The 107,081-nt window shown below is 35.3% G+C and overlaps 1 protein-coding gene across 14 annotated transcripts; it reads left to right on the top strand.

Annotated features, from left to right (window-relative positions):
• The first annotated feature begins 2,224 nt into the window (after nucleotides 1-2,224).
• Nucleotides 2,225-59,744, top strand: LOC148299499 (AN1-type zinc finger protein 6-like). 14 transcript variants are annotated; one of them, XM_088276002.1, is made up of 7 exons: nucleotides 2,236-2,253; nucleotides 4,962-5,094; nucleotides 49,026-49,400; nucleotides 52,812-52,958; nucleotides 55,192-55,335; nucleotides 56,132-56,306; nucleotides 57,724-59,744. In XM_088276002.1, exons 3-7 carry the CDS (start codon nucleotides 49,302-49,304, stop codon nucleotides 57,870-57,872), a joined length of 714 nt encoding a protein of 237 aa, XP_088132128.1. In that variant the 5' UTR covers nucleotides 2,236-2,253; nucleotides 4,962-5,094; nucleotides 49,026-49,301; the 3' UTR covers nucleotides 57,873-59,744. The 14 variants fall into 14 exon arrangements, with proteins under 14 accessions (XP_088132139.1, XP_088132128.1, XP_088132126.1 ...); XM_088276000.1 differs by lacking the exon at nucleotides 2,236-2,253 and adding an exon at nucleotides 2,422-2,503; XM_088276001.1 differs by lacking the exon at nucleotides 2,236-2,253 and adding an exon at nucleotides 2,422-2,786.
• The last annotated feature ends 47,337 nt before the right edge of the window (nucleotides 59,745-107,081 follow it).

Here is a 107,081-nt window from a genome sequence, read left to right as displayed (position 1 = left end):
ATAACTAAAAAAATATCTGGTAATAAAATTAATTGGCTACAGTAACGTTGGAAATTGTAAATGTACATTGCTCCAATTGCTTTGGTTTTTGGAGACCAATAATCTAATTTACATAAATGGACAAGTGATTTCATGAAAATTAAAAAAAAAACAACATTTCCACTTCACCGTTTCAGTCAACGTTTCAGTCACAGAGTAGATAATAACACATTACTTTTATATTCAACATTTTCAGTAGAATGGTTCCCCAAAGATGGCTTCTTTGGTGATAAAAAAATATTTGCGTAGTTAAAAATTGAATTGGAATTAACCAGCACACTTAATTTAGTAAGCGTGCCTGAGCTGTTGCGGTCGATGGCGTGGAATGCTCTTCCACCAGTAGTTGGAAATAGTGAGAGTGAGATAATCTTTAGAAAAAATCCATTAACACATTTGTTTGCTAAATCATTTCCACTAACTTATTTTCCCCAATTCACTAACAGTGAAGAATAAGGTAATATTTTACGAAAATGGCGATATTTAAATTATCTAAGTTAACAAATAAATAATATGTATTAACTAACTAGCTAACCATCACCCTACTTCCCGTAGGAATAGGCAGAGATATTAGAATGCCACACTAATCTGTCATTGCAAATGATCTTCGTCTCTTATACATTCATGCATTTCCTCATACATAACCGCCGATTATTCCGACTCCTCCTGACCTGACTACATTCAAGTATTTGAAATACTTGAGCATGCCAAGTTTTCCGCTTCTATTACCAACCAAATTCGCCTCATAAATTTGTTTTAGTATTCCTTTCCCCAGTTTTCGCAAGTCTTCCTCAGATTCTATTTCTTGTGTCTTCCACATTCTTTAAAACATCTTACCAAACTTACTACTTTCTGACTACTTTCCAGATCTTGATAAACATATTTTCAATTAAGTTAAAGATCCTTTTAAATATGAAATTTCTAACATATCAGAAGAACCTCCAGGTTTGGCAGAGGCAAGTCTTAAATTTCCATCTAAATCTGAAGCACGTATTCAATTTGAGCAAAGCAAATATGCCGTCTTTTTGATTCTCAAAAGCTGCGAAGGCTTTCAAATTTGCACGTGAGGAGGCGGTAAAAAAGTTGCTGCGATTTGCAACAACCTACCTTTGTGAATAAGCCTTTTCCACTCTAATGAACATAAAAACGAAAAACGGAGATTGATTAAACGCGGAAGCCTTTATTCAAATTGGTCTTACATCAAAAGTCTCAAAAGTCCCAAAAAGTAATTGTATCGAACGAATCCACATCATTTCTCCAGAAACTGAAAAGGAAACCTGAAAACCTGAATTTGTGTTTGATCCAATTTAAGAATTGTATTTTGTTAGTCTATAACACACTTACTTTTATCGTGTACCATTTTTTTCCGTGTAAATTAATTCAAAGCATGTTTATTTAAAGTATACATACATTGTCTACTTTGAAAAATGGGGGATGGGGTAATATCGACTTACACAAAAATATTTTGGGCTAATGGTTAAAAAAGTTTTCCGACCGCTGACTAAGAGATCGAATTTCAAAGCGTTCACTCTGCTTTCACCTTCTTTTGTCAATTTCAAAAAAAGAAGTAGGAATGCACGATAGTAAAAATTATGAACCCAGCTTAAAGCTCTAAGCAGATTTGGCATAGTAGTCAAATCTTGTACATTTATAGAAAATATTAATTTTTCGTAACAATATATAATATAAACTTCATTCTGTATTTAAATTATAACAATTGAAAAAGCATTTCTTCTTCTTCTTTTATTCGTAATTCGCATCCCATGATGAATAGAGCACTACATTATATTGACGGAGTATTGACATTATTTTTCATTATAAAATGCTACGTTATCAGTCACGTGCTTTAAGTAATACTCCGGGGTGATATTGAATTAATATTTGAGTGAAAAACACAAATTTTAATTTTAACTCGCTTAACACTTTACTACAAATAGGAACAATATTTTACATATGTACTTATTAATATTTTACATATTTTTCTCGTATGTTGTTTTGTGTTATCGAACGACCTTTTATTTTAAAAACAGAGTACTTTAACTTAATTCTAATGACCATATAATAATGATTTGATCGCCGCAAAACAAGAATCCATGTTTTGTACTTCCTTTTCTTGCCGCTCGGAGCGCTGGTATCGCGAGAATATGCATTTTGGATTAGAATAAGGAAAAACTTAAATTTTTATTCAACGTTTATTTGTCACATGATCGCATACAGGTAATCAGTTTTTAGCCATCATTTAAAACAAATAATCGTAGGCTATCGTAACACGTTGATTAAAATAACAACTGGCTCAGTTTTGGAAATTTTATCTTTCAAAAGTAGTCTTCCCACTCTGACAAATCTGACCAATTGTGTTCAAAACATAATGTCACGTGATCATTCAGTCTAGTTTTGTGCTCAGTGAGTGGAATGCCTTGTCATCAGTGAATATTTCGGATTATTTTTGAACGAGTTCGACTTTTGCGTAAGTAATGCCACTGCTCGATGCCTTCGGTTAGATGGAATAAATATTTCTCGTTATATTGCGCTCCTTCCCACCTTAGAAGATATTTCTTTCATTACCGATTGCCTAATCTTTGTCGGACGCCATTTTCTTACTGTACAATAATAGTTAGTAAATTATTTCTTTAGTCCTCATCCGCGCTTTCGACAATCATTCGAATACCTAGTAGTTTAATAACTAGTAGTTTAATTTTCAAAGACGACCAGCGAGCTCGCTATAACAATGGTTTCCTTTCAAAATCGAGGTGGGTCAATGATTGGATTGCAAGATTAGAAGTGCTTTATGTTCTTTTATTTAACTTTCTTGCGATGGAAATCAATTTTATATAACTTATTCTTTATAAATTCTTGTTAAACTGATGTTCCATATAATGTCTAGTGTATCAATATTACATTTTTGTGAAATCATGGCGCAATCCTTCTTGTGCAATATATAAGTATGTAAATTTATTGTGTGCGCAATTTTGTTATCAGAACCAATTAAAGCTCCGCAATGTTAGTTTTTAATCAGTAAGACAAATATTAAGATCTTTGCCATCGAATCAATAATATTTCTAAGTTCTATCGATTCTAGAATGAGTTTATTTATCTGCAGTTGTTTACTGTCAAAAACTTTTAACGTTTTGAGAAAAAATATTATTTCTTTTTGTTTAATTAATGCATCACTCTTAAACTACAACGACCAAGGTAATCGACATGATGTAAAAGTTACACAAAAAAGAAACGGGACTATTTTTTTTTCTTTTAAAACTTTGAGCATGTTGAAATGCTCAAATGTAATGGATATATATAAACTTATTCCTTAAAACATGTTTTATTCCATATTGATTCTTGATATTCGTATTTTTAGTATTACAAGTAGGTACACTTGAGCTTACTGTCTGCCAAGTAAAATAAATATCATTTTCAATATTTTCAATTACGGAAAATGTTTTGATCTGTATATTATGTGAGTAAATCGATGGTTAATGAGGGGTTGTAAATTATATACCAATATGCGTCATTTTCACTCTGCAAACAGGGTTTTGAATAAATCGAATGAAGTTAGATTATTATAATATTTGTAATAAGTCTAAAATAAGCCTCCTGTATATATATTTTTTGGCTTTCTTTTGTTAAAAGTAAGAGTCATAAAAAAAATCTCCAATTATTTTAAACGTTATTTATCAGATATTCTTAGCCAATATAAGTTTTTTTAAATACCTTTTTAATAAAATGTAATATGTGTATAACGTGGTAATATTATTATTGTTGTTATTTTTTAAGTCCACAGAGTTAAAAATAGGTTTTTATTTTATGTGATCACCGACATTACATGTTTACTTTCAGTCCTCGACAGTTATTTATAATTTTACTCTTGTACTAGGAGCTGTTTGTCTTTTTTAAGAACAACATCCGCAAACATTGTATTAAAACAGTGTTAACCGGAACCCAACCTTGTATCTGCTAGTGGGGTGTGCCATGCTGGAGTCACCAGAATAGCGATATTTAGTTTGGCTTATTATCTCATTACCAGGAGACAGCAGCCCGACCCTGTATGTATAGGGTGTTTTTTTAGAGGTTTGATTTTTAAACTGGCAACATTGTTACAACACACTGTCAATTTGTCAGTTGGCAGTTGATTTGTAGTCGGTACGTTTTGCTATTTCACCATGAATAGACTGAATCACGTAAGTTCGGTGAATCGGCCGAAAACAATATCCAGCTTGATTCTCTTCTTCAACGCAAAATTTTGTTCACCGATGAGGCACATTCTTGGTCGAATGGCTATGTCAATAAGCAGAATTGCCGAATTCGGAGTAAAGAAAACCCAGAAGCCTTTGTCGAGACGTCCTTGGATCCAGTAAAAGTCACTGTTTGGTGTGCTTTATGGGGAGATGGAATCATTGGCCCATACTTTTATAGAGACGATGCCTGCCAGAATGTTACGGTCAATAGAGAGCGCTACAGAACCACGATTACTGACTTCTTCTTACCTCAGTTGAATGGCATTGATCTGCGATCTGCATGACAGATCTGCGATTTCAACAAGATGGCGCAACATGCCACACGGCGGGTGCCACCATAAATTTGAATTTTTATACCTCTAAAAAAACAGCTATATTAGTGACAGTGTGTCGTGCTGAAGTCATGTTGGGATAGTGTTTTATCACTTTAACTTATCAGGAGATAGATAGCAACCCAACTTTGTATCTACTAGCGGGGTGTGCCATGCTGGAGTCATATCGGAATAGCGATGTTTAGTTGCTCATAATCTTATTACCAGGAGGCACCAGCTCGACCCTGTATGTATTAGTGACGTGCTAGAGTCATGTAGGGGTAGTGTTTTATCGCATTATCTTATGAGGAGCTAGATAGAGTTTCGCTCCCGAGGCGGGGCGCGTGCAGACGGAAACTGACCATTGTGTTACTGTTATCAGGAGATAGTAGCCCGACACTGTGATGCCTGTACCTGCTGTGGCCCCTTGCGTCGAGGTGCCGCCGGGTTGTACTTCCCTCAGTTCGTCTTCGCTCGTCCTCACTCCCATCCGAAACTCACATCCATCTTACAAGGTAGGAATATTCATTCCAATTTCAATTAAGAGAATAAATAACCCCCAAGTCATACATGTACAAGCCAAATTTATTAACTAGTTTGAATAGATTAAAAAATATACAGTTTTATTTGATAAATACCAATATTTCTTCAAATATTCTTATATGTGTTTCGATGCATTCAGCACCATTATTGAATGCCTTATTTTATTGTGCCCTTAGGACGTTGAAGAATAAGGAGGGGGTAGAAGCTGTTTCTTTTTTTTTATTCAAGGGCTCAACATTTAGACTAAGCTTCACATACGGTGTTCAATGATGATGCTGAATGCATCGAAATACGTACCACAATATATATATTTTTTAATAGTTTTGTTTACCATGTAAAAATTTGATTAAAAATGCATAGATATTACTACAAAGTGACAGTTATTGAAAAAAATGTAAATCACATCCTAGAAAATGGTCCTTTATCACAATATAGTATGACCCCGCTTAACGCGATGGGATACGTTCTAATAAGTTCCAGCGCTAAATGGAACAGCTTTAAGTAAGGTAAGCATTTCTACTTACCGCACTGATATCACGCGAGACTACGTAAAAATATCAAAGCGACAGAATAGTGCGCGCTATCAGGAATACCGCGTGCTGTTTCATGAATCACAATTACCTACGTAATACTGGAACAGTGCTAGGCCTCACTCTACTCCATGGTGAAAATCCTGTATTTAACAATGAAAATTACTAGTTTTAACTAAAATATGTTTTTGAGAAAAAATAAATTAACAGAGAACAACGATTATTATTTCAACTATTTAATAAATAAGAAAAGGCATTTTTACTGTTTGGAAGGGAATTACTCTTCTCACGAAACATTTGGTGGGTAAAGCTCATCGAGTTTCTCGTCACTTAAACCCCTGCAACGAGGATTGTTCCATATTTCTAAAAATATATTCGAAAAAAATGCTTGATTGTTATTATAAAAACACGTAAAACAAAAATTCCTGTCGAAGTAATGCACGGTAAATCATTGGACACATTTCTCAACTGACTTTACAAATTGGCATCGCACCGTTCGTATGCTGATCCTTTACAACTTTTCACTAACAACTAGAAACATCCACCCGTCCTTGTAGCTGAAGATACAATTTCTTCCTTCGTCTTTTGCTGTTCCGAGTTCAGTTCAGTCCAGTGGTGATCACTCCGAGATTTCAGTCAGTAGTCGACTTGAAGTAGATATCTTCTACAGTCGCAGTCACTTGCACATCGCTGGACAAAACTTCCTCATCACGATACATCTTCTTTTATTACGGACGCTTTCACTTTATATCACGCGTGGCCACTGGTCACTGCTACTGACTACCAGATAATACAACTCTCAAGAGTAACAATTTTTATTATCGTATAATTCCGGCTATCCGAACTTAAAATATGTTGTAAACAACATTTAAGAAAGAAATAATTGTAAATAAAATAAGCTGTCATGTGTTGCGACCATATCAATTTCTCAACCATTTAAATTCTTATTTGAAAATAATTAAAGTTAGAAAATCAGTTTTCCTCCCGTTGTAATTATTCTAACAGACAAAATGGAAAATTAAACGAATCGTGGCTATATTTATACAAATTAATATGTATTAAATATATTCAGGATTTTCAACATAATTTTATTAATAAATATGAATTATTTGAACGCGTTGAACCTGCTGCTGTGATAATTTACGTGACCTTACTGAATACGTCTCGGCCATACGAATGTGGCCACATTTTATATATTATTTTAATTTTATCGGCCATATTTGACAAATCGAACATCTGAGGCACTTTTATTCTTAGCTGTAAAAATCTCTCGGTAATATGTAAATAACGTTATTTGACAATTTGCACTTGTAGCGCGCATGCGCGTGCCTTCACCAGCTGCACCCCCCGCGACACGTATACTGGTCGCCACATAAGAATGCCAAACTAACACTTGAGAAATAATTTGTGTTATATCCAAAGCATGTACATGTAGCAGTAAAATCAAGCGTTTCGATTGGCTGGACGTCTGCTTGTATACAATGATCATGTCTGAAATTTCGAAGTTGGGACAAGGGTTTTGTCTGGACAAACCAAGGAAGTCGTGTCAAATGATTATAAAACATGTTCAACAAGCGTTGATGTAGGTAATAATAATAGGTTAACATTCATTTAATTAACGACGTAAAAATATGCCATTTAAATATTTTAAATAATACAAATATTTTTTAAATCTTATTTTAATGTGTATATTTTTTAAATTGAACATTTACACATTGAAATATTCATTATGTATTTTTATTTCTCTATGCAAGAATGTTGCTTTCTGCATGCATAAAACAAAGAACGGTCATATATTTTTTCACCGTGGTCACCCTATGAGCGTTTGGCATTCTTAACTGGCGACAACTCTATATGGCACACGATCTGGTTCGCCAGTTTGCAGGGACGATTGTCACTTCCATAGGATGAGACGGAGCTGCTGCTTCACAATAATTGACTGTCCAATCGCGCGAGCAGAAAGGCATCCTTTAGACGCGAGGCTGTAACGTTTTCGATTATTACGAATTTGATTTCAGCTGTCGAATACATTCTTCACTGAACGATGCCCATCTCTATCGATCTGCTTACGATGGCTGGAACACGGTTATAGGCTATTTCTCAAAGCGGACTTAATGACTGATTTTTTACTTTACAATTTTTTTAATACGCATACACGTGTTATATCATAGTCAGTTAAAATCTGTCATTTTGTTTGATGCTTTTCAATCTTCGATGTATTGAGAGAATTTTTAGACATCGAATATTGGTCAAGAACATTGAACAAGAGTAGATAAATAAAAGTAAATATGTGTATGATCTCACTATTTTCCAAGTAATAATTAGGGTTTAAACGTATTTTTTCAAAACCTTAAATTTTGACAGTTAACATAAACATTTAAAAATTAAAGATGTAGTCATGAGTGATGTGTCGTACGCCTTGAATTGGCTGATAGAAAATTGAATAAAACAAGAGAGAGAATGTCAATAAATATTGCATAGGTAGGTGCAGATATACATAGTCATGAGAAATCTCGTAAAGCATAACGGTTGGTGACAGCGTTCGCTATCGGTTTTTGACGCACGGATATTACGCGCCGATAATTTACTCGATAATGTGATTCTAACAGGTCGAAGGTAATACATATACTAGACGCGATGGCCGGCCTTATATCTCTTTTTCCGTTACAATGTCAAAGTTTTGCTTTCGTTTTAAAGCAATTTTAAATACGCACAAACTACCTGTCGACTCGCACCGAGCACAATGCCGGGCCTGCCGTGTTATTGCGCTCGCCAATTAAAAAGTATTGCTAAGTGTTCTCGCGCCTCGCCTTGCGAACATAAACAATAAACCCGAGATGCTTGCGCATTTCGGTATCGTGAACTAATTACATTGCAAAGGACGTATTCAAAAAAACTAATTACATTTGCAAAGGACGTATTCCGAAAAAATGTTTTTCGGAGAGGGCGAGAGATTGTTTTCACGGCCCATGAAAGGCCTATTCAATAACCTACAATCCCAATTCACAATTTATTCTCATTCGCAAATTGAATGTGCTCGGTTTCTCTTTATTCCGTAGTAAAAGAACACAAAAAATAACAAAAAGAGTAAACACGTACAATACATCAACTTCTTCTTCAAACCTCATGGTGCATAGGGTACTGCATCATATAAACGTAGTGTTATCTTGATCGTTAATACATGAAGGAAGGGTGATCACCCATCCGCTTAAAAACTTTAGGATCCAGCTAAAACAATGCTTACTTTCCATTACAATGAATCTTGTATTGCGTGTACCTATATACTTACTTGGTTTTCAATTTTAATTTTTTGTTTAAACAAATAATTAATTATTATAATTAATTATTATATTATATTTTTCTTTAACTACTCATAATATTGCGTTTGCGCAGTGACCGTGGAGTTTGATGAAACATTGAGATAAGTAAAAAAAATCACGTCAAATGCTTCATTGAGATATCATTCCTTTTCTACTCGCACCACATCTGAATTGGAGTAGTTTTGAATTAACAACTTTTAATAAATAAGCAACAGCGTGAACATTGAGAATGAAAACACTCGAACTCAATTATGTTTGAGTATTTTTCGGTGGCTTTCAAGTAGAAAGGGTATCAAAGCGATAGTCCCCGATATGCCCGAGTAGGAACGAGTAGAGATATTGCTGAATAATGATAGTAACAAGATGAGTACTTATCCGAGTTCAATGTAGCCTTCTTCCAGAAATGCACGTTATTAGTCCGTTTCGATTCTAGGTAGGCAGACCCTCTTGAAATGGTGTTAGAAATCTATCTACAATGATTTCATCATCCTGTATTCACCAATATCACGTATTTTCGAGAAACGTTTAAGTGAAAGACGCAAAAAATATGATATATCTTGGGATTGGAGTAGATATTTTCATTTGAATTAGATTTGGGTGAATCAAGATTTTCCTCATGTTCTGGAACTTCTAGAAACTCTTTGAATGACGTCACTCATCTTCGATGTTTTTTGTTGTTGCTGTTATCACATATATTCGTCAGACTGTGTAGGTACCCATTTAACAATATTGACTATCTACATTTCCGTATTCTATGAATGACGTCATATTTACAAATTTATCAGATAAAAGTTTACAGGAGAATGTAAACTTTTTTTACGTACCTAACATACTACAGTACAATGAAATTGAATTGTAATATATATAAAATTATACAAATACGTTATATAATTATTATAGATATTTGAACGCAGATTTGGCACAGAACCTACTTTTTGCTAAATTTTCAATACATACATTATGCATATATGTATATATTTAACAATATTAATAAATAACATTTGGAGATACGATATTATTCGTGGGGTGTGTCAATAATGTCTCGACAAGGTCATTTTAAAGATCGGTTTTGGCATCCTTATTCGATTGATGTAATGAATAAATTTGAATCGAATAAAACTTTAGGCATTGAAATAATTTAGAGTTATAATAGTATGGATGTTGCCAATAATATTGAATCCTACTTAAATAAATTGAAACGTCTTGTTAGAATGTATGCTAGGAATATCGGTGTGGGAGTGTTGGGTTAGTTTAGGGCCTGAAAGTGAAACCGCAAACATTGGGCAAGTCCGCTTTTGCAAGGCTGAGTAATACGCCCTCATTCGCGGCACAACCAGTGCTCTGTGGCGTGTTCCGCTGTTTCTACTAACTCAACTTTTCTACACCAGTCTCTCGCTAACTCAACTCTCTACTCGCCCGATAACAAGCCTAGCGCTGAGGTTCCATTCCACTGCTTACAATGTTGTGTGGGATACGTTCGATAGTTTTTTTTCCGTCCGAGGTACACGCGGATTATTTATTTATCGAATTGCCTCTACAAATATAACATAAAAATTGTTAGCTGCGTTTTGTGTATCCCACGTAAAATATCCACCACAAATGTATTGCTAATATATTTCTGTGATTTTTTAAGAAGTAACCGCTAGAACATTGCAGTGTCTTCGTTTGTATAGGGCCATTATTTATTTTCTAGATTTTTACCGAATTTGATATTTTTTGATGCATTTTATTATTTCAGTAAAGATAAAATTAAATTCAATCGACATTCATCTATTTTTTTATTTGCCTCGCACCCTTACTATTTAAAAAAGATTTGATCGGTGAATACTTGTTTATCAAGTATGGTGTTCGATAATGATGTTGAGCGGATCGAAATAGTTGTCATAGTGTAGTTTAATAATATGTAAGTGATATTTACTATGTAAATATTAATTGTAGATATGAACACACAGTGACTGCCGAATCAATCAATTCAGCTTTTGTTTAGTTTGACTGAGGGTATCGATCTATCGTCCTAAAATGATCGTGATTTTAACCTACGCTTGGAAAATTTTCAGTTCCATAATTCTCTTCTCACAGGCTTGCTAATGTAAACCTACTTTACTCGATTGACAGTCGATGGTAATCCAATATTATAATAATGATATAATAATTTTCCTTATTTAAATATTCGTTATATTATATTTATATATTAATCGGGCGAGGTGAGTTTCATTTTTAGTAAAGCCTTTTTTTAACCGTCTGAAATCATGATACAACAGTAAAAGTCAAGAAAAAAGTGGTAAAAAAGCTTTGTGTAGCTATGGTGAAAATGAATAAAAAACAAAATCTATTTGCAGATTTGCATGATTGTCACAATCGGGACAAAGGACCCATCCATAAATAGTGCTAAGGGACACGTAACGCTTTTTGAGTTATTAAGAAAAATGTTTTAAATAAAAAAATATATAATTTTGAAACAAATTTAACGGTATGATTTTTTTTGAGGAGTAACTTAACTTTTTACTCTCTAAACCAAGGTTACACACAAAAGCCAATTGTGTTATTTTTCCATTGTCGAGTCCTTTTTACATCATTTGTTTCTTCACAGGGATATTCCGAATAACTTAGAACAAAAGGTAACTCTACTCTCACGCAGGAAAAGGTAATGAAACTCGTAAAGTTGCCGCATAAGTAGGGTTATTGAAAGCAGTGTTGCATAAGTCGCAGCTGGAATAAACAGTGTCTTGGACATTTGGTAAGAATGATGATTGCTATTTTTTGTTTATGTTCGCGTATGATTCACGCACGGTAGACAGGTACTGCGTCGTTGCTGAAAACCCCAATGTTTATTAGGCATACAATCATTGTATTTGTTTGAATAATAAACAAAGAAATATTGTTTTTTAAAAACATTATTCAATAATAAAAGTGCTCTTTTTATATGCGTCATTTTCTCGTTGTGGTTGTACGTATGATTGCATATTACTTATAAAGAATAATCTTTTGATAAAAGATCAACGTCACAGTGCTATCGTAAGTTCTCGAAATCCTGTCTGCATGCGAACGTTATCTTTGGAACTCCTCGGATCTGACGTAATCCTCTCCACCTCCCATACTGCCATACTGCCATGCTTCCTCGCTCCCATACCGCCGCACTCCCATACTGACACATAGCAGTTACAGCATACGGTGAGTCAGCCGACAGTCCTATGACGTTAACTTCTAAATAAAACGTGCCGGTTTCGCTAACGCCACATCCTTCCGTTTTAAAGAAATACGTACTAAAATCTCGCCGAAATTTTAGCCTACCAGATTCGAGTCATACCCATCTCTTCGTCAGGACAATCACCATGCCAGCAAGCAAGCAACGCTATACACCACTATCGTAGCACTATTGACATACTTACCATATACCGACAGGAAATATTCATCGCAGGAGTTCGGGCCGAAGACGGCTACTACATCAAACCGGTAGACTAAAATCTCAGTACGCGATTTGCTAATTAATGTAACTTACTTTTTTTTTATATGTGTGACCGCAAAATTAACGCTTTAAATATTAAAAACATTTATACTACATTCATGTAGTTTTTATTCACTCTTGTCCCAGGTGCTATTTTCCTTACCCGAGAACAGGTATTGAGGTCACGACACTTCACGGCAGGTCTCATTATCGCCAAACGTTTAGATTCATCAGTTCTAATTCTATTTACCTCGTTGTTTATGTAATTGTTCTTATTCATCTAATAAAGCCACATCGATGACGATAGTTTCCTACAATGTTTTTTTAATACTTTCTCGTTAATAGTTATAAAAACGTATTTAGTCTTAATGAACTTACTTGACTTACACACTAACGTATGTAACATATTATTTTTCTAGCTTCTTTATTAGTACTTTAGAAATATTTAAATATAATATATTCTCATGGAATTAATGTCGTTGTTTTAATTTTGAATTCCCACTTTTATTGTACTCAAATCACCTGTACATAACATCGTTACATTTTTCGTCGTGTGTTAATATTTAAAGTTCATGTTCATTAAGTACAAGTAATATTAATCATGAATGGTGGGATGGATTCAATTTGTATGTACTCGCAGAGAGGGTTGTGCTTTCTTTCTTTTGTAGCGGAATGTAAGAGTCGTTTGTTTTGTTCATCGGTTCATTGATCAAGTCATTTAATAAAAATTCAATTTCGTGTCGATGTCGAGAGATGACAAGTTTCGTTGTAATACTAACCTTCACCGCAGCTGAGATTCCTAAGATTTGCGTGTCTCTGATCCAACAGTGCTTGCCCTTGGGTTGGATAGATGATGTGCCAGGCTAAGCGCTATGCAGTCATAGAGTATGTGTTATGTGAGAGCAGTCCACCGGTGTAGACCGGTGTTGCCCAGTGGAGAGCAATCTTTTGTTGTAACAAGCCGCAACCCCTCCCCCTCCTCCCACAGCCCTATTATTAAAGAGTTATGATTTATTCACTCGGGTGATATATAGCCCCGCGAGCCGCGCGTTGCTCTTCACTGTTGCGGACTATAGACGAGGCGGTCGTACGTGCCAAATGACGTCTCGGAGCGCGATAGTGTCAGGTGTGGCCGTACGACGGGTGCAGCGTGCAGCGTGCAGTATGTAGCGTTGCCCGAGCTGCAACTGTATCTAGGTCAGGCTATAATACCTTATGCATTAGTTGAAATCAGATAGCGTGACACGTTTTATCTTTCTGCCTGACCTATGTAAGCTATAAGCCGTGCCGCGGACGTCGAATAAGATCATTTCTGGTCCGTCGTACAGTGAATTTTTTGTATTTGGCACGCAAATCTGCCAAAAATCGCTTTTCTCCGTATTCATTTTCCGACTGGTAATGTAGTAAGTAGGTATTATTTTTGGCCGCTTCTGAACCGAGAGTAATTGATCGCCGTTAATGTCTGCCCTCATAATACAATGTTTTTCCGTTTGTTTTCTCACACAACGTGTTCGAAGGCTTCCGGAGTTCTCTTTGTTTCTGACGAGGATGGTCACGTATGTATGTGTGCGCGTGGATACGTTTTAAAACAAATCGAGGTTTATGGACAAAGTGGAGTAACCGCAAATCGACTGCCTCGCTCCCCTTTCGAAGGTTTCGTCCTTTGTTGTGACCCAGTTCCATAATTCACCTTGGTATCTCGGGAGAACTTTCCTAGTTATGATAACATAACCCACATGCATTACGTAGCGATGTCGGAATGGCTCGCTCCGCTCCACCCGATCGTTACGTGCATGTGTATGAAGTAAACGTACTTCAGATCATTTATTACTAACTAAAGGGTCCGCCAAATAACATTTTTTTTTTGAAAATGGGGCGCAAAACATCGAGTGTAGCTTCGGCTGTGTGGCACGTAGCGCCGTCCTGTTGAAACCAAATGTTGCCAATATCCTCCTCTTCAATTTTTGTGAACAAAAATCCGTTCAACATGGCCCGATAACGATCGCCATTGACTAACGGCCACTCCTTGCTCATTTTCAAAGAAAAATGGCCCAATTATGCCTCTGGACCAAAATCCGCACCAAACAGTGACTCGTTTTGGGTGTACCGGCTTTTCAATGTATGCGTGCGGGTTTTCTGTGCCCCAAATACGACAATTTTGCTTGTTTACATACCCGCCAAGATCAAAATGAGCTTCATCCGAAAAGATGATTTTTTTGGCAAAATCGGCATCTTCTGTAAGTCGAATGTCGCAATATTTCCCAGCGTTGTTCAAGCGTATACACAACCATATTCGCTCAGCGGAAGGATAAAACTAATTATCTGTCAAATCAGACATGAGCTAAGTGTTACCATTCACGAAATAAGCACTAGTTGAAAAAAAAAACTTTAGATGGCGGACCCTATATAATATATTTGTTTATCACGTTTTCAGTATCAATACAACTGTCGAGAGTTTCTTACGTAGTACGTGGAAAATGACTCGTGTATTCCCGTTTGTTTGCGTAAATTATTATCTAAAGCGGTGCTACTCGTACGTGTTTCACTATAGAATAATAAAATAATGAAGAATTGAATATGAGTGAAATATCCGCTATTAAAAGTAATGCGAACGTAGTACGAGTATGTAGCATATAAGTCAGCTACATTTGCTGCTACACTTATGCTCGTATTAATTTTTAATGCACAAGTGTTTTTTTTAATAATTTGCTCTGGAGTATGAATTATGAACTAGTTAGGGAAAATGTTATCGTCTCGCCTTATGTAGGTTATTTGTTTGATGTGTGATAAAAACACGACATTTCCATTCTGAAGACTGAAAAAGTCCGTATCATAGAGCGGCGAGAACGCGCAGAAAGGTCACCCCGACAGTGCAGGAGCAGTGACCGCCGCCGGTGGCGTACGAACACCGCTCCGGGTACTATTGCAGCGCGTGCACCTTTCTGTCGTCGGCCGTTCAACGACTGATCGGAAATCGGGACTGGGAGAGACGACAGCTCCCACTTCGGATTCATCGTCCATCTACCTCAGCCCGTATTCGAGCAATCGATCAAAATAAGGTTTTTTTCACGAAAACGCATAAAAAGGGTCTGTCTGCCTGAAAATCTATATATGACCCCTGCGTACCTTCTTCACTCACGTAGCGTCCAATCACGTTCATCACAAGGTACGGTTAGTATTGATTCGACCCTTCGTTTATTGTTACATTAGACTCAACAACGTAATAGAGCGAAATTGAAAATACATATAAGCAACGAAAAACACGTCGAAATTAGTACATATGTATTTTATATTGGTTGATAACCCTTTAAGGAGTACGCATTTTGAATATCAAATGTGTCAGGAAAGTGTACATATTTGTTACGTGAAATATATTACGGCGTTTATAGCCAATGCAAAATTTGTTTCTCGATAATGTGAGTCTACAAATCACGTATAGCATGAACGTCCAACGCCACCCAAAAAGTATTATAGTCTTCTACAGAATGCCGCATAGGTACGCCAGTGCTCTCCGAGCATCGTTAGCGCCTGCCGCGGATAGACGGTATTACTCCTGAAAGGGATGAATTTTACAGTGTGGATTTTCCTTTTATTTTACAGAGCGGTAATTATAAGGAATGTTACTTTAAACCTGCTTAATAATAACACTTTTTGAAGACATTTTATGTTTCCCTTGTACCCCGAGTTTGCAATCTGCGCACCCACAATAATATTACTGCACTGTAAATTTCTGATTTCTAGATAAATTAAAACAATGGTGATTTTTTATTATGAGCTCATGCCTTGGAATTAGCATGTTGCAATAAAACGATTGATAAATACTATCAATAGTTTTTACTAAGTAATGTAAAAAGTCCACAATACACGTGTATGGTATTGTCTTTTATACGTGTGACACATAAAAGTAGCTGAATCAATTTTCTGTTGACAAATTATTATTTTTCAAATTGACAAAAAAAAAGCTTTAAGTAAATAAACGATTATTAATTCATTTGTCCTCGGTTATGCAAGATCAGCAGATCTTTCTCAAAAATCTGTAAATAGATGGCTAAAATAATGACTACCATGCGTCATCGTTAGATTGTAGGGTTGTAGTCCGTAATAGAATTTTGATGAATAATAGTTGAGTGGGAAATGCGATGACTGAATATTTTCTGCAAATGCCTTGGCACTCTTCCGTGTCTGTCTGCTGTGATGGTCGGGGTTGTGGAGGCGTCTGTGTGCCGGTCAGCGTCGGGTTGGAATCGGACCTAGCTGACTACTGAACTACTAATCCCTTTCACTGCATACACTAGGGCGCTTCAAGAAACTTGGTCGTTGTTTTATAAACTTGTATTTATTTAGATTGGGAGTGACAGGGAAATCAAATCGGGATTGAATTTTATTTCACATTTTCTAATTTTCGCAACTCAGTTCATGAAATAAAATTGCTTTGCAAGAGAGGTCTGTCAGGAAGCCTAGATGCTTTTGTATCAGACCCGGAAATGCGGTCGGGAAAGCTTTCAAAGTAGGGTTGTAATGTATGGTAGACTGCTATCAAAATATGTACAACATTTTAATTTTGTTTTTCTCGTTAGGAGAAACAGTTTTGTTCAGTTTTTTTATCTTAAAAATCTGATGCAGTCGTTTCTTTTCCCGCTACAGCGTTGTATAAAACGGTTTCGCTCTGCTATTCGATATTTTTGTAGCGATAAGATATACATACATATATTGTTTTCGCGCTGAGTGTCATTACTATTTAGTTTAAAAAAAGTGTTTAGTTATTTTTGCAGAACTAAATTACTGATATACACTTAACTGTTTTTTTAAAAATCACATATGTAAATGGCAGCAAAGGTTTCCGCTCTATGGAACTATGGATTCTGTCTGCCGACCTTTCTAAACAACATGTAGTGGTGACCTTGCGGTTTACCCCCTTCCCCGACCCTCCCCCACGCCGACTTATGCCTTCAGTTTTCAATATGATGAACCACGCACGAAGTAAATCCTTCGCTCCGGTGGAAACAATCTTAAATACACAAACTTCAGAGGAAACGATATTTTGAATCCAGCCGGTAGAATGTTAATGTGTTCAGTTAACTGTGTAATGTAATTTAAGGATATGATCCAAGGAAGGGATGATACGATGAACAGCGAGGGTTCCGAGATGGATGCATTGGTCTGTCAGCCATAGTGAAAACGTTCGCTCTGTTTAAGCAATTTAAATAAAAAATGTTATTTAGAATTTAGGCTTCCAAATACATATTTCGTTGTTATAAGCAAACGTAATCTTTTAGGAAGGAAGAATAGCGATCCAGCATTCCATTGTAATTCGGCTCAGTTAGACAGCAGACATCGGACAGTAAAATCATTTAACAACAACAACAACGTGGAGCACTTGGCAAAAACTGAATGTAGCTTTAAAAGTCAAGCCAACAAAGTAAACGCGTTCACTATAAAATGGAAAGAGCAAAATCTATCGCTGTGAAAATTTTATACATACTCGTATAATTGAAAATGCACGTATCTCAATGTCATGTTGAGAAATGTGAAATATGAGAAAAGTACTAAAAGTTCCACCAAATAGAAATATTGTATTTTTGTTTTGTCATTATGTGGATTACTCATTCTTGGTAGGCATATAAAAAAACGGTGAAAAACTGTCTTGAATATAATTGATTACCCGATCATTGATTTATTATTATTCAACTTTTAGATACTTTGTTTTCTTTTTGTGTCGTTATCAAATGAAATGTGATTCAAAATTGTTTCGCATATTGGGAAACTTTAGATTTACTATACTATAATCATTGATTATGCATCAAATAACTTTGAATAATTTATTATATATAGCGCCATTTTCCTAATTATTATTCCTGCATTCTAATGTAACTGCGCAGTGCCGACACGTTACAATTTGTACCCGCTAGGACTTCAACATTTTGAATAAAGACTATACGTGGCGGGTTTGTATTTTATTTCACGTTATTCTTGCAAGTATGTTTTTTTTTAATTTAGCCATCATTTAATTTACTTTATTTATATGCAAGTTCACGTGTACCCTTGCCTTTGACGAATCCAGCTTGCTCAATTGAAATTTGCCAGTCGAGGTAGTGTTTTAGCCTTGCTTTTAATATGTGTAGCAATATTTTGCTGGCATGAGAGATGAGTGAGACAGTTCGATAGTTTTCACACTTTAGCGTAGAACCCTTCTTGTGTATTGGAATAAATACAGATTCCACCCAGTCCGTTGGCCATATTCCTGATTCCCATACCGAATTACATATATCGTGCATCCTCTTAATGCCGTCATCGGTCATATTCTTTAGGAACTCAGCTTGGATTCCGTCCTTTCCAGGCGATTTGTAGGATTTGAGTTTTTTAATGGCATTCTCTACTTCCTGGAGGATTATATGGGGTTCATCTGGATTTAAGTCATTGAATTCTGCCTGGGGTTGCATACTATCATCTTTGTATAGATCCGCACAATACTCTTTCCACCTTCTGATGACTGTCGATTTCACAGATGGTATTTCCCTGCCTGTCCTCAATGGTCCATGTTCGAGGCTTGAACTTCTTGGCGAGTGTTTTCACTTTTTGGAACAAGTCGCGAGTGTGATTAGTGTTAGCGTGACTTTCAATATCCTCGCAAATCGAATTGATGTAGCGCTCTTTATCCGCTGTGCAACTTCTTTGGACTCTTCGGTTCAGTTCGGAGTATTGGACTCTTACTTCCTGGGTAGATGTGCTCAATTTCTTAAGCCGTTTCCTCTCTTCAATTAATTTCCAGGATTCTTCGGATATCCATTGACCTCGTGTTTCCATATTTGTCCTCGGGGCTTGAGACTCTTTGATGCTTGACGCTATGATATTCTTTAGCTGTGACCATTTGTCTTCAGGATTATTAGAATTATCTTGAGAACTCTGGATCATGGATGAGAAATTTACTTGGAATTTCTTCAAGATGTCTTCAGAAGGGGTAGTTCGTTTTTTAGCCACATTTCGTTTTATATTTTTCAGCTTCATTTGGATTTCAGCAACAAGAAGTTGATGGTCGGAACCGCAGTCGGCTCCTGGAAAAGTTTTCACATTATGAACAGTCGATCTCCATCTCTTACTTATCATAATGTAATCAATTTGATTCCTGTATCTATCGCCAGGTGACTTCCAGGTATATAGTCTGCGTATGTGGTTTTTGAACCACGTGTTCATAATAGTCAGTTCAGTTTCTGTGCAAAAATGCAGTAGTTTCTCGCCTCTATCATTACGTGTGCCAATTCCATAGTGTCCGACAATGTTGAACATAAGCAAATCTTGAACATAAGACAAATAATCGAGAAAAGTCGGGAGTTCAAGGTTCCGGTCGTACTTTGCTTTATTGATTATACAAAGGCTTTTGACTGCGTGAATTGGAATTGCCTGTGGAAGGTTTTGGAAACAATGGGTGTACCGAGACAGTTGATAGTTCTTATTCACAACTTATACGTACAAAATTTGGCATCGGTAAGAGTTGATAATTTCCTCTCAGAGTCATTTCAAGTACAAAAAGGCGTGAGACAAGGGTGTATACTGTCTCCTGATCTCTTCAATATATATGGAGAATATATAATGAGGGAAGTACTAGACGGGTGGGAAGGTGGCGTATCAGTAGGGGGCAAAAAGATCTCCAATATAAGGTTTGCAGACGACACAACGCTAATAGCCAACAATGAGGACGAAATGGCTGAACTCCTCCATAGAGTCGAAATAGAAAGCCAGCATTTAGGACTTCAAATAAACAAAAGTAAAACCAAGGTTCTTGTCATCGACCGATTCGGCACCCTGATAAGGAACAATTCTTTAAGGGATTATGAAGAAGTCGACGACTTTATCTATTTAGGTGCACTCATTTCTAAAGACGGAGGCTGTGAAGCAGAAATCCGGAGAAGAATTGGAATGGCAAAATCAGCAATGTCTAGTCTGGCGAAGATATGGAAAAATCGGTCCATACTGAGGAGAACGAAAACCCGTCTAGTGAAATCTCTTGTATTCTCCATTGCGCTGTATGGAATGGAAACATGGACACTGAGGAAAAAGGAAAGACATATGCTGGATGTGTTTGAAATGTGGTGCTGGAGGAGGATGCTGCGCATTCCTTGGACTGCAAGACGCACAAACGTCTCCATTCTCCGCGAACTGTCAGTGACAGAAAGACTCTCCACGACTTGCAGGAAAAGGATTCTGTCCTACTTTGGGCATATCGCCAGAAAGAACGAGAAGAGTCTTGAAAAACTGGTAGTAACAGGTACAGTTGAAGGCAAGCGGGCAAGAGGACGGTCTCCAACAAGATGGACAGACCAAATAAAGGAATTAACCGGATCCTCGCCAAACGCAGCCATCAAGTTGGCCCAGGACCGGGAAGAATGGAGAGAACTTGTGCACCAAGTGCCTGACATTCCAGAAGACCACGACGCTCAGCATTGAGCAAGAAGATGAAGAGATATGCAAGTTTAAAGCAGTATTTGTTATTATATTGGTCAATCTATTCGTGAGAAATATTCTATTGTATTATATTATGAGAAGTCTCACTGTTAGGTGTGATTAAAATCGTAGGGCCGTAAGTAATTGCTAAATATCTTGATGGCCTCTTTCACGATTTTATAGTAACGTATTTTAAAAACTCTTTCGAGCAATAGTTGGTCCTTGGTAATGTTAATCACACCAAGAACTAACCGAACTTTCTGGTAATTTCGTAAACTAAGACTGAAAAAAGGAAACTGTAAAAAAAAGGGTACTTAATAACCATTTATGTTTTTTTTTTATTTAAATAAAACAGTGTTATTTATTTTTATGATACATATTTCACGTGAAGTGAAGACAGCCGCAAACGATGCAACCGAGTTTTAAAAAAGTCATGCACGGTGAGTGAACGAACGGACGGTTGTGTTTTGTGTGCGTACTGAAATTAACTATAAACGAACAGAAAAAAAAAGATGTTAAATTTGTGCTGAAATAGATCGGAATTGATTAAATCCGCCGAGTACAGTGCTCGAGGAGTGTTGGCGATTGATGAACGCTATGTATTTTGGCCGCTGTTCCTCGCATCTCCGCCCGAATTACCTTGCCCATTTATATCTCCAACCCGTGTTTTATCTTTTTGACTCCAGTAATGCACCAGTTTCTTCCTGGTGCATTCTTTGTTACTGACGAAAAGTGTAGATGCGCACGCTTTAGGCGATTATCCAGACGGTCGATTGACCGTCTGGATAATACCGCGATTGCAGCAGATAGACAATTCATATACTCGTACTACATAGTTTAGATAACTTTTACTTTTAAACCGATTATCAATCCCTATTATCAGAAAATATTTTTTCTGCTACCGAATACAAATAAAGTTATCTGCATTGGTTAGTTAAAACGTTAACTTTCCTTTGGAATCGACAGCCAGGTCTAGGAGATATTTTACGTGAGGATTTTAAAACATTTATCCGATCAGTGAGATAATAGTTTTGTTGACGTTTCAGTCATTCTTGAGTTTGGTAAGACATTAATTGTAACATTCCATAATTTTCTTTTCCCCAATATAATCACAATGAAGCGTTCTTCGTGTAGCATTTTAGGAAATGACGGTATATAAATTATCCAGATTTAAAAAATATTATTCGAGCTGATAACAGTTTTTGATAAATTTATGACCTCAATTCGTTAAGACGGGATTATTTTTTACCTGTCAATGTTTATTTTTTACAAAATACGTCGTAGAAGCTTTTGTTCTCAATTAGAAAATTAAATCAAAGTACGCTTTCCACTGGTGTTTTTACGCCATTTTGTGGTGGTGGATTGTGAATAGATGAGGGCCTTATCGGAGCGCAATACCCTCTTCTTTATAACTTCTACCAACAAGGCAACACTAAATCAAGGTATAGCTATACACATTGCGATCGCTTATTAAACCTACGCACTACTATATTTCCAAAACGTTCCGTAGCTTTTCGTACTTTTGACGCTCATTTTCTGTGATTTCGTGAATTTTATTTCAGGAAAAGCAGGGGTTTAAATTCGATGTTTTATGCGTTTTTGTGTGTAAATCGTTACCCTCGAGTCAGTAGTTGGCAAAGCTAGTGAGAGAAATGAAATTTATAATGCGGTAAATTAGCATATGTACATTTTCCGTCTTGCGTGCGGCGCACGTAGTGTCGAGAGTCATGCAAATTTCAAATCGTGAGTTTCGCAGCTCTTGACCCCAGTCGCTGGCACTACAGGCTGTGTAAACACGCTGTTTTCTTTCTTAAACATTATGGCCGTTGATTTTGCACTGGCAACCCTCGTATTTATCTTCAAAACGGCATAAAAAACGCACGCACTCACTCACCTTTATTAAACATATCGGCCATTTTGTTACTGGCAGTAAAGCGATCTTATGCTTTGAATACCATAAATGATATGGTGTTGGTAGATTCGAACGATTCTTCGACCCATAAATTTGAGTGCGCAACTGCTATTTTCCTACCAGCTATTCCTCCTTCATTTCCTATGAATACATACTACTGTGTACTGTCATTATCATTTGCCTCCTACTAAATATGTTCCGATTCCAAATTTCAGAATCTGGAGCGTAGGACTAATTACCTTTGTTTTCATAATAATTGATCAAGTTGGTACCGCGTCGATCTGATGCGGTGAGGCCACCGGGCATAGGGATGCCCGGCACCATCTCGGTGCGGACAGGTGAAAGAGGAAAAGCGATGTTTACTCATATTCAAAAAAAATAATTCTGACTTGATCGAGGGCTACCTTAGTAAGGCAATACAATAAGAAAGTATTATTAGTAAAAATAATATAAAAAATATATATAAATAATTGAAAAAAACAAGTCTATTTTTATATTATATTGTATTTTTGTTACTATGAAGTTTAGATAGAGTAAGCGAACAAAGAAACAGTACGAACGTAGATTTTCACAGACATGTTTTTTGTTAATTCAGCCGTCTATTACCCCTTCCAAGGGGTCCAATATTATATATTAGGGAAGCAGTGTTATAATATTCGTGAACATCAAATTAATGTTTCAACGGACCGAACTTGATTCTCCGCCATAAATTTATCTAGTAAATTAGGTTATCGATTTATCCGTTTCACGAAGATCGCAAATTTATATTTCCCAACTTCTTTATTATCACTGTAACCTTCAGCGTATTATGAACGCTTTATCAGAACACAAGTGACGCACACATCTCACAGTTAGCTTTGTGTTTTTGTTACACGTGTGGCGAATGGGAGATGAAAGCGACTTTGTTCAATATAGGAGAGAATCGGAGTCATTCGGATCTACGCACTGGGAAGTGGGAAGCCGGGGTACATTGTTCTCGCTATAATCAGTGGGAAATGCAGCAGCCAATCGGCTCGGGGCCGAGGGCCGAGACGCAGTTTCTCGGTATGTGCGCACTGCCGACTTTATGGGAGTTATTCATTCGGGATGTTCATCACAAAACAAATTCCTGCCTTTGTCCGGCCGAACTGCTTTTGTCTTCGAGTTCGCCGATCTTTTTTTGTCCAATTTTAGATTCCCTTTGTATAAATTCTAGTTTTAATGCGAAACAACTAATATCCGCGATTTTATCGGTTTCGCGTAGCAATTAGGGACCTGGCCAAAATTTACTTTTATTCCGGACTTACTTTTAAACGTGAGTATCGCATCCTACATCTTGAAGATGAATTTCAAACATTCAAACCTGTATGTTTTTGTATGTATGTATACTAAAAGTCCTAGAAATGTGTATACAATATACATGTATAAACATATATATTTTTCTGGCTAAAAAAACTAACCATCACGCCGCCTCACCGCAGGGGTAGGCAGAGAGAATAGAACGCCACACCACTCTGTCCTTGCAAACATTCTTCGCCTCTTCTACGTTCATGCATCTCCTCATACATACCCGCCGATTGTTTCGACTCCTAACCTGACCACTTGGCACGATCAAGTGTTTGGCATACTTGATCGTGCCAAGTTTTTCTCGGTCTTCCTCTGCTCCTTTTTCCAATTACATCCGCATCATAAATTTGTTTTACCGTTCTTTCCTCACTTATTCTACATGTCCAAACCATCTCAACACACCTTTCTTAAAATTTTTTAAATTTTTCTGGCGAGAATTAAAAAATCAAATAGTAAAAAATAGAAAAATTCAGTATTTGTAAAAAATTAATAAAACCGAAAAAATCAAAGGCTCGAAGGTCCTATCAATATTAGTCAGAAAGTCTTCTTTTGTTGATCCGAAAAATAAATATTTTTGGCCCGAAAGGCCCATGTCTGGTTGGCCCGAAGGAGTGTACCTCTGTTGATCTAAAGGGTTTATTTACCCCTGTTAGCCCAAAATATTTACTTTGTTGATCTGAAAGGCTTCCCTCTTTTTGGGCCGAGGTTCCGGCGGAAAAATCAACTGAAATTGTCCGAAATAAAAATTAGCTTATTTTTTATCTTATTGACAAATCATGGATGAAGTCGGGCTTAAAACACAAAATTTTCGTTATGAGACAAATTTCCAGGGTCTTGTATTTTTTTTTTACCTAAAAGTGTCTTGCGTAACGAAGCGAATGATGGAGTATTTCCGATCTAACAATTCGCCATTGTTTTCGCCCGCGTCCTTCTGATTGCTCGTTAGGCGTGAAGGTAGTCTCTAGAAGCTGCAGGCTGCACTACCCACTGATACTCGCACGTGCCATGTTTATTGTTTTACTTTATTACATTCCGATAACCATTATTTCTGGCATATAATTTGTATATCGCTAGTACCGTCTTGTACCGAGAAAACTCGCTTTGTTCCAGTTGCGATATTTTTCCGTGCCAAAATAGAGCGGTTCTAAAGGTGCCAGGTAGCTAACCTACGACATGAACAAATCTCAGTTTTACGTGCTCGACGTAATTCGCGTTTAGTATGGTGTATTACGCGTGTGATGTGTCTATCGAGCGAGCTGGTATCCTCCGGGGTTTTGTTTGCTGGCATTGTTGAATTTTTCGCTTTCCTGTCCTTTGTGCGACTTGCGCTCTGCCAGGTAGAAGTTCCCGCGCAAGTGTCGGTCCCCGCGCCACCTGCCCCGGCCCGGTGCACGCGCACCGGCGGCCCGCGCGCCCGCGCGCCCGCGCGCCCGCGCGCCGGCACGCCGAAGGACTGAGGCACCCTCCGCCTTCACCCCGAGCCCGCGTCCATCGCGGCTCCGCTGTCAGGCTGCGCCCCGCTCGTATTCGCTCGGGAGATTCCGTTATCGCTCGGCTCGTCTCCGCTTCTGCGCATTAACGGTGACTTGCGTTTTGTCGAGGGAGCGAGGGAGACGGCGATGGCCCGTCGCGTCCGCACCGAAACTTTTTGATTCATACACGCACGCAGCTGTGTCGTACGTACCTACGCGTAGTTGTATGTCACTATCACTATGCACCCGCACACACACGCGCGCGCCGCGACACGTGCAAGTGTAGTGCACCGGGTGGTTGATACCTCGTTTCGTCAAAATAACAGGGCATTAGCACTCGTAAACCAAATTTTACACTGGATATCCTAAATTTAACGCGCAATATTTTTATCGAAAAATATACGGAATATTTAAGAAACAACTTTTATTTAAGAAAACCACTAGCCTTAATGACACAGAGAATAAATGGAGTTTCTCAAATTGACCGAGGAGAGTGGATCCATAAAATCCTTTCAAAGTGAATGATTTTAAATCTGAAATTCCAAATTATACCCATAATTCATATTCTAAAACTGTTAAATTCGTGTGTTACGTGTTCTTCGTATGTATCATGTTTTGTAGATTTAACTCCCCCACTTTCTACTTTCTCGAATGTTAACTATGTTTGTAGTTTCCCCGAAACCTCGGAAGCAAATATTTTCTTTTCATTCGAATGTATTTCTCTTATCGATGACACATCGGTCGCATTCCCCCGGCGTGTGTCACGCCATGAGCCGTGACTCTTCAGAACCAAAAGGTCGAGGCCCTTAACTTTTTTCTAATGAAAAGAACAGTGTTCGTTGCACTTTCCAATAGAGACACCATCTCGTGCGGCAGTTCGTTTGGTCAGAAGTGAGAAGTGATCTCGCGAGGTTCCGAGAAGCGCGTCTCGCGCTTTGTGACAGGGTTTTCCGTCAATGATTAATTTTTCACCGTACTGTTCCCCCGCCTCCCCTTCCCCCCGCGCCCGAGCGAGCTGTTCGCTGCAGGCGGGCGGGGAGAGGGCGGGGCGGGGGGCGCGCAGGCCGGAGGGGCGCCGCCCGCCACGCCGCGCCAGTCCACGATCAGCGCTCGTTGCGGGAGGGCGGCTTTCGCGCTCGCCATCAGCAATAAACTAAACAGATTTTTTTTCGAAAATTAAGTTCGCACACGTGTCGCGAAGTAGTAGATTAACAATAAACAACCATCAGTGCCAAAGTAGTTGGAGCGTTTCTTACGTTTATTCGGTCTATTCGCGAAGAAAACGCGATCCGAGCAAAGTGCAACGGTCTGACGAAAATTCACGCTTCGTGTCGGTGTAATACGTGTGATAATAATATAATATTGTTGGAAAATAGCTGTTGAGGTTAGTGAGTGAGAATATTCGAGTACAGGATACGGGAGACGGGATACGCGGCGAAGGAGACAAAGGCTGGCTCCGAGTCGGAGTCCGAGTCCGCCCAGCGGAGTAGCTGCACCACCACCAGCGCACCGCGGCACGCGTGACGATGTGAGTGTGCCCACCGCCGCCCGCCTGGCTCCCCTTTGTCCCGTGCAGCGCATCACTTGACCCGTCATATCCTACAAATTGATTACGATAACCATTGCCGAATTCCGTGTATCGCCTCTGCCGAAGTTAAACAACAGCTGACGTCATTGATTTCGAGTTTGGACCGCTTCGCTTTATTGTTCGCACCATTGAAACGTGTATGTAAATATTGTTCATCGCGAGCGGACTGGGTGTTCCGGGTATTCGTGCCTACCTACCTACCTACCTACAGTACACTACACCACACCACACCACACCACACCACACCACACCACACACTACATGCCGAGCGCCGTTTCTTCCGTCATCCAGAAACAGCTGCCAAGTACCTCGATTGCCGACTGGCCGGAATTATTATTTTCGCCTTTCGTTATACGCTTTGTTTGACAGATAAACGGGAGATGTACCGCGTCACGAGTTTTGCTGTTGATAACGACTTTTATCATTAATCATTTCGTGCTGTTTACTGCTGTGTGGTGCGCTGTTCAATTTTAGATATAACGCGGGTAATGCTCGACAAATAAATATACGCTGTAGTTAGCAATAATTACTATATTTACTCATTATGAAAAATTCACTCGCATTTATTTGGTTAAAGCGTCGTTCGTTTCGATATAGTTTCATCTTTATTGTTGATTACGCATAAAACGGAACAAAAGAATTATAAATTTTATTCGCGTGGGTAAATGCCTCATTTCCTCTACGCATTCAGTCGATGCGAATCAAACATAGCAAAATCCATTTATCGTGAATCATGAGGTTTCTGTTTTTAGAAAGTACATTTTGTCGATGTAAAATCGGTTTTTGATTTTTTGTGATATTTCTTTGTTGCTTCAAAATCAAATTCAGTCTGCATAAAATGCTTCGCATTGTAAATAGTAAAGAATCTGTCAACTCATCTTCTTTTCAATATGAACTTTGTTCCAACTCGATCCACGTGTCTTTATTGTTGACTCAAATTCCCGGTATTTTACTTTTGTCTGCCTACTCAGTGTAGTGGTCCCGGGTTCGACTGGTGCCTGAAGCGCAAAACTGCCCTTCGTATAGTAAACGATCAAATTAACGTCGCATAAATTTGATGCGTGCCCTATGTGTTACGTTTAACGGTCAGTAGCAGTAATTATCTCTAGAGATACCAAATATACTGTCCAAAACTTTTTTTCGAATTATTTTCTCGAGCCATTATCGTTTGCTTTTGTTATTGTTGATAGTTTTGTTACTGTTTGGCGGTAGGGTAGTACGGCGCTGTGTGGCTCGAGGTTCTTGTACCCCTTGCAGTAATTTGAGTGTCATTGTGCGGCGGGCGAGGGGGCGGGGGGCAGGGGCGAGGGGGCAAGGCCGCCCCCCGCGCCGGGTCGTTGCTCCCCCCCGCCCCCCGCACACGGCCGGTGCACAGTGCAGACGGAGCCCCTGACGTGCGGGCCGACGAGCCTGCCATTATTATTTATAGCGAATTATGCCGAGGGAAGGTGATCACGGTCTGTGATCGACTTTACACTACCAGCCCGGGTAGGTTACTCGATATGTTATTGGAAAATATGATCCGACTCATATTCTCGTCCCTCGCACTATTTTACATTCGAGTGGATAGTGTCATACAAATCCAATAGATATGACATGAACCCATTGATAGTATTTATGGAATACACGCCCGACTCGACTTGCTCCGCGAGTGACTCGGTGATGATAATATTAGCCATTCCTCACCTCTGTATTTTATGTTCATTATGGAGGAAGGAGATCGTGGTATAATTAATTGTACCGAGCATGTTTTACGAAGCACTGTATTTACCACCGACTATGTGCGAGCGTCCATAATGCCCGGTGAAAAACAACTAGTTTAGATAATTGATAACTCATTTTTTTCTAATACATTCCTCCATTAAAAACTTACTTATTTTATTTAAAAACTTACTTGACCGTCTTATTATCTCTATTCGTTTTTCTTCAGTGGCAATCAATGGTTGCAGGATCCTGTAAATACGACGAATGTTGCTACCCAATTTTGCTATATGCGGTCTAGTTTTATCAATTTGCAAAAATCCAATATGATCAGATATCAAGTCGCTTGTTTCGTTCGCTCAAATAGTTGAGAATATGTATTTGTTCTAAACGTCTTACTCCAGTGGTGTCCCACCATCCACAGAGAAGAAGCTTTTTTACTGCGAGGCTTGGTTGATGGGGGAAAGACGGGTTGGTACCTTTTCGGAAGATAATTATGTTTTTCAAACATAACTATAATACTATTATTTTTTGACATCTCATCAAAGATGAAGAAGAATATGGAAGTCTGGGTATTTACGGGGCTTACGACCGTCATAGGCTGGTTTAAGTGATCACTTTACACACGTGTAACATTCACCAATTCTACCCATTATTGACAACCACACTACTCAAATTCTTGGAAGTTCTATATATATGAACCAATTTAGAAACCTTGTTCATGAATCACTAAAACTTCACTAGAGACATCTATTGGTGAGATGTAAAGAAGCTTTTTATTAAGCAGAAACTCTTATATTAATAAAAAGCTTCTTTACATCTCACCAATAGATGTCTCTAGTGAAGTTTTAGTGATTCATGAACAAGGTTTCTAAATTGGTTCATATATATAGAACTTCCAAGAATTTGAGTAGTGTGGTTGTCAATAATGGGTAGAATTGGTGAATGTTACACGTGTGTAAAGTGATCACTTAAACCAGCCTATGACGGTCGTACGATGAGCTCCAACTCGCGGGAACTCAAACTTCTTATTTATTTGTTTTATCTTTATTACGAAGGTGCTCCTGAACCATTCAATACTAAAAGCCAAGCTCCGTTAATAATCAGCTTGTTATTCACACGCTATATCTTAATGTTACGACCCTTACCATTCTAGGAATGTTCTTGAAATACCTAACGCCATTTTCCCCCTCCTATGTAGTTAATAAGTTTAAAATAAACTTATTTGATTGAACTAAAACGGGATGCAATAACGCAAATCTCATTCCTCAATTGTTTTTACCTACACCGCATATATATTGCTTACTTGTCTCGAAGTTCAAAAAAACTGTTTCTGCATAGATGATATCTAGTGGCTTAATACAAATCGGTAAACTACGGCTAACCTTCAACTCTTTAGCTACTGCTGAAGTACTAAGTTTACTAACTTAAATAGAAAATAATTTTGCAATGGAAGGCGAGTAGTATTGAAATGGAACAATATTGCGCTGTGGTGTTGGGGAGCTCTGGAAGATTTACCAATAAAAGTATCTTGCGGAGGCTCCGCGTGGCTGTGTGGCTGTGTGCCGTGTGCCGTGTGCAGGACGACGCGTGTGTGCGTGCTCGGGTTTATTTGGGGCCGGGCGGTATTAAGGACCCCTGCAAGCCATTATTTCGTAGGCAGCGGAGCCTACCTGTGCCCCTCCCCGCCTGTCTCTCCGGAGCCCGATGTCGGCCGCTACATTTCCAAGTTCTGCCATGAAAGCAACACGCACGGCGCGCGACGGTATCGCGCTGTACGCTCTATCTACGTAGGACTTAGCATTTACCGCTGCGGATGCTCGATGTGGGAATCTGGCTCGTCACGAGAAACCGCGGCCGCCATCTTGTGCAGTGCGTGATTGGCGACTGTCTTATTTACTCGCTCACCAGAGGTCTACTATCAAAAGGTTGATAGCGAATAACGAACGCGTGGATGATAATTCACTAGGTTCGGTGGTCTAAAATACAATTACGCCGACTGTTCGAACACCGATTGCGATATTTCGAAATCCTAATCAGTAGGTAGATTGGTTATTTACGAACTGATCCCCGATGCGGGCCATCGGTTACTCGCTTCGAGGCGTCTCGGTTTGTCGTTTGCATAACGCCTTGCGGTTTCCTCATCATTATTTAAAAGTTGTTTAGAATTGATTTTCTCATTTATACACTAGTTTCGGTAAATTATACGCCGTAGGAGCTCCGTCGAGTCTATTCGCAGTCCATCTGTGCCTATATAATTTGGTATTGAAATTGGATTGATTGGCGAAGCAAAGCGCCCATTTAGTATCGCATTGTGACATTTTTGTACTCGTTAGGCCGAGGCCGAGAGAAGCGCCATGGGCCATGGCACACGCCTCTGCGCTCATGTCCGCAACTACCCGGTACTAAATCACCCGACACGAACGTGCCTACGGACACTCTTCAAAACATTGTCGTTTTCCTTCCTTCTTCAATTTCTAATTAGCGATGTTTTGCAATAGTGATGGGACCGGATTCGTTGCAAACTTTCTTCAAATATCATTTAGATCGTCGATAAGCTAACGTTGATAGCGAAAACGTAAATTGACACACAACATCGGAACACATTGACCCAATTTGAAAATAATTGGAGCACATTCGTGAAGCAATCGCTTTACATCATGTCATATCGATATTTAAAGAATGGTGCTACTACGAAGTCGGACGCCAGGTGACGTTTGGGAATTGTAGGAGATTGCTCCACCTCAGTCGGATTTGCTCGGCGACTAGATAGATACGTTGCAAAGCGCCTCGAATGATAGGTAATTATTTGGTTGCGCGGACTGTTACACCATGTCCTCATTCTGCCCGCTGCAGTGTGTCAAGGTTGTGGCTCGGCTCGGTGGCGCCACCGCGCGCTCTCTTTATCGCTATCGCTATAGCTTCCTTATTTTGATCTTTTCAATAGTAAACTGTTGTTTTGTCAATTTCGTGACACCTACACAGATAACACCTCTAACCCGAATTTGTCATAATTTTTTTATTGACTCTTTCTCAAAATTTGGGGTGTGTCCAAATCCGTGTTCAAAACTCTGGGTTTCTCCACATAGGAATTATTTTTACATTTCGACTTCTCAATGCGGATAAAGAAGTCTGGAAATTTACAGGGATTATGACCTGTCATAGGCTGGTTTAAGTGATCACTATATACAATTACGTATGATGTAATTCTCACCTCGCTTCATGAGTGAGTTCGCGGTAGCAACTATGGTTGATTTTATTGAGATTTTATTCAGTAGAAAACATTTCATTTGGATGTTTGCAAGATCCTTACCGAATTATTTTACGCACTGGTAGTCGCCTGATTGCAATCAATTCAATTATCGAGGATCACATTTGATTAAAGTACTACTATTGAAAACCTTTTATTTTTCCTTTCAAAGTTGAAAACTAATTGAATGCAATTTTGATAAAAGTGGGTCAGTGAAATTTGATTCACGAATATCTTTTTGTATTAAAAAAATATATCTAATTTTACAAGTATGTAGGTACATACTATGTATCGTTCGTAAGTAAAGAGTTGGGTATAAAAGGAATGCGTTCGCACATACAATGTTGCGATGCCTTTTAAGGGTCCGATTTTTACATAGTCATGCATATCCAGAAGTACATTAAGGGTACTTTATGTTCAGCGCGAAAGTAGGTCACAGGTTGTGACCACCGAGCAGCCAACTCGCTCTATATGGGCCGAGCTCTCTTCCGCTTCGGCTCCTAAATAATGAAACGCCAGCCCTGTCGATCCGCTGGTACCCTGGTACCCTGGTACCCCGTTACCCCGTGCGCTAGTCCGAGCTGGTCCACTCCACTCCTAATGTATTATAATTAAAATACGTCGCACATTTTGTGTCCAAATCAATATTGACCAATGTTTTGCGTCGACACAAAATCGCGAAGCATTTCCGTAGTTGGAATTTTGAAATAAACGAAACGTTCGCTCGTCGGACGGGCTGTAATTGACTAAACATCGCTTACGGAAACTTGAATGGCATTCGGCAAACATCGCAAAATGCGCGAGTTTCAATTGTCGGTTTCGTTGGGTAGGTGAAATTGAGAGTGAGCTTTCCGTCGGCCGGGGGAGGGGGGAGGAAGAGGGTGCGGCGGGTGACCCGGTTCTGTTCCGTCTACCCCTTCACACACCACCCTCCCACATTTCTATTCTACTGTTATTCTCGCCTGCATTTCACTTAAATGTCAACTATCATAAAAAAGCAAATGTATGTTATATACATATATATATATACATATATATATATATATATAAATATATATATATAAATATATATATATATATATATATATATATATATATATATATATATATATATATATATATATATATATATATATATATATATATATATATACACACATACACATACATATACATATACATAAACATGTATTATATGAAAAGCTGTGTATTAATTAAATAACACGGTTAAGTTATTATTATACATAATGTAAAATCGCCGCTTTCGTATGTTTATAGTGATAATTCCTAAAACGTTGATAAAGCTCATTACAGGTGCAATGAGTATTGCAAATTTGAACAATAGCCCGCACATAAGAGCAGTATTCTTTGCGTCACTGTAATTCGACGTCATCACGCCACGGAGCGTGGAGCCTGCCGCCATGCGACCATGCGACCATGCGACACCCACTCTCTTTCAACTGCTCATGATTACGTCGTGTCGTTATATCTCGCTTGTTTAGTTTTGGGCGTATTTTGTTCAGCAACCTGTTGATATCGCGGTATAATTTGTTTGGTTCGCCAATTGGCCAGCTTTAGGATCAGTTCGTGCTAGGGGTCTGAGGTTCTGCCCGCTAGAGGCACTTCCGGCCGACATTCCGCCGCACCCGGAGCCCGGAGCCGGGACCCGAGGTCGTCGTCCCTCGCGGCTTATGGTATAATTCAACCGAGTCCTCGAGTATTAGCGAAGGAAGCTACGACCGGCGACCGTCTGGTTTGTACGCTATAAATGCGTGGTTCGGCAATATTTCCATCGTTCATTCGTCGCTCGAGTGAATAGTAATCGGGCATCATTGTCCCGTGTATTCTCGGGGAAACGACGCAAAGCCATTATAACTAGTTTCTATCGTGTCGTTCTACCGTATCTATCGTACTTTCGAAACTTTTTATTATCGGCGCGAAGTAGCGACGTAATCATTCATCGTAATCAGGATTGAACATATAAATTGAATACACTTCTCGGCTTATCTTGTCCAATAATTATTTGTATCCCGTGATTTAGGTACATACATGTATATGGCTAGCTTCTTCCGACTAGGCTGCGGATGTAATTCTAAACATCACCTGCTCTAGCTTTCCTAACTACCCCATTTCCTGTCTTATTGTATATTTACTGATCGGATTTCGGAAATGTATTTTAAAAGAAAGATATTTTCTTTTCGTTAGAGTTGGGTCGATTTTCATTATTCTTTCCACCCTTCGTGACTGCATCGATATTCGCCCGAGAATCGGCTTTGCGAATTTTCATTTCCGATCCAGATGAATTCCAAAAGTAGACCTGCTTCAATCATCGAAAGTGTTGCTTGGTTTATTGCGTGAGTTTTGCTTTCAACGGCTGTAGTGCGGAAAAGTCTAAAAATTGCGATGCCACTATGTTTATATGGCGCTCACTTGCCTAAGATAAGATACACGCATTACACCGAATACTTAATACGAGACTGATTAAAATTAAATGTTTATTGACTAGAATTGTTATGGATTCTGGTTGTGCGATCAGTTAGGTGTGTGGCGAATATGTTTACACAATGAATGAATTATCCTCCAGCATTTGGCGGTCGTGACTCGCGGCTGATTGTCACCGTTACTCCGCTGGGCAATGGACGAGTGGACAGCGTCCGGTGCCCATCCTTCCACGTTTAGTGGGACCGGTTCCCTCGTAGCGATCTACAGGCTACAGGTGCGTGCCCGTTCCGTTCGGAGTGGCTATGAAAAAAGGGGTTCACTGACCACCGCTTCCAACGTAACAAAGAACCCATCCACTCGCATTTCATAGCGGATGTCTAGAACCTTTCCTTTTTTCGTAGCCTTTTTATACCGGGAAATCATCAGTTAGTAGGAAAACTTATAGAGCTTTGTCAGCTTCAAATCTCATATCCGATTTCATGTTATGCACGTGTGTTCTCGGTAATATGACAGAAATGAATTAGTTGTTCTTAAGGACTGCTATGCAAAACTACAGGGAATGAAAATATTTACGTTCATACTTTGTCATCATTGTCATCATAAGGATATCGCGTAATATTAAAACGCAGATGAAGAATCTCATAGCGTCATAGAATCAGGAACTAAAGTGTATCGCTGATGACCTCTGAATCTCGCGTTTAGAGGCAGCCGAGGTCAATAAGCACGCGATGCCTATGTATGAGGAAGTCATCTTCTTACTGCCTTACTCGCTTGCGCTTGGATGTAATATCCTACCAACTTGTGTTGCGTGGTTCGTTTACTTCCTTGTTCATACGAGTAGTAACTAGCAACCGTGTACTTGGTCATCGTTTTCATTTATGGAATATTATACTTTGTTTTTATTCGCTATAAATCTGACTCCTTCCAGGAACTTCCTTAAATGGAGTGTATTTTTTTCCACTAATGGTTGCCAATTGCTACAATTCATTGATAGAGATGTTTATTTTGTTGAAACTCCATATTAAACGAAGATCTCGTTAAACCAAATACAACGAACGAATGTTGTTGTATCACTAATCGTTATCTACTTGGCGCATAAAGGTGGTGGTGGTAATCACTCGAAGGCGAGCATGAACTGCTCCACGCGAGCTCACGATCCGAGCTCCGTCCGCTCCGTCCGCTCCGACAGAGAACGCGCGGCCAACACACGACTCCCTTAGAGATGTTGCCGTTTTTCGGAGCAGCTCATGTTTGTTGTCGAGTGGGTACCCTTTTTAAGGTTGTTATTATTTTGACGTCAGAGAATTGCACATTAAACGTATGTCAAGTAGTGTATGTGACCAAATAGTTTTTAGACGGTGTTTTTAATTAAGTATACAGTTTTTAAAAACACATTTGTTTATTTTGTGTCTTTAATTAGTTACGAAACTGTGATAACGCGCGTCTTCTTTCGCGTGAAGGCAATGTGTTATCACTTTTACTTATCCCCTTTCTAAGAAAGTTGGTCAAACTTTCGTTTGTCATACGGTTTAATAACATAATCCATCCTCTACAAATACGATATTATATTTGTATCCAGCGGCCGATACTTTTCGCCTAGCGCTCGCTTCCAAATTATGGCGAACGATTGCCTTCCAACTTACAAACGGGTATCGAGGCCATTGAAATAGAATTTTCACGTCCCTCTCTTGTCGCGGGCCTCCCCCCGCATCCCCTCGCCTCCCAGCGCCGCCCACCGCCTCCTCCAGTCAGCCGACACTCGATCGGCGAGTTTAGAGGCGAAGTGCCGAACCTGTCAAAGTAACGGGCGCCGCTCGGTTCCCGTTAGCGAGGCTCTACTCCGAGTTCCGGCTCGCGACGGCAGCTGCAGCCTGCCCGCTGCCCGCTGCCCGCTGCCCGCTGCCCGCTGCCCGCTGCCCGCTGCCTGCTGCCTGCTGCCCACTGCCGTCTCTGCAGCGCGCCGCTCTTGGCGACCCCAATCTCCGTGCCAGATTTATTCGATGCCAATCCGCATAGTCTGATTGTAAACGTTTCACTTTCCTTTTTATCGCCGATATCTCGTATGACTTAAATTCTTGGCTAATATTATTTGCGTACTTATTATCCTCTTTTGTATGTGATATAATGACTTTCACCCATTTGTGCGAGTCATATAATTACATGTAACTTATCTAAACTCCTAAATATTTTATAAACAATACCATTTTGGGTATAGGGATTTACGCAAAAGGTCTATCTTGATTTGCAGCATCTGTATTACTTAAAAGATGATTCATTTTATATTTTCATTAATTTGTGGTATGTATTCCTGTGAAAAGTTTAACCAATGACAGTTCAAAGACAAGTGATGTAACAGGGTTGAGTAAAAAACTCATCTGGATTTTTTTTTTAAATGCTCAAAATCGAAAACGTCAGTATGTAGATAGCATTTTGTTTTTATGAAATTGTTCGAATACACGTTCCTACATATTTATTTAATCTTGTAATTGGTTGAAATACCATGGCTTGGTCCGTTTGAACGGGATACCAACTAACCAGTAACCGCAGCGGCGGGGCAGGGCAGCAGCAGCAGCCGGTTGCGCCATCCCGGACCGGACCGGGGACCGCGAACATTCTACTTATTTTAGGTGTATCTATAATACTAATTCACCCAACTACTCGTCTAGGTGTCCAAGTCATACACACACACACGCGCGTGCGTGTGCGTAACTTTTCGAAACCAGTTAATTCCCAAACTTGCACATTTCCATCTCAATAAACTTGAAATGTTCGTTTATGTTGATGTATCAACAGGGATCGATCAAAACGTCATTTTTGTATTGGAATTGGCTAAATCTCGGATACGATTCGATGTTGCGGTGCACTAGTGGGTTTGCGCGATTTCGCAAGAAGCTCGGCCGTACGATGCGAGCTAGTTAGCGGCGTGATGTGATCCCGTATGGCATCTGCAATGGTGGCTGGTACTCGGTACTATGGGAGCGGGTATGGCGCGGCGCGGCGCGGCACGCAGCACGCATCACCCGGGGCCGAGTTCAGTGACCGGCCGGCGGAGGGTTGCGCGTCCCGCTCTCCCGCTATACCCAGTAATGACGATGGCCGACGGGATGCATTCGTGCGGGTATTTCTTTCGCTCCAAATTAAAGAACCTCGCACCACCCGCCAGGAGGAAATTATACACTAAATGTGTACACACTGCACACCGCACACGTGTCGGCGCGTTCAACGGCCCCTCGGCACCTCGGCACCGGGCACCGGGCACCGGGCGTCCAGCCAGCAGGCTCCGTGCAGACCACACGCTATTGCGAGAAGCCCAATTCGTTATGGGAATAATTTATCGCCTTCCGACGGCTATCGGTACTTCGCCATAAACAGTATGCGCGACTATCTTTTTTCTAATCGGTCGGAATTAAAATTACGATTAAGGATTAATTTGTCTAAACGCGAAACGTGACGATATGTTTGGGATTCTTTTGTTCCGTTACTTATATTTATACATGGTGTCGGTTGATAATGGGCTGCTCGCCGTTTGTGTCGTATGTTTAGTCAGTTGTCTGCAAACTTGCACACGGCCTTTCGCGTATGTTATCGTATCAAAAGCAAACTGAGCCGCAATGATAATGACTCCACCTTTAACGCGATCGCCTGACCTTGTATCCGCTCATTTTCTGAAAATTAAAGGCCTACATACACATGCTCATTATTAGTACATATTATTCAACAATTTCTACTTAGTAGCATGTGTGTACCTATTTTTCTAGAAATAAGCATGCTCATTTCGAGCGTGTTCGGCTGTCGGATTTTCGAGCAAGCTACGCTTTTATTTGGGGCGTGCTCTGAGCGCGTCAGAACAGGTTTGATTATGAGCATGCCAGTATCGATGTATGTAAACGAGCATGCTTATTTCGAGCAAATGTATACAGCCGAAGAGCGTGCTCATAAACACGCTTAATTAGCAGTATGTGTATCTGTACGTTGATGGCTTTTCTTGCGGCTATTGAGTGCGACACGTAATTATAACGCCGCGTATTAAACGTTGAAAGTTTCTAATTGTTTATTCTAAACCGTACGTAATAAACATATTCAAGGACGGTCGATTCTTTTGATTATGTATTATCATATTCCAGTATGATATCGGTGTACGTGTCGTAGCTTCTAGAAGGCGCAGATGAGATTGCGTATCGGCTATCTATCAGGTGGATGATTAATACGTACGAGATTATGACGAGCATCCTGCGTCGTGAGCAAATTTCGATGTTTGACTTACGACTTCGCTTATTGGTTCAATTGGTTTTATTCCGTTTCGGTAATGATAGATGGATGTGACTTCTACACTTGTATTATACTACTCGTATATGCATTCATTTTGGTAATATGAACGAGCTTTACATTGCAAAACGCGAATTCGATACAACTTATTGTTAGTAACGCAAATCATGCAGTAGTGTCAGAAATGTATCTTTTAATTGACGCGTTGAGATAATTTTGTCGTAACATATGAAATGAGCTATAGTCTTTTATGTGTCTGCTGCAGCGAGAATGGTAGTCGCTGGAGTATGCGGGTAGTAAGGGGGTGCGAACGGTTCGCCGGGAGGAGAGGGTGCATCGCGCAGGGGTCGGTGACCCCTTCCCCGCCCCTCCCCTCCCCTCCCCGCACCCCAAGCCGCGGGGGATGCACCTAGATGGATAATTTATCATTTTTGACGCCCGGCACAGCGAGAAAAGAAAATCTCTGTATAGTAAAAGTATTTTTTATTATTTTTCCACTTTTTGATTCGCGACTCGTTTATCTTATTATGTTCGTTTTATTTTGCTATCGGTTTTGACTCGAGTTGAATGCACGCTAAATCGTGGTTTGTGTGTGTGTTTTTTTTTAATGTTAAAATCTGTGGCCTTCGGTTCTTATTCGGATTTTCTTTATTTTTATTTTGGCGATATATCACAAAAATATTTGTCACCTGATATTACAAGTGTATAATGATCTATATTGAAGCATTTCGGTTTACCTTAGGGATGTTGAGCTAAGGCGAGCGGCAGAAGATCGTAAGCGATAATTTGAAGCGAGCCGTTTTTGTAACATCGCGACGGTCTTGTACTCGCTTATATATAAAATATATATTATAACTTTTTGTAGACTTATTTTGTAGTTCAAATAATAATAATGCCGTGTTTTTATTTTTAACAAATATATCTGTTGCATTAGCAACAGATAGATCTGTTAAATTATCGACAAAGGATTTAAAAAAAAAACTTCGCCTAAAAAAAGTTTTTTGCCCTTACCATGTTCGGCTGAAAGGCGATATGTGAATAGCGCGTTATTTTTATATTTTTCATTTGCAAAGTGAAAAGTTGCAACTGAACTGTCGAGATCGTGCGAACCGGGTTAGCGAACAGTGTTGGAAAGACAATGGCTCGGTACTTCTTCCTACTGATTCTTATTCTTCATTAGCTCCAGGTGATTAGTGGCACCTGTTCCGAGCGCTCTTCTAACCTTGGATATTGTAAGAACTCACCGACATTACTCGTCTCGCCGACGTGACACCTTTATTACTATACTGTTGATGTCCCCGAAGACATGAACTAATTGTTTTATAAGGATACATGGACTCGTGAGTCCTGTTCTCGGCTGGCTTGAATGATCACTTTCTATGTGTGTAATTTCACCAAACCCCATGATTGAACATCTATTACGCCTGATTTTTGGAAATTTTACTTATACTCGATGTCTAAGCATCTATTCGCATACGTGTCTATTTTGGTAATGTGAATAGCTGATACTATTTTATTATTGTATGTGACATTCTTACCAGTTATTATTATTTACTTTTCTCCTTTAAACTCCACTATCCCGGAAGATGTTTGTATGATTTAATAGGTTCTGCTAGTAAGCCCTCGATATACTATATATGTTTGTGTATACTTATGTACATTTTATTATTATTTATGTTGAGTATTTCCAAATATTTGAACACAGATGCTTAATTAAAATGTCGGATTATTATCAAGTTACATCATAAATGTCTCAACAGAAACGGAGAAACGTTTTTCAGTATTTGCCTTCCTTTCGTCTCATCTGTCAGATTATTGATAATCGACTAGCAATCGTATTTGCTGTGGAATATTTGAAAATGTGAGACTTGCGATAAATCTGCAGTCATATATAGTTTCTTGAACGTTTTCTTTCTAATAATCCACAACATGTCGGCTGTCCAAATTTAAAACACAGTAAGGGACATTTTTTTGTAGTACGTTTTTTTTTGCATTTATGCACTAAGTAGACTCTACTTAGTCCAAAAATGCAAAAAAACGTACTACAAAAAAATGTCCCTTACTGTGTTTTAAATTTGGACAGCCGATGTATTGTTATTGTCAACATGTTTTTAAAATTGTATTTTTCTATTGGTTTCCTGTTTTTCTTCGGAAATATTATTGTGTATCAAATACGAAGCTTTCCTTATCACTGTTTTTGTAGTGCCGCATAAAAACATAGCGTGTAACATAAATTAATTATAGTTGTGTTATCAAAATGCATTTAATTATTTTTTATTAGACAGGGGCCAATTTTCGAGTTTCCAAGTTTCGTTTCCGAAACAGTAGGTATTTGTTGATTGATGAATTTATTCGTCAAGAATTTGGACGTAAGCACACGGCTCGATGAATTTGTACGCCTACATAATTGTTGTCTCTTCTCTCTTATCATCAATCGAAGATTTAAGTAACCTTCATTTGATGATATTTTATTCCAAGTCGGGTAATCACAATATGAACCAAAGACGTGTTTGTTGAACAAAGCGTTCTGTCGAGGGACAGGGGGTGGCGGGCACGTCACTCCTCCGGCACGCCGCATGCCGCGTGACGAGCCTCCCGCACTGTCCCTGCGGGCTGCGGGACCCCTCGAGTCGCTCGCTCTACAAATACTGATCAAAACCCCCTCCTCCCATTGAAAATACAAACACCAAACAGAGATATTTTTTTTTTTTAAATTAAAATATCGCATTATTTCCTAGGTATCGTTCAATCACAAGACTCTGTATTGGTCGCTGTTTGTTTTCGATTATAAGGAATTGCACCAATGATTCTTAAGCGCAATGACGTTTTTGATTAGAATGTTTTACCAAGTAAAAGAGATATACACATGCGAAAAATTGTTACGCATATGAAGAAAATGATTATAGAATCGGATGCTAAAAAATCGTATTATTTTCTTGCGAACGATCGAAAGAGACGCAAGCCGTCTTTAGAGCTGTTAGCTGGCAGCTTTACATACACATGCGAAAAATTGTTACGCATATGAAGAAAATGATTATAGAATCGGATGCTAAAATATCGTATTATTTTCTTGCGAACGATCGAAAGAGACGCAAGCCGTCTTTAGAGCTGTTAGCTGGCAGCTTTACAGCACAAGGCATATTTAAAACGTGAAATGTTTGGCATATGCAAAACGAAAAAAAACTGCTACGTTTTGTATCAAACACCGCTGTTACAATATACGACCTACGATATACATTGTGTATCAGTGTATATTATACACCATGTACAATTATCGTCCCATCACCGATGCGATTCTCTCTTCAACGTGAGAAGCGGGAGTGTTAGTAGATCGTTGTCCTTGTCCGACTTTTATGGGAACATTACACCCCCCTTTTGGATAAAATTAGAGTGGCTTTTTTGTTCAGCCACCACCTGCCGAGTGAATTTGATATTTTGACGTCATTGTACCGGCTTCTTAGTACTACTGCATAGTACCATAATGCCCTGTAACTACACACAAGCAGGTAGATAAAGTGGAAATAGTAGGCACACAACTTTACGTAAATAGCGCAAATGTGTTTTTTTAACGCTCGTCGTGTCTTTACTATTAAATTTAACAATAGATCCTTGAATTAAATTTGACTCGATTTTACAAGTACGTTTTTGTAATTGTTTTGAAATACTAGTATATTACCGTAAGCTCGTAAAGAATCACAATCGGAAGCTCTACAAACAAAAAATTATAAACATGTGATTTTGACGTTGATATTTTGAAAAAAATGACAGCAAAATGAAAAGTTTCTGATGGATTAATTTTCGAGTTAATTTTTTTTATGTTATTGCCACAAAAATATTTAACCCCCGTTTTCTCAAATATTACGTTTTGTGAAATAACTCTCCATAAGTGATTCATTTACCTTTCAAGCTACGCGCAATATGCTAATGACTAAAGGCCCCCGAGTATGATACACAAAGAACCGCGGTCTTTGACATCGGATCGCATAAAATAATGATCGTAATAAAACGCGCACATTGTTGTACAAAGGACGGGAGTAACTCTTCCCATTAAATCATGTACCCATCTTTATTAATCTTTAAAAATATATAAAAAATAAAATATCGATAGGCCTTATGATTACACATTGTGCAAATTCACAGTACGTAACCCAAAGTCCTCACACAGGAAAGTTTTATCTGCTTTTGTGCTTTTATTCGATTCGGAAGTTTTAACTGTTGAATAAGATTCCTTTTATAGTAAATTCGTGATTTCGCTTCGCTTTTCGAATAAGCGAATATTTAAAAAGGCAATTAGAAACACGAGGTTTTTTAATTGTATTTTTGGTGACATTTTGTACTGTGAATTAGTTTTCACGTTTGACATTTAAGGTCATCATGTGTAGTTTCTATCTTTGTTTCTCGATAAATTCATCGAGTGAGTAGGTAGGTGCGTCTCGATTCAAACGGAGATCGGGGATCTGGGGACCAGGCGACCAGGCGACCAGGACGGAGAGAGGTGTCCGCGGCTCTCGGCGCGGCGCGCGGCCTACTGGCGGGCGGTGTGGCGGGCAGCGGGGAGGGGGCGCGGGGACCGACCTTGCTCTCCCCCCGCCCCGCCCCTCCCGCCGCCCGCCGCCGCCCGCTCAGCTGTTCGCTCGTGACAGGGCGGACTCTAACCTCTCGTCTACTGACGGAAATACAATAATATTCTTCATTTTATTCGCGAAGCTTTATACGACGCTGGTTCTCTATATATCCTTCTGCGCAATACCAACTTTATTTTTTCCTTTCTCATCCTAATGAATTATACTTCTTGTCGTCTCGTCTTTTGAATGTCCAAAATATTTTTGCGATGATAAAATGCGCGTTGTTGTGACGATTTCTTAAATTATTATTTTAAATCAAAATTATACTCTTCTATTGACTAAGGTACAAGGATGGACCATAGCAGCCTTTGACGTTTTTTAGTTTGCATTGTGGAATGCTGGCGAAACGGAAATAAATCGACTGTTAAATGTTTCTTTTGTTTATATACGCATAAACCCGCAGACCTTAACCAGATTCGTAAAGCATCAATGTATTTTTTATTATTATTATTCAGTTAATTAGCGAGTGTTATTTCGTGCAGGGAATTCACTCGAGACCTGAGACTTCTTGTATGAAAATGAAAAGTTTTAACTATCTAACTAAAGACCCAAAGCGTTAAGAGGCGTAACGATGGATTTATTTAACTTTATTACATATTTTTGACCGAGTTTCTTTGTCCTTAGTATGACCTCCCCCCGAAACATCGGTGAAGTGGCTTTATTTCGTCGTTCATTCGATCTCTTTATCAACTATTGGAAACCATAAGTTCTACCCACCCGACAATGTGTATTGTGACAGCCGACTGGCGATCGCGAGCAACCTCGAACAAACAACGCGTAGCTATAGGATAGAATAGAAAAACAAGCGCATAATGGAGCCGAAGCGCAGGTGTTTGCGCTAGAAACTTTTATTTTAACACGTTTTCGTTTGATTGACTTAATTTACTCGTAGCCGCGTCATAATTTGACCTTCCTTCATTTGAAAAAAAAAACACACTTGACATAAATAAATATTGGTTCTGGAACAAGTAACAAGTAGGTACAATGTAAACTTTCCCGCATACATCTCGTGGCGTTCTGTGCCGGAGTAGCGTGCAGCCAAAATGTTGTATGTAAATGGCGACTATTTATTATTGATACGGAGAACTAGCCGTAAGAACATTTGGCCTTGTTCTCACCGCTCACACGACCCGACGGAGATACGAATAATAATAACCTTGTATAAATTTGTTTGTACGCAAACTTCAAAGGTTCATTTCTAATTACATTAATAATATTCCATATCATTCTAGCGGTGTTTCTTTTTTACTGAAAAAAAAATTACATATTTTTTTTTCCGGAAAGAATTTTCCAAGATCAAAATTACGTAGACCAGCAGACTGTGTTATATTCTAGTTTCCATTCCATTTGTAAAAAATACAACCGACCGCAGCGTATGATAATTTTGAATAAGTAAAAAGTTCGTTTAAATTATAACCTTAATCTCGACTATATCGATCCCTTTATATTCGCGCCATATCTAGCAACACCAGAGAGTGTAAAAATACTCGTACCCTTTTACCTTGTGGCTATTTTTCTGCGTACAACATAGGGACACCACATGACGTTTGTGGAACAGTATTATGGATACCACAAATTAATGTAATAGCATCTTCGAGACGCTCTAGAATAAACTGATGAGACTGATGTCTCGTTCAATGTTTAGAGCGTGACCAAAAATATATAATACTTGTTATGTTTTTTGATGTCTCCAGAACGAATATTCTTTATTTTTGATCACGCTTTACATGATTGCATTCTTCGTTGAATTGTGATTGAGATATTTTATTTTTATTTGGTGTAATTATTTTAGATTTTTCAACGACGTCCAGTGCTTGAAAAATACGTAATTGTGTAAATATTTACAGAAATATATGTTTACAATTCAATTTATGCATCGATGAAATTTTCTTTATTATTCCAGATACATTAATAAAAATATAACGTATGATTTATATTTGAAGCACTAACTTTGTTATTTTCTATTTTGTAATTAAAATGTAACTTTGTTTTAAAATCACTATAAATATTTTACTTTAACTAAATTATAATGTCTACCGGTTTCGAAGCTAACCGCTTCTTTATCAAGCGGTTAGATTCGAAATCGGTAGACATTATAATTAAGTTATAATAAAATATTTATAGTGATTTTAAAACAAAGTTACATTTTAATATAACGCTTTACCGTATATGAATGTTTACAGAATTTTATTATAATTATGGATTAAAAAATACGCAAAACGCAATACAGGTTTTCGTAAATAATTTCCGCAATATAAAATGTATTCTCGACCGTTTTCGCTCGGAGAAGTTTGGATTTATAGATTGTAAATCCCACCAAGTGTTGGCACCGTCTCATGGCGGACTTCGGTACAGAGCCAGTAGCTAGTGGCGTCTCGCTATCTCGTATCTATCTGCGCGAATATCTCTGCGCCATCTTTAATAATTAGGTACATATGTTATTTATCAACAATCAAAATGCATTGCATTAAACATTGCATCGCGTTACATTAAACCCACAAGTATTGGAAACACGAGTATGTGCTCGGTTCGGTATACAGTAAATAATGTAGCGTCGCTTTCGAAAGTGACGCTGCTAGAAAACAAACCTTATCTTATTTTCATATCACGGCACGGAGTTCCACACGGCGAGTTTGTTGCGGTTCGGTATTTGTGATCATTTTACAAAAAAATAGTCGTTGAATAACAACACACTCGATAAAATATTATGTGCGGTTGTTTTGTAATTTGAACAATAATTTTGGTTATGTGTATATAAACTCGGTATCTGTTTATCAATATTTAAGAACAAATATATAAACGTCACTACGAGGCTTTGTTAGATACCGTCCGGCTTTCATCGAGATCTTTGTATCGTTATATTTGGCACTAAAAATGGGTCGTAGTTTTATCCGCGCGGTAAAGCGAGTATGCCTCGGACATATTTTGGGTTTGCTGTTTTTCCTAGTTTTCCCGGCTGAATTTTGTTATTTCGTATTAGAAACGGGCAGAAGTGCGCATATTCTGTAAACGGCGCGCGTCATAACCTCGCGGCCGTTCCGCCGCGACGCAGATTCTAGATTCCTTTGTGCGAGGTGCGATAGTGCGACAGTGGCGGCCGCCGCTCCGTCAACTGGTAACCGAGGTAAATGAAGACTGGTATTCGTTTCGCGCATTCGCCGTCCGTTTTCGGTTTAACCGGAGAAACTCCGCCAGCGCGCGCGCTCCGGAGATTACGGAGGAAGGTTTAGGTGTTGCATCAAACACGCTCAATTTGTAATCGCGGCTAATGATAATCGCCACTTCTCCACCGGAAAGCCAACTACGAGTGGCGCGCGGTGGAGGCTGGCTTGGCTGGTGGTGGCTGGCTGGAGTATTTCCGTTTATTGCCGAAGTCTTATAACTCTGTCGGGAATCCTCGCGTGTAATTTTATTTTAATTAAAAATCTAAGATCTCTCTGCATCTGGGTTCCCTGACGTGTCGAAGGGTTTCGCGAATAATATGTATTTAAGTTTTAGAACCGATTGTCCCCGTTCCAGACACGGGTCCCGGTGTCCCGGCCAGTTTAGATTTTGTCCCGGTTTGCGCGAGCATTGTCTATTTATCTATTCAGACGGTGCAGACAGCAGCACATCGATGCACCTGATCTGAGTAAATTATACAATATATTTTGTGCCATTTTCTCAATCACATTTGGTCGGATGACCGCGGCCGCAGGCTGGAGTCTACTGCACGAGCATTACTATACTGTAAATTACATTTTGGCATTACATGCAGTGACTTTTATGAAGAAAAAAAAAGAATATTAAAAACAATTCACTCCAGCCAAAAGTACACTTGGCACAATAACTAATTTCTTAACTTTAACAACTTTTGATATTAGATTTACAACGGGACCTCTCATAACGAGCAAAAAAATTCTGAAACAGTTGTTCCCTTCGCACAATGAGTTAGAGAGATAAGACGAGTCCCTTTTTCACAAAATTCACTTGTAAGTCGGGACTTCCGCGCCGGGATTCCATTCGGGTAGATAACAACAATATTGAAGAGCTTGTCACGCTGACCACCCAACAGTTTACAGCAAGAAATTATGGAAGAGAGCTTGTTAATGGAGGAGGTGGAAGTAGTGGAGCAACAATCTTCTAGCGCAATAAGAGAATGGGAAACTGTTGCCTCGTACATTCAGAAGCATCACCCTAATAAGGGGGTGGCTATTCGCGCCACAAATTTATTCAATGATTTTGCTGTGACACATTACACCAAATTTTGAAGTGTCGGCAAAAACAAATGTCTTTTGACAGTTTTTTAGTTAAAAAGAATTTATTATATGTCACAAACAATCGTTTTTAATTTAAATTGTATTCGAAGTTGTTACACTCCTTACCAATTAATATTACAAGTAATTTTATATAAATAAACGTTAGTAAAAAACATCAAAATTTAGTATTCTTTCGGAGTGGAACGCATTATCCTATTTTACATTGATTTCTATAGGAAAAAATGTTTCGCTTAACGTTATTTAACGCTTTAATTAACGCTTAACGCTTCGAGTTATGCTCGTTATAAGAGGTTCCACTGTATTTTTTTTCCTACCTATCCCAGTTTAGAGTTACATAATTATGGTAAGCCTACTTAAGGTACTTGCATGTGCAGTCAGTATTTTTACCACGGTGCGCTTACATTTGCAATATCAAAACTCGTTTAGAGTTGTTAAAGCGCATTACAATCCAGAATTAAATCAACAAGTGAAAGAATTACTGGAAAGGTCACGACCGCTGTATTTTGGGATTCTCACGGCATCATACTTATTCGTTACAAAAAGAGAATATTCACTGGCGAGTATTAGGTGTCATTATTTAAAAGATTAATGACGAAAATCACAGAGTCAGGCCTCATTTGCAACTCAAAAATATCCTCTTTCATCACGATAATGCCCGCCTCCGTCATGTAGGAAAGCAATGGACAAATTGAATTAATAGCTCTTCATATTGCTTCCTCATCCATCTTACTTTTCTGCCTCGTGACTATTCCCAAATTTTCAGTTTTGGCTTTGCGGAAAGTGATTTGCGTTGAATGAGGATGTTCAGTTGGAATCTGAGTTATTTTGCATAATTGCTGGAATTATACCATGCGGAAGGAAGGAATAAAAACGGAAAAATAGGTGAATTTGCTGTATCAAGCTAAAATGGAACTATGTTGAAGAATAAAATAAATTTTAACAAGAAAAACATTCAAGAAAAAATCTTTTTTCCGATTTTTTTTTTCATTGTTAGGCTCGCTTTTTATCTGCCAACCTACTATATGAACATTTTAATAATTCTTACAAATATATTTTTAATAAACCGGGTCCTTCTCTGTAATTTTATTTTGAATTAAGAAAATCTGCCCATTTGTTTAAATTTATATTTTTGACATTTCATTTAATATATAACTTTTTTATACACATTTTTTTTGATGTATAGGACTATAAAATGTTTGAAAGCTGTTATATTTTTGCATTAAAATGTTTGTATATTTTGAAGCGGTGATCTGTTATGCTGAGACTAGTGAAAGTAGTAAAAATAGTGATTTTGGTTTGGTTCTAACTCGGTTTGTGTATTGTTGCAGGTGACGACGCACCACTCCTGACACATCCGCAACCAGTAAGCTGAACTGAACCACACACACCATCTCCAGAGTACTCTACAACTCGGGAGATACTCGCCCGGCTCTCGCGTGCACAAGTTGCCCGGTGTGCTGTGCTGTGCGCCCGCCCCGGGATACAGTGATACGGACCCCACTCTGGTGACCCAGTGCTGCAGTGCGATACATGATATAACACGGAGTCAGCGGTAGTGACGCCAGTGGACTAGTCTGTGCGCGCGTTAGTGTCCACGTGTAGCCATGGAGCGTGAATCTAATCCCATGGAGGCGCTCTGCCGCTCCGGCTGCGGATTCTACGGGAACCCGGCCACAGATGGCCTTTGTTCTGTTTGTTTTAAGGTAATTTTTACTTTTTTTACCATCATACCTCAACTAGTCTCTCTGAGATTTAACAATAGTCATATTATACCAGTGGTTGAATATTACTAGATTTTAATTTTTGAACATTCCAAACTAACTAAAAGTACAATAAAATAACAGGTATATAGTGTTTTTCACATACATTTTAATTGACAAGTGACCGACAGGGTTCTATCACTACTGACGTTTCATCAGACTGGTGTTGTTAACGGTCAACGGAATCCCAGTCACTGGTCAAATAAAATATATGTGTAAAAAAATTATATACTGTAGTTGTTATTTTGATATGTAAAATGCAGTTCCAGCAAGAAATGTGAAATTTAAATATGATTTTACTTTAAAGTGATTATTTCTAGATAACATTGGTACATACATGTAATAACATTTACATGTTTTGTACATTTTATGAATGAAAATCATTTGATGAAATCAATTGAAAACTAAAACTAATGAAATTATTGGGTGTATTTTGATATTCAAGTAGTCCATATGGAAACTGGTTTTACAACAAGAAGTCATAATATATAAGAGAATTATAATAAAAAAAATCCTTGTATTTTTAAACAATCCTCCTCTACATTGTGATGACTTTTACTGCAGTCTACTTTTCATACTTTAGGTATTGGTTCTAGAGTAAAGGTTTTGCTTCTAATATTTAATTTATGTTAATTTTGCCCTCTGTCACACATTCATAGACCGCTGTCTGGGCTTCGTTACCAGTTATTTGAAAAACAATGATAATGATAATCAATTCTACTCCATGGAATTCCATTGTTACGATATCTCATTCTAATAAAACATTTTTCACTCACTTTTGGTAGGAAATACATTTGAAATGAGTCCGAGTGTTAACTTTTTTTTGTATAATGAAATGCAATGATTCAATTTCATCCTTGCTAGTTTCAATATTTTGATGTTATAATATTTAGGTGCTGCTATATGTAGATTTTTGATGACCACTACTACTATGATGGTTAGTAAAGATGTTTATGGGAATAGCATGTAGTGTGTTCGCTCTCCCTTCTTGCGGCATATTTGCTAGGATAGCAAATATCTCAATTGAATATTCTAATTTTGCGTGAAATAACTTTGTATCCTAATGTTGTGGCAGTAAGTTTCTCTGTATATGCTACAATCCCCTTTTCTGTGCCTCGCTTTCATAATTGCCGTAAATTCTCTTAAAGAGTTCCTTGTCCGCTAGAGACGTATTTGGCCGGCTACCAAGAATTCTTAGAATTTTCTTAGATGTACATACTTGATGGAACAAAATTCCCTTTCTACTTTTGGGACATATGCACACAATGATCAAATCCTATCGCCAGCGGTCTGCAGGCGTAAAAAACACCCATCCAATGTGTAAATATATATTTCTTCAGATATTGTCATGGTTTTGAAGGTGTTAGATAAAATAAATTGACAGCCTTAAGACAACTTTCTTTAATTTTAATTTTGTTCGGGAGTTTGATGATTTGTGTTATCATTATTGTTTAATTATGACATTTCATTTTTACAATTTGAATTTCAACATACTTTCACTGGAAAACTTTTTTCAACCATTGCAAATGTTACCTTTAAAAAATATAGATTGATAATATTTCGTGCCCCCTATATTATAGTCTTTTGCTTATCGGTAAATCCAAATTGAATCACTGTAATTAATGGTGAACTGAAATATATTTCTATCGGATATTTCTAGTTATTTTTTTCATTTAAACTCTTTATTATTGTTTATGTCACCCTTGATAAAGGACACTATAGTAATGGCTATGAACATATCATGACTTGAAATATTTGAAATGAAAAGCGGTTTTCTAATATTTATTTTTCCATTAACGATGAAATTTATAAATTTGTTTAGTTAATAGACTCACCCAAATAAACTGAATAGGTGATGTGTAAAATGTCACTGATAACTAAAGCATCAGCTGGAAACTTGCTTAAAAACAGTTATACATTTACTCATTACTCAATAGTAAAGCTTTTCTTATGCATTCAATTAAATTTAAAAAAATTACAATATGGATAATATATCCATTATGACTCAGGGTTATCTCATTGAGCCTTACCGACTTATTTCTATGTGTGGAAAATAACATTCTACTCCTGGAGTTGTACCAACATACTGATACGTTATAACGGGAAAGGTAATGTTTTTATATGAATATTATGTTCCCAATCTCTTTGTTAAGGTCTAAACTATATGTACACAATTATCAAATCCCCTCGCCAGCGGTTAGCAGGCGTAAACAACACCCGTCCAAAGTGCTTAGGTAGTTCCAAATAAGCATGTTATCGACACCTATACTTGGATCTAATCTTGAAAATTTTATTACAATATTACACATTTTCTGTATTTAAAAAAAAATGTTTCTCCGCATAACAAAGGGTTAACTGATCCCCATTTTCATAATGTAATAGGCCTTTCTAAAGCATTTTGGATTGCAGTTGCAACTTTTCTGTCCTCAAATTTCCTCCATATTCGCATTTTCGGTGTTTGCCGTTCTCCATCCTGCTGAAACATGTCAGGGTTATTTAGAAATGTCGGACGTAACAAGTTCTCAATCTATTGGTAGTAAGAAGTGCTACTGGTAGTAATCCCTTTTGTGGTACAACGCTCTTGGATTCTCATGCTCCAAATTCCTTCTCCAAACAGTCAATTAAATATCTAGTCATATTTGCTCTGGAAGCTATTGCAGCGTTAAAATGCTTACAACATTTCTTTGGATTGTAACTATATATTGTCAGGAACGCATTTTTTTTAAACCTGTTCTTATAAAAAAATCTTAGTAATCAGCCACAATAAATAAAATCAGTCAGTTCAACATGATCCCCACTTCCTCCACCCCGGTAGATTCTACCTTTCTGTAAATTAGTTATGGGACAGCAAATTAAGGTATCAAACGCAGTATTATATTTTATATATCGCTCACTCCTTTCAAGAACGTCCTAACTCAAAAAACTTGATTTTTCAGTAGAACGTTTTTAAAGTTTAAAAACATAATACACATTGTATTAAAAATAAATATCAAGCCACTTATTGAACTTTTTACTGTGCAACAGATCTTTTTAGGTAAAACCTGAAGGTTTTTCCTCCATTTGAAAAATATTAAGTATATTTAAAAAAAAAAATGAAACAATACCTTTTCTTCAAAATGATAAAATAACACTTTCTGCCCTGTAGCGGGTAAATATTAAGTGAAAAATATGCCTCTTTTGCTGGGATATAGTACATTTTCTGCCCATTCCAAAAACATGCACAACTGAAAATTTACGATTTTTGATTTATGACATTCTTGTAAGGAGTGAACGATATGTTGAAATGAATTTTTACCGAGTAATTTTAAGTGAATGTAAGACCCGTTGATGAAGTTTTTGAATCGTGATTTGCAGGAAGCCCTGAAGAAGAAGCAGCAGCCGCCCGTGTCGAGTGCGTCGAGTGCCTCGGTGGGCTACTCCGCCCCCTCCGCCCCCTCCGCGTCGCCCTCCCCCGCCGCCCCTTCGCGCCTGCCGCAGCCCGACGAGCAGCTCACCGCCGACGTGAGTACCCCTCCGCGCCCCCACTCGCTCCAGTAGAAGGGTTGCTCTTACCAAAAGGACTTTTGCAAATGGTGGTTTAGATATATTAAAAAAAAATCACCCAATGTGTTCCAGATTGGTATAATTTATGACTATACAGTTTGTCCAACTGTCTCCGCCTCCGTAGTGTAATGGTCAGCACGCTCGGCTATTGTTCCGGAGGTCGCAGGTTCGATTCCCAGGGGAGGCCAAATAAATATAAGTGATTTTTTCACTCTCATATTTATTTAATATAGCCGTGGACTGGTAAAGGAAGCGCAGGGTTGATCACCTAGGTTTCATGCAATAAACGTTCGAGATAACACTGCGTTTATATGATGCAGTGTCCTATGCACCATCAAGTGCGGATAAGGATTTGAAGAAGGAGTATACAATTTCACTTATGTTGGTTTTAATAATATTAATTGTTCATTTTGTCTGTAAAAATCATCTTTATGCCTCAGCACATCAAGACTTACAACTCTCGCTAGTGTTAGAAACATATCTTCGGCTTATAGACCAGTCTGACTCCATTAGGAGAGAGTAAAATTATTGTAATTTTACCATGAAGCGGAATTTATTGATTCCAAAATTATACCTTTTTGGGCTCCATCGAAATATACGACATTAAAGTGTAATTTCGAAACTGATAAATTCTGTTTTATGGTTAAATTAAAATGTTTTTACTCTCTTCTGTAAAATAAGCCCGGGAGGAGTTATACATTTTACTGACAAAGCCAATTTTATGTAATTAAAATATCTTTTTCATTCTTTACGCTCAAATGAAAATATAGAATATTTTCAAAAACATAAAAACCATTACATCCTCTTATGATGATTTCTTACTGTTTCATTTCACTATGTACCTTACACTGGATTATTGGCAATTCAAGAGGGATTACCTTGCTTGTTAGGTGTATGCAAAAATTGGCACGAGTTTAAATCCCTTTTTGTGATTTCAAACTAAACTCAAACTTAAACTTGAGTATGAAAATACCGGAACTGATATGTAAAATTAAAATCTATCAAAAAATCGATTGAAATTAAATTAATTCAAACTAAAAAATATCATAAGCTATCGTTACGCTGAAAACCATCTCTAATCTTTTAAGTTAAAGATCTTGGGATGAGCGCAGTAGGATTTCTCTTTAGATGATTTATCAAAATACAAATGATCACAATGCGTTTTCCTACTCTGTTGCCTTCCATGTTCAATCAAACTGAACTCTGAAAAATATCATAAGCTATCGTTACGCTGAAAACCATCTCTAATCTTTTAAGTTAAAGATCTTGGGATGAGCGCAGTAGGATTTCTCTTTAGATGATTTATCAAAATACAAATGATCACAATGCGTTTTCCTACTCTGTTGCCTTCCATGTTCAATCAAACTGAACTCTGAAAAATATCATAAGCTATCGTTACGCTGAAAACCATCTCTAATCTTTTAAGTTAAAGATCTTGGGATGAGCGCAGTAGGATTTCTCTTTAGATGATTTATCAAAATACAAATGATCACAATGCGTTTTCCTACTCTGTTGCCTTCCATGTTCAATCAAACTGAACTCTGAAAAATATCATAAGCTATCGTTACGCTGAAAACCATCTCTAATCTTTTAAGTTAAAGATCTTGGGATGAGCGCAGTAGGATTTCTCTTTAGATGATTTATCAAAATACAAATGATCACAATGCGTTTTCCTACTCTGTTGCCTTCCATGTTCAATCAAACTGAACTCTGAAAAATATCATAAGCTATCGTTACGCTGAAAACCATCTCTAATCTTTTAAGTTAAAGATCTTGGGATGAGCGCAGTAGGATTTCTCTTTAGATGATTTATCAAAATACAAATGATCACAATGCGTTTTCCTACTCTGTTGCCTTCCATGTTCAATCAAACTGAACTCTGAAAAATATCATAAGCTATCGTTACGCTGAAAACCATCTCTAATCTTTTAAGTTAAAGATCTTGGGATGAGCGCAGTAGGATTTCTCTTTAGATGATTTATCAAAATACAAATGATCACAATGCGTTTTCCTACTCTGTTGCCTTCCATGTTCAATCAAACTGAACTCTGAAAAAAGTCAACACGTTCATAACTCAAAAATGTCCTCAGTTGATAAAATTCATAAGTTAAATGCATTTCACTTCTCCACATAATTCACTATTTTTTAACTCTTTCCCATGAATTAAAGTAAATATTTGTGTTTCCATTAGGAGCGTGTGATACATTATGTGGAGGATGATGACATTGAAATGGTACCCCGCGTTGAGCATTCTAATAACGTGACTGATCCGGAAAGTGGTCCGAGTTCGACACTTCAACAAACTGAAGAAGATACTTTCAGTTCCCAAGATCCTGTAATAACTAATTATTTTTCTTAAAGTTTTATTTTTATGTAACAAGATATCCAAAATCCTCCCATTAGTATTTTATTTGTAATTAATTTCTCTGCCATAATACAAAAGGACATAGATCCGAGTGATGTAACCAAATTGGTAAAATGTGTGAATGTGTAAAATGTTAAAATATTTTTCAGTGTCATAAATAAATAGCACATTTACGTAAATATTTTAAACATTAAAATTTTTATTAATGCTTGGAATAATGCTGAAAGAATTCCAATATGATATTTTTTCACACTTTAAATGATTGCTATTTTCTATGTAAATAAGTCACAGGTAGATAAACTTATCTTTACTTCTATTCAGTCTATTTTTTTTCTTCTTATTTGAACATAACTTTACGACAACACAAATTAGCAGTCTAAAAAAATTCAAGTCCAAAAGTAATCTTAAATATATCTACATTTGACCCTTTTACATAAATGATGCCATCGGCATATTCCCCCGGATGGATGAGGGACAAAACACTTTACAGCCGCATTGTAACAATGTCATTTGAAATTAAGGGTTCAAGTATTGTGATAAAAGTTTCATCAAATCTCTGGGTCAATGAAATATTGGAATTAATCCATACTTATTATAATGGTTTTATATTTTTTCGGACCAATGATTTTATAAATATTATGTAGTTACAGCCAAAACGTGAGTTTATCATGGAAAAATGAGTTTTGTAATGCTTATTTAACGTAACGGTGGTGTTGTCGGTATCGCTTATATCCGTATGTGTTACATCAGTTTTGTTTTGTCGCAGAAGTTGTTGGAGGAGAGGGAGAGGGAGCGGGAGAGGGAGCGGGAGAGTGGCAGCGGGAGCGGGAGCGTGTCCTCGGGGGAGCCGGAGGAGGCGGACCCCTCGGACAAGGACCCTGCCAAGGATAAAAAGAAGAAGAACCGCTGCGCCGTCTGCCGAAAGAAGGTCGGACTCACAGGTCAGTAGCGCACAACCGACCGCTTAGAACCCCCCGTCAATAAAAATGATAATTATTTATGTAGCGCCATTTTCGGATAATACTACCTCAAGGGCGCTTAGATTGAAAAAAAACTTGAATAATTTATATGAATAATTTTGTAAATTATATGAGTTCCATTTTTGTAAAATACTACTTCAAGGGTGGTTATTTAACTAACTGACTGGATCAATTTTTAACTCAATCAAAACAATCAACGTATTGGTGTTCAAATGGATGGCTGAAAACAGATTGACATTAAACTCATCCAAAACTGAACATCTCTAGATAGGGACACCTTAACGACAGCATTTAATTGATAACTCGACACCACCCAATTCATAGAAGTACCACTTCATCGGCTGTCAAATTGCTGGGCATGTTCTTGGATTCTGTCTCTCCTTTGAGACTCAAGTCAGCAAAACAAGTGCATGTTTTTATCGGCTAAAGAAAACTAAGAGCATTCGCAAGAATCTATCAGTTGATGTTTCATCTCAATTGATAAATGCGTTTTTGTATTATCCAGAGCTGATTATTGGAACAGCATATACACGGGTCTACCTATCAATAAAATGACTATTGCAACAGTATTAAACGCTGCAGCGAGACTAATTTTTGGAATTTCCATATTCAGTTACATCACCCCACAACTTGACCAACTGCACCGGTTACGCTTTCCCGAAAGGGTCGAGTATAAACTCTGTCTACTCATGTATACATCAACACATAATATGGCTCCAGAGTATCTAAAAGAGTTGCATATTCCGGAAGAATTAGTAAGACAGACGTCTCGCACATGGATTTGCTACAACTGCTATAGGTAAAGTGATCTTATCGCTCGCTTTGCTGTTGCAGGACTGATGGTATGGAATGCTCTTCGACCAGTAGTTAAAAACAGTGAGAGCGAGATGATCTTTAGAAAAAAAAAACGCGTTTGTTTGATAAATTATTTTCCGTGTCCTTTTCCCCAATTCAAGCGCAAGGAAGGCAGTATTTTACGAAAATGGCATTATACAAATTATCTATAATTATTATTATTAAAAGTAACAAACCATCGCACCACATGTTTCATTAAAAATTAAAAAATGGTTTATTCGAAGTATTGTCCCTCGCTAGCTACATATTTTCCCCATCTTTCTGGCAAGTAATGGATACCCTGCCAATAAAAGTCCTCAGTTTTCGAGACAAACCAGTCGACAGTCGGATGTCTTCATACTCGTTGTGCGAAGCTCGGTTTGTTTTATGGTAATTGTTCCGAGGGTGTTGTTAAACCTGGTAAATAAGTATTATATTTACTGGAAATACATCTGATTGAAGTATATGAGTTTGTGATTGTCTAGGGAACATTGTATTCCTGTTGATGTAGTGATGTGTAGTAATGTGGGTGTTGCGGTTGCAGGTTTCGAGTGCAGGTGCGGGGGCCTGTTCTGCTCGGTGCACCGGTACTCGGACAAGCACGACTGCACGTTCGACTACCGGGAGCTGGGCGCGCAGGAGATCCGCCGCAACAACCCCGTCGTGGTGGGCGAGAAGATCCAGAAGATCTGAACATTCGGTGTCGCCGTGCCACAGTGCCACAGTGTCACCCTAGCAAACTATTACTAATTCGAGAAATGAACTAAACAGTGCGTGCAGTGCCCCGTTCTCTATATTGTACTTTGTATCGTGTGGAAGCGTAGTTTTGGTCGTCCTAAATTTTAGGCAGTTGATTTTTCTTCGGAGTAAATTTGTTTTGTTTGGTAATTTTTCGCTTTCATATTTTTATCCCAGGGTATTTTGCTATTTGTCGCGACTCAGTTTGAAGCGAGAAAATTAGTTTTTCTAATGTAAAGTCGGGAAGAGCGCTCGGTGCCGCCGCCGCCGCACATTTATTTACATTTCTTTAAGTTAATAGTCTAATTTTCTTTATTTCTGGTGTTAATGTCTAGAGGTAACTGTAATATTCAATTAAAATTTACTCGTGGCTTATTCGCACGTTAAGCGCCGTAGCGGCTATGAGTCCTTCTCTAGATTCCTATCTCGGCCGCTTTTTATTTATATGCGAACGTGTATATACTAAAAATGCCATTATTTTTCTATTAAATCTATCTGTAAGATTGAATTGCCGTATGAAATTACCATCATACGCGATATCCGCCGTCTCTATGGCTCTTAACGTGTCGAGAGTGAAATATGTTCACAAAGTGTAAATAATTTGTCCAAGCGGAGTAAATGGTCTTCTAAATGCTAGTTACTCGTGGAGCGGTAAATATGAGATGCGGCTCGCATCCGGCAGTGCCATCACACGGCTCCTTCGTATTTACTGTCCGTATGGTATTTAACCTCTAGATGGGTTATGTAAAGTAAATTTTAGCCAAGTTTTGTTAGTACCGCAGATTTATATGTTATATTTTCTTATGTATAACCGCAAATGGTGACAGGCTGGTTACCCGAGAGAAACATTCGGAGAGGAGTGAAGTGGTGCCAAGTGAACATTGCGTACGGGTGTGCGCGGACAAGTGCGCTTGACGTCCACATATACATATATATATACATACACGTGTATTTACTAAATGATTATCTTTACATTTGTATAGTTTAGCTATTCCGGTATCATTTGGTCGGTCTCAACATGGACTGGTCCGATGGTCCCGACGAAGCGGGAGGATGAGGTTCCGAGGCGGGACCCGCGAGACTGTACTCGGTGTATATAAGCAATATTTCCTCTTCTGTTCGCGCAGCATCTGCCTGGAAAGGAATCGTGCTGGTGTTAGCGTTATTCGAAGTTGGCTATCTCCGCAGATACGTATCACTGGATTGTATTTCCAATTGTCCCAAACTTGTGTGAATTTTGCATATTATATATTACTAACCTAATTTAAAGAACGTTGCAATTAATGCTGTAAACTGTAGTAGACACAATATTATGCTAACCGTATTACGTCTCCTTTTAGTAACGATATATATAATATAGAAAATTTACATGTCTATTTGTTTCTCTTTCTAAAGGTCCTACTGTCTTTTACACGTCTATTTGAAACGAGTCAATTAAACCAATCACCTTTGTTGAGGAATTGATAATAATACAGTTCGCAGTTTATTGTTACAAGTGGAATTTAGGAAGTGCATTCTCGAGAGCAATTAGGAAATCACCCTTCATTATTGTTCACCTCTTGCACTAGACACTAGTTATTGCAAACTGGGCATATTCCATCTTTCTGTCAACAGTAAAGTGTCGTACGGAAGCGAGCCATCTTGGTATTTTATATTCATTTGTTGAGATTTAAACATATTCGCACTATGAATAAATGCCTGACATAGTTGTTTTATTTTGTGGATAATTGTGCTAGATGTATATATTATGTAATTTTAGTTCATTTTGTTTTGACTTTAAATTTTGATTTATTAATAAACATTAAAAATTTATATAATTGGAAAAATACTTTATCTTTCATTATGTGTTTTATCTTTCATTCTCCGGCAAAGAAGAGTCCAATCATGGACCCTCAAGATCAGCACTATGAACCGGTTGGAGGTATTCTACATGTGGTTGCATCGTACAATTCTAAGCATCCCATGGACCGATATGGTTAGCAATGCAAATGTGCTACAAAAAGCAAGGTAGAAAGACAATTGCTGACTGATATCAAAGTCCGTAAGGTGCCCTATCAGGGGCATGCGCTTAGAGGAGAGAAGTACGAGCTATTGTACCTGATGTGGTCGACAAGGTGTGGGCAGACGGCAGATTTCCTGGTTCCGGAATATACTAAATTGGACGGGGATTAGAATTAGACAGGGACGCATACTCTCCAGTATAGTCGACATCGGGGAGACCTACATGTATTTTGTCTGTAATATTGGTAGAGCATTATTTACTTAATACATTTTTAATTAATGTGTTACTTAGTAAATACCACTATTTCTAGAAATAGTGGTATTTACTATGTAAAACATTAATTAAAGATGGATAGATTTTACCACAAAGTGACTGCCGAATCAATTAATGGAATTACTTAATACATATTAATGTAATTTCTGTAGAATCTGCTGGCTTAGGTTGAAAATGAGAAAGAGTAAAAGTCATTTTGTAAAGCGGATACCATACAGCATATTTATTCAAAGAATGGTCTAAAATGGCTCAAACCATACTACATATTCTCAATTTAGTTCAAGGCAATGTATATTTACATGTAAATGTATTATAAAGCCAGCGATTTGACAATATGCTTTAACAAGAGACTTAAGATGCTCAGCTATGAACGAGATAAGAAAAGAAGAAGAAGATCATTCAACAGTCGACCAATGGCTGACAAGTCGAAGTTTTAAACAATGAATTAACTCCTCAAGATTTTTTTTATTTTTATTTTCTTTATTTAATAAAGTTAAAAAAAATATTTTAATATTTGTTTTCTAGACATTTCTAGTTTGACATATCGCTCACTCCTTTCAAGAACGTCATAAATAAAAAAAAATCGATTTTTCAGGAAAACGTTTTTAAAGATAAAAAATACAGTACAATGTATTAAAAATAAGTATCAAGCCACTTGTACTTTTACTAAGCAACAGATTGTTTTAGGTTAAACCTGAAGGTTTTTTCTCCATTTGAAAAATATTTAGTATATTTAAAAAAAATAATTAAACAACACTCTTTCTTCAAAATGCAAAAACAACACTTTCTGCCCTGTAGCGGGTAAATGTTTAGTTAAAAATATGCCGCTTTTGCTGGAATATAGTACATTTTCCGGGCATTCCAAAAACATGCACAGCTGAAAATTGACCATTTTTGATTTATGACATTGTTCAAAGGAGTGAGTGATATGTATCTAATACCAGTTACAATAAGGAGACTAAGCTATTGTGGTTGGAGAGGGACTTATGCTAATTGTTTATACATACTTATGAATGATACAATAGTTTTTTTTCCTTTGAATTATTTATTTTCTTTCTTTTTATTCCTCAGAAAATTTTATCAACATATTATTTTGTGCTCATCTAAATTTTCCTTGGATTGTCCCTGATTATTGGACTACCCAATTTTCCGAAATCGCTCTTTGGAGAAATCAGGTAGATTTCTATGAATTTCTGGATCCATATAAAATATTAAATTTTAATTTTGCCGTTCCCCATTTTTGCATTGAATATTGCAGCTGACATAATACATACCAAACTTCAGAATACTTGTATTGTCCTTTTCTATCTTAAAAAGTATTTTTTTAATTACTTCTGTTAGATTCTGACCAATCAATATAATTCGAGCTGGTAAAGAATCCATTTTATTTCTGCTCACGGTTGCCAAGGCTACAAGATAAGGAAGGCTGCTTTTCTCTTTTGTCAAGAAGCTCTTTTACTATTTATGTGCTGAGGAGATTTTAGTTCTTCTTTATCACCGATATAAGGTGATACATTCCTTAGTAATATTGAAACAGAATTATTAAAATCTAGTCACCCTATTGTATAATCTTGTATATTCAAATGGTATAGGTATGTTGTCTATATATGTATTTTGTATTTTTACGGGGGATGATTGGATTCCTTCCTAATCCATATTAATACACCATAAACACATTAAATTTGCTCTGGAAACGAATGATGATAATTTATTGAATTTTCTCAACCTCTATCAAGGTTGTTCATTAAAAATTATAATTTAGTATTTACTGTAATCCCTCTCTCTTGGATACAGCCACCCCTACAGATTCCTTACATCCTATTTTGCACAAAATATTTTTTTTCATTATTTATTAAATCCTGTTGATTAACATTCCCCTTAGTACTTTAAACTATAATCACAATACAAACATATTAATAAATAATAAATAAAAGAATAAATAGTTAATATAATCTTACATTCGGCATGCAACCCATGAATTGTTTAAAAATAAATGCGCATGAAAAATTTTGTACCCTGGTTTACCAACTATAAAAAATTTACTCTTACATATTCAACCAGTAAATGTATTATACTAATAATAATTAAGGTAAAATCTTTGGTAACTCAGAATCATAAGTAGACATATCGCTCACTCCTTTCAAGAACGTCATAAATCAAAAAACTTGATTTTTCAGGAGAACGTTTTTAAAGTTTAAAATATAATACAATGTATTAAAAATAAATATCAAGCCACTTATTGAACTTTTAACTGTGCAACAGATCTTTTTAGGTAAAACCTGAAGGTTTTTTTCTCCATTTGAAAAATGTTAAGTATATTTAAAAAATAATTTAACAATACCTTTTCTTCAAAACGCAAAAACAACACTTTCTGCCCTTTAGCGGGTAAATATTAAGTTAAAAATATGCCTCTTTTGCTGGGATATAGTACATTTTCTGGGCATTTCGAAAACATGCACAATTGAAAATTGAAGATTTTTGATTTATGACGTTCTTGAAAGGAGTGTGCGATATGAGGAAAAAGCAGTATGAAAAAAAATACATTGGCCAAACTGTGAGAAATCCAAAAATTCTTATCAAAAAACATCATCGTGGTCTTGTAATAATTTTTGAATTTTTGAATATATTATGGACACTGATCACTTTTTCAACTCACATATACAGTCAAACTCAGTTATAACGAGGATGACGGGACCGACTGAATTTGCTCATTATAAACGTTCCTCGTTATATTTGAGAATAGGTATTATCAATATTCCTATCACGTGAAGACGTGGATATCTGGAATGGTCTCATAACAGAATAAGTCGCAATACAATTTTTCTCAAATAAAAGCTAAACCTTAGAACTTTTTGTAACTTTTAATTATTTCACTTTATCACCAATCACGGGGTATTTAAATATATGCAAAAAATTACAGACTTGAATGAATGAACGTGCAAATATCCCGGGGAATTTATTAAAACTGAGAGACAGGCTCGTCGGCTGCCTGGTCTGGCGCCAAGCCTAACCTGGACTCCAATATACTGTTGCATCCAATCGCATTCAAAGGCCACATGATGAAGAACATAGAAAATTAAGAATTCCAATAAAGAAAACTGAAAAGCATTTATTAATATGTAATATGGCCTTTTAAAAATTCCCCGCCATTGCTTCCTTTAGTCCCGTTAAACCAAACCCCACCCCCTGAATTATCCCCTCTAGTTATTACCCCACCTATCTCTTATCAGTACCTTGATTATTTATTTATTTCTTGTCAATTTGTATTTTCACCTCTAGATGAGAACATCTTGGGAGAATATGGAATTCTGTAATTCAAATTTGCTAGATACTCTATTAGTTATATTGTCGTCATCCATTTACTTTATACATATGTTCAAACCATCTCAAAGAGCCATTCTTAATATTTTTTTTTTTTTTTACTTTATATTTCACTTGGCAAATACTGTTATTTCTTAAAATCTATTGTAATACTTGGCAAAATGATGCGGAATGTATCGAAACACATGTCATAATAGATTTCAAAAATAGCAGTATTTACGAAGTGAAATTAAAAAAAAAAAGGTTGTATAATACCACAAAATAACTGCCGATTTGATTTTTTTGTTTATCTAGGAATGAGTTAGGACTCAGCTTCATACTAACGCAATTCGGACATTTTGCGGACCGCTGGCGACGGGATTTGATAAATTTGTACATATAGTAAAGACCTTAACAAAGAGATTGGTACATAATATTCATATAAAAACATTAAATATGTAATTACTTCTTTCTTCTCTTGACTTTGAAATGAGGCTGGCGCAGAAGGTAAAAATACCCTTCCTGTCCTTAAGCATAAATCAACCAAATGGGTAGAAGTACCTTTCTCGTCCTTGGTGTGTTAATTTATACTACAAAAAAAGCTTGATAAATTATTAAGCTGGATAAATTATTACTGGAACGACTGGTTGTGATTGGTAGCCTAGAGGAGAAAAGAAGGAGAGGAAGGTCCCACACGATGGACTGACCAAGTTAAGACACCTCGGTGGTTGGAGCGCTGTGTGCAGCGCAGTCAAGGGATAACTGGAGAAGAGTCATTGCTTCCACAAGGGTCACAACCCTCAGTAACGAGGAGTAAGACGGAGAAGAAATAGTATTATTAAGGACAGTAATTATTTTGTTTTATTCCTATAAATAACTATTTTTCTAAAAACTAAGAAAATCATTCCTAATTTGATTAAAGAGTGTCATCTGTGTTTGGTAGAAAACTCTACAATACTACCTGCTATTTAAATAAAATCGAGTAAGCTAAGATTCAAACCAAAACATGTTTCAGTCACAGAATGACAGTTTTGCTGTTGTAGTTGCAATGTATTCCGATAGGTGTACTTTTTTTTTTTAAAAATACTTAACAAAAATTATTACCTATTGGTAATTATAAGCAATTTATGTTTTCTCGTACCAATTACGTTTTTCGTAGTTTTGAATTTACAAAATAACATCTTAGGCTGGTACACAAATAACTTGTAGACCTCCAGTACGTATATATTTCCGTTTACAGCATATATTTTTTTAAATTCTTGTTTTTTATCTTTACTTTATCACATAAGTAATTTTTTATCATTCTTCAAACGACAATTTTTATCATTAGCTAGGGACCCTGATATAAAAATATGGGTATAAATCCAAAAAATATAGTCTCTATCATAAGCAAAGATTTAGTGCATAATTATTTACGTACCTACTAAGGTATGTTACCTACATAGTTTATGTACCTACTTATTTAGGTGCGTACCTATGTAAGTAGTAAATTGGTTCAGTTTGGGTTATTATTTATAAGGCAGAGAGAGTCCGTAGTCCATAGTCCGTAGCTGTGTGACCCCTCGTCAGGCCGCTGCGTACGATAGATCTCCAAACTAATCCCCCGGGAGCCAACGGAATCCGTAGCATTGCTCGAGTTCTGCTTGACCAATTCTAGACGTATAAATTAAAGTGTGTACTATTATCTACATAATACCTACTGTTAGAAATCGGAACTGCAATAATTTACGAAGATGTCAGGGCGGGATCCCGTAGGAATCTATTACAGGACCTTGCGAAAATTTAACCAGAGTAATAAACGTTTATACGTTATAGGTTACAGTTTATAATCCTAAAAGTAAATGTAAATTTAATAATTTGCAAATAAAAAAATCTGGCCTTAATTAATAAGTAAAATAAAATTGAAAGAAATTTTCCTAGCATGTGAAATAATTCCGAGAGTATCACACATACATTTGCGAAACTCTGAAAATTGTAAGTTTTTTTAGTAAATTGGCAAACATAGATGGAGTTTATTCTAAAAAAAAGTATTTTCATTTTCTTACATATATGTATTGAATATGTAAGAAAATGAAAATACCGAATAAAATACTAATAAAATGAATATGGAATGCACGCCCCTGGCTATAGCCAGCGACGTGCATCATATCTTTACTTACCCGCGTGTCATATAAAAATGCAACAAGTACCTACTCTAACTTATTAAGAAGTATTTACGTAGCTTACCTTACTACCTACCTCTACTGCCTACCCTAGTAAGCAGTACCAGCTTACCTAACTACCTGCCTATACTGCCCATCCTAATTAATTGTCTGTGGATGCCACTGCATATAGGTATAAAACTTTCCGAATATTAAGTAGTCTGGTAGTCAATTATGGGAAGAATGATGAATGTTACTCAATAGTCTCTCAGCTTGCCGCTGGCGCTGTAAGGCTTGCCGTCGGAGCTTTTCCGCAAGTTTAAATGGATTCTCCCATTTTTTTTTCATCCAAAGTCTATATATTTTTTTGCATATATTGAACTATTTACTGTGATTGGTGAACTCGAAATCGCTTTAAATTAAAAAGTTATAAAGGGAAGTTGTTATCTGAGAAAAGAGCATCAATAATACAAAATCATTTCGCCATTCATACAGCAATGCAGTTTTAAGTTAGCGTAGTGCATTTCTGTCCGAATGATCACATTTGTCGAGTGCATCCCTTAAGGGTACCTTGTCAATACAGTGTAACAGTTGTGTAATCTGTATTCACTCGAATCCCTTAGCCTGCTCGGGGACGATTGACTGCAATAAAAATGTAGCAACTGGATACAATAAACAATGATGATCCAAGAACATATGCTTATTCCAACGTCTATTTGTACAGGACATCCGAAAAGTGAGAAATTTTGAGGGGGACACTTCTAGGATAAAAATTACTGACGTGTTTTAATAAGAATTTATTTATTTATTTCATATTTAAAAAAAATATAAAGAGAATCTTAAAATTCCTTTTGTATGTAAAAATTGCCTATTTCGACAGTATGTACTCATATTTTGCAAACATGAGTAGATACTAATGATCCTAAGATTATTTTATAAACACAGGAGAAGTAACATGAGCAAGCTTAGTTTTAGAAAAGTTTGAGATATTTACGGTATGTAAGTTAGAGTGGCGATGTAATATTTTTCTCAATTTTCTAATGAGAGCTCGGGGCTGATTGAAACGAAAAGGTTCTCGTACAAAATAAAAAAAGTCTTTTATCCATTATTATTTTTTCGCGAAAACCTTACCGATTAAGGCCCTTTCGGATTTCACGGCTACTTAGCCATTTTAATTTTCTTTGAACTACACTATCATTTCCAGTCGGCCATTACTTTGTGTAATTGCAGAATCTTCTACCGACCATTCAGTACTCTATAATTAGTTTAAAATCCATTATGCATGCGTACCGCTTTATTTTAATGAATTTTAGTTTGAAACAGGTTTATAGGTACATTTCTCTGACTTTTTCAGTAGCCCGGAGAAAATTGGTTAAAGAAAACGGTCCCAGAAGGCCGAGATTCCGTTATGGCCATATTGCCTGTGGAAGCCGCTTTTCCCCTAATTTTCTGTAACATCTTCACTGATTGAGCTTTTCCTTCATTAAGCCAGTCGTTTATTTTGAAGCACTCGATCGTTTTAAAAATATAATTTAAAAGTTTAATTAAAACAAAAACGTTCAAGTGCCTGGATATTTGGGTTTAGAAAATTAGAGAGTGAAATTAGCTACGAACCGTAATTATCCTACAGATATTAACTTCTGGAGTCCATTATCGTCACTTGTTGCAGGATTCTTTCTTTGAATCGATATTTTTTTCATTCTTTCTCAACGATACTTAGTACTTACTTTTATATATTATTTCAGTGAGCACTTCACCTCGACCACTAAAAATTATTTCGAGTAACTGTGTTAGGTAAGTTTTTTGGGTCAGCATTGGTCTACCTTTCCGGTTTTTCAAGCCTCTTATCATCTACTTATTGAGATAAATCCAAATATCAATTTATGCTTACTCACTTATCGAATGGCATTTTAAAAGTTAATTAGAGAAAAATTCAAACAACACAACTTACTGAGAATCGACTGGATGAAGACATGTATGTGTGGTCTTGTGCTGGTAGTACGTTTTGTGCGTGTGGATTTGTCGAATTTGTAGTGAACTTTGGTGAAAGGTGTCAAAAAGGATCAAAAGTGAGCAACACAGAGCAGGAAAATATTTAAACCCTTCGAATGTGTGGCGTATTGGTTTCAAAATATATGCATTAGGAAAGGAATAACAATAAATATCAAAAATAATAAAAAACTATTTTGTGATTATGAACATGTGTAGTTTTATATTTTTATGAAAAATGTTGGTAATATTAGTATTTAATCACTCACCGTGAGTGGTTATATACATATATAGGTACTGCTATTGCTAACATTTTTGTAAAAAATAAAAAATGACTAACCACAAAGTAAATGCTTTAAATATGAATAATATAGAGAATAGCATATTTATTTATCATATTATTTGTTGACATCTCAGCATAGATGAAGAAGAATATGGAAGTTGTATGTGGAGATGTCAACAAATAATATGAGAAATAACTCCTATAATTGGAGATAATACAGATTTGTGAACAAGTATTTGGATACACTCAAAATGTTGATAACATTGACTGAATCATTTTATAAATCAAAAAATGATTTAATAAATCTACAGATGGGTACCAATATCATAAATCGTATTCATAAATTCATGTTTTACTCAGTTTATACAGTATGTATAATGTAACCTGAATAAATAGCGCATAATAAACTTTACATGTTATAAATTCTCAAAAAGTGTTTTTTAATTTGAAGTATATCGAAGATATACTCTCATATTTTTTCACTCAAATATTTATTCGATTTTACCCTAGACTGGTACCTGAAGTGGAGGGCTGATCACCTTTCCTTCATATGTTATCAAGATAACACTGCGTTTATATGAAGCAGTGCCCTATGCACCGTTGGGGTGCGGGTAGGGTTTAACAATATCGAAGATATGATGTCACTGGCGTAATTAAGCTCCTATCAGGTGACAGAAGTTTAAACAGCCAACAGTATGTTCATTTTATGAAGGAACTAAACAACTATCGCCATATTCCAATATTTTTCTGCCGAGACATGAAGAATTGTCTTATTGTGAGCGCAGTATGCACCTACTCAGTTACGGACGAAGTTTTCCATTATCTCCGCACAGAAGGCGTCGAGTTTTAAAATGAAACTCTGTCCTCCTGTTCTGTTGTGTTTACTAATTTGTTTCACATATTTTATCCATAATATTTACTATTCTACCAGATCATGGCATACATATACATCCGTAACATTGTGGCTTTATATTGAATATAAAATATAATATAATTGTCAATGGTAAATAAATATAACATTTATAATTAACTCAAATTAAATTTTTTTAAATTTTAAATTTTATTTTTTTTAATACAAAATACATATTTAAAAAATACAAAATAGTTGGTAAATATACAATACATTTCAAATATAACGTTTCTACCTCTCTAATAAAGTAGATACTTGTGTTTAGAGAGGGAGTTCGTTTTACATTTTTTTAAACAATATAAATTAAACAAAGTAAATTATAATTAAAAATAAACAAGTAAATAAAATTTTTTTTTACAACATTTTGAGTGTGTCCAAATACTTGTTCACAAAATCTGGATTATCTCCAATTACAGGAGTTATTTTCATATTATTTTTTGACATCTCATCAAAGATGAAGAAGAATATGGAAGTCTGGGCATTTACGGGGCTTACAACCGTCATAGGCTGGTTTGAGTGATCACTTTACACACGTGTAACATTCACCAATTCTACCCATTATTGACAACCACGCTACTCAAATTCTTGGAAGTTCTATATATATGAACCAATTTAGAAACCTTGTTCGTGAATCTCTAGAACTTCACTAGAGACATCTATTGGTGAGATGTAAAGAAGCTTTTTATTAAGCAGATATGGAAGAAATCATATTCTTCTTCATCTTTGATGAGATGTCAAAAAATAATATGAAAATAACTCCTGTAATTGGAGATAATCCAGATTTTGTGAACAAGTATTTGGACACACTCAAAATGTTGTAAATAAATTATCTGGTCAAATTATAAGCTTAATAATAAAAATGAAAATGGTATTTTCTGGCTTTTCTCATGTGTGTGATTATAATCCAGGTTTGGATCTCACATACTAATATAAGAGTTTCTGCTTAGTAAAAAGCTTCTTTACATCTCACCAATAGATGTCTCTAGTGAAGTTCTAGAGATTCACGAACAAGGTTTCTAAATTGGTTCATATATATAGAACTTCCAAGAATTTGAGTAGCGTGGTTGTCAATAATGGGTAGAATTGGTGAATGTTACACGTGTGTAAAGTGATCACTCAAACCAGCCTATGACGGTTGTAAGCCCCGTAAATGCCCAGACTTCCATATTCTTCTTCATCTTTGATGAGATGTCAAAAAATAATAAGTAAATAAAAAATAAAAAAAAATTTTTGGTATGGAGTCTAGGTAGGAGTGAGTCTTAAATGTTTTTTTAATATTTAAATTTTAATGATTTGATGATTTTCTTTAGATTTTAAATTTTCCGATACATATGATATGTACGTGATTTTAAGATTTTACTGTCCGCGACACTAACCACGGGACCACAACCCGACACAAAGATTCTTTTCCTCTCATTTAAGTTTTTTTTGCTAAAAAATTGTATTTCATGTAAAATTCATAAAATTAACAAATTAGCTCGTAATATCGCTTATTTGGTGCAGCAATGGCGTAATTACCTTTTTAGAAATATTACAGGAGATGCCACTCAGTGATGCCAATCATGAATAACTTTAGCCTAAGACTTAAGAAAAAAGTGTTTTTCATGTACAATTAATAAAAATTCACAATTAAGTCCGTAATGTATAAGTATCATATTTTAATTAACGCCTAAGTCTAGTGAATGAATAGGTGGTTTTACGAGTATACTCTTCACAAATGCGCGAAGTGCATTTCCCTTGCATCCCCTTGCATTCCCTCGCATCCCCTTGCTCGCTCATTAAATCCGTAACTAGTAGGTGCATATGTACCGGCCGTCCGTACGACCCATTTCTCCACATCCCGTGTCAGTAGTTGTGTGTCCAGGATTTTTACAAATTAATAGCAACACAATTCTAAAGGTACTTCAGAACACAAGCTGTTTCATTCAGACGGAAAAAGGAGAAACCCTTTTATTCAAAAGAATTGCATTTTAACTACGGTGTGTTATAATATAATTACTATTGTTATTTTAGCATATTTATTTATTTCAAATTTAAGTTTTATTTAGTAAATACCAATATTTCTTAAATTCTATTGTGACACGTGTTTCGATGCATTCCGTATCATTTTCAAACATCGATCTTTATTTATAATCTGAATTTATATTTAAGGAAATGTAGATCGCGTAGTTATTTTGTTTCATTTGTATTCAAAATGTTACCGAAGGTGAGTAGGTATACTCCCTCGTATTACAGGTTGATTGGCAGTACCTGAGCATTATCGATACAATCAAGAAAGGTGTGTCGAGATGGTTTGGATACGTGGAACGAATGAGTGAGGAAAGAACGGTAAAACAAATTTATGAGGCGAATGTAGCTGGAAACGGAGCAGAAGAAGACTGAGAAAAACTTGGCACGATCAGGTCTGTCAAATACTTGATGGCAGTCAGGTTAGGAGTTGAAATAATCGGCGGGTATGTATGTATGAAGAGATGCATGAACGTGGAAGAGGCGAAGAATGTTTGAAAATACTGAGTGGTGCGGCGTTCTTTTCCCTCTGCCTACCCCTGCGGGGAAGCGGTGTGATGGTTAGTTAGATATACAATGTGGTTGTCAAAACAATGCTATATGAACATGAAGGATAACTTAAAAAATTGGACGAAATAATAAGATTACAAATCATATATTTTAAAGATCTTCACAGTCCAGTATAATTCTTGTCTATATGTATTTCATATTTTGGTTTTACCATATTTTAAATTAATAATGTTTTTTTTAAGAATTCACAAAAATAATCAATGGTAACAATGAAGGTATTTCTAAGAGAACATTCAGTGCAACAAATAAAGCTCGCGGAACTAAGGAAATATCGTCGAGAGCAGTAAACGGGTGAAATATTAGTAGTCATCAATACTAGACGTGAACGCGATACCAATTCGCAAATATACTACACTCAATAGAATAATGCAAGTCATACGGAATCAAAGGTATTTCACGATTAAATATCTTTATTTGAATAGTGTAGAAACGGGCGAGAAAATGACCCCTAAAATTATTTATCTATTTTTATTTCACCATACACAAAATTACAAATAACAATTATGGCCCTCACTAAATTTACCCAATCGTTGTCCATTTATAAATAGTTAAATTATATTTAGTTTCCCTTTTAATGACTTTATGGATAGTGGAAGCGGGTGGTACAACTTTATTGCATAAAAATCAAAGTTCTTTTGACCAAGTGAGATATGTGTTAGGTTTTGTTTGAAGTGTTTGATGTTTTGGATCTTGTAGTTTTATATACGTTGTTACCATAAAGTGTGTTAATTGTGATTTATGTGCTTTGCTGGGAGGTGATTTCTTGTGTTATGTAAAATTACTTATTAAATACACATGTAAGGATTGTTTTATCATATAGTTGTTTGACTGTCATAAGTTGTAATACGTTGAATATTTCCTCTCATTTTCAAACTTTAAATTTGCTTTAAATGTTAAGTCATATTTTTAGTCGTATCAATTGATTTATAAAGAAAATCATTTCAAATCATTTAAAAACAAAAAATGAGTTTCAAACTTTTTAAAAATTCTACCACAAAATGTACTAATTAAATTTTTCAAAAAAGTGATTCGCGTTAAAAAAAATATTTAGCACATATATTTTTTTACTTGAATATCTGGTTTATTTTTCTGTCTTTTACATTTCATATCTACGATGAAAAGATTATCCACTCCTGATATATTTTCCTGTTAACAGAATTATTTTTTTATTCGGGATTATTAGAGCTTTTTTGGATCCAAAACAAAAAAGCTCTCTCTCCGCCTCGTCTAGGAAAACTTGAACTTGTATTCTTTTTAAATACTTGAAAAAAAAGTTTAATTTTGAAGACTACTTTAGTAACATTTATAGTAATAAAGTGCTCAGTATTTATAAGACCGTACAAGCTCAATTCGAAGCGATAAAGTTGGAGTGGAATTCTTTGGGCAACAAACAATGGAATTGTTTTGATTAGCATATTTAAGGTAATTCTAGTAGTTTTCTTATTGTTAGAAGTTTAACTGTTTCTCTCACAAACAGCAACCAGAGGTAACCGAGAGAGCACTTTTCTGTAGCTCTTTACGACTCATTTGAAACGAAGTGAATTCTGAATAACATTTATGTAAATTGCGATAAGTTTCCAGTTCCCAGTTTCCAGGTAAGAAAGGAAATTCTCCCGATTTATGAAAAGCGAGTATTTATATGATCTGGAATATTGTTCTACCAACACGTCTGATGGACCTCGGGAACAAAGCGAGGAGCAAAATATTCCCTTTATTTTATATTCCTTATCTCGGCTATTTCATTTACAAATTGCGTTTCGTTCGCTGAGGAAACAGGAGTAATTAATTATTTTAGTCGGAGTTGCCTTATCTCCACTTTCCGCACTTCAGTCTCGGATTATGTATTCAATCGGCGGTGATGGAGTTACACTATTTCTGCCTAAACGTGACCAACGCAACTCCGGGATTAATTGTCTTTTCCGGCACTTCTCTATTTTACATTCAGCGCTGTTTTCTCGGATTACCAACATAATTTGGCTTCAATATTCCGGCGTTGGATAAAAATGGACAAGACTAACATTACAAAATATAAACCTTCTATTGGTTATGAATGTATGATTTATTAATTACTAGTCTTGAGCTTCAATTAATACTTGAAAGTAACTATTACAATAAAAAAACAAGTTTTTGTCATGAAATATGGATTGGTATTTTTTTAGAAACTTTTTTTGCCATCCATATTTCTTGTAATGTCTCGGAAAATAAAAAAAGTAAGAAATATACAATTTCCAGATATTACTTAACCCTTTCACATCCGAATTTATTTTGATGCTTGGTGTTAATTTTAATATACGATAAAAAATTACGAACAGTTTTCCAATACAAAATTTATGCAACGGCGAAGAAATATTCAATACTCTTTTTCAGACACGTTTTTTTAACGTACAATTTGTGAGTTTTTTTTTGACAATCCATCCCACTTCTTCATAAAACAAAACCCCGTTCACACGTAGGATCATTAACTTATTAATCGGGTGCCGGGTTGTGGTCCCGTGTTTAGTACCGCGAAATCTTTAAGTTTCTCGGTTCGAACCCACTCTACTACAATTTGATACCTATTTGTAATAATGAGTCGCTTAGGGTCACAGAAATAGTATGAAATTGAAATATTTGTGTAAATAATAAAAACACAAATATTTCTCTTTACTTCTACTAAAAAATCGTTATATTTAAATAATCAACGTATTTCGATTACCCGTCGCGCGGGCATGGTATTTTTCAAGTTTAGTATTTATTTACGTGAAGTGATATCAATAAAATGAAGGAAAAAAATACAACCATTATAAGAACAAAAAATGCATTTTTGGGTTGAAAAAAAAAAAAACAATAATAAGTAAATATAAATGTTTCGATGATACAAGAGATCTTAGTTGTATGAGGGTTGCCAGGGAAGAAGAGTATTGTGTCATTGTAATATTGGATAGAAGATAAACTGTAATTTGGACAAAACATTTAAACACAAAAATGCTAATTTTTTTGTCATTTCAACCCGACATTAGACGAGGAAGGGTTAATTTGATAAGTTCCCTCGACTCGAGAGATGTTTAAAAATATAACAACCGTCTGAGAATGGTTAAACTCCAAACCTCATTAAAATAATTTTTCTAAAAGCACTTTTGATTCAGAAAACGTTCCAGGATATTATATTCCAAGAAATGTTTCAATTTGTAATTTAATTTCAAGTGCTTTATGATACCATTCCAGATTCCGCGGTACCAATACTTGTCTCCTTGAATGCCATTAAGAGACTCAAAAGCTTTAAATTTTTATTCACATTTAAATTATGACGATTATTATAGGCCTTGGCGGTGGGAGTGAGATTCAAAACCATTTTATTAAGAACGAAATTTAAAAGAAATCTATTGTTACTTATAGCTTTATTGAAATTATCAAAGGTATATTTAGTGTCCTCCTCTATGGTGTAGTGGTAATTTTGTTAGCTACCATGCTGGAAGTCCCGGGTTCGTTTCCCAGTGGAGGTCGAAAATATATATTAGTGATTTTAAAATCATATTTATTTAATATTACCCTGGACTGGTCCCTAAAACGCAAGAGTGATCACCTTGCCTTCATCTGTTAACGATCAAGATAACAATGCGGATAAAGGTTGAATGAAACATTTATTTTCAGCTCGTATACCTTTGTCAATGTACGGGTAAGTCAAACAAGATTTTTGGTATGTCAACATTCAACATACTATTGTATGTGATGAATTCTAATACAGTAATATATGTAATTCATAATGCATTTTGTACATACATTCGCCACTCTACTTATATGACTCATTGACAACCAACCATATTAATCAAATTTTGTATAAGTTTGATTAATATGGTATCGAATGATATGACGAGGAAACGTTCGACAAACTGTCATTCAGTTAGTAAAAATAATATGTAATATTGCACAACGCCTTCGGTAAAATTACCAGGAAATTGAAGGCTGGTTGGTGTCTACAGAAAACACAATATTTGAAAACGGTTCTCATCAAATCGGGTCGATATGTAAAGTTCGGAGGGGTAAATAATACTATAGATATAAAGTATAATAATAATTTAATGGTCAGCACGCTCAGCTACCGTACTGGAGGTCCCGGGTTCAATTCCCAGAGATTTCACTCTGATACCCTTGACCAGTCCTGGTACCTGAAGCGGACGGCTGATCACCTTTCCTTCATGTGTGAATGATCAAGATAACGGTGCGGATCCTTATACTCACCCTTGTTTAAAAAAAATCCTAAAAATAAATAAAGGATTGTTAATTCGGTACAAGGGGGATAAGATTTAACAAAACGCGGTTAAACTCCTTTTTTGAGAACGACTTATGTGCGATTGATATCCAAATAAAGTATTTTCTCAACCAGCATTGTTATATTCTAAATTGTGCAGTCCCTTCGGTGTATTTAGCCGGTAGGATGTTGATCTATTGGGTGGAGATAATGTCGGGCCGTGACCGTGATGGCCGATAGCGAGTCGAGGGATCTCTCGCAGTGCCAGTGTGCCGGCCGCGGGACCCGACCCTCGTCCGCCGCCGCCACCCGACCGTACCGTACTCGAGATAAATCACAGTGTAAACAATTTCCTTTTCTCTTCATCAGCGTTGCCATTAATCCTTAAGATAACACCCCGAAGACGTTTTCTTAAATTTATTTTGTGAGCCTTTAGAATAGAGATAGGTGCATTGCAAAAATCGCAGTTTGCCTGGATAGAATAGTTCATATCGATTTCCTATTTTATTATTAATATTTTTCAAAAGATGCATTCAACAAAAGAGTAATAAATATTATTTGATTTAATTATTTATTTATTTAATTTGGCTTATGGCTACTATGCGATATCTTCTAACCATCCAAAAATAAACTACTAATATTAGCTAAAGTTTGTATTCTATAAAGCTGTCGAAATAAGTAGGTAAATAGTGTTCAAGTGAAAACGTTAAAAAAATGAATGTGCAAATAATTACAATATGTATAAACAATACAATACATATATTTATAATACCGTAGTGAAGGAAAATGAGAGAATGCATGAAAATGATTGACATCGTTGGCAAAATAGAAAATAATATTTCAGACGTATAAAGATCGTTATACAATTATTTTTTGCATCCAAAGATGTCATGATTTTAATTTCATCGTCTGGCTGCTTGGACAGTGAGTGCATTTTTGAAGAATGAAATGTCATGTCGAGGGATGGAAAAAAATCTTAGCAATATACTCTATATTTTTTTATAATCTGAAATAAAAAATAATTAATCAGAGACCCAAAGGTACCAAAACAGATGTTTAAAATATAAAATTGTAAATTGAATTACACAGACTGAAAATATCTGTTTTTATTAAGTATTAGCCTTGGATTCTTAATTAAAGAATACATTTTCCAACTGCTAAGCCAAGCGGTATAAATAAAACAAAACAAAAGCTGTTTTGTAGTAAAATAAACATTAGCTAGCACATAAAATGGTACTAATTAGAGTATTGCTGTTAGAAAAGCACTATTCCTCGGGTAAAGGGCGGAGATAATATTCGTATCCAATTAAAATTCAAGGTGTTTTACAGGAAGGGGGCACAAAGAAGTAGCAGTAAATAATTCAGCATTTTAATCAGGCCAAAGAGGATTGCATTTACTAATAATTAACGCTGTTATCTTTACGGTAAGAGATATTGGACACGGTTCCTGCTTCTTATTCAAAATAATCATCTTTAAAGACAATCAAAACAGTTTTGGGTTAATTCTACCTATTTTATGACATGGACTCAATAGGATTCAATAGAATGCGGATGATCTTATCTCACTCACTACTTTGATTCACAACTAAAAAGTATTTTCAAAATAAACTTATATTTTTAAAACTTTTGTATCTATATTATCTGAGTCTATCCGTCAATCTTAGTAATTTAGGAATTTTGAGTACTTTCTGTTGAAGCAATTTATTAACAAAAACACACTAATTATTAAAAAAATATGTTATGTGTAAATAGTGCTATTGTAGTGACGGGTATTATTGTTTTCATGCTGTGGTAGTGATTGTCCTGATAAAGAGACGGGCACATCTCGAAACCGGTAGACATAGAAATCTCGGTGAGTTGTTATATGCTATTATTACTTTTTTATAACATTTTTAAAAAAATATATAAAAGTAAAAATGACTAACCATAAAGTAAAGTTAAGCAAAGTAAAGTAAAATAAAAGTATTGAGAATTAAAAATACCATTTATTATATTTTTCAAATATTAAACACACATTACGTACACGCAAATCTACAAATAAAAGATCACATTATAATTGAAAGACTGTAAGGTATTATAAATATTTTTATGCATACCTTGTTATTTTATGTATATATTATACATACATTGTAAGCGAACCCGTATGTAAAGCGAGAGTTCTAAGCCATTCGGTGATTTACGACGAATTTACCGCACGGCAGAATATTGTAAGTGTGCGATATCTCTAACCTAAGTCTATACCATGAAGCAACATTGACGATAGAGCTTACCAAGAGCTGCTTCTGGAGGTCAACTTAATAACCTATAAAGTAATTTAGTTAATCCGAAGGTGAGTACTTAATTACCTCGTGGGGGGCGGAATGGAAAATTTATTAACGATAACTTATTAATTACGCGAGCATCTCGACAGGTACCACTATGCGATGTTACGATCTAACGTAAACATTTTTATTATTAAAGTCATCATTAAGAGTTCTTTAACACCTGAAAGCAGAAATACAAAATTAAAATACAAAAAAAAATATGCATAGGTTAAGGTTCTCCTCTAAAAAAAACAAAAAAACATACGATTAATACACATGCATATATATATATATATATATATATATATATATATATATATATATATATATATATATATATATATATATATATATATATATATATATATATATGCATATATATTTGGTATATATTACCTACATCAGCTTTCCCGATTCAAATAATTAACGATGTTGTGTTGAAAAAAATATTTGTCCAGTGATTTTCAGAAATAACTAAAGAAGTAAGAACCATTTTATACCCAGTTAAAAAATCTATTATTTATTGATTCGACATTATATATTAGGTAAAAATTATAACTAAAAGAGTTAGAACGGTGACAAAAGAGAGGATCTGGGAAGTGCGAGCTGTTTTTGTGAGTGAACGTGGATGCACACAAAAAGTTTTTTTTGCACTACTCATGCTAGCATGAGTAGTGCAAAAAACGCTTCTAGAAGCGTTTTGGTAAAAAGAATAGCTGTGGATCTACAAAGAGGGTTGATAAAACTATGTGGTGCGTTGGACGAATGCGGATTGAGTAATAAATTAATGCAAGCCGTTGCCTTTCTCTACAAGTTCTGATTAGTAAAACAGTTAAAATTAATTATGGTAATAATAAATTAGAGTTGAATTTATTATTTGTTGTAAAATATATAAAAAAAAAACAAGTAAATGAAACTGGAAAATTCCAATGAAAATAGTTTTAAATTTTTAAATCTTACAATACCGAAGTATTTTTTTCAATTAATGTATTTATCGTCAAAAGAATATTAGTGTGTACCTAATTGATAGACAAAATCTTTTCAGCTTAAGGAGAACAGAACTAATTTGAAGGAAAAAGTTTTCCGGGGCTTAATAACTCCGAGCTTTTAGTATTAATTATGATCGTTATAAGGAGTAATTAAAATTCTTTAGAATATAAAAAGCTTAAGTAACTTAAAGATAAAAATATAATTAAATATTGGGGATGATCTACCAACAATTAAACTTTAGGCATTAGGGAAACCTATTTTAATGAGTAAAATAAGTTTTAATAAGTAATTTAAAATATTGCTACTTAGATATAATATTCGATGAAATAATATGGGTGGCACAAAATTAATCACCCTATCGGAAGATCTTATAATTTTTGCAAATGGTGTCGTACGTCAATCATATTTGAAAATTGTGAACTAGACAGCTGCAGTATCCTAAAACCCGAGCAGTGTTGACTAGATCGTTGCTTAAATGAATTATGGGTGATGAGTCTTGCATCAGAATATTTAAGATCTAGGAGTGAAATATGTTTAATGCAATAGATATGACGAATATGAAGAAAATTACTGCTATGTGGAAGAAAAATGGAGAGTAAATAATAGATAGGAAAATGAGATTAGCAACAATGTCTAAAGCACTAGGAGATGCATAACCGTACTCGTAAAAGCTTATGAAATCTGTTGTAATGGTGTTCAAATACCTCGAAGAGACGAATAATATGTTGCTCTAATTATTCTTAAGCGAGAACCAAACTCAATCATCGATAACGTTGTGAAAATCCCATAATCCTCGAAAAATGTATGAAGTTTTCTCCAACTAAAATTTATTAGGGCATAAGTCCTTTCAGTCTCGTTGAACAAAGTAGAAACCATCATCCCTTTTCGTCACATCTGTTGTCCTTCCATTTCTCTAGGACCCCAGTAATCCGGAATCCTGGCCGGCTCTAAATAAAGGATAATCACGGCATTAACAGTCCTTTCAAAAAATCTCCACGAAAATTCTTTCAGAAAACTGAGAGTGGATTGGGCTATAATGGAGAGGCTTTGCGATTTAATTTAGAAAGTCCTTTGTCTCTAATATTCGGATAAATAAAACATTTAAAAATAACGTAGCACAATACATAAATACATCTCAGTAAGTAAAACGTTTTCTACCCTAAAAAATGATGAGAAATTCTTTTCAATAGAACCATATTTTAAAAATAAAAATAAACTTTATTTTACAGAGGTAACTTTACTGTCGGCTTAGATATAAAAAAATATGCTTCATTTTATGTTAACATTAACTAATATTAGTTAATATTATATTGATTTCATTATAAACAGTTTCTATATAATATAAATGTATAAAAAATGTTTTGCAATATATATTAACGTGTTTTTTTTAACCATGCATTTCAGGATTAAAAATTAATCCAAATACATATATATATATATATATATATATATATATATATATATATATATATATATATATATATATATATATATATATATATATATATATATATATATATTATATAACTAGATTAATGTTATTTTTCTTTTAACCTTTATTCGCATTCGATGGCGCACAGGGAACCAATCGGATCAAAATGATGTCAACTTGATCTTTAATAGATTTATATTATCCACTGACACTTCGTGATGGAATTGCATTTTTAATTTATTATTAGATTAAAACCAATATTTTTAGCTTTTCCACTTTTTTATTTGACCAGCGACCGGGTTTCGTCGTTACCGACATCATCAGACCAGTCTGATGATGTCGGTAACGACGAAACCCGGTCGCTGGTCAAATAAAAAAGTGGAAAAGCTAAAAATATTGGTTTTAATCTAATAATAAATTAAACTTGATCTTTAATTATATGACGGCAAGGTGATCAGTCTTGCTGCCTTAAGGAAAATTATATATGTATAATATGTTTTTTTACAGCAATTTTGATGAACAAAACAGATTTTTATTAATATTGCAAAATTATACATTTGATTGCATTATTATGTATTTTTATTCAGAATTGAGATACGGAAATAACTTTTTAAAATTTATTTAAATGAAACTCATGTCATTCCTGTTCATAAATACATACATTTGAAGCATATTGGAAAATGGTCATAACGTAGGAAGTTCTTTTTTTATTAAAAGCCTGTTGTAAAATGTTAATTATTTTTTTCATATCGTTTAAGAAATAATTAAATTTTTTTTTCGAGATTGTTACTAATGGACTAGATCAGTGGTTCTTAGAATTATTTCCTCTATTGCCAAAAATCAATTGTTTTTCAGAGCCCCCTATTTTTTTAAACTTTATTATACCTTAAAAACCAGAAGACATTCATTACTTTAATTCTAAAGGACACTTTTTTACCAGTGGGAGTAATTGAAACGCATTTTTATAATATTAAGAGTATCTTTTATTGAAATTAAAACAAACAATTATTTTCTCAGGGCGCCTTACCGCCCCCCTCTAGGCCATCAGCGCTCGTAAGGGGGCATAACCCCCCTTTTTGGGAAAGACTGAACTAAATGAAGAATATTCTCAAAATGTATAATAATAATAATGAGTTATATTTCCGTTGGTCGCCCTGATTTTCCTTTTTATGCTTACTCCGCCTACGTCATGACTCGTTTATTAGAATCATTATTATTATACGATACGAAATATATTGTTCAAGTCCTTAAAGAGAATGGAAGAAGTCATTAAAAAGGATAATTTTCAACATGGAATTGTTATCTATTTCATAAACCTTAATATAGAATTAATGACATACCTGTGCTTTTGATTTGTAAAAAAGCCTTTGTTTATTGATTTAGTTTATTGTGTATAGTATAAATTGTCATAATAAATTATCAGAATACATATCCAGAAGTTTTACACAAAATCAAATGCGCTGTTTTGTAGATAGGTGTTTTTCCGTAAAAACTTGGCTTTTGCCAAGGGACTCATTCATTTATATGTTTGTCTGCTTATTCAGTGTCAAACACGTGCATAAGTTATAAATAGTTGATCATGCTTTAGTTATCGTTAATATTCTATTTTAAAACCGCTGGGAGTTTAAACTATAGATGTACCATTAAATTAGAAGTCAGATTATTTTAGCTATTTTGTGGTGAGTTTTAAAAACATTTATTTTAGTTTTTCCTGATTTATGTGTGAAATAAGGAAAGGAAAACAAGCAGTATAATTGATTGTGAAAAGCTTTTAAAGCGCCGCATCCGTGAAATTAATCTTTATTATCATCGCAGGGTAAGTGACGCAATGAAACTAAAAAAGGGTTAATGGATTAATTCTGATAAATAAGGAAATAGCCTTTTCAAAATTGGCGACTGCTATTTCTGATTAGTTTCAGTTGTTCATTTTATTTAAACTTTAATACATTTATCTCATATTGAACGCTTCCAAACGAAGATCATATGCGTAAATTTGAGAAAAGTTACTTTTAAAGATTGTAACTTAATTCTTCATTCAGATATTGTACTAGTTATTGTAATATATGTATTAGGAAAAATTAAATATTATAGCTGGCTTTTTTGTTGTTGATTGGTTTAAAAATTTAACATTTGACAATGGAACACAGTAGAACATCTACCGAAATAAAAAATAACGAACAAGAACAAATATGTAAAATTATATACTTCAGAAAAATAATTCAAACCCTTACGGTCTTCTAACTGGAAGGAGTCATTTTAAGATTTTTACAAAAAATAATCTTCTCAGAGGTTTCTTTAGTAAAAACGCGTTTGTCAAACGCTTAACATAATATATTTTATAATATAATTTGGTACACGAAGAAGCTAAGTCTGGTAGAGCCACGTAAGCATGATTTATGACGTCCTATCTTCTATCTCCTCTCTCCGTGAAGCGGCGGAGAACGCGCTGTAATCCCACTAATAAATAGATTTACAAGCATTGCTCGACTCCTACATACGAGTATTGCTCAAAGGATGCAAACACTGCATTCTTACACTAGAATTACTCACTCGTTTCTCTCCACTCCGTGTCATTACCTCACTGACTACTAGTAACGTAGCACGGTGACCACAAATTATAATTCAAATAATTTCGGTGGATTTTCAGATCATTATTTGAGTTTTTCAGATACTTTTTTAAATATTATAATGTACGTTATAATTTAACGTGATCCATTCCTAGGTAATATTGAAATCATTTTTATTCCAAAATCTCAGGTTGAATCTGAAAACGCTTAGGCTCATATGTCAAAATATGATATACAATTGAAATATGAAATTAATTGAACAAAGTTTAATATGAACATATTTACACACAATATTGGGTGGGCCTTTTGTGTCTCGATTTGATGGACAAGATAGAGAGGACTCTCTACTGTCCTTGCATCCTATGGGTTTAATTGTGCGACGACTAGATACTTCCATAAATGTTTTGCCATGATCCGTGTCCGTCTGATGTACTAATCTGGGCTGTGAAGGCGACTGCGTATTAGTCACTATAGGATTGCGTTTTGGATCTAACTGAGGGTTCTAGCTACGAATCCCCATTAGTTCTAAAACTGGAGTACATCTAGAACTCGGTTAGTAACAGAAAAAAATAAAGATTTTATGTGCAAATTTCTGATTTATTCGGGTAACACAAGTATTTTCATAAATTGAGCTATATGTGTAGTTCTCAAAGTCTTGAGTGCAAAGTGTTAGTCCGACAGAAAGCCCAAGAGTTTCTGTAATGGATCCGGCAATGTGGCAGGAGCTTTTTATGTCCTTCTATCTTTTGGCAGGTTGTCAGCAGCGTCGGCATTTAGCACCCTGTCACTGATAAGGTACGGTAACAAATAATTTTATAAGTTAATACGAAAATATTCTGCCTTCCTTTCTAATCAAATATCTGAGCGCCTGTGCTGAGTGAACTTAAATACGAAGATTCGGCACTGCTCATCGAGGAAGGCGTCGTTCAGAAGGCTTGAGATGATAATAGATTTTAAGAGTTATATTTGCATATATTTTTTGTAAACATTTAAATTTCTTACTCTTTCTTATCTTTAGACGTTAACACATTTCAACTAGAGAAAAAGTTTAAAACATGGATTTCTTTGACTTTGAATATATTGTGAAGTGAAATTCACCCAATAGAAACACGTACAAAAGTTTTTGCTGGATGTTTTGAATGTAAAATCCTGTATATGTATTTTCAGTTATAGTTTGATGATACATATTTCAGTTTATTATTCAATCCTTTCGGGTATTTATTCAAAATTAGTGTTAGTAGTAGTGGTGTAAAATATGGAAAATTCTATTTTTTTATATCATAATCAATACTCGAATAAAATAAAAACATCTAAACTTATGATGAAAACACATTAAAATAATAATACGGTATACACTAGAACATACATGTATATGTTTGTATTTAATAATATCGAGAAAGGAAGTCGGTTTTTAATTTGACGACATTGTTCAAAGCCAGCACCATGCAAAGTCAGAGATCAGCGCCCACATACGAGTATTTACTGCACATACGACGAGTATACGAGTACGTACCATTTTTTCACGTTCTCCTCTATTACGATTGCAAACAGCGGGTGCTGAAAGTACAGTATTTGGAGGGTCGCACGTACAAAAGGTCGAGGGGAGGGTTGAGAAGCGCTGGTCCTGTGTGTCCATGTCCAGGGGTGCATCGCTCCCGGCGCTGTCTCTACGTGTGTAATCTCGTTAGGGAGAGCCGCACTCCACCCGCGCTGCACTCCACCCGTGCTGCACTCCAGCCGTGCCGGCGACTGCGGCACGGCACTACCGATGCTTACAATACCCCGGCGCCAATTTGCATACGCTAGAAGTCATCATGGACGTTTTGTGAAGCGCTTCGATAGTTTTTATCGAAACGGTTTTCGCATATTTTATGGTTTCTTTCCAGTACAGTTTACGTAATTTCCCGTATAAATATTTAAGACTCTCCTTTGAATCTTCTAGAGCTCGAGACCTTCTCGAACATTAAGAATATGTTTCATCGACATATAATTATAATGTAAATATATCATTTTTTACTATCAAAAAACTTTAGTATAAAGTATTCGTTTTCAGATATTGAAATTTCAAAGTTAAAAGTTTTTAAGGGCTTCCAAAATATACGATATATGTTTATATAAGTTGGCCATTTTTCCGTGTCAGCTTCGAGACAGATCACAATATATGTGGGTATATCCGTACATATACTCTTGCACGTAAAAGCTAAGAAACGCCAGATAAAGTACGAATGTGAGAGAGGAAATAAGTTTCTTTTCTAAAAAAATATACGCACTACAAAGAAAACGGGTTTCTAGTTTCTGTGTTTATGACATTGTGATTGATCTATTTCTGTTTCCTAGAACATTAGTTTTGTTGGTGGATATATTCTTATAAAAATATTTTTATACTGTATTCTTGAATAGCGTTAAACGACCAATTTTTAACATAACGATTTTTTTCAAACGCATTTATGACCTGTCATTCTAGCTAGTATTTATGCAGGAAGTGCCATATGTACCTTTGGGTATAGAGGACGATAAAAATAAATTAGTTTATAAATTTAAGTACTTTTTTGTGTTTTCCCACAGTATAATAATAAAAAGCTTATTTCCATTTAGTGGAATTAAACTGTTTACGCTAGTAATGAAGCTCGTAATATTTTTGTTGATTCAGCTGGCCGTAGAACCAATCAATTTAAGCCCCGTGTAAACATAAGGTTTAAAAGAAAACATTATGGTCCTTTTCGGGATCCCTGGGGCACCGGGGCCACCGAACAGGGTTCCTTACGGCCTTGAGGTTTAATTAAATCCAATGTTTTCCTTTCCCGAGCTGATCATTGGAAATGGCGATATTGGCTAGAGGAAGGACAATATACGGAGCGTGGGCTGTTTTCAAATTTACTTATTAAAAAATCAATAAAAGATTGCGTGTCCTGCATCCTAATATAGCCTGATTTCCCCCGAGAGCTCCACTCCGGCTCTGTAGCGAGACAATTGTAACTTTCTCCATATCTCGTGATATGTATGAACTATTAGTATTTCTAAACTTTTGATATTTTAATTAATTTGTGGCTAGTATCTGAATGAATATATTCCGTATGTGAACACAATAATGAATATTCTCCGGCGAAATTCAAATTAAAATACTCCATAAATAAATATAAAAAAGCACCACATAGAGTAATTTTTCGGTTTGATATCCTGAAGCGTATTTCGTTTATCCATTAAAATAATATTTTAAACATGCTTCATTTTGGTTCTCAAATACCGATTTTCATCGACATCATTAACCATAGACGTGTATCATAAAGTATTGATAAAAAATATGTTTTTATGTCTCTTGAATTATATAGAATTGTTTTAAATGGTAAATGCTACACATAATAACTTTAAATAATTAATGACAGGTTTAAACCCCGTAAACATTTAGATTTTTGAATTTTTATCTTGATAAATGTATAATTTTATGCTGATATGTCAATAAAAATATTGATAAGCCCTTGGAGGAAAAAATGTAAGTTCCGTGAAATAATCTGTGACAAATACAGATAACTTGCGAATATCTCAATGTGTCCGGAACCTGTATGAACCATAGCGAATTTACACTAATGATAAATTATACTCCATAAAAACAGTCATCGTTTTGGTTTTCGTTAGATATTATATGAAAGTCAAATCCTTGGCTATTTTATAGAAAGCAACCTGTTAGTTTATTGTTATTTATATCATAAAACCAAATTTTCAGATAATTATCATGCTAGATTTAAGTTTTGTACTATAATTTCATGGTAGAACAGCATTTTATGTAATAAAACCAAATTTTTATAGTTTTTCCTTATTTGACCAGTGACAGGGTTTCGTTTTTACGAAGAAACTCGGGTGCTAGGCAAACAAATAAAATTGAAATTAAACTATAAAGTTGTTGTTTTATTATTATTTAATTATCGTGTTATGTCAATAACTATTTTCGTGAATATTCGTGATTTGAAAATCCTTAATTATTTTACGCGGTTGATAACTTTTAAAAGTTGGCGCAATTTGATCCGTGTTTCTCGGTAGGCGCAGGCGTAGGGAGGATACCGCAATTTATTATTTTCCCCGAGCCGAGAGAAAGTTTTGACGACGGAACATAAAATCGCAAATAGCATATTTTAATGTCAACATAATAATATTAAGATTCAGATTTTCAATAAGCGAGTGGAAGGCTCGGTGGTTTTGATTTAAGTTCCCCGCGCCCAGATCGCAGATGTTCGTTATCCGAAGGGCACGCCGAGTAATTGCTTCAACTTGGCGCACTTAGACTAAACTTGTACTTCGCAATCGAAGGAAACTTATCGTAACTTATAATGGCGTATGTTGGAAGTCTTGTCACCGGGAGCGTAGGTAACTACACACGGGATAGGAGGAAGTACTTTAATATCTACATGCCGGAAAGGAAGGACGTTTTCTGTTGAAAATTTTAAAATTTTAACAGTCTCCTTATCGTTCATCGTTCACTTTGTGTTATACCATTTTAAGTGAACGATGAATGATAAGGAGAGTGTTATATTACCATACCGCAAAGTTAACAATCCTTTTAATTTATAAAATATTTTAAAATTTTCCTTCACTATTTGTTAGGGAGTTTAAAAATGTGTACTGTTTAATTGTTTTTATTGTTATGAAATGTAAGTATATATTTGTAAATATCTTCATACCCCCAATGGTGAATAGGGCACTTCATCGTTTTAACGCAGTGTTATCGTAATCGTTACTTACATAAGGGCATGGTGATCACTCTTGCGCTTCAGGGACTAGTCCAGGGTAATTTAAAATAAATATTATAATGTAAAGACACTAATATTACACCACGGAGGCGGACAAATATATAATATCAAAATACAAAATTTTAATAGTACCTACTAAAATAATCAATGCTGTTTCTTTGAATAATGTTTCTGTAAATAACCACCTATGATCGATAAACCTGAGGATAAAATATTGAAATCAATAAAACTTCAATTTTATATTCACATCACTTTCTAAATTTGCAGAGCTTTAAAAGTTTCTGCATTATCAAATGAAAAACTGGGAAAACTTTTTCCGGGAGGTAGTAATCCAAGGCGAACTAATTTAAAATATGATAAATAGACGGAGGAAGCAAGTCATCGGAGTTCTGGAATATTCTAACATTTTCTTTTCAATTACTTTACAAATGTTGAAGGATTTTCAATCAGTGGAATATTGTTTTATAGATGTTTTTCTTTCAGTATATTGATTGCTATTTTTATTAATAAAGTACCATTCTGAATCGATAATACCGGAGGCAAGTAAATAAACGAGTATGTATGTACATATGTAGTAATAAGCGTGGAGTAAAAATCCGATATTCGTTTTCACATAACATCGCTTCTACACGTCGTATTTCCAATATTGTGAATCGTGTTTTAATAATAATGAATAAACCAATATTTTTTTTATTGATATTATCAAATAAAACGGTATAAACAAGTAAAGAAATGCCAGTTAAAGTTCATAAAGTAATAAGTAAATAATTACTGTTTGCTCAAAATAATTAATTCGGTTATTTTTCATTGCCTATTGCCGTGAGTTTAATATGAAATAATTACCGCTTAGTTTGATTACTGATTTTTTATTTATTAACAAATCACAAGCAAACTGACCAGATGCTACAAAATATAATATCTTTATTCAGGGGTTGAATCCACTGTTCGAGTAAAACAAATATTGTTAACAACTGATTTAATAATAAAAAAAAATTAAGGTCTCAACAGATACGAAATTCATATATTACTAAGGACATATTAAAATAAAGGTTAATTATAGAACTTACGACCTGTCACTGGCTGGCTTTCACCATTCCCCTCTTTATTGAACATCCGTATATCTTTGATTCTTGGATGTTGCTTGTTTGGTGTATTTGAATAACCTCTATCGTATGTCAGATGGAACTGCCATCTGTTAAACTTTATGAGTTAACTTTCTTCATCTTATCACTAAATGTTTTCAGAATGTCCAGAAAATGTACTTTATCCAAGCAAAAGAGGCATATTTTTAACTTAATATTTACCAGCTGCAGGGCAGAAAGTGTTGTTTTTCCATTTGGAGGTATTGTTTAATTCTTTTTTAATTAAACTAAATATTTTTCAAATAGAGAAAAAACCTCAGGTTTTACCTAAAAGATCTGTTGCACAGTAAAAAGTTCAATAAGTGGCTTGATATTTATTTTTAATACATTTAAACTTTAAAAACGTTCTCCTGAGAAATCAAGTTTTTTGATTTATGAAGTTCTTGAAAGGAGTGAGCGATATGAGTTTGAGTGCAAATTAATATTAGTTTGGGTATATTTCATAGAAGTTTCTCCTTAGATGATTAGGTAAGTATTCTTATTGATATTAGATTTAAAACTTTACCTTCGATTTAGTAAATAAACTGTATCTGAAATAAAATATTAGATTTTTCACGGTTAAATCACAGTGCCTTAAAAAAATCATGATAAATAAAATAGGTTTGTATTTGAACTATATGAAATAGTTGGGTTTTGAATATTTCTATTTTATCATTAATACTATTTGCACGCGTCTCATTTTTGTCCTCTCCGAAGTTGGAATGATAAGTGCAAATTGAAATAGTGGAGTTCAGGAACGAGATAGTTGAGAGTAGGAAACTGGATTTAAGTTTTGTCTGCTTGTTTCTCTTCTCTTTCGGTTCTTGTCCCACGTGTATCAGATGTGACATCACAATGCACTCAGGGGCTGTGATTTTTCCGTTTTACCGGATCCCATTGCAGCCTGCTGAGTGAGAAGTGCACTCAAAGGGAGACACTTTTTATCTTTTTGGATTTCTGAATCGTTCCTATTTTTGTCAGACAAACAGTGAAACGATCGTTCCGGACAGGACAGGGAAACGTTGTCAAGGGCTGACTCGACAATTATTTCAATCTCTTTGAAGCGGTAAAGCATTAAAGCCATACATAACGTATAATCATTAAAAAAGTGTCATTCTTAAATCTTATGTGACAATTAATTTTAGCATAACGACTTCATCTAGCCCTTATCCATGCCCAATGTTGCATAGGGCACTGCATCATATTGTCGTAGTGTTATCTTGATCGTTACTTACATGAAGGCAAGGTGATCACTCCTGCTTTCAGGGACCAGTCCAGGGTGATATTAAATAAATATTATTGTGTAAAATTACTAATAGTTATTTTCACCCCCCTGGGAATCGAACCCGGGACCTCCAGCATGGTAGCTAAACACGCTAACCATTACACCATCCATAGTGTGGCAGACTACTAAAACTACAGATATATTCAAATATTATTATTTCCTTAGAATTATATTAAAAATACAATGTAAATATATTTTATCCTTATTTATTTATGTACGTGTAGCAAAGGCGAATCTTAATAAAGCTATGAGAATTTATTAACGCTTTTATACAAAGCATTTAAATTTCCGCTTAATAAAACTACTTGAAATGCTAATTAAGAAAATAATTAAAATTTGAATGAAGTACGAACAAACAATGTAAAGGCTCCAGTACCTAGCGGAGATGGCACCAAAACTTGATTCATACATAATTTTATCATCAGGAATATATTTTTCGCAAATAATTTATATTAAGACATATAATTTATATTATTAAATTTACACTTATTTGACAACTGTTTATTTATTTTTATAGTGACATGAATTTTAATTTTTTATAAATTTAAAATATATTTATTAAAATTAAAATAATTTTTTCAAAATGAATAATCGTACATAATTCTGGGTCAACAATTTCTTTAAATAATAAATAATAAAAAGTTGTATTTTCAATTAATGTCGTAATTACGCAAATTTTTGTATCGTGCAAAGATCACGAGCAGTTTCCAGTGTCACACGGTTACAGATGACAAGATTTGTATATCAAGGAAGAAAAATACAGTTGGCTAACATGTCGTAATTTCTGAATAAGACTTTTGCTTTTTAAATATGTATGGTACATCGTACATTTATTAAAAATTGTGTTACTTTATTGAAATTTTACAGCAGAGAGAAGAATGTTTTTCCAATAAGTAACAAAAAAGCCTTTTACCTCGTTTTGCAGAAAAAAAGTATTGTTCATATTTATTTATTTATTTGAGAGCGTAGCGCATTACAGAAACGATCTTCTTGTGAAATGGACTTGTATCGTTGTTAAAATGCTTAGAGTGGCTGTTAATTAAATACTCAAACATTTTTAAGCACATACACTTTACATCACAAAGATTTGCTCAAAATGCTTTTTCACATTGAGATAAAAGCGTAGTTATTTCCATCAAGCAAAAGAAAGGAAAAAACCAAAAACTTTTAACGATGATAACAAGTGAAAAATATATTATTGATGACGAAAAGATATATTATTATGAACACTGTTCTAATACTTTAACATTGTATGTTTACAGAGACTCTTACATATATGGTTTATGCATCTCACACTAGGTTATCACATTTATAAAATAATCCATCAATCAGTCACTTATTACCTTATATAGATTAAACTTTTAAAAACAAAATGAAACTGCGATCATTTTCCACTATATGTAGATATTTAGTTGAAATCAATAAACATTTTTTCGGAAGAAAATGAGAGTGCCAATGTTTACGAAATATAAATTCATTTAGGTTTGTATCAATATGATAGATTTGCGATGGATATTCAGCTCCGATAAAAAAGCAAACTTATATGCTAATGTTAAAAAAGTATATCTGTAAATAAAGGGAGAAAAGTATTCTAACACTTTGAATTGAAATAAAGCGTCTGGTATTGGATTGAAAGTTAGTAAGCTTCGTTCTATGGGAGCGGAATACGGAACATTCTTACACACAACAGAAATCTGGAATTTTTCATTTCTCCATATCCCGAGGAATACATTATATAAAGCCGAAATAATGGAGAAAAAATCCGCTAAGTTGAAAAGGAGACGCCAAGACTTGAGCCTTTATTATAATACGAAGTGATATAAAACAACCATCGGTTTCCGAACGTAAGTATTGGTAATTAATTACTTATCATCATTTATAGATAATGCAGAAATCACGATGGTTAATAAACAACCAATATCTTAGATAGTATACCTAACGGTCGTAGATATGAGTTCATGAAGGTTTGGTCACCAGATTTTGTTGACAAGTTCATAATAATTTGGTGTGTCCAGTTTATTGCTAAAAAAATATATATTTTTATTTAAGCAATGACATAAGTATGTTTAAACTATTACGTACTACCTTAACGCCATTTCTCTACAGGCGTAAGCAGAAAATACAGAACATGTCCTACATCCATACATATAGCCATGCGAGCTCCGGTGGATACGTATATATGTGTATATATATATGTATTATATATTATTACCTAAAACAATCTAATCAATTATTAACAAAAATGTATTGTATACATGACATTTTTGACTCGATTGATGTAGTATCTTTATACGATTAAGAACTTCCTTTGCAGTCGAGGACATCTATAGGAATAAAGTATATATAGGAATAAAGTGGAAAAGCTAAAAATATTGGTTTTAATCTAATAATACATTAAAAATGCAATTCCATCACGAAGTGTCAATGGATAATATAAATCTATTATACAGTGCTTTACAACTATACAGTGGAAGAGCAGTGGAGGCTAGAAGGCTAAAGAAGAAGAAGAGAGAGGTTTACTTGACATTTAGAATACTAAAATTAATAAATACAGATGACAAATTATTATTTATTATAACGACCCTTTCCCGTAAAATTTTGTTAAAACAATATAAGTAAACATCGTTTTTTTTGTTTTTGAAAATCGACTAAAAATAAATATGCGCATGATAAGGAAAACGACTGTACTTTACTGAGCAATCAAATGATACTTTCAAGATCGATCCATAGTTTTTTTTCTATGAATGCTTATTTTCATGACGTTAACAATATTTTCCCAGAAAACGGTCGATATCCTCGTGATATCCTATTGTGTAATTCATGCGCTGTGTTAGACGATTCTGGAATGTTTATATACCCATCATATATGTACTCATATATGAGCGTATCAGTTCCTTACTCCAAGAGCGGAAACTTAGATTTTAGTAATTTAATTAATGCGAACATGTCCGTTCAGTGGAAAATATGATGAATGTTTAATGTTAACATCGTGTGTGGGTGTGAGGGAGTATATCGTAAGGTTTTGAACTTTGATTTAGGAATAGTTCAAGTACACATTCTTGATTTTACGCAGCGTTATCAACTTTTGGTATCAAAACCCTCACTCAAATGGAAATTACGCCCTAAAATTTCTGAGCGCTAATGCAAATTTAACATAAATGAAAACGGTTTACGATAATACGGCGATAATAGACTGTACGATCAATTAAATGTAAGTCTGGGTGGGCTGGGCTGTCTACACTGCCCTAGGCATTTTTGAGTGACAAAGTCTATAGGCGATGATATAAATTATATAACACTGTGTGGATTCATTAGTTCGCGTTGCAAGGAGTTGTCGACTTCTTGTATAACTTTGGTATACCATTAACTACTAACATTAAGGTAGCCGAACCTTGTGAATGACAGTGTTATCCTTCAAATATGTTTTTATTTGTATATTCTCCTTTTAGTAATGACATCAGTTACTTGTTTTTATTAATACTAACCAAAAGACCGCTTCCCCGCAAGAGTAGGCAGAGAGAAGATCGCCACACTAATATGTCTTTGCAAACAATCTTCGCTTCTTCCTCATTCATGCAACCCCGTATAAATACCCGACGATTATTTCGACAATTGACCTGATCACTTTCAAGTATTTGAAATACTCGGTCATGCCAAGTTTTCCTCGATCTGTCTCTGTTTCTATTACCAAACACGCTCTCGCCTCACTAATTTGTTTTATTATTCTTTCTTCACTCATTCGATTCACATGCCGAAACAATTTCAACACACATTTCTTAATTTTATCGATAATGCTTATCTTCACCTTGCATTCATTCCTTATATCACCTTCGAACTTCTATTATGTGTACAGCGTTTTGCGGCACATTTAATTGAGAGAATGGATTTACACTGCATTCAGTCTACTTTCATCCTTCTTTTTCCAACTCCATGCTTCACTTTCATACATGCTGTTGTTATTCATTTGTTATAAAATAAGTACCTTTAGATGATTGGAGAAAACATATTTGTTTAGTGTAGAGTATTTTAATGTTCAGAGAATGTATTTAATAATTTATTGCGCATATATAATTTTTTGCAGAATATGTAAAAAAATGTTAAATGTTAAATGTTATGTAATTTTAAAATCAACATTTTTTAATAAAATCTTTATTTGGTGAAGGAAAAGATTTATTTTTTTAAAACTATTTTTTTAGTTTATTTATTGTTTCCGACCCCTGGAGCAGATACCAGGAAAGTAGGAGATAGCGGAGGCGAAGATATTCGTATCCTTAGGCAGAGTCTATTTGTCTAGTTTAGTTTTGAGCTTCAGCGTCTATACAGACTACCTACTCCAACAACTATTGTGCTCTTGGTATAACAAACTAACTAAAATCCAAACAGCACTGTTTTTTGTCTCATCTGCAATTGCTTTCCGATTTCCCTTTGGATAAAAATAAATTATATATTTTCTTGAAGCACTCTTTTTGCATTTCATGATCAAAGTAGTATTGCAAAAATATATTTAATTTAGCATTTTATACATGTGTAGTTTAAGCATTTAAGAAAAAAACACTGGTAATAAACCACTTAATGAGTTTTAGTTTAAATTTTCACCTGTAGATGAAAACATCTGTAAGGTTTCGAAACAAGTCGAATGTAATAACAATAAAAGTCGTTAGGTGGTTTATTACAAGCGTTTATTTAAAAAAAAAATTCATAAAGTTAATGCCGAATAAATAAATAATATAGTTTAAGCATGATAACACATAACATAATAAAAAAAAACGAATTAAATTTAACTACAAGTCGACTAAATATTCTCATTGTGAATCATTTGTTTTCTCTCTCTCTTTAAAATTTTAGTTTTTTTAAAAAATATAAAAGTCACACCGTAAAAATTTCACTTTATGATCTGATGATGGAATGATTATTCCGAAACCGGTAGTCACGAAGTAGTGTTTTCCAAAGTCGTTTTACACAAAGTGAACAATCAATGATAAGAAGAGTGTTCTTAATATTATTTATAATATCGGACATTGGATTATTTACCCTACTTAACTTCATATGAAACGTGTATTATATGAAATATGTGTAAATGTATTATCCCTTTTTTATATGAAAGAATATGGAAGCCTGAGCAACCCAGAGATTACGACCTGGCATTTGTCAAGCGATCACTTTATACACTTGTGTAACGTTCACCATTTTGCCCATTATTGAATATCCATATTAAATGTATCCTGGTTCCAACTCTAATGTATGGAAGTGAAACATGGAGTTGGCAAAAGAAGGATGAAAGTAGACTGAATGCAGTCGAAATGCGATCTCTCAGAAGAATGTGTAACAAAACGATGTATGATAGATGTGCGAATAGTGAAATAAGGAAGGAATGCAAAGCTGAGATAAGCATTATCGATAAAATTAAGAAAGGTGTGTTGAGATGGTTTGGACATGTAGAACGAATGAGTGAGGAAAGAACGGTAAAACAAATTTATGAGGCGAATGTTAGCGGGAAAAGAAGCAGAGGAAGACCGAGAAAAACATGGCACGATCAGGTATGCCAAATACTTGAAAGTGGTCAGGTTAGGAGTCGTAACAATCGGCGGGTATGTATGAGGAGATGCATGAACGTGGAAGAGGAAAAGAATGTTTGCAAGGACAGAGTGGTGTGGCGCTCTATTCTCTCTGCCTACCCCTGCGGGGAAGCGGCGTGATGGTTAGTTAGTTAGTTAGTTTATTAAATGTTGGCGAAAAAATAATGGTGTCCGTTTAGTGATATAAACATTCATTCGGTATACGTATAATGTGTATTCATACTTGACAAGCATAAAGAAATCGTTAAAAAAAATTCATCAAATGTATTCGTCGTACGGGTGTTTTATACATAAATTGTTCTCGAGTTTCATACGTATGCCCGTAAAAAATTATATTTATCATCAATTCACTAGATTTATTGTGCAGCCAGTTAAAAAAACAAACTGCCGATTTCGGCGTTTAAGGTGGCGTACAACGATCAACCTTCTGTTTGCTGCGATCCTGTTCATAGTTTTTCTCATTAACGATGAAAAATGCCCCCATTAATCAACGTCAGAACGAACAAACCGAAAACCCGACAAGCAATTTGGATGGAATATTTTTCCGCCAACTAAGAAATAAAATAAGGTCCGGCTACTGATAATGATCCAAGAACGTAAAGAAAAAGTATAAAAACTAGGATTATTAGTAACTTATTTAAAGTGTTCAGTTATTCGCGTGTGGCACTTTTTGGTAACGCCGTTTTTATGGTGAGATTTTAAAATCTTTCTCTGATTCATGCTGGAGCTGAGTCTCGCAGCTCTTTATTATTAATCTTCATTTTATACCTTGCCTGTGAAAGGACCTAAATGATCTCGCCGTTTCGGTCGCTTTGTGCCTAGTGGATCCGACCGAGCTTAGGGCTAAGTTCAGAACTGAGAGCATTATGTGATTACGTCACAGTCATGGTAGAGCTATAAAGAAGAACCAGACGAGGCAAAAAGAGCGTGTAATAAGAGGAGATTTAGACAATTATAGTAATAATCGCGGATTCTACGAAATGATTTCATTTTTTGAGACGATAAAACCGCCGTATAAAAGAATGGTTAAATATTTGAGTAGTATTTGTTGATAAAAAATATGTTCAAGAAAACTTGTAGGTTAAATTCTTGAAAATGGTGAGGTTAGAATTTGGAATAATCGGTATGAGATGCATGACTGTGGAAGGGACGAAGAAAGATTGCAAATACTGGCGATCTATTCTCTCTGCCTACCCATGTGGTGAAGCGGCGTGATGGTTAGTTAGTTAGGTTAGACGTTCTAGTGCGTATAAGGGCCAGAAGAAGATTAAAAAGAAGAAGAAAAATCAAAGCAGGTAGAATTTTTTTTCGAATATTAAAATTTATGTTTACCATTGCGTTAGTCACAGATGAATTTGTACGAATAAAAGTTTTATTTGATTTTCGAAATATCCGCTTTGGAGTTCGAGTACCAAACGACTGAAAAACGTATTTTTTTTAAACAGTTGACAAAAAAAAAACAAATAAATAGTACTGAGAGCTTTATTGAATGTATGGGATTGTATTATTTATGTTAAAATGTTAACAGTGGAGCACAGTGGTAAACAGACCATGTCGTCGGGAAATAGTCGTAAATACCCATCGAGTGACATTACTTGTAGCGGGGTGGTTCCGAGTTTCAAAGATTTATTTAATTCAGAACTGTTATTCTCCACATAAATTTCCGGAACCATTTGGACTATATAAATACGACATATTGGCCATTAACTAGCGATCCACAACTCTTTCACCGGGAGCATAAATACTACACTATCTTTTACTTGTAAAATTGTAAAAAATATTTTCCATCGGAAGTGAATTTTTGTGACCATATTTATGTTCACCTTTTTGGTAATTAAGATAAGTTTTCAATTTATTTCAAAATGTTAAATAACAAGTTTAAACCTTTTTTAAACGGTGGATTACACCTTTATGTTGGACATTGTTATGAAAAAAATCCACGAGCCAAATTTAATTTTTAATTTGGAAATTTTACAGAACTGTTACATAACATACATACATACATTTACATGAGAAACAAAAAACAGGTATTTGTAACATTTCATATACAAAATTTCTCATATGTAATTTAATATAAATACCTGGAAGAGCGACGGGAGTGAGGAAAAGGGGAAAAGGGAAAGATCAAAGTTCAAGTCCAAGTCGAATTATGTGAAAATTGGGACACACCACAATATTATTATAATATCTACTTACTATGTACGCGATCTCAGTGCTGACAATGTCGAGTAGAACATCAAAATTCCCATATTCATCGTTGATCAATTTTGATGAACTACAAATATAGAACCTTGTTAAGTTTATTTTCGAATATGCAAACTATAGTCATTCTATTTATTACTCTAAGGGCATGTCCCAATCGTGTTCTCATTCTCTTCTTCAGGACTTTAAGTATGAGGGGCTGTTGGGTTCTTCTACTCACACCATAATTCCTTAGAATGCCACCTGAGAGCGTTAATCCTTTTTCATATCTCTTCTTCCCACCCTGAGGATTCCGGCGCCTTGGAAAGCCGCTGACGACCATTCACCGACTATACTCACCGGAACTTCGAGATGTCGGACTTACCTGGGATGAAGCCAAGGAGATAGCGCGTGACAGAGTTACTTGAAAACGTTTCGTGTTTGCCATATGCTCCACCTAGGGAGCGAACATGGGAAAAGAAGGCTTATTACTAGCCAGTAAGGTTACTTATTTATACATATGGAAGGACAAATTCCTACCCGTATCCAGTTAAATTTCCATCACTCTGTATTCCATGCATTTAAAATTAATGCAAATGTTTTTCATTGCTGTATCGACGACTGCAGATTTGACCAAAAGAATTATTTTCTTTAATAGATTAACGTGAAAATCAATCTAAAAACATTTCAAGATTTACAATTAACATTTAAATTCCAAATTTTTAAATTTTTCTCATTGCTTTAGCCATGTCATTGCTTTTTTGCCAACCTTATTTTGTTCATCCATTCAAGATTATGTTTTTGGGATATAAGAACAATTATTCTAACTGTTGGCTGACTGTGAAATCGATTTTCGGTACTTTTGAAGTTTTACTTTATGAAATGCGATTAAATGTCTAACCTTTAAATATTAAAAAAAAATTACACCTTTTATGGAAGAATTTTATTATTATGATACTGTTTTTTTTTTTTTTTTTTTTTTGACATCTCATCTAAGATGAAGAAGAATATGGAAGTCTGGGCATTTACGGGGCTTACGACCGTCATAGGCTGGTTTAAGTGATCACTTTACACACGTGTAACATTCACCAATTCTACCCATTATTGACAACCACACTACTCAAATTCTTGGAAGTTCTATATATATGAACCAATTTAGAAACCTTGTTCATGAATCACTAGAACTTCACTAGAGACATCTATTGGTGAGATGTAAAGAAGCTTTTTATTAAGCAGAAACTCTTATATTAGTAGACTTCCATATTCTTCTTCATCTTTGATGAGATGTCAAAAAATAATATGAAAATAACTCCTGTAATTGGAGATAATCCAGATTTTGTGAACAAGTATTTGGACACACTCAAAATGTTGTATTATGATACTGCATTAATTGTAATAAAAAACTAGTCCTTGAAGTATTTTTATTTTCATTTATACCATGTTTAGTTATTTTAAAAATATCTCTCTTCCTGGGATAAATAGTACACGTGTACACAGTGCGATAAAAGGTTGACTTATCGGTCCCACGTGAAAGATTGCAGTATATTATGAAGTCTAAGAAAAACTTTCCATCCGGCAGAGTAGATTCAGTCTGAAATAACTTTCTACGCTTAGTAGTTGTTCACTCAACTACGGTTAATCAGTTTTGAAAGTCTTTGGAATATTTTTTGAAGAGGAAATATCCCATAAAATACACAAATTGTGCACACCAGCCTAGTTAATATGACAAATAAAAAAATGTCCCTCAACATTGTACAGTAACAAAAGAACTGTCGTGCGAAAAAGGCTAAACTGTTAAAAAGCTAGGTCGCCTTCATCGATGTTGAGATGTCAAAATGTAAAAATAACTGTAAACTAAAAATTTAAAAAATCCAGATTTGTGGACAAGTATTTGGACACACAATCAAAATCTTGTAAATAAAATAACTAGTTAAATATTATAAAGATGACTATTTTGAACTCACATGTACCGTGTCACGAGATTGATCAATACATCTAGGAGTTCTAAAATAATAAATAATTTGGATAATTTGTATACCGCCATTTTCGTAAAATACTACCTCAAGGGCGCTTATAAAGATATGGATAATAATAATAATATGATGATGATGATAATGATATACAAAAAATGAATGGATTAAAACGTCGTCAATCGGTCTCGGGCCGTCGAGTCTGGAGCGGGGAAAGATGAGCCGACAAATTAAACGCCTTCCTCTTGACCCCATGGGCTGGAGAATGGCCAAGGTGTTGGGCATGATCGATGAGATCCTCCCTGAGCGATGATCGTCACGCTGGAGGGCAGCTTGTTGAGCTCCTGGTCATTGTGGATTGTGGTAGTGTGATTGTATATCATGGGTAGAATTGGCAAATGTTGCACATGTGTAAAGTGATTACTTCACCAGCCTATGTAAGGTCATAAGTCCTGTAAATACCCAGACTTCCATATTCTTTTTGATCTATGTTCATATTTTAAAATGTAAAAGGTAGGTTTAAAAATATCAATCATTTTAAATCTCGACTTCGAACCTCCGAAATAAAGACTCTCCGATCCATAACTGGAAACACATTGCGAGAACGAGTAAGAAATACCGACATTCGAAGCATGTGTAAGACAGAGGATATCGTGAGGTGGAGACGACAACGAAGGCGATACTGGAAGGAACATATAAACAGAATGTCAGAAGACAGACTTCCACGGATCGCCCTCCAAGGCAACCCTGAAGGACGCAGACCCCCAGGCAGACCTCCGAAAAGATGGGAGTCGACATCCCAAGAGCAATATGCGGAGGTACAAACAGATCCCTAGGATCTACATAAAGAAGAAGAAGAAGAAGAAGAAGAAGTCATTTTAAATGTTTGTTTAGTTGCAATGTTATGTCGGAATAATGAATTCGGTTTCCAGTCACGGTACAACGTAAAATCGTCGAGCTTTCTAGAAAAGTTGTCCATAAGTATCGTTAAACTGTAAAACGACAAAGTTTCCCGAATGGATAGGCTTTTACTTAGGTTAAGTTTCTTATTAAATCCGAGATGGGAGAATAAATAGCGCCATCTGTGACCTCGCGGTACAGCGGGCCTCCGCGAGGCTACATGTAGTACGCCTTTATAGCCGAATATCTGCAATATTCATTATTATTATTTGTTACAAGACTGGGAAGTAAAATATTCCCTAGGATTTCAGGGAGGGAAGCCCTCATTGCTCTTTATTCAACTTTTTGATTTACTTTTCATTGGAAGTTGCGTTGGTTGTATCGCATATTCTGTATTCGGGCAAACGGAGATATTAAAATATTGTTCCTATAATTGTAGCAATAAATTGTGGTCTCTGTTCATAATTAAACAAATATTTAACTTTGTAGTAAATCAAATACTCAAATTGTCTTATAAAATATCTAAGAATTTTGGAACTACATCCCATTTTCATTATTAATAGCTCTTAAAGACAACGGTAAATATTAATTTTAAATATAAACCTGTGCATTATTATTGTATATCAAAAAGGCAATTTACGTGATCTATAAGATATAAAGGAACACACATACATACAAACACACACACACACACACACACACACACACACACACACACACACACACACACACACACACTCACACACACACACACACATACACACTACCTTACTTTACGTATTTTATAGTATTTTCACCTATTTGTGAGAACATCTGTAGTTCTCGAAACAAGTGGTGTGTTAACACGTATTGTTTTTCATGTAAATCAATAAAGTTATAAAAGTTTTCTTTTACTGGATAATATATAACTCAATAGTTTTTTTAAAATATATTTTTATATTAATGTAAATTAATGCCATATTCCTTAATTACGTATTAAAAAATAAAGGTAATTCTCAAGTCTAACCCTCGACTGAATGTTATTGCATTACAATATTTTCCATAATTTTTTTATAGTGAGAATAAAGTACGTAGAGGTTTTATTCCTTATTTATTTGGTTCTGAGCATCTTATTGCACTGAGAAACAACGGCGAATAAACTTTAAAGCCTTAAGTACAAATGGGAGCATAACTACAAAGGGATTTACGAGATAGCCATTTCTTGTATTCTCAAATACATACATTTTTTGAACACAGAAGTTTTCGCATATATTAGAATTACATTAAAGTGTGTGGTGAGTGGTTATACACTAATATTACTAACATTTAAAAAAATATATGTTAAAGTAAAAATGACTAACCACAAACTAAATGCTTTAAATATTGAGACTACATTAAAATCATTTACGTAGAATAAAAGTTATTAAGCACGTTAAAAGAGTTTTAAAATTTATTTATTTACAAATGACAAGAATTTGTCCTTCTTCTTAATAAAGTTATTTAATCAACAGTGAAATATAATACATTGCTTGTAAAATTCGTAAAAACGAGATATAAATAATACAACAAAAATAAAAATAAAATCATGGATTTTTTTTGAAATTCCGTACTTTTAAATATATTTTTAAAACAATTAAGTGTAAATTATCGATCGGTTTCAAGTTAACAGTTTCGTACTAATCGATGCTAAAGATTAACTATGTATTAAGTCAAATTCAAATATATAAATGTTCCAAGTGCTTGGCTATGTTTTGGTTGATTAGTAGTTACGGATGAAGGGTTTAGGGAGGTATAAGTAATGATAAGTGGTAATCACATTTTTTTGATAAATCATTTGATTTTTCTTCTTTAAACCCTCATCTGCACCCAATGGTGCATAGGGTACTGGATCATATAAACGCAGTGTTATCCTGATCGTTAACACACGAATAATGTTGTATTGGTTGTTACACAAGAGGAGAGGTGATCAGCTCTCCGTTTCAGGTTCCAGTCTAGGTGCCGTTGAATAAATATTAGAGTGAAAAAGTCACTTCATTAAAACTTTTTTATTTTATTTAATAAATTCAAGAAGATAATCTGATTTTAATCCTGTATTGGAATTGTCTTATATATTATTTTCTAGAGATAAATGAAAATCACCAAGTTAGTTATTTAAATATTAAAAATAAAACCTTTTACAATTCTGGAATATCTTGTAAAATTACATCGAAAAAGTTGTCAATTTAAAATATCTAAGATTTACCACTTTCTACGTTAGTAAGTTAGAATGAGTCGCAAGTACCTTTTACGACTTTTTTATTTAGCATAACGCAAGTTATTTTTTGATGAATAAAAATAATGCGTTTTAAACATTGGAATGTTTAATGTATTTATAATAATACAAACAAGTGAGAGGAACGTTATGGTACTTGACCATTGTCGGGTCTGAGGCCACAAGGGTTGCTATGCGGAAAGGTTGGTCAGCGGTCAGTTAGATATTTAGGGGTAGTCAATTGATTAGTCTCATTCTGAGAACCTTACAGCCAAGTACTTAGCCACTTTGTTCAATTATACATACTCTTATGCATACCGTGTTTGTTTATAGAATTTAGTCTAAGTAGATTGGCTTCATAAACCTTTGTCGTATTAATTTAACAATGATACAAGTCATAGATCTAAAGCTACATATATTAAATAAAATATAAGTTCCAATTAATAACAGAACAAAAAAAAAATACGTAAAGCGTAAAATAAAAAATTATAAAATCCCTTTTGCTCCCTGAGTGTCATAAGCGCTGATAATAATGTAATAGTAATTCGCTTAAAATTATGAGAGTCAGATAATAAGTATATTTTTTCAAACACCGGAGAACTCTTTAAAATTAAATATTTTTAAATTTCGAGTTTCTAATTACAATATATTTTGTAGAAATTCGTACACCAGTTAACTATTAAACATCATCGTATTTTTTTTGTGTTATTTTTTCCTGAAGTGTGATATAAAAATAATATCGTTTTTTACGGAACGTTTTTTTAATTACCCGTGTAGATTAAACCGTGAATGTATTATTTTACATAAACAATATTTATTCCAATATTTTTACGTGAATATCAAAGAAAATTATATTAAGCAGAAATATATAATAAAGTTGGATATTTACGGTAGAAAAATATTAAAGAAATGTCGTTTAATGAATATTCGAGCAGGCCAACCATCATCAGTGATGGAATATTGCGCTCAATTCCGGCCGTATTTGTTTTTATAGATTTTATTGCAATCACAATTCATTTTGGAGCGATATACACCAAAAAGACAACTGAAAAACCAGTCATAATTATCTTGATAAATACATTATAATATAGTACAGTAGAAAATGACCAAAATACTACCAGAGACTACTTAAATATATTCCTTTTGTAATAACAGTTTTACTAAGTAAATATAACTTTTTCTTAAAATCTATATATATATATATATATATATATATATATATATATATATATATATATATATATATATATATATATATATATATATATATATATATATATATATATATATATATATATATATATATATATATATTATATATATATGTGTGTATAAAGGTAAAGTAAAACTTTATTTAAAAATTGATAGATTTTACCTCAAAGTTACTGCCAAATCAATAAATGAAATTAAAATTTTTTGTTTTGTACTGATATTTCTTTGTAATAAAATAACAACCATGTAATTTTATCCACATAAATTTTATTTGACCAGCTACCGGGTTTCGTCACAATCGACATCACCAGGCTAAAGATATCGGTTACGACGAAACCCGGTTAATAAAATTCATGCGGAAAAAATTACGTTGTTATTTTATTCCAGAAATTAAAAATATTCCGTTTGATAGTCGAATATTTGACTTCATCGCATTTTTATATTGTTATCCTATTTTTTATTTATATGTAGTAAATTTGAGTAATATGGCCTTTCAATCTTGTGTGGAATGGAATACAAAATGCAAAACATGATCACTTAAACTAGCTAAAAATATTTTATAATCCACATACATGCCAATAACATTTCGTAGCCCATACTTTCATTCTCCCTTCTTAAATAGTTATATGGAATGTGGGATTGAAATATTAATAACAGCCCTTGTGGCTAAATCCAGTATTTGGATGCAAAGCTTTGAATACATTCAGCATATTGTTAATGTTGAATATTATATATTATGTTCTCGTATATAAATGACAATATTCCATCACTGTACTGCGCAGAGTAATATACGAGTATTTTCCATTTGAAAAATGAGCCCGGTATTGACACTCTGGTACCAATATATTAAACATATAATATCATGTATGCCTTACATAAACATACGTATGTCGATTTGATGTTAATTGGATTTCGAGAGTTAAAAAAAATACATATGTTAACGCATTTTGATAAAAAGTCGTGAAAAAATGCGAAATATATCAGATTCTATTTGCTAAATTTATAATATTTTTTAATTTATGCTTTTACATGGAAAATCCTGCAACTTAGATTGGTGTAATATTTTTATTTTCTATTTTTTACAGTTTTCCCAGTTTAAAAATGGAGTTACTGTTTGGTTGAAAATCACAAAAAGATGAAATTACCTAAAATAAGTTGACGGCAATAAATGTAACATACATTTATGAAAATCCAATATGATATCTCCGATGTGATTTCCATTCCGCATTCTACAAATTTATTTTTCATTATTATATTGTATTTAACAATGACCCGAGTTAAAATACAAATACGTTCGCAAAATTTTTAATAATCGTTTAGAAAAAAATTAAACAATTTCCTCGAACGAGAATTTTTTTTAAGCATTTTGCTTTTATGCTTACTAAGTTTCTATTTTTCGTACAATGATGTTAAGCGATTCCGTTGTAAGGGTTTCATACTAGCAGTAAAATTGTCAAGAGTCGTGTAGTACCGCCATAGTAGTAAAACTTTTAATACCTACTTTAACATTTTGCACATTGACGAAGGTACAAGTGTCGTGAGAAGGATGCAGGCAATCAATCCCGATTGATTTTCGAAGCTTAGATTCAACATTCTCCAGCATTTTCACCGTCCCGTTTTCCTTTGGATTAGATTCAATTCGAGAAGACATAAATCGATGTAGCTTGAAAAATGTTTATGCTTTAGTATTTGTTGATTAAATTAACCTGATTACCATGGTGTTGAGATTTAAAGTTTTTATATACATACATATTGCTTAATTTGATTAAATATTTCAAATTGGTTAATCTACCGAGTTGTGTCAGTGTAAATTTTATTATTATTACATTTTTTTACTGATATAATACATATATGCTTTATCTTGTGCTAGTTTTTTGCTGTAGTTTATCTTGTTTTTATTACTTAATAACAGCCCTAATAAATGAGGAACCAAACGGAATTGCGTAAATGATAAGAATAAAATACGAAACTGAATGTGTTATTTGTAGAGTATTCTTCTTATAGTCTACGCTCGGCTACCATTCTAGAGGTCCCGGGTTAGATTCCCAGGGGGGGAGGGGGGTCAAATAAATAAAAGTGATTTTTTCACTCTAATATTTATTTAATATTACCCTGGACTGATACCTGAAGCGGAGGGCTGATCACCTTTCCTTAATGTGCGAACGATCTAGACAAACACTGAGTTTAAATGATGCAGTGCTCTATGTATCATTGGAGTGCGGATAAGGGTTTGAAGAAGAATTCTGCTTATATGTATTATTCTTAAGACTAGATTAGTAGATTAGTGCAAGTATTCTCATTTGCCTTTAAAATTTGACCTTGTTAAATGAAAAGACTTTATAAAAAGAACAGCCGTGACCGATCACTACCTCCTATATATACTCTCGTCAAGTTCAAATCAAAATATTTTCTAGTAAATCATTAAGGCTCCACATTCAGTATCATGAACCAATAGCGAATGCAGTCGACATCCGTTATGTTTATACAAAACAATTTATTTGCACCTAATATTTCATCAATTATCCCCGGTTTTCTATCTCTCGATTTAAGTTTTATATTACCGTAGGTGTGACTAATTAGAATAGTTTATGTTAACTCTAAAAACAAAAAAAATGTAATTGCAACGCTTTAAAGAATCCTAATCCTCATAAAGGAGGATAAGGATTCTTTAACGCTTTAAAAATATTTTTAAGAATTTAAAATCAAGTTTTTGGTATATCTTAAACATAAACTTAGCCTGAAGCGGAGGGCCGATCACCTTTTCTTCGTGTGTTAACGATCAAGATAACACTGCGTTTAAATGATCCGGTGCTCTATGCAACGGGTGTGGATAAGAGTTTGAAGAAGAATAATAACATATAGTTATATGAAAAATACTCCTATAATTGGAGATAATAAAGATTTGTAAACAAGTATTTGGACACACTCAAAATGTTGTAACATATAGTTTTT

The sequence above is a fragment of the Brachycentrus maculatus genome, unplaced genomic scaffold (genome assembly GCF_059751285.1).
Source record: "Brachycentrus maculatus isolate JH-2025_06_01 unplaced genomic scaffold, ASM5975128v1 h1tg001119l, whole genome shotgun sequence".
In the NCBI taxonomy this organism is placed as follows: domain Eukaryota; kingdom Metazoa; phylum Arthropoda; class Insecta; order Trichoptera; family Brachycentridae; genus Brachycentrus; species Brachycentrus maculatus.
Note: the sequence above shows the minus strand (reverse complement) of the source record. Positions and strands in the feature narration are given on the sequence as shown.

Coding starts and splice junctions, on each gene's coding strand:
- LOC148299499 (XM_088276002.1), top strand. CDS start 49,302: ATGGAGCGTGAATCTAATCCCATGGAGGCGCTCTGCCGCTCCGGCTGC. Junction 49,401..52,811: donor TTTGTTCTGTTTGTTTTAAG/GTAATTTTTACT, acceptor CGTGATTTGCAG/GAAGCCCTGAAGAAGAAGCA. Junction 52,959..55,191: donor ACGAGCAGCTCACCGCCGAC/GTGAGTACCCCT, acceptor TGTTTCCATTAG/GAGCGTGTGATACATTATGT.